Source organism: Lolium perenne, chromosome 7 (genome assembly GCF_019359855.2).
Source record: "Lolium perenne isolate Kyuss_39 chromosome 7, Kyuss_2.0, whole genome shotgun sequence".
In the NCBI taxonomy this organism is placed as follows: domain Eukaryota; kingdom Viridiplantae; phylum Streptophyta; class Magnoliopsida; order Poales; family Poaceae; genus Lolium; species Lolium perenne.
This window is the reverse complement of record NC_067250.2, coordinates 289,651,962-289,795,764: the sequence shown is the minus strand read 5'-3', so window position 1 is coordinate 289,795,764 and position 143,803 is coordinate 289,651,962. Positions and strand designations below refer to the sequence as shown.

The following is a 143,803-nucleotide window of genomic DNA, read 5'->3' as shown; positions in this document are numbered from 1 at the left end:
AAGTGTTCACCAGGTTCTCAGAGTGGCGGTGTAGCGAGTGAGCCACCATGTAGTTGATCTCCTGCCGCAGGGACCTGGTGCGTTCTTCTGACAGGGCAGAGAGGTCTATCCCATCGAGTGCACCGTTAGGCGAGAACCCCTTCCACCTGATGCCATGTGAACGGGTTCTGTGAAAAGAGCCGATGAGATCGGCCTCGAGGATCGCTTTGACCTCGTCATACTTCTTCTTGAGCTCGTCGGTCAGATCCTCGTACGTGACTGGCGTGCCGTCCGCCATCTTAGATGTAGATGGCGATGTGGTTGATGTCGAAGCTTGTCCCACCGGGCGTGCCAGAATGTGTTGCGGTCAAAACCCACCGGCGAGCAGCGACGGGCAACACAGTAGAGCCGGGAACAACTTAGGGCTGCGGCTGGCCCTGGTCCCTCCGAGCGACGGCCCGCAAAGCCTCTGGTACACACGTCCGATGCTGATGCAAGGGCGTGCCACCTGACCTATACCTGGTCAGGAAGGTGATGGAGATGCCTCGCTTAGTTTCCTGCATGGCATACACGTAAACATTAAATACGAGCCTCGATCGGCTCTCAGGTTATCCTGTGAATCGGCTCAAGGAGCCGATCCACCCATGATTCGTACGAGGTGCACGAATATATGGTGGTCCTGCTTGATCAAGATAAAGCTAATGCGATCTACGACGATTTAGGGTTTTCACCGCATAATTGGATCATCCTACTCACGATTGGGCCTCGCGGCCACGCACGGTGATCGTAAGCCGATCCTAGACAAGGCCTAAAAACCAACATGAGGTTGATCCCCGGAACATCCTGTCTAGGACTAGCAAACGACACCCTGCGTGCCGCTGGATCCTCCAACCCTTTGTAAGGCCTAACTATTGCAGATATTAAACTAATCCTTGAAGAACAAGGAGCAACCGTAACGGATCGGATCTACTAAATAAAGATCAAGCGGGGTGCCGCCCCCACACCTAAGATAGGTGTGAGGGCGGCTAGATATGCAAGGGTTGCACTACGATAGCATATGATACGAAGAACAATGCTAACCCTAACATATCTAAGATAACTACGTTGCTCGCCATCAAAAAGGCTTCAGTACGAGCAACGCATGAACAACATAAAGCTTGTGCTGCCTAGATCGCAAGATGCGATCTAGGCAGCACGATGCTTACCGGTAGAAACCCTCGAGACGAAGGAGTTGGCGATGCGCCGAGATTGATTTGTGGTTGAACATTGGTTGTTGTTTATTCCATAAACCCTAGATACATATTTATAGTCCAGGGGACTTTCTAACGTGGGAATAATCCCCATCGTGCACGAGACAAACTTTACCTAAACGACACGTATCCTACTATGTTACAGATACACGGGCCAACTAGCCCAAACTTTGTATGTAAGGCCGATTCACGTAATTCTTCTATGTATATTCTTTAAATCCATCTTGATCGCGGCCCACCTCTGACTCGGTCAAATCCTGGTGATAACACAATGATGCTCTCCGGGGAGCCCTTGTGGACCTTATGCACCTCAGCTATAAGTGTGCTCGTGAGCCTAATGAGGAACGGAACTTCACTCTTGATATCATGGACTTTATCTTCCATGAGATCCATGATGCCATGGTCTCCCGGACCACCATACCCTATGCACCCTACATTCAGCTTCTCATCAACAACTCTGTGGCTGTGAGTGGTGAAGACTTGAGTGGGTATCCTCTTGTGAAGCACAATGTCAAGAAGGCCTACAGGCTTAAGCCAGTCTCTTCAGCTGTTCCTGCACCTGACACTTTCATGGGTGATGCTCGTTCTAGTGGTTTTGCTCGTGCTCGTCATCCTGATGTCCCGGCTATGAGGAAGCAAGTGAGCCGGCTTAGTTGGTTTCAGCGTCACATCCTTTGCATGAACATTGAGATCCATAAGGAGAACTATGCAGCTAGCCGAGAGCGTTCTGAGATTAAGCATACTCAGGCGGTTATTCTACACAAGCTCAGTGGTGATCAAGGTCCCCCGCCTCATCCTCCAGCTCACCAGGGTTATAGTGGATGGCACTCTGCACAGGTTCCATGGAGTGATCTTGATGATTGCCTTCAAAGGTCCAACACCTCTCGCTGCTCTCCGGATGCATCTGACACTGATGAGGAAGAAGAGGAAGCGGCATACCAGTCCGATGATGAAGAAGCCTCCGAGTGATTCCCATGGGACATGTAGCATCGCGCTTGTCCCCTTTTTGGCGTCTCGATGCCAAAGGGGGAGAAGTGTTCTATTAGGATTCTCGGGGATTTTCATGGTTTGGGCACAAGCATATGCGTTTATCATTCTTATATTGCTTGTGTTCCCTCTTATTTGAACTATTTGGTTTGTTTGTGTCCCGTTCAAAACTATGTGCTATGTGGTGTGAGGCATTGTTATGGTTTTCGGATTTCTATTTGTTGAGATCAAGGATATTACATTATGTGTGATGCTATATCTCCGCATTATATATCTACACATGGGTATGATTTCTTGCATCCTATCTCAACTTCATATGTGTCAATGTCTATTGTTAGAGCTCATGATGGATATCTCTTGTGTTGAGGCACCATACTCCTATGTGTTGTGTATTTGTATTCAAATGCAAATTACTTATATGCACACATGTAGGGGGAGTGCCTCTCTGTTTTGCCATCATGCTTGTCTCTATAGTGATTCCCTTGCAAATCCGTATATTGTCATCAAACACCAAAAAGGGGGAGATTGAAAGAACATCTCTCACATTATGTTTTGTGTGTTTGATGTCAATATATGTGATACACTAATGTTTGTTTAAGTGGTACAGGGTTTACATAGATTCATATTTATGTGTGTTGGTTTTGGTCGGTCTGTCAAAAGTTAACAGCAAAAGATGGCCAGGCCGGATAATCCGGGCCGGATATTGTTGAAATATCCGCCCCCCTGATTTTGGCTAAGTCTTCGAGGGAAAAGCAGCGCAGTATGGGGGCCGGACATTTGCCCAGATATTATCCCGGTATTGTACCAGGGCCGGAATATCCGGGCCGGATATTTTGGAAATATCCGGCCCCCTCGAATTTGGCTAAGGACTGAACGAAAAACAAGTCTGGCATAGGGCCGGATATTTGGCCGGATAAAGTCACGGTTTTTTCCCAAAGGCCGGATTATCCGGGGGGGGGGGGGGGGGGGGATTAACCGGCCCTTACTTAGGCCGGAATATCCGGCCCCCCGGAAGCTGCAACGGCTCAATTTTGAGGGGAGGTATAAATACCCCCCTTCTTCTCCCTTGGTTGCTTGCTCAATCATTACACAAGAAATCTGCCAAGCCACCTCCATTAGAGCCACCTCAAGAAACTCAAGATTTGCAAGATCTCCTTCCTCCCCCAACCAAAGCTCTTGATCTTTGGAGATTCGAAGGAGAAGACACCGATCTACATCCTCACCGAAGCGTTCTTCATTTCCCCCTCTCTTGTTTGAGGGATCTCATGCTAGTGTTCCTATTTGGTTCCGTAGTTGATTTGTGTTGATGTATTGTTGTTGATTGGTTGTGTTGTAACAGATTTGGGAGCCTCCAATTTGGTTGTGGATGTGTGCCCCAAGAACCTTGTAAAGGCCCGGTTTCCGCCTCGAGGAAATCCCTTAGTGGAAGTGGGCTAGGCCTTCGTGGCGTTGCTCACCGGAGATCTGAGTGAAGCCTTCGTGGCTGTTGGTTTGGCTTTCGTAGCAACCACACTCCTCCAAACGTAGACGTACCTTCTTGCAAAGGAAGGGAACTACGGGAATCATCTCCGTGTCATCGCGTGCTCCACTCTCGGTTACCTCTATCCTATTCTATCTCTATATTGCTTAGATATATCTTGCTTAGTTGTTAGCCTTGTCATATAGGTAAATTCACTTAGTTGCATATCTAGAGAATTTACTTTTTGTGTCAAGCCTAAATTGAAAAAGAACTAAAAATTGGTTAGCACCTATTCACCCCCCTCTAGGTGCGGCATACGATCCTTTCAATTGGTTCATAACCTGTTGAGCTACCAATTGTGAGTCGCCAAAGATTTTTAGTCGAGTTGCGCCGTAAGCTTTTGCCATCTTCATCCCGTGTATAAGAGCTTCATATTCTGCTTCATTGTTAGATGCGTTTGGGAACGTCATCCGTAGGACATACTTTAATTTGTCGCCTTCAGGTGATATGAGTATCACTCCTGCACCAGCTCCTTCTACTCTCTTGGATCCATCGAAGTTCATGGTCCAAGTTCTCGACAAATCTGGGGGTCCTGTATTTTGTAGCTCCATCCACTCTGCAATGAAATATGGTAGAATTTGCGACTTGATTGCTTTTCTTTTTTCATACGTGATGTCCCGAGGGGAAAGTTCTATTCCCCAAAGGGAGACACGCCCTGTAGCTTCTGGATTGTTCAATATATGTGATAGAGGTGCTTCATTGACCACTATTATCAGGTGTGCCGAAAAATAGTGGCGCAATTTTCTTGCTGTCGTGAATACTCCATATGCTAACTTCTGGTACTGCGGGTACCGCTGTTTGGAAGGCGATAAAGCTTCACTGATAAAATATACCGGCCTTTGCACTCCATGGAGTTTCCCTTCTTCTTCTCTTTCGACGACTAGCACCGTGCTAACCACCTGAGGTGTGGCTGCGATGTATAATAGGAGAGGTTCCTTTTCTTTCGGCGCCACCAAGATTGGTGGTGTCGAAATTGTGCGCTTCAAATCCTCGAAGGCTCTATCGGCCTCTTCGTTCCACTGGAATTTCTCTCCTTGCTTGATTAAAGCATAGAACGGTAACGCCTTTTCTCCCAGTCTGGCGACAAATCTGCTTAAAGCTGCGACTCGCCCAGTTAACTGCTGTATTTCCTTCAACTTTGTTGGCTTCCTCATTGTTACGATAGCTTGGATTTTTTCGGGATTTGCTTCAATCCCTCTTGCTGAAACTAGAAACCCAAGAAGTTCTCCTTCAGGGACACCAAAAGAACACTTCATCGGGTTCAATTTGAGGCAAAACTTGTCGAAGTTGTCGAAAGTTTCCTTCAGATCCTCGATTAGCGTTGTCCCCTTTTTTGATGTTATGACGACATCGTCGATGTATACTTGCACATTTTTCCCAATCTGTGTTGCTAAGCACTTCTGCATCATCCTCTGGTATGTTGCTCCCGCGTTTTTCAGACCAAAAGGCATTGTTTTATAGCAAAACACGCCATAAGGTGTGATGAACGCTGTTTTGACTTCATCTTCTTCTTTCAATCTGATCTGGTTGTAACCAGAATATGCATCCAGGAAGGAAAGACGTTCACATCCTGCCGTGGAGTCGACAATTTGATCGATCCTCGGGAGGGGAAAGTGATCCTTTGGACAATGTTTATTCAGACACGTAAAATCGACGCACATGCGAAGGACTTTAGTGTTTTTCTTCGGCACCAACACTGGATTTGCCACCCATGTGGCCTCTGTATGCAGCTCCTTGATAAAACTAGCTTCTCTTAGTTGATCGATTTCTGACAGCATAGCTTTGCGGTTTGGCTCCGAAAAATGCCGCAAAGGTTGTTTGATTGGTCTCGCTAATGGATCCAAGTTTAGGTGGTGCTCGGCAAGTTCCCTGGGTACTCCTGGCATGTCAGCTGGACACCATGCGAAGATTTTCCAGTGCTCACGGAGGAACTCGACGAGCGCGCTTTCCTATGCGAGGTCTATGTCGTTTGCAATGGACGTCATCTTTTTCGGGTCTGTCGGGTGGATCTGCACCTCCTTAGAATTTTTCTCAGTGTTGAAAGTTGATTCTTTATTTGGCCTTCCTACATCTGGCAACACATCATAGTCAGTCGTGAGCCTTGATGCCATGTACTCTGCTTGCATCCCGAAGGTTTCTGACAGTCGATGAAAATCCTTATCACACTTATCGGCTAGCGCAAAGCTTCCTTTGACTGTGATTGGTCCCTTAGGTCCAGGCATCCTCCATAACAGGTACGTATAATGTGGTACCGCCATAAACCTAGCATATGCTGGGCGCCCCAACAAAGCGTGGTATTGTGATGGGAAATCCACGACTTCAAATTCCAGCTTCTCTATTCTGTAATTTTCTCGGGTCCCAAACTGGACATCGAGATTAATCTTCCCCAGCGGATAACTTGGCTTCTCCGATGTAATACCGTGGAATCGCGTGTCGGTTGGTTTCAGGTTTGCTAGGGATATATTCATCTTCCTTAATGTATCTGCATACATAAGGTCCAAACTGCTGCCGCCATCTATGAACACTCGAGATACCTCGAATCCTGCAATTACTGCTGGTAAGATAAGTGCTGATTGCCCTGGTCGAGGAACTTGCTGTGGATGATCCGCTATTGTGAATCCAATATCTTGCCCTGACCAATTTAGATACTCAACCGTTGGTGGAGGCATCTTCTCTGCCATGAACACCTGTCGCGAGATTACTTTCTGAGCTCTATTGGATGGCCTGCCTTTCTGAATCATCGAGACCGCTCCGTTGGAATTGGGATCAACATAAGGCGGTGGTGCAGGTGCTGCCGCAATTCTGAGCTGATGTCGATTATCGTCCGTAATTGCGGGAGGAGGTGGCAGGTGAATCTCACTCCTGGGTCCATGAGGATTTCTGGGCGTTGCCTGAGCATTGGCATGCCCTGCCCACCTTAACATTGCCTGGAAATTTCGGCAATCCTTTTGCAAGTGTCCTGACTGTCTTTTTCCGTTATTGTCGAGATAAAAATGCATCTGACACGGCCCGTTCATCATCTCCTCGGGAGACACGAAAGGTCTCTGAAACCTTGACCCTGTATTTTGCCTGTTGTTTCGAGAGTCATCTCTGTTGTCGCCTCGCTGCTCGCTGCTCCTCTGATAATCATCTCTATTGTTTCATCCGGCGCTTGCTCAGAAGCCAGCCGAAATTTGCCCAGGAGCATCATAGCCCGAGTACTGCCGAGGAAATCGTCGCCTATTTTGTTAATTTCGGCTGCGGTCCTCCTCTGGTGACCTATGCCGTTTGTTGTGAACAACATCTTCTCCATCTGCCCATCTGTTTGCTATCTCCATTAATGCGGATACTGTCTTTGGATTGGTTCTCCCCAAATCCTCGACAAAATCTCCTCGCCTGATTCCTGCGACAAACGCATCTATCGCTCTCTCGTCAGATATATTCTCTGCCGAGTTTTTAATGATATTCCACCTTTGGATGTATTTTCTCATTGATTCATCTGGCTTTCGTCGACACGCCCTCAATTCCTCTAGCGATGCAGGTTTTTTGCAGGTGGACTGGAAACTCTTGACGAACACGTCCTCGAAGCTATCCCAGCTGTCGATAGATCCTGGAGGAAGCTTTTTTATCCAAGATCGCACGGCTCCACTTAAATGCACCTGGATGCTTTGCATAGCTGTTGCTCTGGTTCCTCCTGTAAGCTTTTCACCGTCTCGAGGTAATCAACTAGCCAATCCTCTGGATCTTGCAGACCATCGAATTTTTTGAAGTTATCAGGCAGTTTAAACCCCGAAGGGACTCGAGTTTTTCGGACTCTCCTCGTGAAGCATGGCAAACCGCACATGTCCTCGTCGTTTAGTTCTGGGGAATGCCGATGTTCCCTTCAACTTTGTTGTGCTCTGTCCACCCTTGCCTGCGCTGCCGTGTCTCTTGCTCCACTTGTTCCTTCGGGAACCGCTGCTGCTGCCGCAGGTCGTGGACTATTTTGTCTTGCTGTTCCTTCGGGAGGTGTTGATGCAAATGCCGTTCCCATGGCTCCGACTCCTGCCATTGCCATGTTGTACAGTGCCTCCCTTGGATCTCCTGGAGGTGGCCTGGATGCAAGGATAAAGGCCTGTGTCGCCATATACCCAGCTTCTGGTGTCTTGGGGATAATATTCCCTCTCGTGTCTATCGACATAAAAGACATGTCGAGGTTTTGAACCAAGTGCTCTCTTTCTCCTTCATGTATAGTATGTTGCAATCTTGATCTTGCTCTGTTCCGAGCTTCCCTGTGGCTATCTCCCGAGGTTCCAGATTGTCGACTCAGCTCTGCCCTTCGCCTGCTTGACGCGGAGGCTGCCTCCTTTCTTCTGTTCAGGGCAGCTGTTTGTTTTTCCAATTCCCTCGCAGCTCGTGCGAGCCTATATTGATAGGCTTGCAACTCTTCTGGCGTGGCTGTTGTGGCCATTGGTTCTGAGCCATCCATAGCTCTTGCGGCTCTATCCCATGCTGCTTGCGGGAGTTGAACCCTGACACGAGGCGTAGGTCCAACATATTTGTTGCCTAGACCTCGTCGTAAATCAGAGGGATCGACGTATGGATTTCCCAAATCGTCGAAAGCCTCAGACGTTTCCTCCTGATCGCGGCTTGGCTCTCCGATGACATAAATCTGATGGTATTTTGTATTCAGATCTGTGCTGGGGTTGGTGACACCATCATAAAGATTGGTGAAGACCTTGCCCACTGTAGTGGATTTGTCGATGAAGTTAAAGCTATCGACACTGCTCGAGTCATCGCTTATATAGGAGTTCGCGGATGACTCGAAGGACATGTCGCTGAAGATCTTGGCGAGCTTTTCGCTTGCCCTGGTGCTGATGAAGCGTGGCGATGAAGTCTCCTCTTCGCCTGACTCGATTGACGATGTTGAGCTCGAAAAATCGGAATCGACAGCCGACAATCCCGACGAGATCGGAATTTCGAGACGATACGTTCCCTCTTTCTCGACGCGAAAGTGGAATCTTCCGAACGTCATCTCCATAGGCTCCTCCAGATACGCATATGCATCCAAATGGGAGGGCGGGTGAGGAACAAAATCGACAGGACCAGTTGCGATCTGTTTACCTCGATCCATCGCGTTGCTTGCTGTTGATGAAGTCGACGATCTTGAACGTGCCATCGAGATCAGATCCTTGACGCCTCTAATTCCCACAGACGGCGCCAGTTGACAAGGGATTAACTTGTCAATGCCTACGGGTTGTAGACTAGGGTTTAGTTGGAAGTAGAGGGCAAGTAGATCTCGAAGGTTTCAGCCGAAAAGTACTCGACGATATGAAAACTATGGTTTGTGAGACAATGATTCGATGCTTTCTTTGTCCCTCGACTCACCCTTATATAGGAGGTGGAGCCGAGGGATAACAAGTTACAGAGTTCGGGAAGGTTTACAACTCATCCCGCAAGATTACAAATATTATCTCCTAATAAAACTCTAGCTTTCCTTAATAACAACTTGGGCTTCCGATTCTTCTTATTCTTCGAGTCGTGGGCCTTCAGTAAATCCCGGGTACTATCTTCGGCAGGCCCATTGGGGATGCCTATGTCAGTAGGGGAGGTTCATCAGGAAGCCAAAAATCTGATCTTTGCAGCCAACCGTATATGCGCAGAAGAAATTTCATAGACCAAAATGAGATACTCGGCGGAGCCAAGAACCACCTCGCCACGTGAGGTAGAAGAGCCTTGTCAATGGGCTTCTTGGTGTTGTGAGCACGAAAGACACCCTTAGTGTTGGGAGGGAGCACTGGATAGTCCAAACAGTGAGCAAATTGAGCCCAAGTGCCAGAAAGTTGTGTGCCATCAGTCATCCAAGTCGTGGTTTTGGCATCATTGGTGCCAATGTACACAGTGGAAAAGAACTGAGCAATGATATCTTCATTATAATGATGGCTGAAATTCATCAACTTGATGAGCCCAAACTCCTCACAAATCTCTCTAGCCTCTGCAAAGTACGCTGCATGTTTATCCATATGAGCAAAGTTGATGGAGTGCATAGGGGCAACCCGGTAAGTCTTCTCTGCATATAAGTCATCATAGATATTGTGTTGAGTGGGGTTCCAGAACTTTGTTGAGCATCTGTTACTTCTAGGCTTCTAATAGGCATTGTACTTCCTCAACCGAGCATATATACTCCTTTTCAGACCACTTCTTGATATTCTTGGTGTACAACTTCTGCACTTTGTCCCGTTGAGCCTGCTTGGCTAGAGTTGCACGCTGACGATGAGTCATCTTGTTCTCCTACGCTTGATCTTCAGCTGATGGTTCCCACTCAGTTTGTGGCATGCGGCGCACCCGCTTCGAACCTGGTTCACCTGCATCTGTGAAAGAATTTGATAGCGGGAGAATGAACAACAATTGTCTATGGTTTATGTATTATCCTTACTCCTCATGGTTTTATTCTTGCTGGTGTTGTAGGCAGAGCTGTATATATAGAGACATGTAACAATTTGCATCACTAAAAGTGGCCTTACTCCCCCGAAATAAGGCCCCTCTGAATCCAGTCCTCTTTGGGCCCACTGTAGTGGCTCGCAGGCTGCTGAGGAGGGCAAACTAGAGAACCAACGCTGTGTGCACGCTAGACGAGCCACCATAAGTTGTCCTCAAACCTGATTGTGTAAACCCAATTGCCCTTAGTTATTTAGGCCTAGTAATTTCCCTTATGTGTCTTGTTTCAACTGAATAAATAGAACATGGGCCTGCAGTCAGCCAATTTGGTCTAAAGACACCTCAATACGTAACAGACATGTGGGACACCTAGTGAATCCAGTAGGTCCCACGTCTCCATGTGCGCCCGACGGGAATGCCACATAAGACACACGGTGACCCGACATATTATGTAGGCCCACCAAGCTCTAACATGGAGGACCAGGCGTCCATAATTGGCACATCTCCATATGGGCCTGACGGGAATGCCACATGGGACACACGTAGGACCGACATATTATGTAGGCCCACCAAGCTCTGACTGCGGGGCCATGCGTCCAGAATTGACACATCTTCATATGGGCCCGACGGGAATGCCACCTAGAACCCACGTAGGTCTGCAATACTATGTAGGCCCACCAAGCTCTGACATGCGGAGCCCACCAAACTCTGACATGCGGGGCCCATCAAGATCTGACATGCGAGGCCCACCAAGATCTGACATGCGGGGACATGCGTCTAGAATTGACGGCAGGAAAACACTTGTGATCGCACGTGCGCAAAAACTATTTGGCATGGCAACTGACATGTGAATCCCATGTTGGTCGTACTGACAGGTCTGGTCCACTTTGCATGTTGGGAGGCTGCCGGAATGGGCGGCCCCATGTAGGAGGGTCATGTCGGAACATGACATGCAGGCCTGAGTGTTGCAGGTCGGGTACATGTGTGCAGACAGTGGTCGTCTCGCCTTACAAATATGGGTCCCAATGTTGTAGACCTTGGACTCTTGTGCGGGCCAGGTCGGAAAAGTAGGTGGAAGACAGAAAAGTACGTGAACAGAAGCGTGCAGAGGGTGGGTTAGGTGTGTCGAGCGGCCCGAAGCCCAGCTCCTGTGATGCCCCCTCCCCGAATTCGCAGTTCGGGCCGCCCACTTCCTGCGATGCTTCTTTCTGGACAATCGTTGAGGTTTAGAGCTCGCCTGTCACTAATTTTCTGGGCCGAGTGGCCCAAAACGCCACGTGTGACGCGAAAACGCTATACCGTCACAAAAAAAGACATTTGCTGACAGATTTCTCAAACGTGAACCCTCTAACATCATTGATGATCCAGCTTCCTGTAGTGGGTGTGGAGAGGGGATGGCGGCTGCAGCAGGTTCGGCGACTGCAAGATGTGATCGGTTAGTTTTGGTGGGTCTTGTGATCCGTCATCTAGTCCCCAACGGCGAGGCGTGGCTGCCAGTGAAAGAAGGCCTTGACTTCAGTCATGGCGTACGATGGTGACACCTATTTGTGGCTACCTTGTCGAAAGCATCGTTCCTTCATGCTGAATTTCTTCTCGCATGGGCTGCTCCGGGGAATCCCCAGACCCCGACCTCCTGAATTGGACGATGGTGGCGCCCGGCGTTGCTCACACTGGTAGGGCATCATTTTTGGAGCAGTCAATGGCTGGGGGTGATGCTGAGGTGGAGCAGTGTGCATCTTCCACGTCGATGATCACGGGTGTCGGCAGCATGGTGCGGCAAGGTCATGGTGACGAACACAGCGTGATGGATTAGTGTAGGGAGGAAGCGGTGTCATGTGCCATGGTGGCGTTGATGGCATGCCTGGCATGGGTTATGCAGCTCTCTGCCGTGAAGACGGACAAACGGTTGATGGTGATGATAGCTTGAAGCGAGTGCATAAGGCGCTCGCCAACGGTCCGTTAGACCTGTCGTGTCTTTTTGTTTTTATCATAGGATGACTCAGGGATGTGTCCTCAGTTATTGGTGGGACGTTGTTTGTGTTCTTTTAGGGCATGCGGCTGCAACGACATGTTACTTCATCATTTGTCAGGTTTCTAGGTGTTAAATGGTGGCTTTAAGTATTGTGATGTATGGTCTTGATAGATCTTTGTTGAATAAAATCTGAACAAAATTGTATGCATTTAAACAAAAAATAATGTTTGCACGATTTCTGAGATTTACCACATACAATCCGATCTTGTGAGAAACGTTTTCGATCGAGTAGAAAACCACAAAGATTCTGCCACGCATTAGATAATATTTCGTTAGTAATTTCCGGCATTTACAACCTACTATGCACTATGTTTCCTTAGAACTGAAGATTTTTTTAGTACTCTTTGTTTGTTAAACATAAACATGCACACGGTGACGTGAGAAAAACAATGAGCCAAGCTCGAGCTCGATATATATTGCATAGGGCAGTCACGCAATGGTCCGATAATCCCAATTAAGGAGTTGTTAACATACAAACCATTTTCCAGGTTAAATTTAATCTTCAGTACCACTGTATATTTCGGAAACAAGGACTACCACATTTTTGTCCGTTCTATTATAAAACACTAATCATACATTGTTTTCGAATTAACATAGTTTCTGATAGGTGGGATCTAGTTTTTCAGGACAAACTCCATCCCTACCGCCGCTGATCTTCCCATGCTCGCCGTCGTGGCCGAGCGCTGCCGCGACCGCACCCCTGCTGGAAGGGCGGTGGCCGCCAACCTCATTGGCCTCGCCGGATCTCGCCGGCCTCTATGGTGCCCTCCAGTGCTTCCATGTTCCAGTGCGAACGGGAAAGGAGATGTGTTAACCTTGGGATATTTTAGTTTTCTTTTGTAATATTTTACTTTTTCAAAAAGGCTAACAAATTGGATAAGTTCACATCAGCAAAACTCACTCTGACAAGTGGGCTCGTCTGTCAATTCGTGCTCAATTCGCCATTAGTGTTTATGAGAAAACCGCGGTAAATGTGGTGGTTTTTTTTACCCCCGAAACATGAAATGATACCAAAGTAAAATTTAGCACGAAAAATGCTGGTTTTATGCTAACAACTCTCAAATTAAGGCTAGAAGATATTCTAGCTAAGCATGTCTTAGTCAGCTGGAGCCTGGAATAATCCAAGGGATTCCCGTATCTGTCAGAATAATCCCTTTCCAATCACGTTAATGCTGCAATCTGTTCATCTGATACTACAGCATAAAAACACCATCTATCATATCCCCATTTTTTCATCTCGCAAGTCGCAACACACCATCCCTTTGACGTCGGTTTGTAGCTGCTACCTTCTTCCTTGTAGCGACCGATCTGTGTCCATGGCTCCCACGAAGGTGGGCATGGAGTACATCGCCAACAACTCAACCAGGAAAATGGCCTGCAAGAAGCGCACCATGGGCGTCATGAAGAAGGCGGGCGAGCTGTCGACCCTGTGCGGCGTGGAGGTGTGCTGCGTGGTGTTGCCCGAGGGCGAGCCGTCGTCGTCGGAGATGCAGGTGTGGCCGTCGCTGCCGGAGGCGACGGCCATGGTCGACCGTTTGAAGGCCATGCCCGAGGTGGACCGGCGCAGGAAGGAGATGGACGGGGCGGACTACGTCCGGGAGCGCATCGGCAAGGCGAAGGAGCAGCTGCGCAAGGCGGAGCGCGACAACCGGCAGCGCGAGACCACGCTCCGCGTCCATGACGCCATGGTCGGTCGGCGCGAGAGCCTCGATGGCCTTACCGTCGAGGAGCTCACCGGCATAGGCTGGACGACGGAAAATCTTATCAAGAAGATCAAGGACTGTATCGAGTATCGCAGTGGGCGGCATCAGGCCGGCGTGACGGCTGATCCTCTGCCTACGGTCGCCGCCGACGTGGAGTGGTGGGAGCGGCAGCTATAGCAGTGTGATCGCCGGCGGCGACGTGATGCAGCTCGGTAATATTGTGGATGGAGGATTTGCATGGGCTGTTCCGGGTACTTATTTTCCTGGTATGTAAGGGGACATGATGTAACTAATAAGAGTCTGAATAGCAAACGTGAGGTTTTGATTGTTGAATGTTGGCGACAGCAATCCAAGCCAAACACACAAACCTTAGCATAGATATATGGCCCTTTCTTGTGTAGTCGTCTCAACTCTTTCGATATCGTTCATGTTGCCAAGAAGCATAACTTCACAAGATGTAAGGATATTACCTGATAGTACAAGTGTACAAGCAAGCATACATGTGCACTTAGCATCAGAATGCTCCGCTGACTTATTTTACCACCGTCTTGTTGTCGAACGAATGGAAAACAAAAATTTCAGATAATAATTCATTGGTGGCCAAAATGGTTCCAAGACCAAAATCTTAAACCATGATACATACTCACGAAAACTTGAGTAACATGAGTGAAAAGATTCTGTATGGCTCGATCAACAAAATTTACACATCAATCAGAGTTTTTGAACTACATGGAGCAATAGAAAATCTGGAACTACAGTATATGGATCAAAACAAATGCTATTGATCTAACGAACAAATATGTATCCTATCACCTGTATCCTGTTAACCCCTGTACCAAGTCCATATCCAGACGAGCACCAACGGTGAAAACTGAAAATGAAAAGCAAGAAGTATATTAATGTTGTAAAGAAAAGGAAAATACATGCGCATATCATCCCGTCGGTCTAAGAGTTCAGAAACGTTGCGAGCCGTCACTTGCAACGAAGAAACCTGTCAGAAAGCTTAGATTCTGAAAGTGTTACACGGGCCAGATATCATATTCATGCCTCCTCCTTAAGCATTCCTTAGAGCAATGACCCGGGCGGCCAGTTCCTCAAAGTCCGGCATTTTTGGGTGGACGTGAACACCCCTAGGACATTGGTATCGCAATGAGGTGGACCGAGCAGGAACCTGGGAAGCTTCACCCGTGCTGACAGATTCCGGCGGTAGCGAGACTGCTCTTCCAGGACGGTGCAAAGAACTGTTTTCCTGACATTGTGTTTGCGCTTCATCAGCAGTTCTGCTGGTTCCTGCTGTTGTTTTGGTTTCATCCATATGTAAGCCTTTCTTGCTATAATGCATGAGGAGCTTGTCCATTATCCTTTCCTCCTCATCCAGATCTCCGCCATGCACAGCAGTGTTCTTGCTATTGACTCTATGATGCCCTTTTGTAGTCCGTGGTAAGAGATTACCAAAATCAATAGCACTTTCATCTTCGCCAGCTTGAGGCCGCAGCATGGACCCATCGTGGTCGTCCATGTGCAGAGCTCTGTTTCTCCTTCCTGAGTGACTTGGTCGACTGCTAGGAGTTCTTTCAACATTCCTGCCATTACCAACACCATGACCGTTCTCATCATAGGCATCACTAGCAACCTTGTGCTTGCTTGCTGGTCTTCTGAGACTGCTGGGTGTTTGGCTTGTGACCTTCTCAGGTGCCTCATCATAAGCATCACCAAGTGCTTGTGGCTTCTTCCTTCTAACAGAAACGGGCCGAAGCACATGGCTTTCAGCAGGACGATCTGTTTGTTCAGTCAGATTGTACTTCTTGAAGACGCTTCCAGTTGGTTTTGTAGAATCATCAGTTACCTGCATGCCAAATCTGGGGTTGACATAAGGAGGCCGCATATTAGCTGCCCTCTGTAGCACGCTCTGTCCATTTTGCACCGTGTGTTCCACATCCTTTAACTGCTGTGGTCTACCATGCATCAAACTGTTGCTCTCTTCTTTTTCATCACAATTCTTGACCTTCGCTACAGTTGTCTTGGCATAAGGAGGGGTCCTGTTTGTAGTCTTGCCACTCGAAGGATTTAGTGACCTAGGTTCTAGCTTCTGTAGGCCAAGAGTTTTGCACCCTAAGTTTGCTTGTCTCCTATTATCTGGGCGGCCAGGCATGGGTGATCGGTGCTGATAACCAAGTCCCTTGTAATTCTCTTTTTCCACACCATGTTCTTTCTCAGCTTCTTTTGGCTTGAAAATTGGTGGAACTATCTTGTTGCTGTCTGCCTCAGGAAATTTCACTGAACCAGACTCATGTTTTGGCAGGCCATCAATATCTAGCTCGATAGCTTCCATCAGCTCTTTTTCAGAAGGGCGAGTGTCTTTCTTCCTCAATTTCTGAACTTGCTTTTCAGTTGCCCCCCTTTTAGTTTCAATAGGGGATACTGATTTCCCCAAGTTTTCCCTACAATGAGATTTATCAGAATTTTTCCCTCCAGTATTATCATTTAATTGACCAAGGCCGTTATCAACAGCCTGAGCAGCCTGAACATCTTTTGGTTTTGGTTCTGCTTCCACTTTCTGCTTGTGGCCTACAGATGTAGCTTCAGATTTTCTTTCGAGTGGATGTTCACCAGTCCCCTGATGTTCACCATCATGCCTCTGCTTGATGGGCAAAGGCATTACCAGCTCAACCTTTTCCACTGAATCCTTTTCAAGAAAACCCTGAAATTAAAAAATCCATGATACCAAGTCAACAACATGTGTATGTTGCTTTATATATTAAAAATGACCGAGTAGTAAATTCATTTACACAGGTTCATGTAAACATACATCTTTAGTCTCTGGTGCCACCCATAACTTGATTTCCAATGCCTTTCTATCAAAACCAACAGAGAACTCTTCAGCAATACTTTGCATCACTTGAAACTTCTCCTCATCTGTGAACAAATCGCATTGAAGTTTCCGAACAAACTGCAGGTACAAGGACTATTAATCAGGCTGCGCAGAACACTATGACCCAGTAAATAAATCTATGGGGCATCTCACGCACCTTGTGGCTAATGAATGGCTCCAGAGAACCATATGTTCCTGTGAATACATGCCTTAGGTCACACAGTTCAGGCAAGTCTGGGAAGCGAGCAGCAGCAAAGATTAGGGTTGACACGGCCTCCCTGGACTCCTGGGGACACTCCCTGTTGATACAGAAGCGCACAAATGTCATGATATTGCACCACCAAGCAAAGGTTATCAAATTACATATCTGCTTGTACCCCCCACGATGCTATATCAATTGTCATATTCAATTATCTGCTTGTACCCCCACGATACTATCAAAGTATCAATTGTCATATTCACTAGCTGAAGATCCAAGCAAAAAAATTGCTCGTGATAACACTGAACTATAACATGGAAAGAACCACAGAGACATGTAAGTTGGACTTAAACGCTACTGCGACGCCGATTATATCCTCGAGCAATCATATAGGGATACCAATAATGATTAAAATGTGCATTACTGTTCTATATTCAGCAAGCAAAGGTACCTCTGTTTCTGTAGGCTGTTGAGCTGTTTCCCAATGAAATCACAGTACTCCTCGATCATGTCATAGCAAAAGGCATGGTTCATCTCGACTATCAGCGCATCCATCTGCGTTGCAGAGAGGGACATAAGCAGAGACAGGAAACAAGACTAGCAATCCAGTCATCACAGCCACAGTTTTTAGCATGAAACCAGAATCGTGTGCGCCAGCACAGCAACGTAATTCAGTAGTGAAATGAGCCCAAACCAGAACCGTTTTGTTCCAGCAGTTTAGCAACGCAGTTCTTCATCAGAGATACGCTGGGCAATTAGACCAAGAAGACGGGGAAGGGAAGCTCACCCGTCCGAAGGCGTGCTTGTCGTGGCCGTTGGAGAGCAGCTCTGCGACGTCCTTCTTCATGAATCCGATCATGGCCAGCTTCTTGCGGCGTATGACGACGAGCCGCGTCCGGATGCATTTGAAGGCGTGCTTGCTGCACCATATCCATTGTTGAGCAACCGGTTAGACCAAACCCAACACCGCAGTATGCTGATTACGTACGCGGAATCGCGGAAACCCCGAGAGCCCAACACCGTCCCAATCCACGACCGTAGGTTCATCGTTGTGTACGCGGTCAAAAGGCAGAGCAACGCAGCGGAAACCCCGAGAACCGAAATCGACGGGATTTTGAAGATGTTTTTCCGAAGAAAATGTAGAGAATCGATCGGAAGTCCACGAACCGAACCGGATGAAAACATCCGCTGAATGCGGCGACACGGAAGGAACCCCCAACAACCTGGGAACACGAAGCGGAAAAAAAATCCACCCGGCGCCGCGTCGCGCCGCGGCGCAGGGAGCAGGGAGCGGAGCCGCGCGCGGCGTCTGACGGTGCGGAGCTGGACTCGAAAAAGGGGAACAACTGCGCGCCGCGGCGCCGCCCAACTCAGCCGCGCTCGATCGAGGTCGAGCGAGCCCCCGACGCAATCCGAAGGGAAACAGCGGTACGGACGAGGAAGGAGCAGAGTCGAGCGCGTACCACCGGTTGTAGAACTTGGAGTTGATCAGGCTGTCGAACATCTTCCCCGGCCTCCTCCTCCGCTTCCCGGGCCTTCTCCTCCTCCCCCGCCGCCGCGCCGCACCGCACCCCCGCGCAGGTCGTCTTCAAGCAGCCGCCGAGGCCCCCGCCGGCAGCATCACGAGGTCCGGTCGGAGAAGCTAGGAGAAGGAGGAGGCGGTTGGAGGAAGTGGTGGAGGTGGTGGGGAAACTGGACGCAAAGCTGTTGCGCTGCTGCAGCCTTGCAGAAGGGTCCAGGTGGCGGCGCGGGGTTTGCGGGCCGTCCGATCGGGAATGGGAGGATCGTAACAGACCCGGGGGGATAAAGCTCGGTGCGGAAAGCAAAAAGTGAGGTTTTGAATTTTGGGGTGTTGGCCCGTTGCGGGAGAGCCGCGGACCGCGGTGGTTTTGTTGTGGGGATTGGTCACGTTGGGTAAAGGCATGTGTTGATGTGTAGTCGTGTGGTTTTAATGGAAGGCATTGTTAAGCTTTATGGGGTCATCATTTCACTAGCTTCGTGGTAATAATAGCAAGGTGGTAGGCCTGATTTGGGGGGCAAACTGGCCCCCTCCCCACCGTCGGATCTATAAAACTCGAGATACGGGCCGTTCATCAATCGTAACGTTCTGCAACCACGACGGTAAAATCCTATCGGTAGCAGCAAAATCCGTGAGGAAAAAAAGCCGATACACGTACGTATGCAGCATGAGAGGCCAATGTCTGCTGCACCTCACGGAAAAATTTGCGTGGAACTGCCGCATCAGCTTGCTTGTGTGTTCGCACCTAGATGCAGCGCACGAGCTCCACAACATGTGAGAAAACACCAGTGCATCATCGAAAACTGCCCGATTACTAACCTTGAACCGTCGTCCATGACGATCGGGATCTCGTGGGTCCGGGCTCGCCCCCTGCGAATCTGACTCGTGGGATCCTCGACAACACTAGATCCCGCGGCCATGGACTCATTCCTCTTGGAGCCCCATCTCCCCAGGGTTGGCTTCAAAGTGGACCTCCATTTCGAGAGTACATGCGTGTGGATTCCAACCGGGTGCGGGGGAGGGAGGAGGGGTGGAGGAGATGGGCGGTAGAGGAAGAACGACGTGGAAGGAAGATGATCGTGGGGGAGGGGCGGCTTCTGAGGAGTATCCATGTGACGAGTCTCGCGGAGAGAGCTGGTGTATGAGAGATATATATAGGTGGGTTCCGGTACCACATATGAGAGAGAAGAGAGTCGATCGAACCCTTTTCATAATTATATGCATATTATGGCAATTTTAGAAATTATTCATTTTAGTATCCTTGCCGTAATGATATTTCGTGTGTTTTCATTATTTTGGAGAAGAATAACTTTGGTGTTATTATAGGCTAAAGTTTAGACCCGCGCCATTAAGGACGGGTGGTGTTAGAGTGCCAATTTTTAATAATTATATATATATATATATATATTAAAAGGGATGATAACCGGCGCACAATATTGGTTGATGCCTACAATTAGATATTATTAATTATAAAAATTAAACCGAATAGTGAGCATTGATGCTTAATAAAATTAGGTTACAAAAAGAAGGAAAAATAGCCTACCCTCGAGAAAAAATCATTGATAAATATAGCACGTGGCCAAAAGATACAACGTTACTCCAAAACAAAGCTTTCGATAAGGGGGTCCATGAATGTGCGTCGATGTTTATTGCCTAACCAACATTCAATATTAAGACCACCACCATCATAAGGCTAAAGCTTTGAGACAATCCCTTCGACAATATCACGACGACAAGCACTTCGTCAATGCTTGATTTAGACAGAGGGCGATTTTATGGGTTTTCTTTTCTACCTGAGAATTTGCTATAAGGCCTATCATTTCCAGCACAGGTGGGTGCCATCTCACTAGCTAGATCCTAGCATTGAGAGAGCTCAAGATTCACCCATGTCACTTGAGAAAGCACTGGAAATAGGTTAAGTGCATTGTTAGTGGCACAACCGAAATCTATTTCCTCTCCTCTTTTTTCATGTGCATTTTGATTTATTATGTGTGTTGCTGGGTAGAGGCGCCCCCATATTGCATGTTCGTGCTGGTGCCTGATACGTCTCCGACGTATCGATAATTTCTTATGTTCCATGCCACATTATTGATGATATCTACATGTTTTATGCATACTTTATGTCATATTTATGCATTTTCCGGCACTAACCTATTAACGAGATGCCGAAGAGCCAGTTGTTGTTTTTTGCTGTTTTTGGTTTCAGAAATCCTAGTAAGGAAATATTCTCGGAATTGGACGAAATCAACGCCCAGGGGCCTATTTTTCCACGAAGCTTCCAGAAGACCGAGGGAGAAACGAAGTGGGGCCACGAGGTGGCCAGACAACAGGGCGGCGCGGCCTGGAACCTGGCCGCGCGGCCCTGGCGTCTGGGCCCCTCGTGACGCCCCTTGACCTACCCTTCCGCCTACTTAAAGCCTTCGTCGCGAAACCCCCAGTACCGAGAGCCACGATACGGAAAACCTTCCAGAGACGCCGCCGCCGCCAATCCCATCTCGGGGGATTCAGGAGATCGCCTCCGGCACCCTGCCGGAGAGGGGAATTATCTCCCGGAGGACTCTACACCGCCATGGTCGCCTCCGGATTGATGAGTGAGTAGTTCACCCCTGGACTATGGGTCCATAGCAGTAGCTAGATGGTTGTCTTCTCCTTATGTGCTTCATTGTCGGATCTTGTGAGCTGCCTAACATGATCAAGATCATCTATCTGTAATGCTATATGTTGTGTTTGTTGGGATCCGATGGATAGAGAATACTATGTTATGTTGATTATCAATCTATTACCTATGTGTTGTTTATGATCTTGCATGCTCTCCGTTATTAGTAGAGGCTCTGGCCAAGTTTTTACTCTTAACTCCAATAGGGAGTATTTATACTCGATAGTGGGTTCATGCCTCCATTAAATCTGGGACAGTGACAGAAAGTTCTAAGGTTGTGGATGTGCTGTTGCCACTAGGGATAAAACATTGATGCTATGTCCGAGGATGTAGTTATTGATTACATTACGCACCATACTTAATGCAATTGTCTGTTGTTTGCAACTTAATACTGGAAGGGGTTCGGATGATAACCTGAAAGTGGACTTTTTAGGCATAGATGCATGCTGGATAGCGGTCTATGTACTTTGTCGTAATGCCCAATTAAATCTCACAATACTCATCATGTCATGTATGTGCATTGTCATGCCCTCTCTATTTGTCAATTTTCCAACTGTAATTTGTTCACCCAACATGCTATTTATCTTATGGGAGAGACACCTCTAGTGAACTGTGGACCCCGGTCCATTCTTTTAATCGAATACAATCTACTGCAATACTTGTTCTACTGTTCTCTGCAAACAATCATCATCCACACTATACATCTAATCCTTTGTTACAGCAAGCCGATGAGATTGACAACCTCACTGTTTCGTTGGGGCAAAGTACTTTGGTTGTGTTGTGCAGGTTCCACGTTGGCGCCGGAATCCCTGGTGTTGCGCCGCACTACATCTCGCCGCCATCAACTTTCAACGTGCTTCTTGGCTCCTACTGGTTCGATAAACCTTGGTTTCTTTCAGAGGGAAAACTTGCTGCTGTGCGCATCACACCTTCCTCTTGGGGTTTCCAACGGACGTGTGTCTACACGCCATCAAGCTCTTTTTCTGGCGTCGTTGCCGGGGAGATCAAGACACGCTGCAAGGGGAGTCTCCACCTCCAATCTCTTTACTTTGTTTTTGTCTTGCTTTACTTTTATTTACTACTTTGTTTGCTGCACTAAAACAAAACACAAAAAAAAATTAGTTACTAGTTTTACTTTATTTACTGTCTTGTTCTCTATATTAAAAACACAAAAAAATTAGTTACTTGCATTTTATTTTTGTTACCATGTCTAGTTCTGCACTTGTTACTTCTTCACCTGAAGAATTAGTCTTCACTTTAAAACAAGGGGATGAGGAGAGTTTTAAAGATGCTTGGTCCAGAATTTTTACTTCTTATCGTAAAACTGAACCACAAATGACTCTAAGTTTACTCCTTAGTAACTTTTATTTTGGGCTTATGATTCGCTATAGATATGCCTTGGATGTTTTAGTGGGAGGAGATTTCCTTCATTGCAATGGGGATCAAGCTTTTAATGCCATAAAGAAGTTAGTTGCATCACATGATTCAGCTAATAACTTTGATTCAGCCCTTATTAGCATTTATAATAGATTAAACACTCTTGAGATAAGTGCATCTCGCTTGAACGAAAATTATAGCTATGTTCGTAACCGTCTTGATCAAGTTTTAGTGAACTCTGAACCTTCATTATGGGATCCTATTGTTAAAATTGCTATCGGTGATCAAAATCTTCATGCCAATTGTGATATTATGTCTGAATTTTGCCTTATGCCTAAGAGTATTCATGAATCTTTGAAACTTTGGGGATTCGTCGAAGGGGGAGAAGGAATAACTCTTATTGATAACTCTGTTATAAACCCTAAGGGAATAGCCGCAGGTGTGCATACAACCATTCTTGGAAGAACAATATCCATTGATTATCTTGTTATTGAATGTGTAGGAACAGGGCAAATCACACTTGGAAAATCCCTGCTGAAACTATTGGGAGCAGTCATAGATATGGGAGAAGGCACCCTGAAATTCACCTCTACACCAGGGGGACGACATATATTCCCTAAAGCAAAGGGTAAGAAAAAGAACAAGAAAGGTAAGGGCAAAGCCCAAGGTAAGGTTGATACACCATCTCTTGATAATACTTGATACACACTTTCTGCGCCTAGCTGAAAGGCGTTAAAGAAAAGCGCTTATGGGAGACAACCCATGTTTTTACTACAGTACTTTTATTTTATATTTGAGTCTTGGAAGTTGTTACTACTGTAGCAACCTCTACTTATCTTAGTTTTATTGCATTGTTGTGCCAAGTAAAGTCTCTAATAGAAGGATGATACTAGATTTGGATTACTGCGCAGAAACAAATTTCTTTGCTGTCACGAATCTAGGTCTAATTCTCTGTAGGTAACTCAGAAAATTATGCTAATTTACGTGCGTGATCCTCAGATATGTACGCAACTTTCATTATTTTTAAGTTTTCTCATCTGAGCAAGTCTGGTGCCTCTTAAAAATACGTCTTTACGAACTGTTCTGTTTTGACAGATTCTGCCTTTTATTTCACATTGCCTGTTTTGCTATGTTAGATGGATTTCTTTGTTCCATTAACTTTCAGTAGCTTTGTGCAATGTCCAGGAGTGTAAAGAATTATTGTGTCACCTCTGAATATGTAAATTTTAATTGTGCACTAACCCTCTAATGAGTTTGTTTTGAGTTTGGTGTGGAGGAAGTTTTCAAGGATCAAGAGAGGAGGATGATACAATATGATCAAGGAGAGTGAAAGCTCTAAGCTTGGGGATGCCCCGGTGGTTCACCCCTGCATATATCAAGAAGACTCAAGCGTCTAAGCTTGGGGATGCCCAAGGCATCCCCTTCTTCATCGACAACATTATCAGGTTCCTCCCCTGAAACTATATTTTTATTCCATCACATCTTATGTACTTTGCTTGGAGAATCTTTTTGTTTTTGTTTTTGTTTTGTTTGAATAAAATGGATCCTAGCATTCATTGTGTGGGAGAGAGACACGCTCCGCTGTTGCATATGGATAAATATATCCTTAGGCTTTACTCATAGTATTCATGGCGGAAGTTTCTTCTTCGTTAAATTGTTATATGGTTGGAATTGGAAAATGATACATGTAGTAATTGCTAAAATGTCTTGGATAATGTGATACTTGGCAATTGTTGTGCTCATGTTTAAGCTCTTGCATCATATACTTTGCACCTATTAATGAAGAAATACATAGAGCATGCTAAAATTTGGTTTGCATAATTGATCTCTCTAAGGTCTAGATAATTTCTAGTATTGAGTTTGAACAACGAGGAAGACGGTGTATAGTCTTATAATGTTTACAATATGTTTTTTATGTGAGTTTTTCTGCACCGCTTCATCCTTGTGTTTGTTTCAAATAAACCTTGCTAGCCTAAGCCTTGTATCGAGAGGGAATACTTCTCATGCATCCAAAATCCTTGAGCCAACCACTATGACATTTGTGTCCACCATACCTACCTACTACATGGTATTTCTCCGCCATTCCAAAGTAAATTGCTTGAGTGCTACCTTTAAAATTTCCATTCTTTATCTTTGCAATATATAGCTTATGGGACAAATAGCTTAATAACTATCGTGGTATTGAATATGTACTTATGTGTCTTATTTCTTATAAGTTGCTTGTTGTGCGATAACCATGTTTCTGGGGACGCCATCAACTATTTCTTTGTTGAATATCATGTGAGTTGCTATGCATGTTCGTCTTGTCTGAAGTAAGAGCGATTTATCATGATCAAATGGTTTGAGTATGCATATTGTTAGAGAAGAACATTGGGCCGCTAACTAAAGCCATGATCCATGGTGGAAGTTTCAGTTTGGACAACAAACCTCAATCTCTTATGAAAATATTATCTGTTGTTGAATGCTTATGCATTAAAGAGGAGTCCATTATCTCTTGTCTATGTTGTCCCGGTATGGATGTCTAAGTTGAGAATAATCAAAAGCGAGAAATCCAATGCGAGCTTTCTCCTTAGACCTTTGTACAGGCGGCATAGAGGTACCCCTTTGTGACACTAGGTTGAAACATGTGCTATGCTACGATAATCCATGTAAATCCAAGCTAATTAGGACAAGGTGCGGGCACTATTGGTATACTATGCATGAGGCTTGCAACTTGTAGGATATAATTTACATAACTCATATGCTTTATTACTACCGTTGACAAAATTGTTTCTTGTTTTCAAAACCAAAGCTCTAGCACAAATATAGCAATCGATGCTTTCCTCTTTGAAGGACCTTTCTTTTACTTTTATGTTGAGTTAGTTCACCTATCTCTCTCCACCTCAAGAAGCAAACACTTGTGTGAACTGTGCATTGATTCCTACATACTTGCATATTGCACTTGTTATATTACTTTGCATTGACAATATCCATGAGATATACATGTTACAAGTTGAAAGCAACCGCTGAAACTTCATCTTCCTTTGTGTTGCTTCAATACCTTTACTTTGAATTATTGCTTTATGAGTTAACTCTTATGCAACACTTATTGATGCTTGTCTTAAAAGTACTATTCATGAAAAGTCTTTGCTATATGATTCATTTGTTTACTCATGTCATTTACATTGTTTTGATCGCTGCATTCATTACATATGCTTACAATAGTATGATCAAGGTTATGATGGCATGTCACTCCAGAAATTATCTTTGTTATCGTTTAGCTGCTCGGGACGAGCAGAAACTAAGCTTGGGGATGCTGATACGTCTCCGACGTATCGATAATTTCTTATGTTCCATGCCACATTATTGATTATATCTACATGTTTTATGCATACTTTATGTCATATTTATGCATTTTCCGGCACTAACCTATTAACGAGATGCCGAAGAGCCGATTCTTTGTTTCTGCTGTTTTTGGTTTCAGAAATCCTAGTAAGGAAATATTCTCGGAATTGGACGAAATCAACGCCCAGGGGCCTATTTTTCCACGAAGCTTCCAGAAGACCGAGGGAGAAACGAAGTGGGGCCACGAGGTGGCCAGACAACAGGGCGGCGCGGCCTGGACCCTGGCCGCGCGGCCCTGGCGTCTGGGCCCCTCGTGACGCCCCTTGACCTACCCTTCCGCCTACTTAAAGCCTTCGTCGCGAAACCCCCAGTACCGAGAGCCACGATACGGAAAACCTTCCAGAGACGCCGCCGCCGCCAATCCCATCTCGGGGGATTCAGGAGATCGCCTCCGGCACCCTGCCGGAGAGGGGAATCATCTCCCGGAGGACTCTACACCGCCATGGTCGCCTCCGGATTGATGAGTGAGTAGTTCACCCCTAGACTATGGGTCCATAGCAGTAGCTAGATGGTTGTCTTCTCCTTATGTGCTTCATTGTCGGATCTTGTGAGCTACCTAACATGATCAAGATCATCTATCTGTAATGCTATATGTTGTGTTTGTTGGGATCCGATGGATAGAGAATACTATGTTATGTTGATTATCAATCTATTACCTATGTGTTGTTTATGATCTTGCATGCTCTCCGTTATTAGTAGAGGCTCTGGCCAAGTTTTTACTCTTAACTCCAAGAGGGAGTATTTATGCTCGATAGTGGGTTCATGCCTCCATTAAATGCAGGACGGTGACAGAAAGTTCTAAGGTTGTGGATGTGCTGTTGCCACTAGGGATAAAACATTGATGCTATGTCCGAGGATGTAGTTATTGATTACATTATGCACCATACTTAATGCAATTGTCTGTTGTTTGCAACTTAATACTGGAAGGGGTTCGGATGATAACCTGAAAGTGGACTTTTTAGGCATAGATGCATGCTGGATAGCGGTCTATGTACTTTGTCGTAATGCCCAATTAAATCTCACAATACTCATCATGTCATGTATGTGCATTGTCATGCCCTCTCTATTTGTCAATTGCCCAACTGTAATTTGTTCACCCAACATGCTATTTATCTTATGGGAGAGACACCTCTAGTGAACTGTGGACCCCGGTCCATTCTTTTAATCGAATACAATCTACTGCAATACTTGTTCTACTGTTCTCTGCAAACAATCATCATCCACACTATACATCTAATCCTTTGTTACAGCAAGCCGGTGAGATTGACAACCTCACTGTTTCGTTGGGGCAAAGTACTTTGGTTGTGTTGTGCAGGTTCCACGTTGGCGCCGGAATCCCTGGTGTTGCGCCGCACTACATCTCGCCGCCATCAACCTTCAACGTGCTTCTTGGCTCCTACTGGTTCGATAAACCTTGGTTTCTTTCAGAGGGAAAACTTGCTGCTGTGCGCATCACACCTTCCTCTTGGGGTTTCCAACGGACGTGTGTCTACACGCCATCAAGCTCTTTTTGTGGCGTCGTTGCCGGGGAGATCAAGACACGCTGCAAGGGGAGTCTCCACCTCCAATCTCTTTACTGTGTTTTTGTCTTGCTTTACTTTTATTTACTACTTTGTTTGCTGCACTAAAACAAAACACAAAAAAAAATTAGTTACTAGTTTTACTTTATTTACTGTCTTGTTCTCTATATTAAAAACACAAAAAAATTAGTTACTTGCATTTTATTTTTGTTACCATGTCTAGTTCTGCACTTGTTACTTCTTCACCTGAAGAATTAGTCTTCACTTTAAAACAAGGGGATGAGGAGAGTTTTAAATATGCTTGGTCCAGAATTTTTACTTCTTATCGTAAAACTGAACCACAAATGACTCTAAGTTTACTCCTTAGTAACTTTTATTTTGGGCTTATGATTCGCTATATATATGCCTTGGATGTTTTAGTGGGAGGAGATTTCCTTCATTGAAATGGGGATCAAGCTTTTAATGCCATAAAGAAGTTAGTTGCATCACATGATTCAGCTAATAACTTTGATTCAGCCCTTATTAGCATTTATAATAGATTAAACACTCTTGAGATAAGTGCATCTCGCTTGAACGAAAATTATAGCTATGTTCGTAACCGTCTTGATCAAGTTTTAGTGAACTCTGAACCTTCATTATGGGATCCTACTGTTAAAATTGCTATCAGTGATCAAACTCTTCATGCCAATTGTGATATTATGTCTGAATTTTGCCTTATGCCTAAGAGTATTCATGAATCTTTGAAACTTTGGGGATTCGTCGAAGAGGGAGAAGGAATAACTCTTATTGATAACTCTGTTATAAACCCTAAGGGAATAGCCGCAGGTGTGCATACAACCATTCTTGGAAGAACAATATCCATTGATTATCTTGTTATTGAATGTGTAGGAACAGGGCAAATCACACTTGGAAAATCCCTGCTGAAACTATTGGGAGCAGTCATAGATATGGGAGAAGGCACCCTGAAATTCACCTCTACACCAGGGGGAAGACATATATTCCCTAAAGCAAAGGGTAAGAAAAAGAACAAGAAAGGTAATGGCAAAGCCCAAGGTAAGGTTGATACACCATCTCTTGATAATACTTGATACACACTTTCTGCGCCTAGCTGAAAGGCGTTAAAGAAAAGCGCTTATGGGAGACAACCCATGTTTTTACTACAGTACTTTTATTTTATATTTGAGTCTTGGAAGTTGTTACTACTGTAGCAACCTCTACTTATCTTAGTTTTATTGCATTGTTGTGCCAAGTAAAGTCTCTAATAGAAGGATGATACTAGATTTGGATTACTGCGCAGAAACAGATTTCTTTGCTGTCATGAATCTGGGTTTAATTCTCTGTAGGTAACTCAGAAAATTATGCTAATTTACGTGCGTGATCCTCAGATATGTACGCAACTTTCATTATTTTTAAGTTTTCTCATCTGAGCAAGTCTGGTGCCTCTTCAAAATACGTCTTTACGAACTGTTCTGTTTTGACAGATTCTGCCTTTTATTTCACATTGCCTGTTTTGCTATGTTAGATGGATTTCTTTGTTCCATTAACTTTCAGTAGCTTTGTGCAATGTCCAGGAGTGTAAAGAATTATTGTGTCACCTCTGAATATGTAAATTTTAATTGTGCACTAACCCTCTAATGAGTTTGTTTTGAGTTTGGTGTGGAGGAAGTTTTCAAGGATCAAGAGAGGAGGATGATACAATATGATCAAGGAGAGTGAAAGCTCTAAGCTTGGGGATGCCCCGGTGGTTCACCCCTGCATATATCAAGAAGACTCAAGCGTCTAAGCTTGGGGATGCCCAAGGCATCCCCTTCTTCATCGACAACATTATCAGGTTCCTCCCCTGAAACTATATTTTTATTCCATCACATCTTATGTACTTTGCTTGGAGAATCATTTTGTTTTTGTTTTTGTTTTGTTTGAATAAAATGGATCCTAGCATTCATTGTGTGGGAGAGAGACACGCTCCGCTGTTGCATATGGACAAATATTTCCTTAGGCTTTACTCATAGTATTCATGGCGAAAGTTTCTTCTTCGTTAAATTGTTATATGGTTGGAAATGGAAAATGATATATGTAGTAATTGCTAAAATGTCTTGGATAATGTGATACTTGGCAATTGTTGTGCTCATGTTTAAGCTCTTGCATCATATACTTTGCACCTATTAATGAAGAAATACATAGAGCATGCTAAAATTTGGTTTGCATAATTGATCTCTCTATGGTCTAGATAATTTCTAGTATTGAGTTTGAACAACGAGGAAGACGGTGTAGAGTCTTATAATGTTTACAATATGTCTTTTATGTGAGTTTTTCTGCACTGCTTCATCCTTGTGTTTGTTTCAAATAAACCTTGCTAGCCTAAGCCTTGTATCGAGAGGGAATACTTCTCATGCATCCAAAATCCTTGAGCCAACCACTATGCCATTTGTGTCCACCATACCTACCTACTACATGGTATTTCTCCGCCATTCCAAAGTAAATTGCTTGAGTGCTACCTTTAAAATTTCCATTCTTTATCTTTGCAATATATAGCTCATGGGACAAATAGCTTAATAACTATCGTGGTATTGAATATGTACTTATGTGTCTTATTTCTTATAAGTTGCTTGTTGTGCGATAACCATGTTTCTGGGGACGCCATCAACTATTTCTTTGTTGAATATCATGTGAGTTGCTATGCATGTTCGTCTTGTCTGAAGTAAGAGCGATTTATCATGATCAAATGGTTTGAGTATGCATATTGTTAGAGAAGAACATTGGGCCGCTAACTAAAGCCATGATCCATGGTGGAAGTTTCAGTTTGGACAACAAACCTCAATCTCTTATGAGAATATTATCTGTTGTTGAATGCTTATGCATTAAAGAGGAGTCCATTATCTGTTGTCTATGTTGTCCCGGTATGGATGTCTAAGTTGAGAATAATCAAAAGCGAGAAATCCAATGCGAGCTTTCTCCTTAGACCTTTGTACAGGCGGCATAGAGGTACCCCTTTGTGACACTAGGTTGAAACATGTGCTATGCTATGATAATCCATGTAAATCCAAGCTAATTAGGACAAGGTGCGGGCACTATTGGTATACTATGCATGAGGCTTGCAACTTGTAGGATATAATTTACATAACTCATATGCTTTATTACTACCGTTGACAAAATTGTTTCTTGTTTTCAAAACCAAAGCTCTAGCACAAATATAGCAATCGATGCTTTCCTCTTTGAAGGACCTTTCTTTTACTTTTATGTTGAGTTAGTTCACCTATCTCTCTCCACCTCAAGAAGCAAACACTTGTGTGAACTGTGCATTGATTCCTACATACTTGCATATTGCACTTGTTATATTACTTTGCATTGACAATATCCATGAGATATACATGTTACAAGTTGAAAGCAACCGCTGAAACTTCATCTTCCTTTGTGTTGCTTCAATACCTTTACTTTGAATTATTGCTTCATGAGTTAACTCTTATGCAAGACTTATTGATGCTTGTCTTAAAAGTACTATTCATGAAAAGTCTTTGCTATATGATTCATTTGTTTACTCATGTCATTTACATTGTTTTGATCGCTGCATTCATTACATATGCTTACAATAGTATGATCAAGGTTATGATGGCATGTCACTCCAGAAATTATCTTTGTTATCGTTTACCTGCTCGGGACGAGCAGAAACTAAGCTTGGGGATGCTGATACGTCTCCGACGTATCGATAATTTCTTATGTTCCATGCCACATTATTGATGATATCTACATGTTTTATGCATACTTTATGTCATATTTATGCATTTTCCGGCACTAACCTATTAACGAGATGCCGAAGAGCCAGTTGCTGTTTTCTGCTGTTTTTGGTTTCAGAAATCCTAGTAAGGAAATATTCTCGGAATTGGACGAAATCAACGCCCAGGGGCCTATTTTTCAACGAAGCTTCCAGAAGACCGAGGGAGAAACGAAGTGGGGCCACGAGGTGGCCAGACAACAGGGCGGCGCGGCCTGGACCCTGGCCGCGCGGCCCTGGCGTCTGGGCCCCTCGTGACGCCCCTTGACCTACCCTTCCGCCTACTTAAAGCCTTCGTTGCGAAACCCCCAGTACCGAGAGCCACGATACGGAAAACCTTCCAGAGACGCCGCCGCCGCCAATCCCATCTCGGGGGATTCAGGAGATCGCCTCCGGCACCCTGCCGGAGAGGGGAATCATCTCCCGGAGGACTCTACACCGCCATGGTCGCCTCCGGATTGATGAGTGAGTAGTTCACCCCTAGACTATGGGTCCATAGCAGTAGCTAGATGGTTGTCTTCTCCTTATGTGCTTCATTGTCGGATCTTGTGAGCTGCCTAACATGATCAAGATCATCTATCTGTAATGCTATATGTTGTGTTTGTTGGGATCCGATGGATAGAGAATACTATGTTATGTTGATTATCAATCTATTACCTATGTGCTGTTTATGATCTTGCATGCTCTCCGTTATTAGTAGAGGCTCTGGCCAAGTTTTTACTCTTAACTCCAAGAGGGAGTATTTATGCTCGATAGTGGGTTCATGCCTCCATTAAATCTGGGACAGTGACAGAAAGTTCTAAGGTTGTAGATGTGCTGTTGCCACTAGGGATAAAACATTGATGCTATGTCCGAGGATGTAGTTATTGATTACATTACGCACCATACTTAATGCAATTGTCTGTTGTTTGCAACTTAATACTTGAAGGGGTTCGGATGATAACCTGAAAGTGGACTTTTTAGGCATAGATGCATGCTGGATAGCGGTCTATGTACTTTGTCGTAATGCCCAATTAAATCTCACAATACTCATCATGTCATGTATGTGAATTGTCATGCCCTCTCTATTTGTCAATTGCCCAACTGTAATTTGTTCACCCAACATGCTATTTATCTTATGGGAGAGACACCTCTAGTGAACTGTGGACCCCGGTCCATTCTTTTAATCGAATACAATCTACTGCAATACTTGTTCTACTGTTCTCTGCAAACAATCATCATCCACACTATACATCTAATCCTTTGTTACAGCAAGCCGGTGAGATTGACAACCTCACTGTTTCGTTGGGGCAAAGTACTTTGGTTGTGTTGTGCAGGTTCCACGTTGGCGCCGGAATCCCTGGTGTTGCGCCGCACTACATCTCGCCGCCATCAACCTTCAACGTGCTTCTTGGCTCCTACTGGTTCGATAAACCTTGGTTTCTTTCTGAGGGAAAACTTGCTGCTGTGCGCATCACACCTTCCTCTTGGGGTTCCCAACGGACGTGTGTCTACACGCCATCAGTGCCCCATACGCCTAGCTTGGCAATGTTGTCGCATGACGTTTGGGGAGCACAACTGGAGATGCTCTAAAGCCATTAACTACCAACGATACAGGATGTTGAGGATCAACTTACAAAACATCAACACACACAAGAAAACATAGAATAAACAGGACACACAGATTGATACTCGAAGTCCTCACCCACCAGGGCGAAGCCACACATGAGAAGGTACGAAAGCTAAGGCTTCGAGTAGAACTTGCCGTAGAAGATAATCCAACCCGTGTTTAGTCCAAAGAGCAAAATGCTAAGATCTTCCCCAAAGAGAAGAGAGCCCTGCTTCATTTCCCTTGTTCGAAGGGTGTCGCACCGTCGGGTGGAGTCGCTCACCCTAGAGCTCGAATGGAAATTCAAGACATTGATTAGAGGATCACAGACAAAGTAGGACCACCAAGATCTACTGGGAACATCACCAGAATTTTTTTTCACTCGACACGGGAGCTTCCAAGGTGTCACGTAAGCATCTGGGTGCATTGAAGGAACACCAGCACACAAAGATATGGCACCTAGTCGCCGGAGAACCATAGAAGGGCACCGCTAATGGAACCGGCAGTTGTCACCCGGCCTAAATTGGACCAGCACATTGTCGTTCCCTTTACCCAAAGTGGCACCTCCAAGAAGGGCACCACGCAGAGGGTGTAGTCACTGCCCAATACGATGAAGAATTGAGTTTGCACTCGGGCAGCAAGCGATGGTAGGAGGGAGGAGAACCTCGGTGGTGGCCAGGCGAGCCCCCGGATCTGACAGACGATGTCTGTACCAAGTGTTGGCCTTTAGATCTGGCGCGGGTGAATCTAGAGAGACATGCACGATAGACCAGCAGCTGCTGCCGTGATGCTGCCTTAGAAGTCAAGGGTGGCAGCCGTCATCCATGCATGATGCAAGTGTCACCCTGCCGGAGAGTCGATGCTGCCAACCAAGCCCGATGATGCCGCATGTCCGCTGCCTACCGTGGGAGACCGTGCCATCTTCCTTCACGGTGCCGAGGGCTTGCCAGACGATCGTCTCCGGCAGCAGCGAGGAAGAAGGGGGCGGGGAGGGAGGCTGGTGGCGATGGGATCTATGGTTTTGCTTTCATGTCGCCTGCAGGGGTGACGCGAGAGGGGGAGAAGGAAGGTTGGGCGGAGAATTTTTTTGGGTAGCAGCATTAAAAACCATAAAGTTATTTTGAGATTTATCAGCAGTTTTTCTTTTTGAAAGGGAAGATTATCAGTAGTTTTTTTACCAACACCTTCTGATAAAGCTTGATAAGAGGCATCTGCGCGTGCCAGCGAGTGATTAGAGCATCTCCAGTCGCGTCCTCCAAAGCGTCCCCCAAACCGCGCGGGATTGAGCGTTTAGGGGACGTGTTTTGTTCGTGCCGCGTTTGGGGGACGTTGCTCCCCTGAAAGGACACGGATGTCGCCTAGAGGGGGGGGGGGGTGAATAGGCGATTTAAACTTTTACGAGATGGGCTTAATAAATGCGGAATAAAACTAGCGTTTACTTTGTCAAGCCCAAAGCCTATATACTATGGTTCACCTATGTGCACCAACAACCTATGCTAAGCAATACAAGCAAGTATGTGATAGCAAGATATATATAACTTCAAGCACGATGGCTATCACAAGGTAAAGTGCATAAGTAAAGAGCTCGGGTATAGAGATAACCGAGGCACGTGGGAGACGACGATGTAGCCCGAAGTTCACACTCTTGCGAGTGCTACTCTCCGTTGGAGCGGTGTGGAGGACAAGCCACTCCAAATGCACGAGGGCCACCGTATTCTCCTCGAGAATTCCCACCAAGAGGGATGTCCTCGAACCACTATGTAACCTTAGGGAGGTTACCGAACCCGCACAAAGCTTGGGGCTATCTCCACAACTTAATTGGAGGCTCCCAACAAATTGCCACAAAGGCCTTGCCCTTGAGGAATCTCCACAACTTAATTGGAGTCCCCAAGAACACCACTAAGATGCCACAAAGGCCTTGCCCTTGGAGATTCTCCACAACTTAATTGGAGTCCCCAAGAACACCACAAAGATGCCACAAAGGCCACTAAGCCGTCTAGGATCCAAAGACCCAAGAGTAACAACCTTCTTGTTTTCACCACCACGAATCACCGTGGAGAACTCAAACCGATGCACCAAATGCAATGGCAAGAACACCACAAAGATGCTCAAGTCCTTCTCTCTCAAATTCCAACAAAGCTACAAAAGCTATTGGGGGAATAAGAGAGGAAGAACAAAGGAATTCACAAAGAACACCAAGATCAAGATCTAGAAAGTTCCACTCACAAAGAGATGGATTTGATTGGTAGAAATGTAGATCTAGATCTCCTCTCTCTTTTCCCTCAAATGGGGGCAAGAATCATGGAGGGATTGAGAGATAGAGCAAGGTTCTCTAGTTCAACAATGGAGGAGAGAGAGAGTGAGAGAAGCGACTTTTTCCAATGGGGAAGAAAGCTATTTATATGAGTAGGTCTCCAAAACTGACCGTTGAGCAAGTTTTCGTGTAACACCGGAAGTTCCGGCTGGAAGCTTTCGCTCCAAAACTGGCCGTTATGCACGTTTTTGTGTAACACCGGAAGTTCCGGCCACAGGGGCCGGAAGTTCCGGCTAGATCCCTTCGCACCTGTGCAGCTGATGGACTGAGTGTGGGCGGAACTAGGGCGGAACTTCCGGTGACCGGAAGTTCCGGCCAAGTTCCGGCCTACTTCCGGAAAAGCGCGAAAACCATACTGGAACCATCCGCGAGTAAAAACGATGTTTCCGGAACTTGCCCGGAAGTTGGGCGGAAGTTCCGCTGACCGGAACTTCCGGCCAGTAGCACCGGAACTTCCGGCCAGCAACCAAAAAACATACCTGTAAAACCTCCAACCTCAAAAATGCAATAAGTTGAGTTAGGAAACTCGGATTTAGGTGAAACCAATTTTGTTGGAAAGAGGACGACAAGAGCTACCCAACAAAAAGTGGAAATATGGAAATCGGTCGAGGGGGTGATTTTCTATGATTTTTAGAGGTGCAATACCTCAACATGAGAAACCGAGAAAATCACCAAAACCGAAAACGCAACAAGTGATCTATGCAAAATCCGTTTTCGATGAACTAGAGCTTGTCATGAGAATAAGCACAAGCTCTAAAACTTCACATGGATAAGATCCAAATAACAACCAAGAAAGATGATGCAAGGATGCAAAGGTTTGAGCTCTCTCCGAACGATACGATCGAGTTACTCACTCGAGAGCCCTCTTGATAGAACGGCAACTAAACTATAAACCGGTCTCCAACTACACCATGAGACCGGTGAGAAAGAAACCCTATCAAGAGCAAACCTTAACCTTGCGCATTCCACTTGAGCTCGATGATGACGATCTTGACCGCAACAAGATGGAACGTCTTTCTTGCTTGTGCTTGCTTGACGAAGTCTTGTAGATTGCTCCCCCATAAACCACCATGGGAGAGCTTCTTCTTCGGCGCAACTTCACATATCCATGATCACCATATTGATGGCAAGAGTCAATCAAAGGATCTCTTCAAGATGGCTCATCTTGAACTAGCACTTCATTTCTTCATGGCAAGCTTCAAGCTTATGATCTCTTCGAGTTGGCTCATCTTGAACTTGCACTTCATTTCTTCATTCTTCATCATGTTGATGTCTTGAAGTAACTTGAGGGCTCACTTCATCTTCATCTTCAAGACATACTTGACACTTGATCTTCTTCATTTGCTTCTTATTGCAATCTTGAAGCCAACATATGGTTCAAGCATTACCTATGCACAACTCCTACAAATATAACTCAATGCAAACATTAGTCCATAGGGATTGTCATTAATTACCAAAACCACACATGGGGGCACCATGCACTTTCATCCCCAGCCGCGTCCCCCAATCGCCGCCCCCAAACATTTTTTAAAGCTTTTTTAACACATAATCATTTATTAAATGTAACATAGGAATAAATATGTTTGAAAAGATAGTTTTCAAATTAAAATACAACAAACAATAAAACAAATAAAGAAATGTAAAATAGGGCTAGATCAAGATGCCGCGGCATTTCCTTTGATCCTCCACAAATGCTCAACGAGATCAGCTTGAAGTTGATCATGAATATTGCTGTCACGGATTTCTGCGTGTATGGCGAGGAAATCAGCAAAATCTGCAGGCAACTCATGGTCAACCTCCGCAAGAGGGCCCTCACACTCATAGGGACCAACATGTGTCCTGGCATGATTCTTGCGGTCATCCTCGATGATCATGTTGTGCATTATCACACAAGCCTGCATCACCTCACACATTTGGTCGTGAGACCAGCTTAGAGTTCGAGATTGTTTTGAAAAAAGTGGCTCATTTTGGCTATATACCATCGGCTAGATAATAGCCTTTGGTATATTGGTGGCCATTCACCTCATAGTTGCATGGTGGAGCATGCCCTTCCACTAGTCTGCTGAACACCGGAGACTGCTGCAACACATTGATGTCATTGTGTGATCCCGCCATGCTAAAAAAAGAATGCCAAATCCACAGGTCATAATCTGCCACAGCTTCAAGCACCACACTGCAATATCCATGACGCCCTTTGTATATACCTTGCCAAGCAAACGAGCAATTTTTCCATGATCAGTGCATGCAATCGATACTTCCAAGCATTCCAGGAAATCCTCTGGCAGCATTTTGTGCCATGATCCTTGCAGGCTCTTCCTCAGTTGGCCCTCTCAAGTAGTATTTGCCAAACTTTCCCACCACAGCTCGGCAAAACTTGTACATGCAGTCAATGACAGTAGACTCACTCATGCGAAGGTAGTCGTCCTGTGTATCGGCAGGTGCTCCGTATACAAGCATCCTCATGGCGGCGGTGCACTTCTGAATCGACGAGAACCTGACAACGCCTACAGCGTCGAGCTTGAGCTTGAAGTAGGGGTCGAACTCTCGAACGCCGTGGAGGATATTCATGAACAGACCCTTGCTCATCCTGTACCGGCGCTGAAAATTGTCTTCATGTGCTGCACCTGTTGGAGATATGCCCAAGAGGCAATAATAAAAGTGGTTATTATATATCTTTATGTTTATGATAAATGTTTATATACCATGCTATAATTGTATTAACCGAAACATTGATACATGTGTGATATGTAAACAACAAAGAGTCCCTAGTATGCCTCTTAACTAGCTTGTTGATTAATGGATGATTAGTTTCATAATCATGAACATTGGATGTTATTAATAACAAGGTTATATCATTGTATGAATGATGTAATGGATACACCCAATTAAGCGTAGCATAAGATCACGTCATTAAGTTATTTGCTATAAGCTTTCGATACATAGTTACCTAGTCCTTATGACCATGAGATCATGTAAATCACTTATAACGGAAAGGTACTTTGATTACATCAAACGCCACTGCGTAAATGGGTGGTTATAAAGGTGGGATTAAGTATCCGGAAAGTATGAGTTGAGGCATATGGATCAACAGTGGGATTTGTCCATCCCGATGACGGATAGATATACTCTGGGCCCTCTCGGTGGAATATCGTCTAATGTCTTGCAAGCATATGAATAAGTTCATAAGAGACCACATAGCACGGTACGAGTAAAGAGTACTTGTTAGGAAACGAGGTTGAACAAGGTATAGAGTGATACCGATGATCAAACCTCGGACAAGTAAAATATCACGTGACAAAGGGAATTGGTATCGTATGTGAATGGTTCATTCGATCACTAAAGTCATCGTTGAATATGTGGGAGCCATTATGGATCTCCAGATCCCGCTATTGGTTATTGGTCGGAGAGAGTACTCAACCATGTCCACATAGTTCGCGAACCGTAGGGTGACACACTTAAGGTTTGATGTTGAAATGGTAGAACTTGAATATGGAATGGAGTTCGAAGTATTGTTCGAAGTCCCGGATGAGATCCTGGACATCACGAGGAGTTCCGGAATGGTCCGGAGAATAAGATTCATATATAGGAAGTCATATTCCAAGTTTGGAAATGATCCGGTGCATTTATGGAAGGTTCTAGAAGGTTCTAGAAAAGTCCGGAAGAAATCACTTTGGAAGGCGGAGTCCCGAAGGGACTCCACCACCCATGGCCGGCCAACCCTAAAGGGGGAGGAGTCCCAAGTGGACTCCCCAAGGTGGCCGGCCACCCCCTCCCAAGGAAAGGTGGGAATCCCACCTCAAGTGGGAGTCCTAGCTTGGGTAGGTTTCATGCCATATGGAAGGTTTTGGTTTGGGGTCTTATTCGAAGACTTGTAGACCAACTCTTGGGTGTTCCACTTATATAATGAGGGCCAAGGGGAGGGGGCCGGCCACACCACAAGCCCTCAAGGAGGCCGCACCCCATAGTGGCAGGCCACCCCCTCTCCCAAACCCTAGCCGCCCCCTCTCTCCTCCACCTCTCCCGCACGCTTAGCGAAGCTCCGCCAGAGTTCTCCATCGCTACCGCCACCACGCCGTCGTGCTGCCGGATTCAAGGAGGAGCTACTACTTCCGCTGCCCGCTGGAACGTGGAGAAGGACGTCGTCTTCATCAACACCGAACGTGTGATCGAGTACGGAGGTGCTGCCCGATCGTGGCACCGTGATCAAGATCTTCTACGCGCTTTTGCAAGCGGCAAGTGAACGTCTACCGCAGCAACAAGAGCCTACTCTTGTAGGCTTTGGAAATCTTCAAGGGCGAGTCTCGATCATCCCCTCGTTACTCCCGTCTTCTAGATTGCATCTTGGCTTGGATTGCGTTCTCGCGGTAGGAAATTTTTTGTTTTCTACGCAACGAATCCCTACAGCACCATCTGCAAAGTAGTCGTTGTGCAGCATGGTATGCCCCTCGATCCTCTGCCGGGGCATGGACTTCTTTCTCCCCGGCCTTGATCCTCCACGACGCAGCCTCTTCCTCTTCTCTGCCTCAGCGTCAACCATGTCCTGGAGGGACGCGATGATCAGCAAATGCTCCCGGAGGTCGTCGTCGAAGGCTTGCTCGTCCTCCAGCAGCAGGGCAAACATCTCATCATCGCTATCCATGTCTAAAGCAAAATCAATGGTTAAAATTGCGCCGAGGCAGACGACGCAACGAACAGCGGCCAATCGTGCCTACCTGGCAAGTCATCGAGCACCTTGTGTGCGCGGAGGTGGGGCGGATTTGACGCCGCGTTCAGGGACGAGACGGCGAAGCGGCGGCGGCGGAACGACCGGCGGGAGCGCCAGCTGCGACGACGGTGCCGACTCTCAGAAGATCAGACACCGAAACGGCTGGCAAATCCAGCGGCGACGGAGGGGTGGGAGGCGTGGGAAGGAAGGCGCGACGAGAAAAAAGGGCGCGAATCAACGGTTTATGCAAATACTCGCCGACATGTGGGAATCCGCCTCGCTTTTCGTTGTGTCCGGCGTGTCCGGAGCGTCCCCTATAGGGCGGGGACGCGGAATGCCGGACACCGTATCGGGACGCGCCGAACAAAAGCCAGATTTGGGAGATGCGGCTGGAAGCTTTTTTTTATCCGACGCGTCCCAAATAGTTTTGGGGGACGTTTTAAAGGACCCGACTGAAGATGCTCTTATTAGGACGAGTGGTTTGACGCTCCGCGAGGTCTGCCATCATCATGTTCTCCATGGCCAATCGACCGTGGCCGGCCGCTTGGTGATTATTGAGGCATGCGCCATGAAGGCTTGGCTCACGAAGAGCTTGCCGCTTTGCCTTCATCGTCCCCGACACGACATGCTCTCTCCGTCCCATCGATCACACTATTTCCATCAAGAGCTGCGTACCGCTGACAAATGGCAAGAATTTTCATTATGCACGTTGGTACGAATCGTTGTGAACAGACAAAGCTGGCCACAAGTAGATCACGCCAGCAAATACGATCTCCAGAAAAATAGTGCTGTACTCCTGTGCTACGTACGTACGTAGATCTACAAGGAGAGTCCGTGGCCCAAGTGTCAGGTGACTACCGTTGAAGAATATAAAATTTGCGTCAGGTTCTTCTTGACTCGGAAGAATGGATCAACGCAAAGCAACCGACGAAAACGGCGATACGTCCTACGATCGACGCTCTTGATCGAGCTCATGCATGTACGTCAGGCAGGCACACACGGTGTCAGCTTCTTTTGGACGGAGACAAGTAGCCAAAGGTCACGAGGAGGAAGGGAATGCTGCACAGTTTCTTCATCCGTGGCCGTACTTGGCTCGTCTAGCTAGAACTTCCCAACGGTCGGGACGAGCAAAAAAGGGCGCTTGGCTGCACTCATCGAGGCGGTCTGGCTTTTCCTCCCGCTCTCTGACGGGATCAATCGCGCAGCATAGCCGCCGCATGCATATGCTGCAATGATGCCATCAGCAAAATGCTCCAAAAGTCGAAATCATGGCGGCCTGCATATGCTGGTTGTGGACGACGCCGGCGCCAACGGGGAATTGCATAGGAACTCACGATGCTCCTCGCCATCCCGATCGTGTTGCCAATTGCCGAAATCGGCAAGCGCCAATCCAACCCTGCACCAGCCAGTCGCGCAAGACATGGACGCGCGGACGCGAGCCGGCCAAAGCATTTCTGCGTGCACCTCGAATTTTGCAATTTTTTTTTTCGAAATGGGGCATAGCTCAGCCTCTGCATCAGATTGATGCACACGGCTTTCATTTATTTAAAGTATTTGTAGTTCAAAAGTTTTACATCACGGATCAGAGAGGGTCGAGACATGTATCAACCATCGAAAGAAACAGAAGCATACAAAGCTATCCATTTTGTATCCTACTAGTGTGTCGCCACCCAGTAGCCTGGAAAAAGAAGTCCTGAGTAACCGCCAGCATACGGTTGCATCCAATATCCATAATCTCCCGCTGATCTTTCGGGAGAAGGAACCCCCATTGTTGTATCCAGAAAGCCGTCCGTCTTATAACCTGCAAAAAATTTGTTCCCTTTTGTCTGTTAAAAATAAGATCATTCCGACTTGTCCATATAGACCAACATACAGCAGATATGCCAATCCTTATCCTGTTCTTATCCCACTTTTTAACTCCATTTAGCCAATTTCCAAACATATTTGTAATATTAGCAGGAGGAGGTATATTAAATGTGCAATATATGATACGCCAAATAATTCTAGCAAAAGGGCATGTTAAGAATAAGTGATGAATAGTTTCTGATTCATTATAGAAACAACATTTCTGACAACCATTCCATTTACGTTTCGCCAAATTGTCCTTTGTGAGCAGCACTTTACTATTTAGGAACCACCTAAAAATTATAATTTTTAATGGAATCTTCAATTTCCACAAGTATTTTCTTAGAAAGGGAGTGTGACCATTCATTAAATCAAGATACAATGATTTGACAGAATAAATGCCGGACTCATTAAGTTTCCAAACAAATTTATCCGGGGAGTTCGTCAACTGTACCGTCATTAGTCGAATTTTGCAATGAGATGAAACAATTTGACATGCCTCTCCTTACCATCTAGGAAGTACAGATACTGGGATACGTATCTGATACGCGATACGGGAATACCGTGATAAGGTAATTTATCAAAACCATAGACACGGGGATACATTTGTATATTTATATTATTTAGAAAAAATGCAAAAAATAAAGTTTTTCTATCAACAATTAATAGTTGGGATGCATTTCCAGAAAGTTGATACCGTTGTATTCGAACTTGAGCCCCCAATCCAAGTTTTGCTAGATGCATGATATCGAGGCGAGGGCGTGAAGTGGAAGGTGTGCTAGGTGGGCATTTTAGGAGGAGCATCGTAGGTTTTCATGTGTCCCGCTAGTATTCCGTTTGTATATATCTGTGTCATTGTCTATTTCTTTATTTCTAATTAGATACCTATATCTGGGTATCTATGAAGTATCCAGGTATCCGTTGAGCATCTGATACCGGTACAGCGAAAAAGCGTCGTGTCTGCGCTTCCTAGCTTACCGTTTAATGTAGGAGTAGTCGAGTAGATGAGAAGGAGGGAGATGTTGCAGCCTTGCAGGCCCTTCAAAGGATACACATCTGAGAACTGGGGTGAAATCTGTCCCGAGGAACAGGAGAGGAAAACAAAATATTGGTGTAAATGCTTTGGGGCTTATTTGGAATAGCAGGGGGACTAGAGACGAGAGAGAAGATTTGTAAGAGACAGTATTATTTGTTGAAATAATAAGCATACTTTGAGTGACACTTGTAATATTTTAGAATTTGGCAAAATTTCACAGCCCACATGTGTTACAGGCTGACTGTCCATGTAAGTTGCAGCTCATGTTGATGGTGGCAGCTTAACTCACGAGAAATTAACCCCAAATCATCGAGCTAGGCTGAACCTGTAATTGAAGGGGTTTAATCAGCTCATAGTGGATATTCAAGTACTAGCCAGCCTAGATTTTTTTCGATTGACGTCCTACAGGTCTTACTAAAAATATGTACAATTTTTTATTTCAGAAACTAATGAATCTACTGTATACACTAGATAACAGTAAAAACAGCGAAGAAAAGAAAACCAAATTGTTAAACGATATATATGCTAAATTAGTAGACTCTACATAATTTTTAGGCTCGTTGGTGATTACACTACAAGGGATGCAACTTTAATTTTAATTTCTTGTTTTTTGAAATGGGGATTTCCCCATACAAAAGCACATTGCATGCACATGTTGTCAACTTGCTATTTAATGTAATTTAACTTGTTGAACGGCACACTTGACCATAAAAAGACCGCCCAAGAATTAATGTTAGCGATTCAAGTTATACTCTACAAGTTACCTAATCATACACTAGAAACTGATGTGTTTGATATTAGTTGAATTATTCGTACTTTGTAGAAATCCCTACCATGATATGAATGCTAAAAGGCACCATATATAACCCACAATAGTGTATGCCATTTGTCAAAAAGGTATTTTATAGAAAATATATTTTATGTTTAACGCACTGCAAATATTTTTTTTCCAATGATGTGCAATGCAATTGTATTATAAAGAACACTATAACTAATATTCAGCAACAACAATAAATGGTTAACTGTGCCAACCAAGTAATTATATATACAAATTAAGATTTTATCACAACAAATTTAAGTCTTAAGAAAGTATAAAAATTTAGTATAAATCTATTATAATATTAAAACAACAAACAAACGACGGTGAAGATTAGTTAATGATAATCAAATTAAAAACAATTGCAAAGATTAGTTCATCATGGTGTAGGATCCTTAGGAAAACAAATCTCATACAAGTCACTTTTCTCATTCACAGTCTAAATATCAGAGATGAACTTGTGAAATATACCCATCATTGAACCAGGGCTTTGGTACATGAGACGTTTTGTGGTACCCCTAAATGAACCATATCCGTTCATTTTGATCAATCCAAAGATTAACATCGGTTTCTACTAGAGGCTGAAAGAAGACAAATATAATTCCTACTGTCCACACAACAAAAATCCGAAGCAGGACAAAGAGATGCTGGGCCCAATAAACCCCATTGTACGTCACATGGGTTATTAATTGTTTTTATGAGATCAAGCCATTATATTTTTTATAACCCTGTATCATTTGCGGCTCTATTTTATGTCCATTGTTGTGCTGGCAGTGTTTGACCACATATGTATGGTACTACAATACTACTATTAATGCTGTCCATTATTCTCTCTAGTAGAGGCTATCATGTGTTGCTCCAGGATAAAATTAAAAGGTCAAGAGGTTTAAGTTCAACATATGATCTGGTCACCAATAAAATTATGAATTAATCACACATGATCGATCAAAAGAAGTCACATGTTCATTTCAAGAACAAATGCTTGGGAATATGGGTGCTTTGATACATTGAAAGCTTTACATATAATTAGAAGCAGCGCAATTTTCTTTTAATCGTGAGTCTTAGCAGTACAAGAAAGACATTTTTGAAGTGCTTGTGTTGCCATGGTTGAGCTGTGCTCACACATGATGGCCTCATCGTGTACATTTCTAATCCAGCTGAATTTGTGTTGTCCGTCGGACATCTCAGCACCAAGACTGTAGGAAATCAACAATGTTAATTAAGAGCTGGATCTGAAAGATAAATAATGTTTGGAAATGATTTCTTCAACAAATGTACACAAGTAACCTTCCCTGACTTTGAATAGCATGATCCAAGGACTAAAACTTTAGTTCTTCTCTTATCCTTTTCTTTACTTATCCTTTTCTCTTGTCAGGTAAGAGAATCATGGCAGGAAATAAGGTGAAACAGGAGACATTGCCATATCAAATCAAAATCCATATGAACTTCAAGTTCAGAAAACAGTCATGTAAATTAACTTAGCAATATGTAACCTCTTCTTTCTAATACACGGAACACACATAAGTCAACAATATCTATGATAACTACAATGTCATGAATCAGTGAGCCACTACTAACACTCTGAAATTCTAAACAAAATGACGAAAAAAGAGCAAAATCCTGTCTATTGTTAAGCTGTTAACCAATGCTATAATTAAGCTGATAATCTGCGTATTGTTAGTTCAGTTGTAAAAATCCTGCCTTTTTAGGACACTCAATTGCAAATATTTGTGAAGACTTTTAGCCTGCACTATGGGAAATCATGTAGCCAAGAAGTAGCTAACAATGCCACTAGTGTTATGTCTAATGTCAACTTGTAAGAACTGAACATGGCATCCCTGTTTTACTACCACTATAATACTAGGACACACATGAAGATGTTAATGTGAGGCAGAGACCCATTAAGGATGCACGAGCAGGTTGGTCGATTCATTTTTTTTAGATAATGGGCGCTTTATTACTCATGAGAAGCAATTACACCCGACCTCTGCATAGCTAAGATGCACACAGCTGTTCAAACGAGTCTTAACAATGTTTTGGAACGAAAAGTAGGCGAATTACAAAACAAACTTGAATGTAAAAACGCCTAGGAAGAAGTAGGAGGGCCAATCCGTAGATTATGCTGCCACCCATGTAGGGAAAAAGTATCGCTCGCCGTATCCTCTAACCGTGTACATACCTCCGTAAACAGGTCTCGGTTCTCCACCTTCTGAAGTGCAGATCACGAACGGAGAGTAGCTGTACATCTATAAATAACCTGAAGAAGAGAACAATATTTGTTATTAAAAACTTTATCATTTTTACTCAGCCATAGCGACCATATCATGGCAAACGCCCCCACCCTAATAAACGTTCTAAATCTGTGATCGATACCATGACGCCAATTACCAAAGATATTGGCCACGCTAGTTGGGGGATACAGATCAGAAGCTATTTGGATGCATGACCATATAGACCTGGCAAAGCGGCATTAGAAGAACATATGCTTAATCGTCTCATTTTGTTGACAAAAAACGCACTGCGTATTCCCATGCTAATTTCGTTTCACAAGATTGTCTTTGGTTAGGATTACTCCACGACGCAAATACCAGCCAAAAATCTTAGTTTTTAGCGGTACCTTCATCTTCCAAATCTTCTTGTTCTTATCAACTGGTATATCTGGTTGGAGGATGGCATTATATAAAGAACTTACAGAGAACTTCTCATTGGGCTGTAAGTTCCAACGAAATTCATCATGCCCTTCCGACAACTGAACGGATGCCAAACGCAGCAGTAAGGCGTTCCATGCAATAAGTCTCGGACCGATTAAATCTCGTCTAAACATCACATTCGGAGGCGAGGTTGCCATTACAGAAGCAATTGTATCACTTTTGCAACGGACAATGCTGAATATTGCAGGATATTATTCTGAGAGGGGCATATTCCCTAGCCATGTATCCTCCCAGAACCGTATCTGCGATCCATCCTTTATAATTGAAGTACCATATTTGAAGAAGAATTTCTTCGTGGCCATTAGGCCAGCACAAAAATGCGAATCTCCCGGTTTCCAAAGGATATGGGATAACGCTTTTTCGCCTATGTACTTCCTTCTAACCAAGGTTTGCCATACGCCATTCTCGGTAAGTAGTTTAAAAAGCCACTTCCCCAATAAGGCTGAGTTCTTGACCTCAAGGTCATGAACTCCTAACCCACCCATGTCTTTAGGTCAGCATACAACAGACCACTTGACCAGTCGATACTTCTTTTTTTCACTATCCCCTCGCCAAAAGAATCTCGATCTATAATAATCGAGTTTGTGTAAGACACCTTTTGACAGGATGAAGAAGGAAATCATATACAACACCATATTGGTGAGTACTGAATTAATGAGAACCAATCTTCCTCCAAGGGATAGCAGTTTACCTTTCCAACTACTAAGTATCTTCTGTAGTCTTTCTTCGACCAGTTTCCATTCTGCTATCGTCAATCTCCGATGATGAATCGGGATACCGAGATAGTTGATAGGAAAGTATCCTTGCCCACAGCCAAATAGTTCCGAATAATTGGCGACTGAGTCCTGAGCATTGCCAAAACAGAACAATTCACTTTTATGGAAGTTTATTTTGAGCCCTGATAAATGCTCGAAGGCAGCCAAAATTAGCTTAAGATTTCGAGCTTTATCAAGATCATGTTTCATAAATAAAATTGTATCATCAGCGTATTGAAGGATTCATAAACCCCCTCCACCAAATGTGGGATCACTCCTTTAATTTGGCCGTACGTTTTAGCTCTTTCGATCAAAATAGCGAGCATATCCGCCATAGTATTGAATAAAAGTGGTCGATTCATATGCTACTTCGGTAATATCTAAAATCAGGTCAATAAGTTGCACACACTTACTCTGCTAAAGTGTTAAACATCTATGCACATGCGGCTGTTCAAACAAAAAGGAGTACCCGGCCGCCGTCAATCTGACTGCTGCCGACTTCCGTGCCACGCCGGTCGCTGCGCAGAGCCGCTACTCCGCTGGCCGCCGGTCGCTGCAGCCAAAATCTGCAAGGGCTCACCGAATCGCCGCCTCGCCGCAATAGCTAGGGCTGCTACGGTGATACCGACCTGCCGATTTGCAACGCCGGTCATCGCGAAGAGCCGCTACTCACTGACCGCCGGCCGATCGCTGCAGCCCGCAATCGGTAGGACTCGCCAACTCGCCACAATAGCTAGGGCCTAGCCGCCTAGTGCAGGGCTGCCGCCGTGTGCCATGATCCGTCGAGAGACAGCCAGACAGGTTGAGGAGGTGCCGGTATATTCCGTTGACAACTTCAGACTTTTTTTTCTACTGAGTAGTTTTTTTAGCGAGGTATTTTTAGTAGACCTGCTGGGCCTAATCTCTATCGGAGAATCTGAGACGTTCGATCGTATTCTACTTGTCCCTTTGCTATGATAATTAGAAGGTATTGTAAAACAAGCTTTGGTAGATAGTTTTCCAAACTTCTCTCTGTGGTGTTGTACATATTGCCCACATGGTCACAAATATCAAAATAAATTGCTACATGGACTTAATTACTGGTTTTTTTATATTGCAAACAATGAGTTCTTTTGATGTTTCTCTCCAACTAATTAGGGATTCATTGCATTTGCCGTTGTTTTTTGCTGTATGGACGTGTTCAACATGTTGCAAACAGTGACTCCGCTTTTTAACATTTCGTTACAGACAAATTTGCATTTGTTGCATACCGCGGAGTAGTTGGAACACTCAGGCTGCCCCGAAGAAAGACACACCGCATAGACCCACACCTAATGGTCCAGAAACTGAACCTACCAGCTTTTCTTCGCCGGATGATGCCGGGAATCTACAAGCTTACAACGGCCGGCCTTCTTCGCCGCAAACACGAAATTGCTTCTCTTCTCTCCCAACTTGCGAACGGAGTTGTGGCCATCAGCCTGAAACCACCGGTCGCGGCGACGCCGACGGCCGACCACCGAAAGATCAGGGATCATCGTTCAATCGATGATGGCTCCCACTACGAGCAGCGTCATCCAGGCCAAGCTGATATTTACATTGGTTTTCCATTGTGAAACTGATGCGTGTCGTGCGTGCAGGTGCTTCTGGGAGACCTGGGCGCCGGGAAGACCGGCATCGTGGCCCGGTTCGCCAAGGGGCTCTACTACGAGTACGAGTGCCAGGAGTCGACCATCGGGGCGGCCTTCTTCTCGCAGGCGCTGCCGGTGACCAGCCGCGATGGCGAGGGGGAGGCCACCGTCAGGTTCGTCAACTTGTTCTATATGTTCTTGGCTATGTGTCAGGATTCGTACATCGAAGTGGGTAGGCGAGCTTCAGAGACAAGGTACTTAAGATACAGAAGCTAAGAACGTGTCACGTTTCTGTACACACTGCTTTCCAAAAACATACTTGGCTTTCAGCTTCTAAAACTGTCGTCTCCTCCCTTAACAAAATTGGATTTCAGTGCTTAACTCTTGTGTGCGTGTCCAAACAGGGAATCCACACTTAGTTATGGCGTTAGTGGGCAACAAGTTTGATTTAGGAGAGAAGAGGACAGTCGATCAGGACAAAGGTACATATATGCATGAATTCCCAACATTTCTGCAGGAGAGGAAAACGAAAATTCACTGCCTCGGTACTACTATATCTCATCTCTGTTTTTATCTGATGGCAGGAAGCGTTGGAGTACGCGGAACGAAACGGCCTCTTCTTCGTTGAGACGTCGGCCAAGACGGCGCACAACATCGGCGAGCTCTTCTACGAGCTAGGCAAGCATGCACTGACTGACAGATAGACTTCTGATCCTCTGATTGATTAAATTTTATGACCAACGATTGACGAACAGCTGCTTATTTAGTTGGAATGGTAGAGCTTAGATGATTGTTTAGATTGACGAACAGCTAAATCACTGGCAGCCTGGTGAAAGTGCGGTCGAACCGTTCCGACGGGAGACTTACTAACATGTTAAGTTATTAAATGTTATGAGCGGCATTGTAGGGGCATTGGATCTGACTTACTGACATGTTGAGCTTAGTTGAGTGCATGAGTGACATGTTAAGCTTAGTAGACGGTATGAGTGGTATGGTAAGAGCATTTGGCTGACTTGTTGACATGATCTTAGTAGACGGTATGAGTGGTATGGTAGGGGCATCTGGGTCTGACCTACTCACATGTTGAGCTTAGATGATTGTATGAGTGATATGGTAGGGGCATTGAGCCTGACCTATTGACATGTTGAGGTTAGATGATTGATGAGTGGCATGGTAAGGGCATTAGGTCGGGAATTCTGACATGTACACTAGTAGACCGATATAGTTTAGTTGTTTTAAGAGTGGCAATGTATGGGGGTATAGGCCTGACCTACTAACATTTGCACCAGTTAGGAAGAAGTTGGATAAAATTTTAATAGCTTCCACTTGCCCTAATAACTTGTTCAAGATACCAACCTTGCCAACTTGTCATGTTGCAGATTTTCTCTGAGGAAGAGTGAGGTACGATGTTAGGGTCGTGAGTCTCAACTCGACATGTTTCTCCCGTGGCACGGAATAGGACTCATTATTTTATTTGTTTTTCACCATTGAATTCTGTTTATGTTGAGCTAGTCTTTTGGCTATGCAACTTGTATCAAACTATTTTATTTTCGGGTTATGCGATGTAATAGATTATGATCTTTGTTTTGTGATATTACATCTCAAACTGTGTGTGCTGACGACTCGATCTAGTAACTAGCACTAAAAAGAACAAAGACTTGACCCCTCCGGATATGGTCCTTTCATTAAGCGTGGGTTTTTTTTTGATAGAACACATCACTTTATTAATCACATAACATTAATACAAAGAGTCTTCCGGATCGAAACCGGAGCAGAAAACGATATAAAACCTGGACTAGTTACATCGCAGGATCTAGCCAGAAGAAGGAGGCTCCGCCGCCGCCGTCAAAAGCGCAGACTTTGACCGGTGTTGACTCCCAGCAGCGGCGAGGGGAGGAGGGTCGGAGGTTGGGGCAGAGGGTTTTTTGCAGAATCTCTATATCATCCTACCGTGTTGTAGAGAGAAAGCGCTCACTTTAAACGGTAGAAGTTCCAACTGTATAATCATACACTAGAAACCACTATCAATGTATATTTGTTTGATCGTGTGGTTTAGCTAAACATATTCACCACTGTATTTGCAAATATTAAAACAGACCCACCCCGCCCCCAGACACAAAAAAAAGCAAGTTTACTTTTTATCTGTATGTTATAGTTGTGTATAAACATTAATTTTACCTAATATTTGGCAAGGTCAGCAGGTGGTTACCTGTGCCAACTAACTTAGTTATACTTGTTAATAATTTACCATGATAATCTTAAGTTATATAGATAAGTATAAAACTTTAGTATAAATTGTATATACTTAAAGCAATGTTCAAAGTATGATTAGAAAGTTCTTCTCTTTTGTTCCATTCTTGTAAAAAAAAGACCATAACTTTAGTTATAAGTTAGATTTTCATTCGGAAAAAACTAAGTTTATGACAACACAAGGATCTATAGCAGCCAAGCCAGTCTGGGTATCTTGGGGCCGCTCAAGATCAAATTCTTCATCTGGGTGCTATACAAACGGTGGGTTTGGACCGTTGATCAGCTTCAGAAAAGGGGCTTGCCTCATAACCCAAGATGTGTCTTCTGAAATGCGGACACTGAGAGCGTTAAACATCTCTTTATGACCTGTGAAATCACCAACATCATCCGGTGGTCAGTCCTGGCTTGGGCTAGAAGATGCAGACACACACGCCCCTGTGAATTTTTTTAGCAATCGGATGAGAATGAGAAAAAGATGTGCATGCACATGGCAGAGTGGCAGGCAATATCCTAGGGATCCACCGCTTGAGTCCCAGAACGACGCCTTAATGGTTCCTTTCGGTTGATGGTATGCCTCCCAAGGACAACAACACAAACAAGGAACATGTCTAATAGGATGTGGAGGGTAAGGCTGTATCGAGGCCGCATAAACAAGGAATACATGTGGATATGACTCAAGTCTCAACCAAAACATCGTACAACTATGGGAGTACTAATAGTCGCTTGCATGGTTCGAAAAAAGAGGACCTACTGCACATATTTTTATTACAAATGATTATAAACAACGATATGACTAATGTCTGCCAATGACAAACGATTAAAAAGAACGAGAAAGCCCTCTGTTGCCATGTCAATAGAACCATACATTACTTATTTTTGGAAAAAACGTTGAATAATAAAGGTGAGCCATCATGTTGTTTGGGAGCCCTTCGTGGGATTTCACACCTCTTTAACATGGCGTACCTTCCAAAGGAGGGAACACACGAATACATCTTGGTCTCTGACATGTCTCGGTTACTTCTATCCAAACTCTTTACTTGTGTTATTTACATTCGTGATCACCATCATGCTTTTTTTTTCGAAATGGGGGAATATCGCCCCAGCTTCTGCATCCAAAGGATGCACACGGCTTTTTTATTAGATTATTCATAAAACCTTACAAGAACAATACAAAAAATCAACCTCGAAGCCACCTCACTAAACCTACAGTGGGATGAAGGGGGTGACAATACACCAACTCACATCATCCAAAAACCAAATGCCTTCCCAAACCGCCCCATAGAAGGTGAGAAGCACATCCAGTCAAGCAGACTCTCCGCGCACGCCAACTCACACGCCACAGAAGTTGCTACCGCCATCTTCCTCGACTCCATCTTCAAGAGAGATCATCGCATTAACCTTGCAAGACCTGCCGTCGATGCCACCATGACGCCAGACGGCTCCACCATCCTACACGCATACATCATCCCACATCCATCGTCGATGCCCTGCAGCACCATGCCACCGAGACTCAACGCCAACAATGTGGTAGATGAATACCACTCCACCAACATCCGCCAACATCCGCCAACATCCAGCAGATGCTCCAAAAAAGATGCCCCAAGATGTAGAACGACGCAGGGCGTGCCGCCATCGTCTGATCTGGGAGACCCGGACCTAGGGTTTCCCCTGGAGCAGCATGAGTGAGAGACCGCCGACTACGACGACGATGCCTTCAAGAAGGTAGCGGCGCGACACATCGCCATCGTCCGCCAACCGAGGTCGGAGCACGGTTTTCACCGGCAGCCGCGCATCCCAAACCCGCCGAGTGTAGTGCCAAGACGGGCAAAGATGACGCCTTCGACAAGGTAACGACGTCGACCGATGCCGCCATCATCCACCAAGACCGAGGTCGAGGCTTAGTTTTCACCGGCCGCCATGACACCCTGGACTAGATCTCGCCGCCACCCTGCCGCCCACACGGCCAGGCCCACGGGCCACCGCTCGCCGCGAAGAAGACGGCACCGTTGCCATCATCCGGAGCCGCCGCTCCAGCGTCCAGGGCCCCCTCCGAGACCACCACCAGTAGCTTCTCCAGCACCGAAGGCCGCCGCCACCGAGCCGCCAGATCCCGAGAGCCACCCGCCGCCACGAACGGAGGAGCGGCTGCCGGAGTCGCCGACCAAGGGGGAGACGCGTCGGGGGTGGAAAACGTCGCCGGGCAGCGGCCTCAGCCCCGGCAAGCCCAGCCCGGCCACCTTCCTTCTATGTGGCTGTGCTAGGCGTCGGGGACCGCAACCGAGGGCCAAATCCCCGCCGCCCCCTTCACCAGCGCCGCAGCCTTCGGCCGGCAGCACCTCGGGGGGCGACGAGGAGGGAGAGAGGGGGAGGAACCATCATGCTTGAAGTATCTTGTATCATCATGTAGGTTTACTCACAATGTTTGCATTATGCTAATTTATATTTCCGCAAAGCTTACTGCGAATGGTTACAAAGAAAATTTGTAGAACTTCTTCATCCTCCTCTAGGTTAGCATCTCTATCCTTTCATCTTGATAAGCTAGTCTAACAAGATTTATGATTGGTGGGGGCCATTGTCAGTTCGACGTGACAAGTAATGACATTTGTAATTTTTTTGGCTATGGTGTATGTGGGTCCCACCTGTAAGCACTCGGCTCATGATATCCACTTTCTAGTTTTGTTAAATAAACTAAGCCAACCGACTCCTCCATTCTGACCCGTCCCTTGTGGGGGCAGCGCCGTTCATGGGGCTGTTGGTGGAGGAGCCCGAGAAGCGAGTCCACGAGCCCATCGTATTCTCTGTGTCCTGGCGCCGCTAAATGCAAAGGGAATTGAGGAAAGGTGGTCTACGTCGTCATCCCTAACCCCATCATCCTCCATTTCGGCCGAGCTCCACCGCACATCGATTCGTCCCGCCCACTGAGTTCACTTAGTCATAGGCTTGACATTGGGCCTCAATTTGTCAAAATGCTTGTTAGCGTGGCTGAATCGGGCAATTAGTATTTTTTTGAAAAAGGTTAATCAAATGCATGTGTTTTGTTTATCACGAACAACAACAATGCTGGTTTTCTATCACATTGGTCTCAATTGTGGTGGCTTTTGTTTTTGTAAATTTCTCCTATTTCTCTATGCAAATAGGAACTCCTCACACATGATGACTGAAAAACCTGCCACTTGTTAGAACATCTCTACCAGAAGCGTCAAACCCCAAACCCTAAATCCACGTATACATGACACCCCAACGCTGATTTGGGGTTCAAACAACACACGCGCAGTTTAGATACGACATATAGAACAAGAAATTAAAATAAAACGCGCGCAAGACGGAATTGCAATTCATTCAGATAGATACATTGGCCCTAGATTCAACTACATTACAGCAAAAGAAACTCGAACTAGCTACATTCGAGTTGAAATCCGCCACCACGGCAACCTAGAACAACAAAATCGGCTCCGGGATATTCACCGGAGCTCTGTGCCGTGGCGGCGGCGCGTAGGAGCGTCGTCGTCACTCCGTGTTGCTGCCGAGGTCGACAAAGACGCGACCCTGCTCCTCGGCGATGTGCTTCCATTCAGCGGCCTTGTCCGCGTCGCGCTCGACGAGGCCGACCACGGTGGCGAGGTCGCGCTCCTCGACGAAGTCGCCGGGGGCGAACCCGTCGTGCCCAAGCTGCAGGAGGCGGCGCTCCAACTTGGCGTCGTCGAGGAAGTCGCCGGGGGCGAACTGCGGGAGGTGCGGTGGCTCCGGCTCGTCGTCGAGCTCCATCTTCACCACCAACGCCGTCGACGGGCGGGCCGCGGAAGAGGACGAGGCGCGGCGGCGGTAGAGGTCCGACTCTCGCTTCGCGAAAGCGGGTGGCGCCGCGACGCCGTAGTTGTGGTACCGGTAGCTACCGCGGATGCGCGCGGCGTCGAACTTCACCTTCTCCGCCTCGTTGTTCTCCTTCTCGCTAGCGGGAGGAGGGGTGGAACTTTCGCCGCGCTCGGTGGAGCCCCGCCGCGGCCAATCTGGCAGCCCCCACGCCCGTTGGAGCGCTGCCCTGCCACCATCGTCGTCGACGGGAGCTCGGGATGGTTGATCTTCGCGCGGGCTCGCTCGATTGCTCGCCGGTGGGGGTTCAATTTTACGTCGGCGAGAGGCAGAGAGGCGGAGGAGCGGATGGGGAGGCCTCCATCCGCCTAGCCGACCACCATATATGGGGGCATTTCGCGATTTTAAGCTGTGATCTGGATCTGTTTTCTAGGCCAGACCATCGATACGGGTCTGGTCTGGTCCAAAAAATAGCCGAAGCCCCCATATTGATCGGAAGTGGCATTTGCAGGATATGGGATCTGCTAGAGATGCTCTTAAGGAACCACTAGTTGGAGCACTCGGCCAAGGCAAAGACCAAACGGTCAAGAACCTGAACCTACCAGCTTTTGTCCGGCGGATGCCGGAGAAGCTAAAAGCTTGCAACTACCGGTCTTCTTCGCCGCCGTACACACGACGAACGGCATGTGAGGAAACGTTACTACTGTCATTTCTCTCCGAAACGTGCCAAAGCAACTTTGATCATCAGTCTGAACTGCCGGCGACGACGCCGACCACCGCGAGATACAACGATCATCCATGATGGCTCCAACTCCGAGCTGCGTCATCCAGGCCAAACTGGTGGGTACGTCGCACACTCGTACAGTTTCGCTCGCTGATCAGTACGTGTGTTTTTCTTGGTGAAACTGATAAGAAGTTGCGTGCTGTGGTGCTTTTAGGTGCTTCTGGGAGACCTGGGCGCCGGGAAGACCAGCATCGTCGTCCGGTTCGTCAAGGGGCTCTACTACGAGTGCCAGGAGTCGACCATCGGGGCGGCCTTCTTCTCGCAGCTGCTGCCGGTGAGCGGCCGTGGCGGTGAGGGAGACGCCACCGTCAGGTTCGACATCTGGGACACCGCCGGCCAGGAGCGGTACCACAGCCTCGCCCCCATGTACTACCGCGGCGCCGCGGCCGCCGTCGTCGTCTACGACATATCCAGCACGGTGAGACAGACATCTTCTCTTCGTTCAGTTATGGATGTTCTCTGAATCATCAAAAGAAGAAAGAAACATTATCTGAATATGTTATGAAGCACATCTAGTTTCACCGGATGATTTGACTGTTTTCAATAATGGAAAATGAAACTGATCGTTCACTTGTTCGATATGTTCTTTGCGTTTGTGTCAGGATTCGTACATCCGTGCAAAGAAGTGGGTAGACGAGCTTCAGAGGCAAGGTACGTTGCTGTACACCCTGCTTCAGTTTGGTTCCAATAACACACTTCTGCTTTCTGTCTCTGAAACTGTCATCCCCTCGCGTAACCGAACTGGATTTCAGTGCTTAGATCTTGTGCGTGTCCAAACAGGGAATCCACACTTGGTTATGGCGTTAGTGGGCAACAAGGTTGATTTAGAAGAGAAGAGGAAGGTCAGAACGCAGGTACATGCATGAATTCCCAACATTTCTACATGATTTTTTTCCCCAGATCCTCAATGCTGCATCTGTCAAACCCATCGTTTATCTTTTTTCCTGACTGCAGGAAGCGTTGGAGTACGCGGAACGGAACGGCCTCTTCTTCGTGGAGACGTCGGCCAAGACGGCGCAGAACGTCGGCGAGCTGTTCTACGAGCTAGGTGACCGATAGACTTCTGAATTCTGATTCGGTGCTGAAATAATCTGTGTAAACAACGTCGACTGACTGCATGTGATGTCTGTCTGTGTGTTGATTGGCAGCCGAGAGACTGGTGAAAGTGCGGCCGAACCGTCCCGCCGGGATGGTCCTGCACGAACGGCGCGGCGGGGGACGGTGGTTCTGTTGCTCCGGGTGATCCATGGGCGCAAATGGGCGATGCGTTGGGTGTTTGTGGACGAAGGAATTTGTGTTGTGGCAACGTGTATATGACATTTGGTTTGTGGTGGTGTACGTGTGCGTATGATATGATATGATATGATTCACAGGGATCTGGACAATGAGTGCTACACCGTATCTGAAATTACAATTGTTGATGCACAGCTGAGCTATATATTTTCAGTATTAATAACAAGAAACAATGATATATACAACTGCTGAACTGCATATCCAAACGTGACTAGTTTCAACATGCAAATTTTCCCCTTCGATCTATTGAAAACAGTGATTTTGATACAATTGATCACGTCTTGAAAACAAACACGACGCAGTTCATCCACTGATGTACAGTGCAACCATCGCCATCAGATAGACAAACACAAAGATACCCAGGAGAGCTGCTTCAAGTGGAACCCGTCGACGGCGCTCCGCGGGGAAAGCGAGCCCCGGCGGCGCCGGCCCTCCGAGGGACCGCCCCTCGGCCTCGGTGGCGAACCTCCTGCGTCGCCGCTGCGCCTTGTGGCTGGCGCGTCTCTCCCTGACCGCTTGCGCGCGCACCTTGCGGTCGACGAACTCCTCCTCGCTGTCGTCCCTTCTTGGCGCGTAGGCGTAGTTGAGCTCGACGCCGGGCGGGAGGCCGCACACCTCCCCGTCATCCCTGCTGTCGTATTCGTAGTGGGAGTCGGAATCTCTCGCATCCTCGTCGTCCTCCGTGCCATTGCCGTCATCCTCCTCTTCCTGCTCCTCTTCGTGGTTCTCATCGTCGATCATGTCATCCTCTTCGTCGTCCTCCTCTATCTCCCCCTTCGTGTCCGAAGACGGCACAACGTAACCTTGGAACTGAACGACGACCGCGTCGGCTTCGGCGTCGGCGTCTGCGTCGGCGTCGGTTCCAGGCCGCATCAGGTAGAAGCAGAACTGCTCGTCGAGCACCACCGGGGTCTGCAGCGCCACGCGGGGCCTCTCCGACGACAGCGCCGCGAGCAAGATGTTCCGCGTGCCGATCTCTACGAAGGCGGCCACGACGCCCTGGCCGTCGGTGCTCTCCGGGTCGACGAGGAAGACGTCGGTGACGCAGAGGGGTTCGTTCGCCTCGTTGGCGCCCGGAGTTAGCGTGATCTCCTGGCCGGACTTGAGCTGCAAGGACCAGCCGTGCTCTTGGCGAAACAGCTTCTCATCATCCATGTCCATGGCCATGGCCATCGATCCTCGATCGACCGGCAGGCGCGCGGGGTATTGATCGATCGCCTCTCCTGTAGTCTGTAGCCCTTTTTCGTGATCGTGAACGAGACCTAGCTTGCACAAGATCTTGCGTGCTTATATTGACCGGCCCGGCCGGGAACTCTTGCCGATTCCGAGAGGTGATGGATGTTTTACATCGCCCCACCAAACGGATTCTAATCCTCCACGGAGACGGGTTGGATTGCGATTTGGACTCGGAGCAGACACCGACCAAGCTCGTGCCGGTCGAGCCATAATCATGGTGAGTCGATGGCATTTGGCAAGGTGTGGTATACGACCACGTGACAACAAATTATTCCTTTAGTAAATAACACTTCCTCTATGGAAAAGGCTTTGATTCCTTCGGGGGCTGCGACGCTGCGAGCCTCCGGGTGTGTGGCCCTCCGATCTTCTTCACAAATTGCACGGAACACCAAATATTGGGACATGTTTTGCACAAACTACAACTATGATTTATTTTTACATAGAACAGCATATATTATTGTAATTGTTGCACAAAACACTAAGTAGAATGATTACCTCGTTTGGTACATCACTAGCCCATAAGCCCACTGATAGTACATACGTGGACTTCGGTAACTCTTCCTACTGTTCAACCCCGCCGCCACCATCTCCGTCTCTGACCATCGTCGTCGCCTCCCTCCTCTGGAACAGTGGAATAGATCCCCGCGCTAGGTCCATGAGCAAAATGGTCGAGAGGGAGGTAGGTTCTCCGACGCATGAGATGACGGTGGTGGCGACGCCTGGATCGCCGCCTCGAGGCCAATCCACCGGGCGCACTCCAAGGCCTTGGAGATGGCCATGGTGTGCATGACGACATCTTCCTTCGTCAGCTCGGGATCCTCTTCCATGGGCTCGTAGTCCGCGTCGTCGTCCTTCGGCCGGTCCACGACTAGGCATGCATGTAGGTGTCTCCCCCGCGGCATTGCGAACGGTCGGATCGTCTGTGGCGCGGCATGGGGAAGGTGTACCCCGACCAATCCTCTTTCGTTGGCACATACTCCTCCTCCTTCACGAGCGGTGGTGGTAGTGGTTGGTACGCCTCGTAGGCCTCGTAGTTGACATCGTCGTCGTTGAGGCCCTCGAGGTGCGCCTCGGTCATCTACCGTCGAGCGTCGTGCATGGCCTCGAACTACCGGCTCCACATCAGGGAGTCGACGGTGTACACCGGATACCGCCGCAGATTGGGCGGGAGGTGGGCTCGGCGTCGGAGGATCTCCGGGCGGCACGCGGAGTCGTGCAAGGGGATGGCTGAGACTCGCACCCGCACCTAGTTATTAAGATCACGCGCATGTGCATGGGGAGATAGAGTTGGTGGGATGTTACCGACGTGTGGCTAGGGCCCACCTCTGGGAATCTTATCTTCTTCTCCATCGTGGCTAGATGTTACTGACGCGGGAAGATAGAGTTTTACTTGACGCCGGTGCTGCTCCGGCCGGCGCTTCCGCCCAGAGACGGAGAAGAGGATCCAATACGCGCTTCCCTCCAATACTCCGCGCGCTGCCGCTAGGTGCAGCCATGGTGCCGATGCCGAATCGTTGGTGGGCTACCACCACCGAGACCATGCCTCTCGCTGCCGCCGCCTCCCAGCTGCTCGCCGCCGCCTTCCAAGCCGCACGTCTCCGTGCAACACCGGTGCTCCACAAGTACCTCCTACCGTCGCAATCTCTTGCTCGTACGACCTCCGACGAAGACGCCGCCACCTGGAGCTCCGTTGTTGCCTTTCAAGCCGCGCACCACCAAGTGGCACCGGTGCTCCACACACACCTCCAACCCTCGTCCTCACCTGCTCGCACGGCCTCCGACGAGGACGCCGCCACCTGGAGCTCCGACCCCGTCACTCCGGCAACCGTCGACCTCCTCATAAGGCATGGAGCTTGCCCCGTGGTACTACGCTAGCAGTCTAGCGGTTTTCAGGCAGCAGCCAGTCCTCTATCACCAGGGCTGCAAAGGGTGGCCAGCGGTGGTATAAACGTTGCTCGCTAGAGCTATAAATGAAGGAAGTCGGTGCTGCAAAAGGCTGCTCACCGGAGCTGCAAAGGCTAGCTGTAAATGGGCATCGATGATGCTACAAAACCTCTGCAGCGCTACTACAAATAAGCATTGGCGGTGCTGCAAAGGCTGCTCGCTGGAGCTGCAAATCATCAACAACGGTGCCGCAAACACTCGGCAACGGTGCTGCAAATGTTCCACAAGTTTGCTACTTTATATAAATTTTATGAAGTGGGCGCACCTCCGCGTGGCACGTCACATCGCCGGGTCTGAGGAGGAGACCAAAGTGTAGGATAACGTTGCATAGAAAACAAAAAATTTCCTACCGCGAACACGCAATCCAAGCCAAGATGCAATTTAGAAGACGGTAGCAACGAGGGGGTATCGAGTCTCACCCTTGAAGAGATTCCAAAGCCTACAAGATGAGGCTCTTGTTGCTGCGGTAGACGTTCACTTGCCGCTTGCAAAAGCGCGTAGAAGATCTTGATCACGATCGCTTCCGGCGCCACGAACGGGCAGCACCTCCGTACTCGGTCACACGTTCGGTTGTTGATGAAGACGACGTCCACCTCCCCGTTCCAGCGGGCAGCGGAAGTAGTAGCTCCTCTTGAATCCGACAGCATGACGGCGTGGTGTCGGTGGTGGTGGAGAAATCCGGCGGAGCTTCGCTTAAGCGTGCGGGATGTGGTGGAGGAGAGAGACCGCTAGGGTTTGGGGAGAGAGAGGGGGGTTGGGCGCCGGCCCTCTAAGGGGTGCGGCCAAGGCTGAGGCTTCTAGTGGTCAGCCCCCTCTCCTATGCCCCTCATTATATAGGTGGAAGCCCCAAGAGTTCTAGTCCAAGTCTTCGAATAAGACCCCAACACTAAAACCTCCCATATGTGGGAAACCTACTCAAGGAGGGAGTCCTACCCAAGGTGGGACTCCCACCTTTCCTTGAGGTGGGTTGGCCGGCCACCCTAGGGGAGTCCAACTTGGACTCCTCCCCTTTAGGGTTGGCTGGTCATGCAAGGTGGAGTCCCTCCGGGACTCTACTTTCCATGGTGATTTCTTCCGGACTTTTCTAGAACCTTCTAGAACCTGCCATAAATGCACCGGATCATTTCCAAACTTGGAATATGACTTCCTATATATGAATCTTATTCTCCGGACCATTCCGGAACTCCTCGTGATGTCCGGGATCTCATCCGGGACTCCGAACAAATATTCGAACTCCATTCCATATTCAAGTTCTACCATTTCAACATCCAACTTTAACTGTGTCACCCTACGGTTCGTGAACTATACGGACATGGTTGAGTACTCACTCTGACCAATAACCACTAGCGGGATCTGGAGATCCATAATGGCTCCCACATATTCAACGATGACTTCAGTGATCGAATGAACCATTCACATACGATACCAATTCCCTTTGTCACGCGATATTTTACTTGTCCGAGGTTTGATCATCGGTATCACTCTATACCTTGTTCAACCTCGTCTCCGACAAGTACTCTTTACTAAATGCGTACCGTGGTATGTGGTCTCTTATGAACTTATTCATATGCTTGCAAGACATTAGACGACATTCCACCGAGAGGGCCCAGAGTATATCTATCCGTCATCGGGATGGACAAATCCCACTGTTGATCCATATGCCTCAACTCATACTTTCCGGATACTTAATCCCACCTTTATAACCACCCATTTACGCAGTGGCGTTTGGTGTAATCAAAGTACCTTTCCGGTATAAGTGATTAATATGATCTCATGGTCATAAGGACTAGGTAACTATGTATCGAAAGCTTATAGCAAATAACTTAATGACGAGATCTTATGCTATGCTTAATTGGGTGTGTCCATTACATCATTCATACAATGATATAACCTTGTTATTAATAACATCCAATGTTCATGATTATGAAACTAATCATCCATTAATCAACAAGCTAGTTTAAGAGGCATACTAGGGACTTCTTGTTGTCTACATATCACACATGTACTAATGTTTCGGTTAATACAATTATAGCATGATATATAAACATTTATCATAAACATAAAGATATAAATAATAACCACTTTATTATTGCCTCTAGGGCATATCTCCTTCAGTCTCCCACTTGCACTAGAGTCAATAATCTAGTTTTCATTTGTAAAGATATAACACCTTGGCCTTCTGGTGCTTTATCATGTATTGCTCACGGGAGAGGTTTTTAGTCATCAGATCTGACACGCTCAGAAACGTATGTATTTTGTAATTTATTTGCGTCTCAACGCATCACTCATTTCCAAATGAGTTGGCATTAAATATGTTTGATCTTCTGGTGGAACCTTAATTCCGCTGTCTGAAATATGTCACTTATATTGTCACACACAATATAGCTTCAAAATTCTGACTCTGTCGGAACTACACCAAGTTCTCAAAGAACCTCTTGACTTAACATCCTTTGTCATTGTCAAAACAATGACATACTCTGCCTTCTTTTGTAGAATCCGTCACAATATTTAGAACTCTTCTAAATCTAGCATAGACAACTTCTAGCTCATTGTGCTACCTTTTAAACAACACTTAGTCTAATTTGAGATTGAAATTATATTTTATATGTGACAAAACCAGTATCGGTGTAACACCTTACAGCGATTTGTTTGTCATTTCTTCATACAAATATATATATATATATCCTTAGTTCTTCTAAAGTACTCAAGGATATTCTTACTGTCGTCCAATGATCATCATATGAATCATTCTGGTATATGCTCATAACACTTTATAGCACATGATATCTGATTATGTACATATTATTCGTGATCTATAATCACTCATGTGTATTTACTCATTGAGTGTCAGATACACTCAAGTCTTGTTAAACCTTCACATGACAAGAACATTTTCTTAATATTTCTATATTGAACTACTTCAATATCCATCATATGTACTTTGACTTAAACTTATTTATGTGTTTCAATCTATCTTCATAGATCTTGACACTAAATTTGTTTCAGTCCATATCCTTTCATTGAAGTTAATTCTCAATGAAACCTTTTAATCAAGTATATAATTACATCATTTATAACCAACTATATGTCACCTACATAAAGTATTATAAATGTGTCTTAACGCTCCCACTTAATTTCTTGCAAATGCAAGCCTCTTCATCGTCTCTGATGAAATCAAAAACTCTTTGATTATTTCATCTGGTGAAGATTCCAACTCCGCGATACTCACTTCATCAAATTGAAGTTTGTATATCTATCTAGTATTCCACGGATCAGCAAAACTCTTGGTTGTATCTTGTATACACCTTTTAATACATACTTCTGATAAGCTATGTATTTTGCCATCCTACTAACATATCTCATAAAAGAAATATGTAGTGATTACTAGAATAATCCACATAGACTATAAGCATTGCTACGGAAGATCTAATCTTATCGTAGTCAACTCTTTGAACTTTGTCGTAAACAACTTTTTGACAAGTTGAGCTTCTTCAAGGATATTTCATCCAAGTCCATATCTTTTCATAGATCCATTTACTTTCAAAAAGTATTCATCTATCTTGGATTTCATGGTGTATAGCCATTTTAACGGAGTCAGGGCCCATCATAACTTCTTTGTTTGTAGTTGGTTTATCATTGTTCAAAATCAATCCTTTGTCCACAAATCATTTATTTGATCACAAAGTAAACCATACCTACAAGGTTCAATATGTACTTCGATCTCCATGGCTAAAACACTTTGTAGTCATGGGAGCCATGATCGTTGTGGCCGCTTCCGAAACCAATTCCGATGCTGCGCTACTCTGATCATTATGCTCAGGTTCATAAACCTTATCAAATTATATTGTCCTCCCACTCAAATACTTCACTAGAAACAATTTCTCGGAAATAAGAAACATTGACAAACACTTTTGTCTTTATCTCGTGGGAAGAATTCCCAATCAAATCTCTGGGATAACCAACAAAGACATTCATCCGATTTTGGTTGTAAACTTATTTACTTATGCTATGCATACCAAAATTTAAGAAAAGACTATCAGGTTTCTTACCTATGCCATAACTCGTATGGTGTCATTTCAACGGATCATGATGATGCTCTATTTAGTGTAAAAGCGGTAGTCACTAAAGCATAATCCACAAAAATATAATGGCGTCATAATATTTTTATCTCATCATTAATCCAACAAGGTTTGGATACATATCTTGGATACTATATCATCATTATGATACTCCAAGAAATGTGAGTTGTAGAACAATTTCATAACTCTCTTAGATGTTCGCTAAAACTCGTAATTCAAATATTTCCACCATGATCCAATCATAGATATTTGACTTTTCTATTACGATGATTTCCACTTCATGCTGAAATTTATTTGAATCCATTCAAATGTTTCAAACTTCTTCCTTATTGAATATATCCACATATATATACTCAATTCATTGTTGAAAGTTTTCATGAAGTAGAAGAATCTCCCGCACACAACTATGCCCAGTGAACCACATACATCATCATGTATTTTTCCACTAAGTTAGTTGCCCGTTCAACTTTTGGCCTATGAACGGTATTTTAATCATTCTCTTTAGAAAAGATTTGCAAGCGCCAAATGATTCAAAAATCAAATGACTCCAAAAATCCATTTGCATAGAGTTCCTTCATGCGTTCCTTTCTAACATGACATAAATGGCGGTTCCACAAATAAGTGGAATTCAAATCATTTGCCTTATAGTATTTTTAGCGTCAGTGTTATGTATGTGTGTTTCACCATTAAGATTTATAATAACTTATCCATTGTACATGGAGTAATGTCATAATTTAAACAACTCATTGTTTTCATTTGACCAGAGCAAAATAACAATTATTAAGTTCTTTATTATAAATTCTAAGGGCTAGATAGAATGCTAATGACGAACATAATAACACTTTATTTTGTTCCAGACGTGCATTCCTATCATATTCCTTGTCAGTCACTTAGGCCATTATATTCTTGTATTGCGTTGTTTTGTATGACACTTCATACCAACCAATATGGTACAAATACCCAAGAATTTCATTGTGTGACCAAACGAGGAATACATCCATAACATGTATATCATTGATATACACCTGAGCTAGACTTTCTAGTCTTTTCTTTTCTTTCTGCCAGAATATCTTTTGCAGTTTCTCTTTTAGCTTTCCTCATTATTCAGAAAAACACTTCAACATCAATAACTTATAGGTTTGTTGGTCAAATACCAATAACCTTGAGGTTCTTACTTTGAAGTTGATCATCATATGACAAGTGTTCTAGATTTCACTTATTAGTAACTATGATGAACAATTTCACTCATAATTTTATCCATCAATTCATGACAACTTTTTGAGACCATGTCTGTACATGCTAGGCTCATAAAGTTTAACCTTAGTATTCGCATGTACAAATCTGGCTTGCACCCGTTGTATGCACACGTAGAATCTATCACACCCGATCATCACGTGATGCTTCGAAACGACGAGTCTTAGCAACGGTGCATACTAAGGATGATAACTTCATGGATATGCGAATATTATTAGTGCCCCAATAGTTGGAGGATTGTGACGCCTGGCGTATTCAACCTTCATACATTCCCATAAAACTTATTAGTTTATGTAGTCTCACCAAATTTATATTCTATCATCTTGCAATAAGGTTTTAGATATCACATATATCTCATACCTTGATTATTTCTGAAAACTAAATTTTCAGCTCCTTACTTTTCAAACAGATTTGAACTTCAAGTTTCACGGAGACAAGATAACTTTGGGTACTAATTGAAACCATAGCTCTTTGAATCAACAATGTGAGGTTTACTAAAAGTTTGCAATAGGACTTAATCAATTCTTGATTCTTTAACAATACGGTACTAATCCGTAAAGTTTCTTATCAGATTTAACAGTATTTCTATCTCAATAACAAAACTAGCGCATAGTAGTAAACGGATGCCAATACTACAAAATTAATACAAAATACTACTCAGACTATGTTTATGATAATTAGTTCATGTTTTAATCTAATTACTAATGAACTCCCACTTAATACAACATCCCTCATAGTTGTTAAGTGGTACACGATCCAAATCCACTACACCAAAACCGATCATCACGTGAGATGATGTAGCTTCAATGGTGAACATCAATATGTTGATCATATCATCCATATGACTCGTGTTCAACCTTTCGGTTTCCGTTGTCCCGAGGCCATGTCTGTACATGCTAGGCTCGTCAAGCAAACCCAAGTATTCCGCGTGTGCAACATGGCTTACACCCGTTGTATATGAACGTTGAGTCTATCACATCCGATCATCACGAGATGCTTCGAAACGACGAACCTTGGCAACGGTGCATACGAGGGGAGAACACTTTATTATCTTGATATTAATGTGAGGGATCATCTTATAATGCTACCGTCGCGATCTAAGCAAAATAAGATGCATAAAAGATTAACATCACATGCAATTCATATGTGATATGATATGGCCCGTTTGTCTTTGCGCCTTTGATCTTCATCTCCAAAGCACGGACATGATCTTCATCATCAACGGGCATGATCTCCATCATCGTCGGCGTAGCGTCAAGGTTTATGGCGCCGTCTTCATGGTTGTTCACCTCATGTAGCAACTATTACAACTATTTTGAAATACTACTCAACATGAAATTTAAAGACAACCATAAGGCTCCTGCCGGTTGCCACAATACAATAATGATCATCTCATACATATTCATCATCACATTATGGCCATATCACATCACCAAACCCTGCAAAAACAAGTTAGACGTCTCTAATTTGGTTTGCATATTTTACGTGGTTTAGGGTTTTCGAGAGAGATCTAATCTACCTACGAACATGAACCACAACGGTGATACTAGTGTTGTCAATAGAAGAGTAAGTTGAATCTTCACTATAGTAGGAGAGACAGACACCCGCAAAGCCACTTATGCAATACAAGTTGCATGTCGAGCGTGGAGCAAATCTCATGAACGCGGTCATGTAAAGTTAGCCCGAGCCGCTTCATCCCACTATGCCACAAAGATGCAAAGTACTCAAACTAAAGACAACATAAGCATCAACGCCCACAAACCATTGTGTTCTACTCGTGCAACCATCTATGCATAGACACGGCTCTGATACCACTGTAGGATAACGTTGCATAGAAAACAAAAAATTTCCTACCGCGAACACGCAATCCAAGCCAAGATGCAATCTAGAAGACGGTAGCAACGAGGGGGTATCGAGTCTCACCCTTGAAGAGATTCCAAAGCCTACAAGATGAGGCTCTTGTTGCTGCGGTAGACGTTCACTTGCCGCTTGCAAAAGCGCGTAGAAGATCTTGATCACGATCGCTTCCGGCGCCACGAACGGGCAGCACCTCCGTACTCGGTCACACGTTCGGTTGTTGATGAAGACGACGTCCACCTCCCCGTTCCAGCGGGCAGCGGAAGTAGTAGCTCCTCTTGAATCCGACAGCACGACGGCGTGGTGTCGGTGGTGGTGGAGAAATCCGGCGGAGCTTCGCTTAAGCGTGCGGGATGTGGTGGAGGAGAGAGACCGCTAGGGTTTGGGGAGAGAGAGGGGGGTTGGGCGCCGGCCCTCTAAGGGGTGCAGCCAAGGCTGAGGCTTCTAGTGGTCAGCCCCCTCTCCTATGCCCCTCATTATATAGGTGGAAGCCCCAAGAGTTCTAGTCCAAGTCTTCGAATAAGACCCCAACACTAAAACCTCCCATATGTGGGAAACCTACTCAAGGAGGGAGTCCTACCCAAGGTGGGACTCCCACCTTTCCTTGAGGTGGGTTGGCCGGCCACACTAGGGGAGTCCAACTTGGACTCCTCCCCTTTAGGGTTGGCTGGTCATGCAAGGTGGAGTCCCTCCGGGACTCTACTTTCCATGGTGATTTCTTCCGGACTTTTCTAGAACCTTCTAGAACCTGCCATAAATGCACCGGATCATTTCCAAACTTGGAATATGACTTCCTATATATGAATCTTATTCTCCGGACCATTCCGGAACTCCTCGTGATGTCCGGGATCTCATCCGGGACTCCGAACAAATATTCGAACTCCATTCCATATTCAAATTCTACCATTTCAACATCCAACTTTAAGTGTGTCACCCTACGGTTCGTGAACTATGCGGACATGGTTGAGTACTCACTCCGACCAATAACTACTAGCGGGATCTGGAGATCCATAATGGCTCCCACATATTCAACGATGACTTCAGTGATCGAATGAACAATTCACATACGATACCAATTCCCTTTGTCACGCGATATTTTACTTGTCCGAGGTTTGATCATCGGTATCACTCTATACCTTGTTCAACCTCGTCTCCTGACAAGTACTCTTTACTCGTACCGTGGTATGTGGTCTCTTATGAACTTATTCATATGCTTGCAAGACATTAGACGACATTCCACCGAGAGGGCCCAGAGTATATCTATCCGTCATCGGGATGGACAAATCCCACTGTTGATCCATATGCCTCAACTCATACTTTCCGGATACTTAATCCCACCTTTATAACCACCCATTTACGCAGTGGCGTTTGGTGTAATCAAAGTACCTTTCCGGTATAAGTGATTAATATGATCTCATGGTCATAAGGACTAGGTAACTATGTATCGAAAGCTTATAGCAAATAACTTAATGACGAGATCTTATGCTACGCTTAATTGGGTGTGTCCATTACATCATTCATACAATGATATAACCTTGTTATTAATAACATCCAATGTTCATGATTATGAAACTAATCATCCATTAATCAACAAGCTAGTTTAAGAGGCATACTAGGGACTTCTTGTTGTCTACATATCACACATGTACTAATGTTTCGGTTAATACAATTATAGCATGATATATAAACATTTATCATAAACATAAAGATATAAATAATAACCACTTTATTATTGCCTCTAGGGCATATCTCCTTCACAAAGGCCGGGCCACCGTCTTCCCCGGAAGCCGCCACGCTTACTCTGACTCCTCATGCATGTTGATCCTCCCTTGGGGACATGGCCTACTGCTACTCGCCTCTGGCTTCTTCGACGTCCTACCACCAACCTCTATCTTTTTTCATGACCCCTTCCCTTCAACCTTAGACACTTGGAGACCATGCCGGCTACGAGATGGAGCTCTTGCCGGAGTGTTGGGCGGATCCTGATCATTCCCCACACACTAGGAGGTAGCACCTGCCGGTATCGATTTCTGGCGGCATGGTGTTGCAAAGGCTGGTCCGTCCTGTCGTGTGTGGTTGGCGGTGAAGCTGCAAAAAGGGGGTTGATGTGGGGAGAGCGGTGGGCGGCGGCAGAGTTGCAAAGAAAGAGTGGCGATGCTATGAATGGTGCTCGGTTGAGCTGCAAAAGAAGGGCTATGCTGCTGCAAATAGGTAGCGTTGGTGCTTCCAAATTGCCAACGGCGTGCTTCAAACATTAAACGAATGGTGCTGCCAACAGTTAGTGGTGATGCTACAAAAGGTCAGCAACGGTGCTACAAACGGTCACTAATGATGCTACCAAAAGTTCGTATCGGTCTTTGTCTGCGGGAGTTGAAATGCTGGCAGCAGTCCACCGGGAGGGGTCGTTCTCGATACTACAATAGTATAATTTTTTGCTACAGATGTTACGTCGTTCTACTACTTTAGTATAATTCTTGTGCTACAATCTCCGGTGAGGTCTCCAACAAGTCTCCAGCGAGGTCTGTATTCGACGAGTCTTTTTAATTTTATTTTCTAGATGAACCGTTTTTGCTTCAATCAAGCAAAAGTGGGGCTTTTTTTTCTGCGATGCAGCAAATTAAGGATTTTGCCTAAAAGTGGTCACGTGTCATCATGTGAAGCAGGAAGCTGGAAGGTTTGGTTTCTCTTGCTAGGGCTGTCCTTCCTATATTTCAAAATAAGTGTCGGTGGTCTGAATATATCTAAACAGGTTTTATGTACATTTCCGCTCATTTTGGTAAAAAACGAACACTTTTTTGACTATCAATACTATATATATTTACCTAATAAATAATACATGGTAGAAGTATACAAGATGTCTCCAATGATTACAAATAAAGTCTAGAAGAAACCAACAATTTTTAATGTTTTCAACCTTTTTCTTTTTTTATGACACAATCACATTACTTTTCTCGAAGGTAGCTAAAGATAGATATCAAACCATAGAACCGTAAATACAAAAGAAGATTCTCCTATAATTTTATTTTGAGTCACAATAAAAATGCTACATGCACACACTCATGTGTTATATTAGTCAATCAATATCGGTAAGAGTACCAACACGAGCATGCCATGGAAAACCAATCGAACGAGAGCACAAATCACCATTATCGAGGATGTAGCCGCGGGAAAAAATATTGCGAGGTAAATTCTGTTCGCGACAACCATGAGAATAAAATTTAAAATCGATGTGACGAAGCAAAATCTCAAGGCTCATACCTGGACAATTGTAATCTTCCAGCACACCGTGAACGTCGGAATGGAGATCTCGCTTATTTTGGAGGATGTCATCTCTATTGAGGCGGAGCCAAAAAAACGGCTACCAAAACCATAACCTAATCTACTGAAAACACTACTTTTATTAAAAACATCACGAATAGATCGGGTTCCCCACCACTCCCAATGTGGCGAGAGATGTCGCATGATGGGGCGGGGAACCGATTTATGAAAAGCATGGAGGTGGAGGCGGCGCTAGGCTTCCTAACACTTCATATGAAACAGGTGGAGTATCTTTCTTACCTAGGAGTCTTGGTAGTGAGGCAAAATGGTAATAAATTTGTATCATATTGCTTCACGAACTAACAACACATTAGTGCATAATATTTTGGAGAAAACATAGGCGCTCTAGATGCTCGAGACAAAATTTCGAAGGGTTTCCTAATGCTACCTAACTCTGGAATAACAGATGTAGTAAGTAATATCTTCAATTAGTACCTAATTTTATTCACCATATCTTTTATTGAACAAATGGATAACCCAACTTACAAATTTCCCTTTTATTGAACACAACCGATCTGTTACAGTACTATCTCCAAATCAAGTAAAATCAACAACACAGTTTAGCCATAGACGAGCATCATCATCATGAACTAACAATACATGAGTGACATCACCAATACGAGGAACGTCAGCAGACAGAGAAACGCAAAAACTCCCGAGCGCCGGCCCACCTCGCCGTCGCTTCTCTTCTCCTCCTCGTAGCAGCTAGCGAAGTCTTTGTTGCCTGAACTCACCGCATCGCCATCGTCCTCCGTGCCCGTAGCCTCGCTCTCCTTCTCGTGTTTCTCGTCGTCGTCGTCATCGTCATCCCCCGAACTGACGGCCTCTTCATCCTTCTCCGTGTCAGTGTCCTCGCTCCCCTCTCGTGTTCCTCCTCGTCATCATCGCTATACTCCGAACTCCCGGCCTCTTCGTCCTCCTCCGTGTCCAGAGGCTCCAGAGGAGACACAATACCCCCGAAGTAGACGGCGACCCCATCGTTGGTGTCGTCGCTCTCGGTGTCAGCATCATCAGCGCCGGAGTCGGAGTCGGAGTAGCCTCCGTGCGGCGTCACGTAGAAACAGAACTCCTCGTCGAGCAACACCGGGGTATGCAGCACCACCTCGGGCTTCTCAGCCGACAGCGTCGCCAGTAGAAGGTCCCGCGTGCCGATCTCGATGCGGGCGTCCACGGCGCACTGGCCGTCGTCAGCCTGGCCGACGAGGGAGACCTCGTCGACCCAGACGGGCTCATCGGCTCTGGGGGTCAGCCTGTGCCCGCAGTAGCCGCTCTTGGCCACCAGGCCCCAGCGGTACGCGGCTCGCTGCTGCTCGTCCATGGCCATGCGACCTGGTCCAAATCGCGAGCACGAAGATGTTCTTGTTGAGCTCTTCGTGAACGAGGCCGGACGGAGCGCTTGCTTTTGCGCCGTGGAACGCGGTGCTTGCCCTGCTTATATTGATCGGGGACTTGCCGACTCCGACTCCTGCTCTGAGAGGAATCGGAGAGTTTTAGAGTGTCGCTGACACATCGTGACAACCGAAATGAGTGGTGAAAGTGCGGCCGAACCGTGCCGCTGGGATGGTGTTGCACGATCGGCACGGAGCTGTCATCAGATAGACAAACACGAAGAAAAACCATCAGATAGAGCTGCTTCAAGTGGAACCCGTCGCCTCGGCCTGCGTCGCCGCTGCGTAAATTCAATTCAATGCACGAATAAAAATGCGTGGGTCGATCCGACTCCCCGGCGCATGTACCCATGTCTCATCTCATCTCATCTCACCGCACCGCACCGCGCACGGTAAAAGCGTGAACCAAAAATACAGAAATCGAAATCAGAGGAAATCCCCTTCCACTTCCAAATCAGACCCAGAAAAACAAGACAACGCCGCGCCGCCGCTCGCTGTCGCTGATGCTCCTCCTCACTCGCCGGCCACCCTAGACCGCGCCCCTCACCGGCGTCGACGCCCGCCCCTATTTCCTTCCTTCCTTCCTTCCACGCCGCAGCCCCTCTCTCTCTCTCACCATTCAATACCAGCGCCGCCGCCTACCCAACGCCGGCCCTCTTCTCTCGCCCCAACCACCTCCACCGCCGCCCTCCAGTCCACCCCGTACACGCCGCCATGGACCTGCGCGGCGCCCCCAACCATTTCCCCAGCTCCACCTGCTAGGGGTCGGAGGCAACCAACTCCCGCGGGGCGCCGCCGGTCCTCCTGATTTTCCGCCGGGCCTCCGTCTACCGAGACAGCGCCTTGGAGCGGCTACCACGACGCGGCCGCCGTCCAACTCCTCAACGTCCTGGTAAGTATGCTTCGGCAAGGGGCCGTCTTTCCTTCCGCTAACCCCCCCTGCCATGGACGCCATGCCTCCCTAGTCTGGGGTCTGGGGAGCAGCAGCAAACTCATCTGCTTCTCCGTTGTCTTTTCAGCTCACCACGGCGGGCTGCGCCCTCTCGCGCGACGCCACCAACGCCTCTCCTGGAGGCGACCACGGCCACGACCTGTCCCCCCCTGCTCATGTCACCCGAGAGGGCCAACTAGCTTCCTCCACCTGCAGATGGTACCTACATCCTCTGCTTCGTGCATTATTACCTCCACTCTGCTCGTGTTTTGCTCTGCTCTGTCACAATGTGAGCTAATTTAGACAACAATTAGTCTTGCTGGAGTGAAACACGCTACTTCTGCTAATGTCCTCCACATCACATGTATTGCAATCTGCTATATTACACACACACACACACACCCTTCTGCTCCCCATTTCCACAATCAGCCGTGCTCTCAATTAAATAACATCACTGGCTTGCACTCTGGAACTTTGACGTAAATCTTCAACTATTTATTTTTCTGTACATTTCTCTGGCACTGGCTTAATATATACATGGTGCTATTTGTTGTTTTGCTGCTGTTCAGAGTTATCCACACCCTGTTCCTTGTATCCAGCCAATTCTGTACTAACTTGGTGCCACGTCCTTAACCAGGAAGGAGAGATCAGGGCCAGCAAAGCTGTGGAAAGATGATGGACATGTCGAGCGGCCACGACCACGGCCACGACCTGTCCCCTGCTCAGGACACCCAAGCAAGAGGCCGCCGCCGACAAGAACCAGCTTCCTCCACCTGCAGATGGTACATACATCATCTGCTTCGTCTGAATTCCTCTTACTCCTACGCGTCGTCTGAATTCCTTGCTACTGCCGCAATCCAAAACACGATCCAATCCGAACTGAAACAACGACTCCCGTTGCCGAAAGGCTAACCCCAGGCCGCCTCGGGTCTTCCGTGGCCTTGCGCTTGCTGGATGCTGTCGAGCGGCCTTTCTTTGCTCTGGGTCGATGTTGCCATTTATTATCTTGCAATGAGCCAGTAATGCTTGTATGTGAAAAGTTGACAACCTTTTAGATCCTCAGTTTTCAATTACTCTTCTTAAACAATTTTTGGGTACATTTAGCTCTAGGCATGGGGTTGTTAATATATACATGGTCCTTTTATTGTTTTGCTATTGTTCAGAGTTGTATCACACCCTGTTCCTTGTATCCAGTAATAAAGTTTAGTGCCATGCCTCTCACCAGGGAGGAGAGACCAGGCCACCAAAGCCTCAACCGTATGATGATGCTGTTCTCCCCGTGGCTCCGAGGAGCTCACGCTTCTTCCCTGCCACACCAAGGTCTATAAATCTTGAATGTTCTGGTTTTGATTTTCACTTGTAATAGCTTCTGATAATGTTGAAATAACATGTCTAGCTACTATTACCAAATAAAATACCCATGAAGAAGATGGTCACACTCTTTTTTGGAGGATGATGTGGCAACAGCGTTTTCCCGGTTTAATACTTTGTGCTCCTCTTACGCCCTTTGCCATTGTGTTTGACTTCCCGGTTCCTTTTTTGTAGGGATTGAATATGTTTTGCTGGAAGAAAGTGAGGGGACAATGTAGTTTTCTGTGGTCATCGATGATCACTACCAATACTCCATGACCTACATATAGTACACGTGACACAGTTTGCCTCTAATGCTTCTGTCTGGCATAACACAGACTTTCTGGCTGTGGTGGTGGTGGTGCTGCTGCTGCCGCCGCAAGGAGGCCGTCCTGCACGAGGTCAAGCTGCTTGGCCCCAATGGCCAATTGCGGCGAGCTCGACGCCTCCGTTTAGAACATGTCGACATCGGCCCCCAAAGGTCAATTTTTTTCCTCGCCCGTGCTTGAATTGATTCCTCCGATGCTATCCAATTTCTTCCCATTTTCGTATTTGCTGAAATGGGCACCAGCATGCCAGGGCAACTTTTATTTGTGGCTGTTGAGTTGGAAAAATAAGTTTTTGTGTTCTTTTCATGTCCAGAACCAAGCTTCTGTATGAAAACTGTTTTTTTACTTGTTCTACTGATATGAACTACTAACTACTTGATCTAGTCTTTGTTATCAATTATCGCGAGCTGTTACCATGCTGTGTGATTTAGTATACCTAGTTATTAGGCGATGTCCGGTTGGATAGAATGAAGCTCTTCCTGCGTATTTTAGCTACTACCTAGCAACATGGATCTGACTAGTAACGCATACTTAAATATTCTTTGAGTTTGTACCCCTGGCAACTCACTTGACTTTATGAGTTGTAAAACATTGGTAGTACTATGTACATCTGCAATTTGCTTTATTGCTCAGTTTTTAGCCATTTTTCATATCTAATAGTGGTGCTTGTATAGGTTGTGCCAGTACAAGAACTTCAAGGAAGATCACAAGAAGACTCTTGTGGCGACATATTTAGTTGGCTGGGGAATTGATATTTAGCGTGTCAATACTGTCATAAACTATGACATACATGATTACGCTGATGTACATACTTGCACAGGGTAATTATAACTTTTCCCTACTATTCATGGTTGGTGCTATTATATCTGGGTAACATATTCACCTCCACATGTTGGAAAGGCTGGATGTTTTGGTACCAAGGGGCTTGCAATATCATTTGATTCTTCTGCCTTTGGCTCTGATGTCCTCAATAATGTTTGTATAACTGCTATATTTACTTCTTTTTTACTTCTCTGGTATGATCGGCAGAGCGTAGAATAACTGGGATTTTGACATATGTGTTATTTGCGATGAGAGCTACAAGTGAACCTTTTCTGTATTTGTTTCCAGATTTAGAAATCATATTAGTCAAGTAGCTAGGTTACTTACATTCTTCCAAGCATGAACATTCTGAGTTTGATTATCGTGTTAACATTTTGTTTTTCCGTGTAGATATCTGACACCAAGAGGGTGAATAGTCTTGTGAGTGACAGCCAGATATGGACGCACAATATGCCTGTGGCTTTGGCTGAGTTTTGCGTGTGAGCCACATGTAGGTGCACAATATGCCCACGGCTTTGACTGCTTACCTCTGCCCTCGCCGCCGTCATCGTGTCATGCTGCTCGGCTGTGGACGAACATGACTACTCGTGTGATGACACCGAGTTCACCGTGCCACAACCACAGGGGTGGTGATGTCTCATCCTCGGCTGCAATTGCCCTCTCGGTGAGCCCAATTCATCCCTTCCATCCCCTCTTAAGTGTCCCCTCCACACACCCCCCGCCCCATATTGGTTTGTTGTGATAGGATGATTATCTGGCTATTTAGTTGGTAGATCTTAACTACTAAAAAGGTTTTGGTGGTTCGAGGTCCAGAGCTATGCAAGGTTTCGAATTTCGCCCGAAAAACATAATTTCGTACGAAATTCGCCCATTTCGTTCAGGCCCGGTAGATTTGCTTGCCGGACAAATAATTTCGGCCTTATTTGAAATCTTGGGCCGACCCAGTCTCCGGCCCAAGCCAGTGTTGCTATTCCGTGACTTAAAGGGTCAAAACAGACCCCCCAAACCCTAAATTACACGAAAATTCCCCAAACTCTCCTCTGCCCCGCCGCCTCCTCCTGGAGCCGTGGTCCGTGCAGCCCATCCTCTCTCCGGCTACGGCCTCATGGTGCTGGACATGCCTGCGTGGCAGCTCGGTGCAAATCGAGAAGTGCCCGAAAGCCCCTGGAGCGGTCATTGGCCAAAGGGCGTTCGTGCGCGCCCGTCCCTGCGGCCATGGCCATGCGCGCTCGTCCCTGCAAACGCGTGTGAGATTCCACCTAGTAGAACTATTCCAGTGAGTATTTGTGAGTCAACGAGCTAACTCGAATTGCTGATTGGTGTCCTATTGTTGTAACTCGAGCGATTCGTGAGTGTATAAGCAAGCAACAGATCTTAGTTCTTCAGTTTTACTCAGATTAGTTCTATTGCTACAGGATTTCAATTTGTTTGTACAATTTCGTTTATTTTTCGTTCATTTTTCGCGCAGTTTTCATTCAGAAATTCAAAATTTGGATTGTGCTTTTCGTCCGAGAGTTTCCAAAAAGACGAAATTCGCCCATTTTGTCCAGGGGCGGTAAAATTTGCAAAACGAAATCCAAAACCTTGGGGCTATGTAATTCATGAATTTTCTGTTAAAGTCATTTTCTTGTTGTTACTGGACTGGTGTTGTGTAATCATGATCAATTTTTGTGTAGGGACAATAATCCGTTTATTTCCCGTGGTTTGATTCTGATGATAGGTTCATGGTATTGTTCTTGCTTCACTGAATCAATTACTGTCCGTGTATAATAATCATCTATTTTGCGACATGTGACCGTGGTGTAACGAAAATACATTTTTTTTGCATAGTTTATTGATCTTTTTCATGCTCTGAATCTTTTTTTACTAGTACTAGCTGACCCCTCATGTCTTTGGCTGGAAAAAGACTAATAGTTGTTGATCCTTTGATACTTTGGTCCTCCTCACACTATGCTGAATCTCTTTACCATTATTAAATTTCTGGAGTAAAATTTGCAAGTCCACATGTGATATTATGCAGTTCATTGACCATCATTATTCCTTCTATTTCTCGTGATTCATCATTCAGAGATTGGTACTGACCACTTTGTGTTCCTCTTATGTCCTTTGCCATTGTGTTTGACTTCTGGGTTCCTTTCTTGTAGGGACTGAATTTGTTTTGAGGGAAGAAAGTCAGGGGAAAATGTAATTTGATGTGGTCATCAATGGTCATTACCAACTCTCAATCAACAGAACATGTTACACGCGGCATGGCTTGCCTCTAGCTCCTTCGGTCCGGTGTGGCCAACCCATTCCTGCTCTGGTGGTCCTGCTGCAGAGAGGTCTAGCTGCTTGGCCCAAAGCCCAACCATAGCTATCTCGCCGCCACCATTCAGAACACGTTGACATTGTCACCAGAAGGTCAATTTTTTTTTATTTGCTTGAGCTCGGATCGATTGCATCCACGCTATTCAATTTCCTCCTATTTTATTTTTTGTACTTGCTGAAATGGGCACCGGCACACAAGGGCAACTGGTATTTGTGTCTGTGTTGAGTCAGAAAAATGAATGATGGCTTGTGTTGCAAACTTTTGGTGGCAAAATAGAGCCAGAAACACATTTGTGTATTTCAAAACCTGCAAAATGGTTCATATCAGTTCTGTGACATTAGTTTTTTTTCCCTTACCCACATTGTTAGAAGATAAAAACTGCCACATTTACTTGTCGCTCAATTGCCATGTTTAGCACCAGGCATTCAAATGCCAAGTCCTCCATTTTAGGAAAAAGGCATAAGTCCGAGCCCACTTTATATTCAAATGAAGCCACTAATATCATCCATTGGGGTTCAACTTAAAACATACTACCGAGCCAACATGAAGCCCCTCTGTTGTTATGAGTCACTTTCTTCTGTCTCACTAGATGCACTGTTATGTTGCACTGGCATCTTACATCACTAGATGCACTTGCCATCAAGCATCGTCATTTTTGTGGGAGTTATAGGTTCCAGTTTTGGAAATCATATTGGTCAAGTAGCTAGATTACTTACATTCTTCCAAGCATGAACTTTTCGAATTTGATTATTGTGTTCACATTTCTTTTTTTGCGTGTAGATATCTGACACCAAGAGGGTGAAAAGTCTTGTGAGTGACAGCCAGATATAGATGTACACAATGCCCTCGGCCTCGACTGCTTACCTCCGCCCTTGCTCCCGTACTCCCATCCCGCTGCTCAGCCGTGGACGGACATGACTACTGGTGTGATGGTGGTGGTTCACCGTGCCACAACCAGGGGGCGGTGATGTCTCGACCATGGATCCAATTTCCCTCTGGTGAGCTTTGATGTATTACATCTCCTCTACCTACTCTGTTGTAGTATCTGCTCTGTTCATTGAGCCGATGACCCCCCATATTGGTTTGTGGTGATAGGATAGGATGACTATTTGGCTAATTTATTGCTATTTTTTTACTACAAAGAAGGTTTGGTGATTCGAGTTCTAGGGATATGTAATTCATGAACTTTCTGTTAAAGTCATTTTTTCTTGTTACTTGGCTGGTTGTGTAATCTTGATCAAATTTTGTGGGACCATAGCATGTTTGTTTTCTGTGGTTTGATTCTGATGATAACTGCATGCTACTATTCTTGCTTCATTGAATCTATTCATTTCCGTGTATAATAATCATCTGTTTGGTGTATTAAAAATACATATTTTTGTTGCTGCGTAGTGTATTAATCTTGTTCATGATACCCGGGCAAGAGCTTTTACCCTCTTTCATGATTTGTAATATACTTTGTGTTCCTCTTATGTCCTTTGCCATTGTCTTTGAGTTCCTGGTTCCTTTCTTGTATGGACGGAATAAGTTTTGAGGGAAGAAAGTTAGGGGACAATGTAGTTTGTTGTGGTCATTACTCATTAGAAATCATTACCAACACTCCATCAACTGAGTATGTTACAGACGGCACGGCTAGCTGCTTTGGTTTTGGGTGACCCGCCCGTTCTGGTTTTGGTTGTGCTGCTACAGGGAGGCTGTCCTTCACGAGGCCCAAGCCCAACCGTGGCGGTGTTACTGCCACCATTTCTAACACGTTGACATCGACACCAAAAGGTCAAAAAATATATTCTTGCGCTAGCATCTATTTTGCTGCCATGCTATCCAATTTCTTCCTGTTTTTGTACTTGCTGAAATGGACAACAACATGCAAGGCCAACTTGTATTTGTGGTTGTGTTGGGTCAAAAAAATGATCAATGGCTTGTGTTGCGAAATGTTGGTGGCAAAAATAGAGCAGAAAACATGTTTTTGTATTTCATTCCTTCAAATGGTTCATATCAGTTCTGTAACATTAGTTTACTTCCTCACACGTGCTATTTATAAGAAAAAACTATCCCATTTAATTATCGCTCAATTGCTATGTTTAGCACCGGGCATGAAAAGGTCAAATCCTCCTCCGATTTAGGAAAATCGCACAAGTCCGAGTGCACTTTATACAAATGAAGCCACTAATATCATCCATTGGGGTTCAACTTTAAACATATAGCATGCCAACATGAAGCCCCTCCGTTATGGGTTTCTTTCTTTGTGTCACTAGATGCACTGTTATGTTACGTTGGCATCTCAGACCACCAGACGCATGTGACATCAAGCGTCATTATTTTTGTTGGAGTTTAATGAGAGCTACAAGTGGAACTTTTCCAGATTTTGAAATCATAGTCAAGTAGCTAGATTACTTATATTCTTCCAAGTATGAACTTTCTGAGTTTGATTATCGTGTTAACACTTCTGTTTGCATGTAGATATCTTACAACAAGAGGGTGAATAGTCTTGTGAGTGACAGCCAGATATAGATGCACAATATGCCCGCGGCTTTGACTGCTTACCTCCGGCCTTGCCGCCATCCTCTGTCATGCTGCTCAGTCCTGGATGGACATGACTTCTAGTGTGATGACGACGAGTTCACCGTGTCACAACCACTAGGGTGGTGAAGTCTTGGCCTTGTATACAATTGCCCTCTGGTGAGCCTCGATTTCTCCCTTCCTTCTCCTCTAAGTGCTTTGTGGTAGCATCTGTTCTGTTCGATGACCCCCCATATGGGTGATATAATGACTATCTATATATGTGGTTTGTAGGTTTTAAGTTTTAACTACTAAGGAGGTCTGGTGACTTGAGCTCCAGGGCTATGTAATTCAAGAATTTTCGATTGGAGTCATCTTGTTGTTACTGGACTGGTGTTGTGTAATCTTGATCAATTTTTTTAGGGGGAATCATCCGTTTATTTCCTGTGATTTGATTCTGATGATAGCTGCATGCTATTATTCTTGCTCCACTGAATCTATTCATGTTCGTGTATAGTAATCATCTGTTTGTCGACATGTGACCATGGCGTAATAAAAAATACACATATTTTTTTCTCGTGTAGTTTATTGATCTTCTTCTTGTTCTGAATCTTTTTTACTGAGATGGATGGTTACTAGTAGTAGCTGACCCCTCATGTCTTCCCTTCGGAAGGCAAAAGACTAAAAGTTGATGATCCTTTGATTCCCTGGTCCGATTCAAACTATTCTGAATCTCTTCACCATTCTTAAATTGCTGGAGTAAAATTTACAAGTCCACATGTGATATTATGCAATTCATTGACCAGCACTTTTCCTTCTAATTCTCGGATTTCATCATTCAGAGATTGGTGCTGACACCACTTTGCTGTTTGCAAAAAACAAACTGGTGCTGCAGGTTCAACTTGGAGAATGTGTGGACCGACCAATGTGGCATGGACGGTCGATAAGGCCAGGGTCGTTGCCATCGTCAATGACCTGCTTACTAAGACAGAATGACCCAAGGATCAATCTCAGCATTGATCGCCAAGCAGTGGAAGGTTGAATCCCACCCTGGCCCATTTCCCTGCTTGTTTGATTTGACTATTAGTGTTGTCTTCTCATTGAGTTTGTATTGGCTGGGGTTGCAGAATTGGAGCAACGGGAAGCAAAGGGAGAAGGTGAACAACACGGTGTTGTTCTACCAAGCCACCCACGACAAGCTCATTGCCGAGTTTCCCAAGTACAAGCTGATCACGCCCTTTGTCCTCTCCAAGCGCTTCTGGGTAACTTCACTCACCCAGATCTTCTTTCTCCTATTACTTGCTGATGAGCTCTGAATCTGTGTGTAGTGCTTGTTGATTGGTGTGTAATTTTTTGTATATGATGTGCGGTTCAAGGCGATATGCAGAAATGAATGTATGTTCTTGTTTAAGCTTTCCCTTCTGTAATGTAGATGTTGCCTCATTGCCCATTGGATCTGAAGACCTCGAAGTAAACTATTTTGTGTTTCCATTCTCACCATGTTTAGTATAAATGTATAATCTCTGTAGCACCGGACCTTGTTTTCATGTCAGATTTGCCATCTTTTCATCTATCCAAAATTTGTTAGATAGCTACATAATGTAGCTCTTTTATATATGAGCCAATCCAATGATGCACTGTATAGTTCCAAGAATCAAAATTATCTGTATTGTCATGTAAGCTCGGTTTGCCTCTTGCTTGTTTGGTGGCTGCGTACTGAGCTTTGTTGCGTTCTTTGTGTGGTTAGCACTTGTTAATGCAACTATCTTTAAATGTACGTCTTTTATCACTTAATTAATAAAACAGAGCTACATTTGTCAATGCAAGTGGACTTTTAGGATGCTTTTTTTCCTAGTTGTGTCTTGCTTAAATAGGCATAGGCAGTGCTGAACCCTATATATTTTCAGGTTCAAAGCAATATCGGTGTGCAGGCCACAGATTCCAGTGGGGTGGATGCTATGCTCGGCTTTCCAACCGGCTTCTACTGCCTCCTTTCCTCTTGCCGCTGTGCGGCCGCGGTGGTGGTGATGACATTCTCAGCCTCGGCAACACCCCACTCCTGTGAGCTCTTCAGGTTACCTCCGTCCGCCTCTTCTCTGTGGTACCACATCCTGGAGCCATGGACATTCTGTGGGGGTACTTCTTATCTATCTAGCTTAACTCAATTTTTGCTTCTGGTTTTGCTTAAATTCCCACCAGATGCATTGTCTAGTTGTTATTAGTCTGCTTGTTTAGTCCTGATTATTTGATTATGAGTAGGGGACACTTTTATGGACTGCTTGCTTATTTTCCTTACTTGGTTTAGGCTTAAGAATACGATGATAAGAACAGAATATTGTTATTCTTACGCTAATAACCTCTTTTGCGTCACAGCGATCAAAACATTGAGTCTAAAATGTTTTGGTAGTTGATGCTAGGGTTCATGATTTTCTCAGGAAATATGGATGCATTCATGTTAATTCGAGGGAATAAACCTGATTTTGCATTTTGCATGTCAATTCAGGTGCTATGTAGTATGTACTCCTGCCATCCGAGGGCTGTCTAGTGTCAACTATCGCAAGAAGAAGTGTATCCACAATAATTAGGTGAACAGTCTGGTACTTCTACATGGAGTACTTGCAACGGCAAGTGTCAGATACACTTCCACGCTCTTCTACAACAATGCCTTTCTGCTTGTCCTCCGCTGCTCCAGCCCTGGCACCGGTGCGTGCTCGAGAACCTCATATCTTCTGTGGTCTACTCCTCTTCTAGGATACGTTGAAATGTGGTATGCATTTAGCTGAAACACAGATATTTTGATTGCATCTTCTTTGATCTGTGTGGGATGTAAAATGCATTTTATGAGTGCTGGCATATGATGCTTTCTTTCAGTTAGGGGATTACAATGAACTGATCCTGTTGGTAGTAAAAATAAATAGAAATGGATGTTTTTTTTCCTGATTTGGTGCCCAATGTCCTGTAGACAACCTATCTGTATGTTTGCAGTTGTTCAGGTTAAACATGATATGGTTTCTTAAGCTATGTTACCTCACATACTTATGTCTAAGGTTTGTAGTTACAAGATGATGCTTTCAAACATAGTTGCTAGAGAAGCAATACCACGAGGAGTATAGAATTTATCTCTCATGTTCTGGAAAAGGCGCTACTGTAGAAAATAGGGACATGTGGATGATCGTATTAAACAAGTAATAGACTAGTTGATGACACAATAGATGCAATAATATTGCTTCTACTATATCACTTGAATCACGGAATGCAACATCTTGCCTTGTTGATTAAATGAATGTAATTGATGGAGCTTTCATAAATTGGTATACTTTAATATATTATTTTTTACATGTCAGGTGGTCCTTGGGTATATCAAGAAGTGGATTCCGGTCCTTGGGTGTGTCGAGAATTCCTGTGGCAATGGCAATGGCGTCCACCCCTGTGATGTTGTCCTTCTCGCAGGTAAAGTCCCTCGTCTTCCTCTTCTTAGCTCCGACTTTATGGTTTATTGAAGTTCCCAATTTAGAATGGAGCAACCGCATGCACAGCGGTGCATTCAAGAAATCGAGTGTATTTATGCTGATGTATTGAAAGATGTAGTGCATGTGGTTTTAAGTGTTAGATTGCGAGCTTGATCTGGTTGAGATTGGATGATTGCATAAGGGTTGCAGGAGTATGCATTCATAGATGCAGCAGCGGGAATTACAAGTTACAACACAAGTAAAAATTTCTTGTTGTGTCATTCTCTTTGAAGGATGCTCCTGATTTTCATTAGCTTGTACATCTTGCAAGAAAGAACTTTTTTGATGAAGAAGCATGATGCATGGACTTTTACTTACATTTACACACAATGCGCCTGATAGTATACTTGCCTGTTGAAATTTTTCGTATACCATTATTATCCAATAATAATAGTGTTCTGCATGGTTATCTGCTTCTTCCTTTATGTCCTCTTGATGTGTGATATCATGGCCACAGTGCCTTGCTTATTCATAATTGGACAATGTGCTAGTGGATCTTCCATCTCTGTGGAATCATACTCTCGATAAGAAGTTTCATATAACTTTTTCTCTTCTATTATTGATTAGTCCATTGATAAAATTTGGTATCTATTACTGAAGTGATTTGCTTCCCAGATTTGTTTACCAACTTATGCATGGAGAACAACTGTTTTGTTGTTCACTGCCGTAGTAGCAATGTTTCTGGAGCTTGTGGACTGGTTGTGTTTTGAGAATCTATAGCTTGGACAATCGAATGATTATGCGAATTTTTTTTGTTTGCATTGTTTCATGTGACTTCAAATAGTTCACTGACTTGATATGCACTTGCGCGCTGCTACTACTTTCATGGGGTTTGACAGTGACTATAGATGTACTTTATTAGTACCTGGCCAAGTTTCTCTCTCTTTGTTGGACAAAAGCCGGATTTGCCTTTTCATGTTGGTTGGTGAAGACCCTGGTTGTCGGGTTTCTAAAAAGGAAATTTACCTGATTTGGTTTCTAAAAGGGAAATTTACCTGCATTTAGTTTCCGATAGAGAACAAACCATGATGTTTACATGCAAAGTAATTCCACATAGGTGCCACTTTTTTTGAGAATACTTGCTTGCATGTAGATGTTAGGGGATATTAGTTCCTGGGACCTGACCTGGAGTGCTAGAAACAATCATTAGCATGTTATGAGACCCCCGGCAAGATATTAGCCTGGCCCAGGCATGGAGAATCGGGCGCCTGGGTGGGGAACGGTTCAGCCTGGGACGGACATGATGTACATTCAAATAATCAAATGTAGATCTCTTATCTCATGTAACCATGGAGATAAGATGGCACTGGAATGATAACAAGTTACGGTGGCCTCTTCTTTGACTCCGTGGTTTTGGGAGTCTCTCGGTTCTTCCATTTTCTCATGTTTTGCATCGGACATAGATGCAATAATATTGCTTCTACTATATCAGTTGAGTCATGGAATGCATCATCATGCCTTGTTGAAAAATTGAATGAAATTGTCGGAGCTTTCATAAATTGGTATACTTTAATATATTTGATTTTACATGTCGGGTGCAAAGTTGATGTTTATATGTACGGTCCTTGGGTATATCAAGAAGTGGATTCCTGTCCTTGGGTGTGTCGAGATTTCTGTAGCGGCGGCAATGGTAATGGTTTCCACCCTCGTGATGTTGTCCTTCTCGCGGTATAGTCCCTCCTCTTCCTCTTCTTAGATCCGACTTTAGAGTTTTTTCAAGTTCCGGGTTAGAATGGAGCAACCGAATGCACGGTGATGCATTCAAGAAATCAAGTGTATTTTATCTTTGAGGTATTGAAAGATTTAGTGCGTGTGGTTTTAAGTGTTAGATTGCGAGCTTGATCTGGTAGAGATTGGATGATTGCATAAGAGTTGCAGGAGTTTGCATTGATATTTTTATTTATAAAGTTTGAAGTGTTACTAGCCTTTGAAAGATGTTTGGTCACTTGACAAGCGCTAGTTGTTGCCCAACACACAAGTCAATTCATGCATGGTTCTGTTCAACCGATTCGTCTTTCTCTGCTTCAACCGAATCCAGGAGGCGAACCATATATGTGTCATGCGGCGGTGGCGGCACCTACCCTCATGCACGGCTGACTTTTCATCGGCAACAAGCGGGACACCCCACTCGTGGCATTTGACTTGGGCTTCTCCATGCATGTTGTGACCAGGTCGTCCATCCAGGTCTCTCCATAATCCATATCTCTTGGTTTGCTCTGTGATGGTTGAACTCTTGTAATTGTGGTTAATTGAAGGTGTTTGTGTATGTTCACCTTGCGTGGGTGATATTGGCCATGTTGTACCCGTACATTGCCTCGATATCGATAGCCTAATGGGTTTGTCTTTTTTATGCTCAATTGATTGTGTGGTCGCACTGTGTATATATCAATCATGGGTTGTGCCACCGATTTTAGAAGTGTCCTCCTATCAAATGTCTCGGGATTTGGTTGTTCTCGGTCGAAATATGTTATTTTAGACTTAGGTGCAATAACAATGGATAGCCCTGGAGCATGGAATTCGTGTGTACTTGTTACCCTTACTCATGTGTTTAGTTGGTTATAAGCATATTTGTTGTCTCGGATCGAATTTCTTTTGTTATGATCTTGCCGAACTGTGTTATGGTCGGCATAGATAATTAGATAGAACAATCTAGAATCAAAAGAATTCCCCTCTTTTTGTTTGGCTTTTAGGCCTTGTTGTCTCGGCTAGTTGTATGCATGCATGCTTAATGTTGGTAACTAACACGTGTCTCCTCTTGTTCTTGGTTTATCGTTTCGACAATAGGTAAACAAGGAGGATGAGTTCAAGACGGGCCTTTGTCTCTGCTCATCCGAGCGTCAACAACAACGCTCAAGTTTGTGAACTCGTGAACTCTCTTGCTTGTACCGAGACTCTCGGGTTGGAATTTTCTTTCTACCGTGTCCCGCCTTTGTTTGAATTTAACACCCGCCGGTCTTTCCGTCATGTGTACATTTGGTAGAAACCATATTGATCTAGTTGATGTGCAAGTGAGTCTTAGTTTCATGAATTTGTCTCTCGGTAACAATGATGTGCTATTTGTCTGTTAAATGCGCCACTTGTCTCTGTTAACAATGATGAGAGGCACCCCTATCCCGGCCCTAGCCGGGATGTTGACTAGGTTACGCCAAAGGAGAGGTATAAATCCTTCATTCCTAGCCCTTGGAGTCCGCCACCGGTCTATGCCCCGATGGCGTGGTCGAAGCCCATTGTTGTACTCACCGTGACGACGGGATGACGGCTCACCGTGCAACCCCAAAGACTCGACATCGATCGTCAAAATTACCGGACTGGTCCTCAAAACGGGGTAGAGAACATGATGAGGATAGGGACAGTCCAATACCATAGGATGGAGTAGTTAATGTAGCCAAATATGTTGTTCTATGACCATCGTGGTTCTTGTTTGTGCTCATTAACAATGAAATAACAATGATATTAGCTAGAGTCATACTAATATAGGCTTTGCTCTTGTGTATGTAATCGGCTGCCGGCAATTGATAATTCTCGGTGACACAAACAGCTTTTGGTTCCATCTTTAATTTGGTGGAATGCTTTCATGTACAAATTAACCTCTACTATTTCTTATGTAGAACATTATTGGTTGTCTTTGTTTTTCTTACCTTGATGAACTAGTCTTCATTTCACAATCGCTTGCTATTTTATATATGCTAGTACTTCTATACTACTTACATGTTATTTCATCACATAAATGAGCACTAAATTTTCTAAATTGCAGTAGTAAATGAGTGTGCACTCTATTTCGGTTATGAGTCCTGAAGAAGATGATGCGGTATCCATGTGGAATTCTATATGTTAGGGCGGTATCTTTGCGGGGATCTACTTTAGTTTTGCATGTACTAATTTTCATCTTGAATTTACTGGTGTGATGTCAAATAGCTTGTCCGCAGCTGCATTCCCTTGTGCGCTATAGCTCTGTTACCTACCGTCAATAAACCGATCCACTTTGTGTATATGTAGGATATGTCAAGAAAAAGAAGACAGAGCTATTGCCAATTGTGGGTGCTCATTGCAGGAAGAGCGGGATCTTTGGATGCCTCAACTTGGCGAACATCCTAGGTGAGGCAATGTCTTTCCAGGGGCTCGACTTCGGCGTTCGGCGGCATTCGAGGTGCCTCAACTTGCGAGAATCCTAGGTGAGACATGCAGGTGCACGATATGATTGATGCTCCTTTTCTTTTCACTATCTCTTACACTGCGTTCAAGTTATAGGGTGATGGAAGTTGACCGAGGAAGGCTGCTCATACTTGTTAGTTGATGCGTCATTGACCCTCCAAACTATTGTCAACATTTTAGGAAAGTAGTGTTGGGTGCATCCTGCGTTGCTCTATATGATTTTGCCGTGCATGTAGTCCTCAAGATTCCTTTTTAAAAAGTTGATACATCCGTCACTTGACCATATTAGATCCAGGACCTTCTGTGAGAAAACAATGTTTGGTTTATCGTGGGTAGTAAAGCCATTATATTCTCGAAGTTTTTGTTGCTCGGGCCGCCATGGTAAATCTTGAAACCGTTTAGGACCGATATATGTTGTGGTATTTTTAAGTCCATGCAAGTCCCTCTTGTTGTGTCGGTTGAAATCATGCTCGCATATCTAGTATGCTAACATGTGGCAGATTTTTTCTTTTGGTTGAGCCTTGCGGTGTTCTTGTCTCTCTTGTGGATTAAGTTGAAACTATGTAAATTTATTTTTGCTAAATATGATGTTACGACCAATCATTTGTTCTTATTGTCAAGGACATCGAAAAGGATGGAGGACGATAGAGAAGACAGCGAGTAGTTGAAAATTTGCATGGCCACTTGTGAGCCTGTCTTGTACACATGAGAAAAGCCAAGAAGAAGTTTGCATGTTAATGGTTGTGTTCCACTCGTGCCATCTTTTGGTGATCCTTGCTAGCTGTGCATAAACAGCCTTGTGCGTTCGGCTACAATTATTTGAGTTGAGGCTTGTTTCCTCTTGTTCCGAATGGTAAGCAACTAGTGGAAGGAACATGTAATATTAGTGCCCGATAGTCGGCTTGTGAACGTGCTTGTGGCGACTGGAATTTGGGACTTCGATTATGCTCCAGTCGGTGATCTTGCGATGGATGAGATGGTTCCAGACGCAAGGATGCATGCAACGGCTTCGATTATCTCAAGGCTTACTCATGCATGAAGAAGCTTGCACTTGGCTCCTAGTAGCTTAGCTGCTCCAGGTTTACACGTGTGTCTATGTTGTAAATCGAACGAGTCAATGAGTAAAATTTGAATAAAAAGGGCACATCTTAAAGTTCGAAATATATGTTATGATGAATCTTAGTTTCAGAAATTCCCGAGTTGCCTATTCACGTTTGGCCTGATGAACGTTACAGGAAAATTCCCCAGTTGCCATGTATTCTTTTTTTTTTTGAACTGTGCCTTGTATTCTTTGCAGAGTTAAGAAGTGGCACTTATCCTGATCGATTAGAGCTTGCAGCTCAAAGGAAACCTACCAGATGCATGCAATTGACCATATAATTAAAGAGGAAGCGATTGAGGCAAAGCAAGTCTATATGACCAACCCCATTAGGGAGAAATTGTGCCTTCAACAATTACATGAAAATTATCCATCGTTGAAGAAAACAAACTAACCGAAGTAGAGAACCAATGCGAGGTTGGGTGGTTAGGAGGGTGGTTATACCTCACCCACCGCAGTTCAAACCCCGTGTTTGACATCTGTGTGTCTCATAAAGGCGGAATATTCATTCAAAGGGGAGGCGACGTTCCCGTCGGCCGAGGCGCCCGTGGTGACTTCGTCAATTTCAAGATCTAATCCGCCGGCTCGGTCTTCGGAGGTGCTCGTAGGGGTAGGGTGTGCGTGTGTGTGTTCATAGGGGTGAGTGTATGCGCGTGTATGTGAGCGTCTGCGTTTGTACTGTGTTTCTCAAAAAAAAAAAACTAACCGAAGTACACGTAGAGCAGGAACTCCACCGCATCGTTAAGAAACAAGATAAAAACAGTTGTAGGAAAAGGGATGAATCAAAGCGATTCATGGATGGAAACAACTAGCAATTAATTAGGAGGAAGCCCAAAATCGGTTGAGGGCTTGAGGCGAAGCTTATTATAGTGACCTATAGTATCCCGCAAGCAAGAGACAATCACAACCTCGTTTTCGCTATAATCAGCTCGACCATGCCATCTAATCTAATCACCTCCTGCATCAAGATTCAAAGCTCCGGTTCCTCACTTTTCCCTCCAACCTCATGGTCTCTCTATAAGAACAAGCCATTGGAGACACATCGCGTGTGACTATGACTTAGACAAATTGGAGGTTAGGGGAAGACATCGGCATTGTTTGGGCAAAGTGAGAGTCGACGTAAATATTGCTTTACGTAGTACTCAGATGTGGCAATGAAATAAAAGTTGTGTTGTTTATACTTGAGCGATCCACTACACAATTATCTCGCTTATACTTGAGCGATCCACTCATCGTTGGAAGTTGTTAGCATTTGAAACAAACATGGAAGATATTTCTGGATCATTTTGGTGCTACTAGTTTCCTTGAGATATGGAGAGTTTTTGAAGCGGTCTTGATAGGGAGCAAAAGCAGTAGTACTCCTCGATTCCAGGCCATGCATTTATTAATAGCCAAAGAAATTAGGCCATGGCCGTGCTCTCCTCGATTGTGTAGTTGGATGGGCACTCCATCTTATACGGAGGGCACCGGTGATGCTAACCATGCAGAATATATAAGGAGAGTCCACCGGACTAGTGATGATTGATTACCATGCAGAATAAGAAGAGCCCTCTGACGCATGCACAGCTCCCTGGCTGCCATACCACCACCTAATTAAAATGCATTGATCTCCTTGCATCAATTTATATGAGCGTTTAGTATCACGAGATGAGCCCCACCATCCACTGTCATGAATCCATGGTACCGTAGCTATGCGTCTTAGCCATTCGCCTATGCCCATCGTTAACAACAGGAAGCGACTAGTAGAACCAAAATTGATTTATCCTCTTCCCGCCATACCACTCCCTCCATTCCATCAAAATTCAAGCCTCAAACCATAACCTTCCTTCTATAAATACGAGGAGGGGAGAGCTGCCGCGTGCGGCTAGTCGCGACCGACCGACTTAGACTTTGATCTTTGTCGAGGAGAGGAGAGGAGAGGAGAGGCCAGCCACGCTTGTCAAGGAGAACGAGCTAGGCGAGGGTTGGCAAGGACTTTAGGCGACCGTGTGGCTGTGTTGAACGCCAATGAGCTCCGCCCTCACGGCCGTCCAAGTGCAAGGAAACGGAGAAGGAGATGGAGAGGAAGATGTTGCCTGCCTGACGCTAGGAGGGAAGGAGCGCTAGTCGTGCGAGCCGGGCAGCAACAGGTACTCTTGATTCCCTTGTTCTTGTAATGGACAAATTACCCAAACTGCGAGCCGGGCAGCAGCAAGTAGGCGATGCCTTCGTAGTTCTTATACTCTTGATCCCCTTGTTCTTGTCATGGCCTAAAACACGATTCGTTTCTAAATTTCCCCATAGCTGATAGCTTAGGTTCTCTTTCTTCCCCAAAATCCCCATTCCTAGCCTTATATTTCTCATTCCCCTTCACTCACTGGTTCAAGCCAACTCAAATGGCTTCCGCACATCTAGTATTGGGATTTTCTTAGAAGTTCTAAAGCTTCAGCATCAGATCGGCTATGCAACACACGGGAACTTCTCTTCTCCTATCTTGTTTTACAAATCCTTAGTTGGAATGGAGCCTTTTCGGTTGCTTGATTATTCTAGATAAATAATACCAATGTTAATTAAATTTTGAATGAATGTTTGCCGATTGGAGATATCTGTGTATTTTAGCCACACATTATTTGAGATTTGTATATGCTTTGCAAGTTTGGATAAACTGACAATTAGGTGTTTGTAAAATCCAGTTCGACTCATGAGCGTGTTCTGCCTTGATAGACCATCAACTGCTGCCATGATGCTACCTTAGAAGTCAAGGGCGACACCGTCATCCATGCAAGTGTCACCTGGGAGAGTCGATGCCGCCAACCAAACCCGATGATGTCGTGCATGTCCGCTGCCTACCGTAGGAGACCGTGCCATCTTCCTTCACGGTGTATACCTAGACAACTGAAATCTTCCAAGACACGATGAACGCCGCTTATTTTGGAAGATGTCATCACTCCCGCAACGAGCGCTAGAAAAAGAGCTTGATACGCGTACAAGCACGCGTCCGTTGGGAACCCCAAGAGGAAGGTGTGATGCGTACGGCGGCAAGTTTTCCCTCAAGATGAAACCAAGGTTTATCGAACCAAGAGGGAGCCAAGAAGCACGTTGAAGGTTGATGGCGGCGAGATGTAGTGCGGCGCAACACCGTGGATTCCGCGCCAACGTGGAACCTGCACAACACAAACCAAGTACTTTGCCCCAACGAAACAATGAGGTTGTCAATCTCACCGGCTTGTCAGAACAAAGAATTAGATGTATAGTGTGGATGATGATTGTTTGCGTAAAAACAAGAGAACAAGATTGCAAGAGATTGTATTTCAAGAAAGAGAATTGGACCGGGGTCCACAGCTCACTAGAGGTGTCTCTCCCATAAGATAAACAAGATGTTGGGTGAACAAATTACGCTTGGGCAATTGACAAATAAAGAGGGCATGACCATGCACATACATATTATGATGAGTATAGTGAGATTTAATTGGGCATTACGACAAAGTACATAGACCGCTATCCAAAGCATGCATCTATGCCTAAAAAGTCCACCTTCAAAGTTATCATCCGAACCCTCCGGTATTAAGTTGCTAACAATGAGACAATTGCATTAAGTATTGCGCGTAATGTAATCGGTAACTACATCCTTGAACATAGCACCAATGTTTTATCCCTAGTGGCAACAAGACATCCATAATCTTAGAGGTTTCTCACTCCCCTGCATTCACGGAGACATGAACCCACTATCGAGCATAAATACCCCCTCTTGGACGAGCACCACCGGGTCTGCAGCGCCACGCGGGGCCTCTCCGACGACAGCGCCGCGAGCAAGATGTTCCGCGTGCCGATCTCGACGAAGGCTGCCACGACGCCCTGGCGGCGGCGCTCTGCGGGTCGACGAGGAAGACGTCGGTGACGCAGAGGGGCTCGTTCGCCTCGTTGGAGCCCGGGGTTAGCGTGATCTCCTGCCCGGACTTGAGCCGCAAGGACCAGCCGTGCTCCCGGCGAAACAGCTTCTCATCATCCATGTCCATGGCCATGGCCATCGATCCTCGATCGACCGGCGTGCGCGCGGGGGTATTGATCGATCGCCTCTCCGTAGTCCGTAGCCCTTTTCGGGATCGTGAACGAGACCTAGCTTGCACAAGATCTTGCGTGCTTATATTGACCGGCCCGGCCGGGAACTCTTGCCGATTCCGAGAGGTGATGGATGTTTTACATCGCCCCACCAAACGGATTCTAATCCTCCACGGACACGGGTTGGATTGCGATTTGGACTCGGAGCAGACACCGACCAAGCTCGTGCCGGTCGAGCCGTAATCATGGTGAGTCGATGGCATTTGGCAAGGTGTGGTATACGACCACGTGACAACAAATTATTCCTTTAGTAAATAACACTTCCTCTATGGAAAAGGCTTTGATTCCTTCGGGGCTGCGACGCTGCGAGCCTCGGGTGTGTGGCCCTCCGATCTTCTTCACAAATTGCACGGAACACCAAATATTGGGACATGTTTTCACAAACTACAACTATGATTTATTTTTACATAGAACAAAGCATATATTATTGTAATTGTTGCACAAAATATGTTATTTTAGACTTAGGTGCAATAACAATGGATAGCCCTGGAGCATGGAATTCGTGTGTACTTGTTACCCTTACTCATGTGTTTAGCTGGTTATAAGCATATTTGTTGTCTCAGATCGAATTTCTTTTGTTATGATCTTGCTGGAACTGTGTTATGGTCGGCATAGATAATTAGATAGAACAATCTAGAATCAGCAAAGAATTCCCCTCTTTTTGTTTGGCTTTTTAGGCCTTGTTGTCTCAGCTAGTTGTATGCATGCATGCTTAACGGTGGTAACTAACACGTGTCTCCTCTTGTTCTTGGTTTATCGTTTCGACAATAGGTAAACAAGGAGGATGAGTTCGCACGGGCCTTTGTCTGTGCTCATGCTGAGCGTCAACAACAACGCTCAAGTTTGTGAACTCGTGTGAACTCTCTTGCTTGTACCGAGACTCTCGTGTTGGAATTTTCTTTCTACCGTGTCCTCGCCTTTGTTTGAATTTAACACCCGCTGGTCTTTCCGTCATGTGTACATTTGGTAGAAACCATATTGATCTAGTTGATGTGCAAGTGAGTCTTAGTTTCATGAATTTGTCTCTGGTAACAATGATGTGCTATTTGTCCCGTTAAATGCGCCAGCTTGTCTCTCGTTAACAATGATGAGAGGCACCCCTATCCCAGCCTAGCCGCAGGATGTTGACTAGGTTCTCGCCAAAGGAGAGGTATAAATCCTTCATTCCTAGCCCTTGGAGTCCGCCACCGGTCTATGCCCCGATGGCGTGGTCGAAGCCCATTGTTGTACTCACCGTGACAGCGGGATGACGGCTCACCGTGCAACCCCAAAGACTCGACATCGATCACAAAATTACCTGGACTGGTCCTCAAAACGGGGTAGAGAACATGATGAGGATAGGGACAGTCCAATACCATAGGATGGAGTAGTTAATGTAGCCAAATATGTTGTTCTATGACCATCGTGTGGTTCTTGTTTGTGCTCATTAACAATGAAATAACAATGATATTAGCTAGAGTCATACTAATATAGGCTTTGCTCTTGTGTATGTAATCGCTGTCGGCAATTGATAATTCCGGTGACACAAACAGTTTTGGTTCCATCTTTAATTTGGTGGAATGCTTTCATGTACAAATTAACCTCTACTATTTCTTATGTAGAACATTATTGGTTGTCTTTGTTTTTCTTACCTTGATGAACTAGTCTTCATTTCACAACTGCTTGCTATTTTATATATGCTAGTACTTCTATACTACTTACATGTTATTTCATCACATAAATGAGCACTAAATTTTCTAAATTGCAGTAGTAAATGAGTGTGCACTCTATTTCGGTTATGAGTCCTGAAGAAGATGATGCAAAGATCCATGTGGAATTCTATATGTTAGGGCAGTATCTTTGCAGGGATCTACTTTAGTTTTGCATGTACTAATTTTCATCTTGAATTTATCGGTGTGATGTCAAATAGCTTGTCCGGCAGCCGCATTCCCTTGTGCGCTATAGCTCGTTACCTACCGTCAATAAACTGATCCACTGTGTATATGTAGGATATGCTGAAGAAAAAGAAGACAGAGCTATTGCCAATTGTGGGTGCTCGCTGCAGAAGAGCGGGATCTTTGGATGCCTCAACTTGGCGAACATCCTAGGTGAGGCAATGTCTTTCCAGGGGCTCGACTTCGGCGTTCGGCGGCATTCGAGGTGCCTCAACTTGCGAGAATCCTAGGTGAGACATGCAGGTGCCTGATATGATTGATGCTCCTTTTCTTTTCACTATCTCTTACATCGCGTTCAAGTTATAGGGTGATGGAAGTTGACCGAGGAAGGCTGCTCATACTTGTTAGTTGATGCGTCATTGACCCTCCAAACTATTGTCAACATTTTAGGAAAGTAGTGTTGGGTGCATCCTGCGTTGCTCTATATGATTTTGCCGTGCATGTAGTCCTCAAGATTCCTTTTTAAAAAGTTGATACATCTGTCACTTGACCATATTAGATCCAGGACCTTCGTGAGAAAACAATGTTTGGTTTATCGTGGGTAGTAAAGCCATTATATTCGGAAGTTTTTGTTGCTCTGGCTGCCATGGTAAATCTTGAAACTGTTTAGGACTGATATATGTTGTGGTATTTTTAAGTCCATGCAAGTCCCTACTGTTGTGTCGGTTGAAATCATGCTCGCATATCTAGTATGCTAACATGTGGCAGATTTTTTTCTTTTGGTTGAGCCTTGCGGTGTTGCTGTCTCTCTTGTGGATTAAGTTGAAACTATGTAAATTTATTTTTGCTAAATATGATGTTCTGACCAATCATTTGTTCTTATTGTCAAGGACATCGAAAAGGATGGAGGACGATAGAGAAGACAAAGAGTAGTTGAAAATTTGCATGGCCACTTGTGAGCCTGTCTTGTACACATGAGAAAAGCCAAGAAGAAGTCGCATGTTAATGGTTGTGTTCCACCCGTGCCATCTTTGGTGATCCTTGCTAGCTGTGCATAAACAGCCTTGTGCGTTCAGCTACAATTATTTGAGTTGAGGCTTGTTTCCTCTTGTTCTGAATGGTAAGCAGCTAGTGGAAGGAACATGTAATATTAGTGCCCTGATAGTCGGCTTGTGAACGTGCTTGTGGCGACTGGAATTTGGGACTTCGATTATGCTCCAGTGCTGGTGATCTTGCGATGGATGAGATGGTCTCAGATTGCAAGGATGCATGCAACGGCTTCGGTTATCTCGTAAGGCTTACTCATGCATGAAGAAGCTTGCACTTGGCTCCTAGTAGCTTAGCTGCTCCAGGTTTACACGTGTGTCTATGTTGTAAATCGAACGAGTCAATGAGTAAAATTTGAATAAAAAGGGCACATCTTAAAGTTCGAAATATATGTTATGATGAATCTTAGTTTCAGAAATTCCCGAGTTGCCTATTCACGTTTGGCCCGATGAACGTTACAGAAAATTCCCATTGCCATGTATTCTTTTTTTTTGAACTCGTGCCTTGTATTCTTTGCAGAGTTAAGAAGTGGCACTTATCCTGATCGATTAGAGCTTGCAGCTCAAAGGAAACCTACCAGATGCATGCAATTGACCATATAATTAAAGAGGAAGCGATTGAGGCAAAGCAAGTCTATATGACCAACCCCATTAGGGAGAAATTGTGCCTTCAACAATTACATGAAAATTATCCATCAGTGAAGAAAACAAACTAACCGAAGTAGAGAACCAATCTGAGGTTGGGTGGTTAGGAGGGTGGTTATACCTCAGCCCACCAGAGTTCAAACCCCAGGTTTGACATCCGTGTGTCTCATAAAGGCGGAATATTCATTCGGTGGGAGGCGACGTTCCCGTCCGACGCCGAGGCGCCTGTGGTGACTTCACAATTTCAAGATCTAATCCGCCGGCTCGGTCTTCGGAGGTGCTCGTAGGGGTAGGGTGTGCGTGTGTGTGTTCATAGGGGTGAGTGTATGCGCGTGTATGTGAGCGTCTGCGTTTGTACCGTGTTTCTCAAAAAAAAAAAAAACTAACCGAAGTACACGTAGAGCAGAACTCCACTGCATCGTTAAGAAACAAGATAAAAACAGTTGTAGGAAAAGGGATGAATCAAAGCGATTCATGGATGGAAACAACTAGCAATTAATTAGGAGGGGAAGCCCAAAATCAGTTGAGGGCTTGAGGCAGCAGTTATTATAGTGACCTATAGTATCCCGCAAGCAAGAGACAATCACAACCTCGTTTTCTGCTATAATCAGCTCGACCATGCCATCTAATCTAATCACCTCCTGCATCAAGATTCAAAGCCCGGTTCCTCACTTTTCCCTCCAACCTCATGGTCTCTCTATAAGAACAAGCCATTGGAGACACATCGCGTGTGACTATGACTTAGACAAATTGGAGGTTAGGGGAAGACATCGGCGCTGTTTGGGCAAAGTGAGAGTCGACGTAAATATTGCTTTCTCGTAGTACTCAGATGTGGCAATGAAATAAAAGTTGTGTTGTTTATACTTGAGCGATCCACTACACAATTATCTCGCTTATACTTGAGCGATCCACTCATCGTTGGAAGTTGTTAGCATTTGAAACAAACATGGAAGATATTTCTGGATCATTTTGGTGCTACTAGTTTCCTTGAGATATGGAGAGTTTTTGAAGCGGTCATGAGAGGGAGCAAAAGCAGTAGTACTCCTCAGATTCCGTGCCATGCATTTATTAATAGCCAAAGAAATTAGGCCATGGCCGTGCCTCCTCGATTGTGTAGCTGGATGGGCACTCCATCTTATACGGAGGGCACCAGTGATGCTAACCATGCAGAATATATAAGGAGAGTCCACCGGACTAGTGATGATTGATTACCATGCAGAATAAGAAGAGCCCTCTGACGCATGCACAGCTCCCTGGCTGCCATACCACCACCTAATTAAAATGCATTGATCTCCTTGCATCAATTTATATGAGCGTTTAGTATCACGAGATGAGCCCCACCATCCACTGTCATGAATCCATGGTACTGTAGCTTGCGTCTTAGCCATTCGCCTATGCCCATCGTTAACAACAGAAGCGACTAGTAGAACCAAAATTGATTTATCCTCTTCCCGCCATACCACTCCCTCCATTCCATCAAAATTCAAGCCTCAAACCATAACCTTCCTTCTATAAATACGAGGAGGGGAGAGCTCGCCGCGTGCGGCTAGCCGCGACCGACCGACTTAGACTTTGATCTTTGTCGAGGAGAGGAGAGGAGAGGAGAGGCCAGCCACGCTTGTCAAGGAGAACGAGCTAGGCGAGGGTTGGCAAGGACTTTAGGCGACCGTGTGGCTGTGTTGAACGCCAATGAGCTCCGCCCTCACGGCCGTCCAAGTGCAAGGAAACGGAGAAGGAGATGGAGAGGAAGATGTTGCTCGCTCGACGCTAGGAGGGAAGGAGCGCTAGTCGTGCGAGCCGGGCAGCAATGTGTACTCTTGATTCCCTTGTTCTTGTAATGGACAAATTACCCAAATCATGAGCCGGGCAGCAGCAAGCAGGCGATGCCTTCGTAGTTCTTATACTCTTGATCCCCTTGTTCTTGTCATGGCCTAAAACACGATTCGTTTCTAAATTTCCCCATAGCTGATAGCTTAGGTTCTCTTTCTTCCCCAAAATCCCCATTCCTAGCCTTATATTTCTCATTCCCCTTCACTCACCGGTTCAAGCCAACTCAAATGGCTTCCGCACATCTAGTATTGGGATTTTCTTAGAAGTTCTAAAGCTTCAAGATCAGATCGGCTATGCAACACACGGGAACTTCTCTTCTCCTATCTTGTTTTACAAATCCTTAGTTGGAATGGAGCCTTTTCGGTTGCTTGATTATTCTAGATAAATAATACCAATGTTAATTAAATTTTGAATGAATGTTTGCCGATTGGAGATATCTGTGTATTTTAGCCACACATTATTTGAGATTTGTATATGCTTTGCAAGTTTGGATAAACCGACAATTAGGTGTTTGTAAAATCCAGTTCGACTCATGAGCGTGTTCTCGCCTTGATAGACCATCAACCGCTGCCATGATGCTACCTTAGAAGTCAAGGGCGACACCGTCATCCATGCAAGTGTCACCTCGCCGGAGAGTCGATGCCGCCAACCAAACCCGATGATGTCGTGCATGTCCGCTGCCTACCGTAGGAGACCGTGCCATCTTCCTTCACGGTGTATACCTAGACAACTGAAATCTTCCAAAGACACGATGAACGCTCGCTTATTTTGGAAGATGTCATCACTCCCAAGCAACGGCGCTAGAAAAAGAGCTTGATACGCGTACAAAGCACGCGTCCGTTGGGAACCCCAAGAGGAAGGTGTGATGCGTACAAATGGCAAGTTTTCCCTCGGTATGAAACCAAGGTTTATCGAACCAAAGAGGGAGCCAAGAAGCACGTTGAAGGTTGATGGCGGCGAGATGTAGTGCGGCGCAACACCAGGGATTCCTGCGCCAACGTGGAACCTGCACAACACAAACCAAGTACTTTGCCCCAACGAAACAAATGAGGTTGTCAATCTCACCGGCTTGTTGTAACAAAGAATTAGATGTATAGTGTGGATGATGATTGTTTGCAGTAAAACAAGAGAACAAAGATTGCAAGAGATTGTATTTCAAGAAAGAGAATTGGACCGGGTCCACAGCTCACTAGAGGTGTCTCTCCCATAAGATAAACAAAGATGTTGGGTGAACAAATTACGGTTGGGCAATTGACAAATAAAGAGGGCATGACCATGCACATACATATTATGATGAGTATAGTGAGATTTAATTGGGCATTACGACAAAGTACATAGACCGCTATCCAAAGCATGCATCTATGCCTAAAAAGTCCACCTTCAAAGTTATCATCCGAACCCTCCGTATTAAGTTGCTAACAACAGACAATTGCATTAAGTATTGCGCGTAATGTAATCGGCAACTACATCCTTGAACATAGCACCAATGTTTTATCCCTAGTGGCAACAAAGACATCCATAATCTTAGAGGTTTCTGTCACTCCCTGCATTCACGGAGACATGAACCCACTATCGAGCATAAATACCCCCTCTTGGACGAGCACCACCGGGGTCTGCAGCGCCACGCGGGGCCTCTCCGACGACAGCGCCGCGAGCAAGATGTTCCGCGTGCCGATCTCGACGAAGGCTGCCACGACGCCCTGGCCGGCGGCGCTCTCTGGGTCGACGAGGAAGACGTCGGTGACGCAGAGGGGCTCGTTCGCCTCGTTGGAGCCCGGGGTTAGCGTGATCTCCTGCCCGGACTTGAGCTGCAAGGACCAGCCGTGCTCCTGGCGAAACAGCTTCTCATCATCCATGTCCATGGCCATGGCCATCGATCCTCGATCGACCGGCAGGCGCGCGGGGTATTGATCGATCGCCTCTCCTGTAGTCTGTAGCCCTTTTTCGTGATCGTGAACCTTGGGTATCTACTTAAGGGAAACTTGCCGCTGTTCTACAAACCTCTCGCTCTTGGAGGCCCAACACCGTCTACAGGAAAGGAGGGGGAACGTAGACATCGGTGCGCACGACCGAATACCTCCGATCCAGCAAACTCCGTGCAAAGCACTGTTACATTCGCCGGCGGAGCCTTCCGGAACTCAACCCTCTGGCCAGATCACGAGTCCAGGCCTCCGGTAGTTCCTCCTCTTCACGCAAGAGAGGCCCTAGGACCGCCGTCTTTATTCAGGCCGGACCCCCACGTCGGCGACCATCCCGGGCTGGCCAACCCAACCCTCCACCGGCGACACCATCGCCGGCTTCCATGCACCTCCATCTCGCCGCCGGATGGTGATGATAGATCAAAAATCCACCACCACCAACCGCAGGCCGACCCTCTCCGGCAAAGAAGAGGCCACCTCCTCCGTCAAACCCAAGGCTGCTGCCCGGGCGCCTCGTGTCGCGGAAGATGCTCGAGATCGCCTCCACGCACCAACGAGAGGCGGGGATGGATGGCATGGCGCGGACCGAGGGTTTGGCCGCCGCCCACCACCAACCCCTGCCGGAGTGCTGCGGGAAGCCAACGAGAAGAGGGAGACCGCAGCGCCGCCCATCCCGCCCACGCCGACCGGTCCGTCAGGGGACAGCCGACGGGAGGAGGGCCGCCACCGCCGTCGCCCATCCCACGCGCGTCCTCCGCCAAGCATCGAGGAGGTGGGGATCCGGCCGCCGATCTCCACGCGGCGACGAGGAAGGGCCCCCGCCGCCGCCACGCCCCGAGGGACTTTGCCCCGGCAGCGCTACCGGCGGCGGCGGCGGCGGAGGGTTGGGGGCGGAGGGTTAGGGTTGGGGGCCGCTGGGTTGGGGGCGGCTCACAAGCTGTATATGACATTTGGTTTGGTTTGTGGTGGTGTACGTGTGCGTATGATATGATATGATTCACAGGGATCTGACCAGTGAGTGCTACACCTTATCTGAAATTCCAATTGTTGATGCACAGCTAAGCTATATATTTTCAGTATTAATAACAAGAAACAAATGATATACAACTGCTGAACTGAATATCCAAACACGTAACTAGTTTCAACATGCAAATTCCCCTACGATAAAGTATTGACCACAATGATTTTGTTATAATTGATCACGTCTTGAAATAATCTGTGTAAACAACGTCGACTGTGATGTGTGTGTGTTGATTGGCAGCCGAGAGACTGGTGAAAGTGCGGCCGAACCGTCCCGCCGGGATGGTCTTGCACGATCAGCACGGCGGTGGCGGCGGGGGACGGTGGTTCTGTTGCTCCGGGTGATCCATCGGCGCAGATGGCCGATGCGTCGGGTGTTGGCGGACGAAGGAACTTGTGTTGTGTCAATCTGTATATGACATTTGGTTTGTGGTGGCGCACGTGTACGTACGAGATGATAGGATATGATTCACAGGGATCTGACCAGTGAGTGCTACACCTTATCTGAAATTTCAATTGTTGATGCACAGCAGAGCTATATATTTTCAGTAATAACAAGAAACAATGATCTACAACTGCTGAACTGCATATCCAAACGTGACTAGTTTCTACATGCAAATTTTCCCCTTCGATCTATTGAAAACAGTGATTTTGATACGTTGATCACGTCTTGAAAACAAACACGACGCAGTTCATCCACTGATGTACAGTGCGACCATCGCCATCAGATAGACAAACACAAAGATACCCAGGAGAGCTGCTTCAAGTGGAACCCGTCGACGGCGCTCCGCGCCGAAAGCGAACCCCGGCGGCGCCGGCCCTCCGAGGGACCGCCCCTCAGCCTCGGTGGCGAACCTCCTGCGTCGCCGCTGCGCCTTGTGGCTGGCGCGCCTCTCCCTGACCGCTTGCGCGCGCACCTTGCGGTCGACGAACTCCTCCTCGCTGTCGTCCCTTCTTGGCGCGTAGGCGTAGTTGAGCTCGACGCCGAGCGGGAGGCCGCACACCTCCCCGTCATCCCTGCTGTCGTATTCGTAGTGGGAGTCGGAATCTCTTGCATCCTCGTCGTCCTCCGTGCCATTGCCGTCACCCTCCTCCTCCTCCTGCTCCTCTTCGTGGTTCTCATCGTCGATCATGTCATCCTCTTCTTCGTCCTCCTCTATCTCCCCCTTGGTGTCCGCAGACGGCACAGCGTAACCTTGGAACTGAACGACGACCGCGTCGGCTTCGGCGTCGGCGTCTGCGTCTGCGTCGGTTCCAGGCCGCATCAGGTAGAAGCAGAACTGCTCGTCCAGCACCACCGGGGTCTGCAGCGTCACGCGGGGCCTCTCCGACGAAAGCGCCGCGAGCAAGATGTTCCGCGTGCCGATCTCGACGAAGGCGGCCACGACGCCCTGGTCGGCGGCGCTCTCCGGGTGGACGAGGAAGACGTCGGTGACGCAGAGGGGCTCGTTCGCCTCGTTGGCGCCCGGGGTTAGCGTGATCTCCTTGCCGGATTTGAGCTGCAAGGACCAGCCGTGCTCTTGGCGAAACAGCTTCTCATCATCCATGTCCATGGCCATGGCCATCTTCGATCGACCGGCAGGCGCGCGGGGTGCTGATCGATCGCCTCCCGTAGTCCGTAGCCCTTTTCTCGATCGTGAACGAGACCTAGCTTTGCTTTGCGCATCAGCTGCACAAGATCTTGCGTGCTTATATTGACCGGCCCGGCCGGGAACTCTTGCCGATTCCGAGAGGTGATGGATGTTTTACATGGCCCCACCACACGGATTCTAATCCTCCACGGACACGGGTTGGATTGCGATTTAGGTTCCTATTTTTATTTGAGGCCCAGGCTGGTCGTGGTACTCATGCAATTTATCTTGAGGATTATGCTTTAATCTTAACCAAGACTAAAAATCTTAGTACTCATGCCAAATGGCTATGTGCATTCCTGGTTGGTGCAGAGGCTGGGAAGTGAAATTCTCCCCATTTATTAATTTTTCTTTTCCGGAAAAACCTTGTATGTTAGGCCGCACCCCCTCCCTCCCGAAACCCTAACCGGCTCCCGCCTCCCGCCGCCGCCGGTGGCACCGCTGGGCAAAGACCGCGGTGTGTGGCGGTGGCCTTACCTCGTGGGGCGCAGCGGACGGCGGCCGGGATCTTCCCTCGACACTGCGGCAGCGGCCTCCCCGACTCCCGTGTGGATGGCTGGGCGGCGGCGGTCGGACGCGGATGGCTGGGTGACGACGGCTAGACTTGATCTGTGCTGCGGCTCCCCGCCTCCCGGCGGCGGCACACCGGTGGTGGTTGGTGGTGGGCGGCGTTCGCGCCATCCCTCCACCTCTCGCCGGTGTGTGGTGATGATCTCGGGATTCTACCGCGGCACGAGGTCGCCCGGGGCAGCAACCTTGGGTTCGACGGTGGAGGCGGCCCTCTTTTCACCGGAGATGGCCGGTCATGCGGATGGTGGTGCCGGGTCTTTTGATCTGTCACCGTGAACCGGCGGTGAGGTAGAGAGGCATGGAAGCCGGCGATGGCTGATATCGCAGGTGGAGGGGCTGGCGTTCGGTTGCGGCGTTGCCTGTGGCGTGTGCGGTGTCTCCGGACATAGCAATTTGCGCTTGGTGTCTCCGGTGGCAGCCGTGGCCAGCTTGGGATGGTCGCCGGCAAGGGGGCCCGACCTCGAATAAAGGCGGCGGTCCTCGGGTCTCTCTTGGGCGAAGATGAAGATCGTCCCGAGGTTTGCTCTTCTCGATTCGGCAGGAGTGTTGAGTTCGGAAGGCGCCGCCGGCAAATATAATGCTGCTTTTTTTGCCCGGAGTTTGTCGGATCGGTGGTATTCGGTCGTGCGCACCCATGCTTTTATTCCTACCGATTGGATTTGGAGGGAGCGGCAAGCTCTGGTCCGTGTTAGCATCAAGTGACATTTTGGTCCAGGATGCAACAGATGAAGAGAATAACATGAATGCCGGAATGGAGGACTAGCTAAGGGAGGTTCAAGTCTCCGCGTTGTTGAGAGACTTGCTTGGTGTCCCAGGATTCGCAATGTTGATATGGAAGTGGGGCGGCAAAGACATGTGAAGTTCGGCGTCCTACCTTTCGTGTGAAAACCCAAGGTCTGGCCTTAATCGGTTGTGCCTCGACAATGATCTTGTTGGAGGCATTGTTTTGAGAGCGGAGACTATTTTCGTGGTGAAAACCTACGATCTTTGGTCGGGCGACGACGGCGCCGGTGCACCGTTTCCTTCTTGGAGGCGTTGTTTTTGGAGATGTTGTATTTTCAGGTGTTGTCTCGCTGGTGGTTGTATTGTTGTTTCTAAGCCTAGGATGCTATAGCGGGACTTTTGTTTCTTAGTTTTTTTTGGTTGTGTGCATCCGTACTGCCATTAGGATGTGCGTTGTTGCGTAGACTGGATGTAATTGGTAACTTTTGATATTAATATATTTCCTTTATCGAAAAAAATCTTTCTTACCTAGGAGTCTTGGTAGTGAGGCAAAATGGCAATAAATTTTTATCATATTGCTTCACGAACTAGCAAAACAAAGCATAATATTTTGGAAAAAACCTAGGCGCTCTAGATGCTCGAGATAAAATTTCGAAGGGTTTCCTAATTCTACTTAACTCGGAATAACAGATGTAGTAAGTAATATCTTCAATTAGTACCTAATTTTATTCATCAAATCTTTTATTGAACAAATGGATGACCCAACTTACAAATTTCCCTTTTATTGAACACAACCAACTGTTACACTACTATCTCCAAATCAAGTAAAATCAACAACACGCTTTAGCCATAGACGAGCATCATCATCATGAACTAACAATACATGAGTGACATCACCAATACGAGGAACGTCGCAGACAGAGAAACGCAAAAATTCCCGAGCGCCGGCCCACCTCGCCGTCGCTTCTCTTGTCCTCCTCGTAGCAGCTAGCGATGTCTTTGTTGCTCGAACTCACCGCATCGCCATCGTCCCTCCGTGTTAGTGTCCTGGCTCCCCTTCTCGTGTTCCTCCTCGTCATCATCGCTATACTCCGAACTCCCGGCCTCTTCGTCCTCCTCCGTGTCCAGAGGCTCCAGAGGAGACACAATACCCCCGAAGTAGACGGCGACCCCATCGTTGGTGTCGTCGCTCGGTGTCGCATCATCGCCGCCGGAGTCGGAGTCGGAGTAGCCTCCGTGCGGCGTCACGTAGAAACAGAACTCCTCGTCGAGCAACACCGGTATGCAGCACCACCTCGGGCTTCTCAAACAGCGTCGCGAGTAGAAGGTCCCGCGTGCCGATCTCGACGCTGGCGTCCACGGCGCCTCGCCGGCGTCGGCTGGCCGACGAGGGAGACCTCGTCGACCTGCACGGCTCATCGGGCCTCGGGTCGCCACGTGCCCGCAGCAGCCGCGCGCTCTTGGCCACCAGGCCCCCGGACGCGGCTGCTCGCTGCTGCTCGTCCATGGCCATGCCCTGGTCCAAATCGCCGAGCACGAAGACGTTCCTGTGATGTGCTCTTCGTGATCGAACGAGGCCGGACGGAGCGCTTGCTTTGTGCGCCGTGGAACGCGGTGCTTGCCCTGCTTATATTGATCTCGGGAGGGAGGGCTTGCCGAGTCCGACTCCTGCTCTGAGAGGAATATATCGTCGGTCACAACGTGCGTGTGGTGCTTTCAGGTGCGCCGGGAAGACCAGCATCGTGGTCCGGTTCGTCAAGGGGCGCGACCATCGGGGCGGCCTTCTTCTCGCACAGCGGTGAATTGAATTGGTGCTCTGAGAGTAAATTCAATGCGTGGCAGCACAGCACGAATAAAAATGCGTGGGTCGATCCGACTCCCCGGGCTGGCGGCGCGGCGCATAAAAGCGTGAACCAAAAAAAATCCATCCTCCCGAGAAATCGAAATCAGAGGAAATCCCCCAAACCAAACGCCGGCCCCTTCCACTTTCCCCCATTTCATCCCCTCGAGGTCGAGAAAAACAAGACAACGCCGCGCCGCCGCTCGCTGATGCTGCTCCTCGCTCGCCGGCCACCCTATACCGCGCCCCTCGCCGGCGTCGACGCCAGCCCTATTCCCCCTTCCTTCCACGCCGCACCCACCCTTTCTCCTTCTCTAACCATTCAGTACCAGCGCCGCCGCCTACCCAACGCCGCCCCTCTTCTCTCGCACCACCTCCACCCTCCACCACCGCCGCCCTCCGCCCTCCAATCCACCCCGTACACGCCGCCATGGACCTCCGCGCCGCCCCAACCATTTCCCCAGCCTCACCTGCTAGGGTTCGGAGGCAACCAACTCCCGCGGGGCGGCGCCGGCCGCCGGTCCTCCGTCTACCGAGCCAGCGCCAAGGAGCGGCTGGTAGCACCCTCTCCGGCCGTCCTGATTCCAGCCGGACCTGCGTCTACCGAGGCGGCGCCAAGGGGGGAGCAAGGCACGCCGCTGCAGCCGTCCAACTCGGCAACGACCTGGTAATTAAGTATGGTTTGGCAAGGGCCCGCCTTTCCTTCCGCTAATCCCCACTGCCATGGACGCCATGCGTGGTTCCCTCCCTAGTCTGGGGAGCAGCAACAACAATCTCATCTGCATCTCTGTCTTTTGCAGCTCACAGCTAACTGGTCATGGTGGTCTCACAGAGCACCGCTTCCCGAGTGGACCTGCTGGAGCCGTCTTGCCACGACCTGTCCCCCTGCTCATGTCACCCAAGCAAGAGGCCGCCGCCGACAAGAACCAGCTTCCTCCACCTGCAGATGGTACATACATCGGCTGCTTCGTGCATTATTACCTATAATAACCCAAATGCCAGGGATTATTAGCTCAAGGGAAGAGTAATATAGTTCCATCACAAAGATTGCTAGGCTTCGAATCGTCACTTCCTCTTACGTACTCCTACGCGTCCACTGAATTCCTTGCTACTGCCGCAATCCAAAAAACAATCCTATTCAATCTCAACTGAAACAACGACTCCCGTTGCCGAAAGGCTAACCCCAGGCAGGCTCGGGTCCGTCCGTGGCGTTGAGGTTGCTTGATGCTGTAGAGCGGCCTGTAGACCCCTTCGGATGGCTTCCGTTGAGAATCTGTATAGGCTTGAATGTTTTTCTTAGTAAGTATGGCTTCACTTGATATCCGATGTTTGGCTCTGCTCTTGGCTGTGCTCTCTGACCAAGAGCTAATTATAATTGTTGACAACGAATAGTCTCGGTGGAGTGGAATGATTGTTCCATGGTAGATGTTCTAACGTCCTATAGGTCACATGTATTGCAATCTGCTATATTACACACACACACACACCCTTCTGCTCCCCATTTCCACAATCAGCCGTGCTCTAAATTAAATAACATCACAGGCTTGCACTCTGGAACTTTGACGTAAATCTTCAACTATTTATTTTTGTGTACATTTCTCTGGCACTGGCTTAATATATACATGGTGCTATTTGTTGTTTTGCTGCTGTTCAGAGTTATCCACACCCTGTTCCTTGTATCCACCCAATTCTGTACTAACTTGGTGCCACGTCCTTAACCAGGAAGGAGAGATCAGGGCCAGCAAAGCTGTGGAAAGATGATGGACATGGGGCCGTATTCCGCCGACCACGGCCACGACCTGTCCCCCTGCTCATGTCACCCAAGCAAGAGACCGCCGCCGACAAGAACCAGCTTCCTCCACCTGCAGATGGTACATACATCATCTGCTTCGTCCGAATTCCTCTTACTCCTACGCGTCGTCTGAATTCCTTGCTACTGCCGTAATCCAAAACACGATCCAATCCGAACTGAAACAACGACTCCCGTTGCCGAAAGGCTAACCCCAGGCCGCCTCGGGTCTTCCGTGGCCTTGCGCTTGCTGGATGCTGTCGAGCGGCCTTTCTTTGCTCTGGGTCGATGTTGCCATTTATTATCTTGCAATGAGCCAGTAATGCTTGTATGTGAAAAGTTGAGAACCTTTTAGATCCTCAGTTTTCAAATACTCTTCTTAAACAATTTTGGGGTACATTTAGCTCTGGCATGGGGTTGTTAATATATAGATGGTCCTTTTATTGTTTTGCTATTGTTCACAGTTGTATCACACCCTGTTCCTTGTATCCAGTAATAAATTTTTGTGCCATGCCTCTCACCAGGGAGGAGAGACCAGGCCACCAAAGCCTCAACGGTATGATGATGGTGTTCTCCCGTGGCTCCGAGGAGCTCACGGTTCTTCCCTGCCACACCAAGGTCTATAAATCTTGAATGTTCTGGTTTTGATTTTCACTTGTAATAGCTTCTGATAATGTTGAAATAACATGTCTAGTTACTATTACCAAATAAAATACCCATGAAGAAGATGGCCACACTATTTTTTGGAGGATGATGTGGCAAGAGCGTTTTCCCGGTTTAATACTTTGTGCTCCTCTTATGCCCTTTGCCATTGTGTTTGACTTCCCGGTTCCTTTTTTGTAGGGATTGAATATGTTTTGCTGGAAGAAAGTGAGGGGACAATGTAGTTTTCTGTGGTCATCGATGATCACTACCAATACTCCATGACCTACATATAGTCCACGTGACACAGTTTGCCTCTAATGCTTCTGTCTGGTGTAACACATACTTTCGGGCTGTGGTGGTGGTGCTGCTGCTGCTGCCGCCGCAAGGAGGCCGTCCTGCACGAGGTCAAGCTGCTTGGCCCCAATGGCCAATTGCGGCGAGCTTGACGCCTCCGTTTAGAACATGTCGACATCGGCCCCCAAAGGTCAATTTTTTCCTCGCCCGTGCTTGAATTGATTCCTCCGATGCTATCCAATTTCTTCCCATTTTCGTATTTGCTGAAATGGGCACCAGCATGCCAGGGCAACTTTTATTTGTGGCTGTTGAGTCGGAAAAATAAATTTTTGTGTTCTTTTTTCATGTCCAGAACCAAGCTTCTGTATGAAAACTGTTCTTTTACTTGTTCTACTGATATGAACTACTAACTACTTGATCTAGTCTTTGTTATCAATTATCGCGAGCTGTTACCATGCTGTGTGATTTAGTATGCCTAGTTATTAGGCGATGTCCGGTTGGATAGAATGAAGCTCTTCCTGCGTATTTTAGCTACTACCTAGCAACATGGATCTGACTAGTAACACATACTTAAATATACTAGTCTTTGAGTTTGTACCCCTGGCAACTCACTTGACTTTATGAGTTGTAAAACATTGGTAGTACTATGTACATCTGCAATTTGCTTTATTGCTCAGTTTTTAGCCATTTTTCATATCTAATAGTGGTGCTTGTATAGGTTGTGCCAGTACAAGAACTTCAAGGAAGGACACAAGAGGACTCTTGTGGCTACATATTTAGTTGGCTGGGGAATTGATATTTAGCGTGTCAATACTGTCATAAACTATGACATACATGATTATGCTGATGTACATACTTGCACAGGGTAATTATAACTTTGCCCTACTATTCGTGGTTGGTGGTATTATATCTGGGTAACATATTCACCTCCACATGTTGGAAGGGCTGGATGTTTTGGTACCAAGGGGCTTGCAACAGTATTTGATTCTTTTGCCTCTGGCTCTGATGTTCTCAATAATGTTTGTATAACTGCTATATTTACTTCTTTTTTACTTCTCTGGTATGATCGGCAGGGCGTAGAATAACTAGGATTTTCACATATGTATTATTTGCAATGAGAGCTACAAGTGGACCTTTTCTGTATTTGTTTCCAGATTTAGAAATCATATTAGTCAAGTAGCTAGATTACTTACATTCTTGTGAGTGGCAGATATCTGACCAAGAGGGTGAATAGTCTTGTGAGTGGCAGCCAGATATAGACGCACAATATGCCCGTGGCTTCGGCTGAGTCTTGTGAGTGAGCCACATGTAGGTGCACAATATGCAAGCGGCTACGACTGCTTACCTCTGCCCTCGCCGCCGTCCTTGTGTCATGCTGCTCGGTCGTGGAGGAACATGACTGCTCGTGTGATGGCAGCGATTTCACTGTGCCACAACCACGAGGGTGGTGATGTCTCGTCCTTGGCTACAATTGCCCTCTGGTGAGCCCAATTCATCCCTTCCATCTCCTAAGTGCTTTGTGCTAGCATCTGCACTGTCCATCGAGCTGATGACCCCCCTCCCCCCATATTGGTATGTTGTGATAGGATGCTTATCTGGCTATTTAGTTGATAGGTCTTAAATACTAAAACGGTTTGGTGATTCGAGGTCTAGGGCTATGTAATTCATGAATTTTCTGTTAAAGTCATTTTCTTGTTGTTACTGGACTGGTGTTGTGTAATCTTGATCAAATTTTGTGTAGGGAGAATAGCCCGTTTATTTCCCGTGGTTTGATTCTGATGATAGATGCATGATATTGTTCTTGCTTCACTGAATCAATTCCCGTCTGTGTAATAATCATCTATTTTGCGACGCGTGGCTGTGGTGTAATGAAAATACGTATCTTTTTTTTTTGCGTAGTTTATTGATCTTGTTCATGCCCTGAATCTTTTTTTACTGGGATGATGGTTACTAGTAGTAGCTGACCCCTCATGTCTTTGGCTGGAAAAAGACTAATAGTTGCTGATCCTTGATTCTTTGGTCCTCCTCACACTATGCTGAATCTCTTCACCATTATTAAATTTCTGGAGTAAAATTTACAAGTCCACATGTGATATTATGCAATTCATTGACCATCATTATTCCTTCTATTTCTCGTGTTTCATCATTCAGAGATTGGTGCTGACCACTTTGTGTTCCTCTTATGTCCTTTGCCATTGTGTTTGACTTCTGGGTTCCTTTCTTGTAGGGACTGAATATGTTTTGAGGGAAGAAATTCAGGGGACAATGTAATTTGATGTGGTCATCAATAGTCATTACCAACTCTCCATCAACAGAATGTGTTACACGTGGCATGGCTTGCCTCTAGCAGTCTAGCTCCTTCGGTCTGGTGTGACCAACCCATTCCTGCTCTGGCGGTCCTGCTGCAGAGGCCGTTCTGCACGAGGTCAAGCTGCTTGGCCCAAAGCCCAACAATGGCTATCTCGCCCATTCAGAACACGTTGGCATTGGCACCAGAAGGTCAATTTTTTAATTTGCTTGAACTCGGATCGTTGGCTTCCACGTTATTCAATTTCCTCCTATTTTTGTACTTGCTGAAATGGGCACAGGGCAACTGGTATTTGTGTCTGTTGAGTCAGAAAAATGATCGATGGCTTGTGTTGCAAAATGTTGGTGGCAAAATAGAGCCAGAAACACATTTGTGTATTTCAAAAACTGCAAAATTGTTCATATCAGTTCTGTAACATTAGTTTTTTTCCCTTACCCATATTGTTAGAAGATAAAAACTACCACATTTACTTGTCGCTCAATTGCCATGTTTAGCACCAGGCATTCAAATGCCAAGTCCTCGATTTTAGGAAAAAAAATAAGTCCGAGCCCACTTTATATTCAAATGAAGCCACTAATATCATCCATTGGGGTTCAACTTAAAACATACGACCGAGCCAGCATGAAGCGCCTATGTTGTTATGAGTCACTTTCTTCTGTCTCACTAGATGCACTGTTATGTTGCATTGGCATCTTACATCACTAGATGCACTTGCCATCAAGCGTTGTCATTTCTGTGGGAGTTTAATGAGAGCTACAAGTGGAACTTTCTTGTATTAGGTTCCAGTTTTGGAAATCATATTGGTCAAGTAGCTAGATTACTTGCATTCTTCCAAGCATGAACTTTTTGAATTTGATTACTGTGTTCACATTTCTTTTTGCGTGTTGATATCTGACACCAAGAGGGTGAAAAGTCTTGTGAGTGACAGCCAGATATAGATGTACACTATGACCTCGGCCTGAACTGCTTACCTCCGCCCTTGCTGCTGTACTCCCATCCCGCTGCTCGGCAGTGGACGGACATGACTACTGGTGTGATGGTGGTGGTTCACCGTGTCTCCCCAACCAGGGGTGGTGATGTCTCGACCTTGGATCCAATTGCCCTTTGGTGAGCTCTGATGTATTCCATCTCCTCTACCCACTCTGGTGTAGTATTTGCTCTGTTCATTTAGCCGATGACCCCCCATATTGGTTTGTGTTGATAGGATAGGATGACTATTTGGCTATTTTATTGCTAGGTTTTTACTACAAAGAAGGTTTGGTGATACGAGTTCTAGGGATATGTAATTCATGAACTTTCTATTAAAGTCATTTTCTTGTTACTTGGCTGGTGTTGTGTAATCTTGATCAAATTTTGTGGGACAATATCACGTTTATTTTCTGTGGTTTGATTCTGATGATAACTGCATGCTATTATTCTTGCTTCATTGAATCTATTCATTTCCGTGTATAATACTCATTTGTTTGGTGTATTAAAAATACATATTTTTGTTGCCGCGTAGTGTATTGATCTTTTTCATGATACCCGGGCAAGAGCTTTTCCCCTCTTTCTGCTGCCATGCTATCCAATTTCTTCCTGTTTTTGTACTTGCTGAAATGGACAACAACATGCAAGGCCAACTTGTATTTGTGGTTGTGTTGGGTCAAAAAAAATCGATGGCTTGTGTCGCAAAATGTTGGTGGCAAAAGTAGAGCAGAAAACATGTTTTTGTAATTCATTCCTTCAAATGGTTCATATCAGTTCTGTAACATTAGTTTACTTCCTTACACGTGCTTGTTATAAGAAAAAACTGCCCCATTTAATTATTGCTCAATTGCCATGTTTAGCACCGGGCATGAAAAGGTCAAGATGGACTCTGATTGGGGTTCAACTTTAAACATATAGCACACCAACATGACGCCCTCCGTTATGGGTTACTTTCTTTGTGTCACTAGATGCACTGTTATGTTACTTGGCATCTTAGGATCACTAGATGCATGTGACATCAAGCATCGTTATTTTTGTTGGAGTTTAATGAGAGCTACAGGTGGAACTTTACTGTATTAGGTTCCAGATTTTGAAATCATGGTCAAGTAGCTAGATTACTTACATTCTTCTAAGCATGAACTTTCTGAGTTTGATTATCGTGTTAACACTTCTTTTTTGCATGTAGATATCTGTCAGCAAGAGGGTGAATAGTCTTGTGAGTGACAGCCAGATATATATGCACAATATACCCGCGGCTTTGACTCCTTACCTCCGGCCTTGCTGCCATGCTCTGTCATGCTGCTCAGTCCTGGACGGACATGACTTCTGGTGTGATGGCGACGAGTTCACCGTGTCACAACCACTGGGGCGGTGAAGTCTTGGCCTTGTATACAATTGCCCTCTGGTGAGCATCGATTTCTCCCTTCCTTCTCCTCTAAGTGGTTTGTGGTAGCATCTGTTCTGTCCGATGACCCCCATATGGGTTTGTGGTGATACAATGACTATATAGATATGTGGTTGCTAGGTTTTAACTACTAAGAAGGTCTGGTGACTTGAGGTCCAGGGGCTATGTAATTCATGAATTTTCTGTTGGAGTCATCTTCTTGTTGTTACTGGACTGGTGTTGTGTAATCTTGATCAAATTTTATTTAGGGGGAATAATACGTTTATTTCCTGTGATTTGATTCTGAAGATAGCTGCATGCTATTATTCTTGCTCCACTGAATCTATTCCTGTCCGTCTATAGCAATCATCTGTTTGGCGACGTGTGACCATGGCGTAATAAAAATTACATAGATTTTTATTTCTCGTGTAGTTTATTGATCCTGTTCTCGTTCTGAATCTTTTTTTTACTGAGATGGATGGTTACTAGTAGTAGCTGACCCCTCAAGTCTTTCCTTTGGAAGGCAAAAGACTAATAGTTGATGATCCTCGATTCCCTGGTCCTATTCAAACTATGCTGAATCTCTTTACCATTCTTAAATTGCTGGAGTAAAATTTACAAGTCCACATGTTGACCAGCACTTTTGCTGGTCCTCTTAATTCTCGGATTTCATCATTCAGAGATTGGTGCTGACCACTTTGCTGTTTGCATAAAACAAACTGGCGTTGCAGCTTCAACTTGGAAAACGTGTTGACCGACCTATGTGGCATGGACGGTCGATAAGGCTAGGGTCGTTGCCATCGTCAAGGACCTGCTTACTAAGACAGAATGACCCAAGGATCCATCTCAGCATTGATCGCTAAGCAGAGGAAGGTTTAATCCCACCCCGGCCCCTTTCCCTGCTTGTTTGATTTGACTTAGTGTTGTCTTCTCATGGAGTTTGTATTGGCTGGGGTTGCAGAATTGGAGCAACGTGAAGCAAAAGGAGAAGGTGAACAACACCACGACAAGCTCATTGCCGAGTTTCCCAAGCGCTTCTGGGTAACTTCACTGACCCAGATCTTCTTTCTCCTATTACTTGCTGATGAGCTCTGAATCTGTGTGTGGTGCTTGTTGATTGGTGTGTAATCTTTTGTTTATGATGTGCGGTTTGAGGCGATATGCAGAAATGAATGTATGTTCTTGTTTAAGCTTTCCCTTCTGTAATGTAGATGTTGCCTCCTTCCCCAGTGGATCTGAAGACCTCGAAGTATTTGATGTGGTCGTAGTTTAAACTATTTTGTGTTTCTCTTCTGACCATGTTTAGTATAATTTCTGTAGCACCAGACCTTGTTTTCATGTCAGCTTTGCCATCTTTTCATCTATCCAGAACTTGTTAGATAGCTACATCATGTAGCTCTTTTATATATGACCCAATCCAATGATGTACTGTATATAGTTCCAGGAATAAAAAATATCTGTATATTCATGTAAGCTCGGTTTCCCTCTTGCTTGTTTGGTGGCTGCATACTCAGCTTTGTTGCATTCTTTGTGTGGTTAGCACTTGTTAATGCAACTATCTTTAAATGTATGTCTTTTCTCACTTAATTAATAAAACAGAACTACATTTGTCAATGCAAGTGGACTTTTAGAAAGCTTTTTTTCCCAGTTGTGTCTTGCTTAATTATGCATAGGCAGTGCTTAACCCTATGTATTTTCAGGTTCAAAGCAATATCGGTGTGCAGGCTACAGATTCCAGTGGGGTGGATGCTATGCTCGGCTTTCCAACCGGCTTCCACTACCTCCTTTCCTCTTGCCGCCGTGCGGCCGCGGTGGTGGTGATGACATTCAGCCTCGGCGACACCCCACTCCGGTGAGCTCTTCAGGTTACCTCCTTCCGCCTCTTCTTTGTGGTACCATGGCCTGGAGGCATGGATATTCTGTGCCCCGCCTTTGTGCGGGGTACCTCCTATCTATCTAGCTTAACTCAATTTTCGTTTCTGGTTTTGCTTAAATTTCTACCAGATGCATTGTCTAGTTGTTATTACTTATTAGTCTGCTTGCTTAATCGTGATTGTTTGATTAGGAGTAGGGGACATTTTTAAGGACTGCTTGCTTATTTTCCTTGGTTTAGGCTTAAGCATAAGATGATAAGAACAGAATATTCTTATGCTAATAACCTCTTTTGCGTCACAGAGGATCAAAACGTTGAGTCTAAAATGTTTTGGTAGTTGATGCTAGGATTCATGATTTTCTCAGGAAATATGGATGCATTCATGTTAATTCGAGGGAATAAACCTGATTTTGCATTTATACTGTTATGTAAACTTGGTAATTGGTAATACATAATGGATGTTTTGTTAAGTAATGCATGTTAGCTTGCTGGGATATTTTTCCTTTGCATCTACCAAATTTGTTCAGTATTGTCATGTTGGATACTAATTGCAACTCGACGGGTGTACAGTTATATACATTAAATATTAGTAGAAAAAAGGTTGCTTTTCTCATCTATCGGGTTGATTTCGTCTGCACAGACTCGCTGCCATGGATCGTTATGTGGTTCGCTAGCTAGTTAGTTGTGCCTAAATAGACTTGCATCAGCTACTTGATCATTTTGCACATATTTTCAGGTCAATGATGAGCTTACCACTGGTGGCGGTTGTCTCGGACAGAGCCTCTCCGCGCAACCCGGAGTTGTTGCTGATGGTGAAGGCTCTTGGCGGTGGTGGTGCTGCTTCTGATGGGCACACCTGATCCTCCCACGCTTGGCTTGCCCCCATCAACACGTCACCACCACCCCCTTGACTCCGGTTCTTCTCCACCGAGAGAAAGACCGCCATAGTACCAGAAGGTCGCCACCAAACTTGTTCTTCTCATTATTTTCTTTGTCGTTGGGCTACTTGAGTATTTAGTGTACAGGGGGGCAACAAGTTTGTCAGAGTTAAACATCATACATAGGTTTTCTTCATATCGAACTGGAAATGTGATTTTCTTGGTTGTTCAGGTACTTGCGTGTATCGTGACTATTTTTTCTCTTGGCAGGAGCTAACTATAACTGCATGCAATTCGGTATACACTTGTAAAAATGAAGATTGGAAGCCATGCATTTACACTGAACACAAACACCACTTTCAGAATTACCGTCAGTTACCCATATGTATGCACTCCTCAAGTCCTCAGTTCACTTTCAAATATCGTGCACAAGAATATATTCCAAAAATGTATGCGCAAGAACTGCCGATCCATTTCTGGTGTCAAAATTCTTGTTAGGCCTTTCCTAACATTTATATTTCTCTGAGTTAATAGCACATCCTCACCAATAGTCAAGATTTTTTTCCTGCTAAGTTTTCTATAATCGGTTGTGTTAAATTGTTATAGAGTTGATTAATCATTAATGACTAGCTGATGGGGAAGCAATTTGTTTGGTTTAAAGTGATTATCAGACCTATTTTTCTATATCTCTATTTTATAAGATTAGCTTAACTTAATAATTGAAGCCGCGGACATGTTGTGCATTCAAATAATCAAATCAAGTTCTGTTATCTCATGTAACCATGGAGATAAGATGTCAAATGGAATGATAACGAGTTACTTCGTGGTCCATGCTCGCAAAATTGCATGTCGTTTGCTAACATTTGTGACATACCGATCTTGGTTGATATAATCAGCCATTTTAGACATCAACAACCCACGTACTTGTTGGAATGCATAAACTTTTACATCTAGATGTGGAGACCTTTTATATCTTATATAGTTGGAGTACGGATCTAGTGAGGATAAATGACTTCATATTTCCACATCATTATTTACTGAGTGCCCTTAGAGTATAAGGCACACGGTTTTGTTTGAATTGTTGTTAACTTTGGAGCTACCTTTGCAGGCTTCCACTAGTTTCACTACTTCCGCTCTCCCTACCGTGCGAAGGAGGCAAGTTTACCGCTACGCAACCGTGGCAATGGTGGCCTCATCTTTGACTGCGTGGTTTTGGTGAGTCTCTGGTTCTTCCATTCTGTCATGTACGTGCTCATTACAGAAAATGCCTATGGCTTGTTGGCTTGTTTGAAATACTGTTGGCTTTTTTTTGATCAAATAATATTAGGTTTGTGATTGCTGTTTTGCATAAGACGTAGATGCAACAATATTTTTGCATCTGTGTCACTTCAATCGTGGAGTGCAACTTTTGCTTTGTTGATTAAATGAACCATAAACTAGTATCCTTTCATCTATGTGGAAACGGATAGCCAATTTGCAGAGCTAAGTGCTCTGGTATAGTGGTGATTATTTGCATTGAAGGTTGGCGATAACAATACACAGTTCTCCGTGCCACACAGATTTACTCTGCTGTGATGGCCTTGAACAATCTGCTACATCACAAATCTCTAGAAGTGGTGGTTGCCTGTTTTTGCTGTTGTTATGTTCACTGACAACATTACCAAGATACACATTTCCATATATACATTTACCTACTGTCGCTAGCCGATCTTGGCCTGTTTCCTCCTATTTGCATGTAGTTATTTTTGTGAGTGTAGTTTTGGAACATCGTTGCTTGGCTGGAATGATGAACCAATTAGATGTACGAAGTCACCTTGTGAGCTGAAACCTTCTGAGGCATATATTCTGTCTGACCAAGCCAATCTTCCTTCATTTGCAGAGGATATGTTCAGTGACCATATCTCTAAGCACACACTTCACATACATTTCTCTACTGTCAGTAGCTGATCCGTTCTTTGTTTCTTCAAGTTGCATGTAGTTAGTTATGGTGTTGTATATTTTTGAATCATAATGGATTGGCTGGAATGATTAACCAATTAGATGTATGAGGTCACCTTATGAGCTAAAACATTTTGAGGCATTTATTCTATCTGACCCGGCCAATCTTCTAATTAGTACTATTTAACCCCAAATTGCATTACCTATTTCGTTCTAATTTTCTCTTCAATTCAGGTGCTATGCACGTCTGCCATCCGAGGGTTGTCAACTGTCGCGAGAAGAAGTGTGGCCACAATAATTAGGTGAGCAGTCTGGTACTTCTACATGGACTACTTGCAACGGCCAGCGTCAGGTACACTTCCGTGCTCTTCTACAACAATGCATTTTTGCTTGTCCTCCGCTGCTCCAGCCCTGGCATCGGTGTGTGCTCGAGAACCTCCTATCTTCTCTGTTCTACTCCTCTTCTAGGAGACATTGAAATGTGGTCTGTATTTAGCTGAAACATAGATATTTTGAGTGCATCTGCTTCGATCCTAGTTGTGCGGGATGTCAAATGCATTTTATGAATGCTGGCATAGGATGCTTATTCAGTTTGGGGATTACAATGAACTGATGCTGTTGGTAGTAGCTACAATAAAAAATTAGAAATGTATGTTTTTGTTTATTCCTGAAACCATTTAATCAATTTGGTACCCAATGTCCTGTAGACAACCTATCTATATGTTTGCTAATGTTCAGGTTAAACAAGATATTGTTTCTTCATCTATGTTTCGCCACATACTTATGTCCAAGGTTTTAAGTAAGGTTGTTCTAACCATTTCATCAAGTTTCGAGATGATGCTTTCAGACATAGTTGCTAGAGAAGCAATACCACAAGGAGTATAGAATTTATCTCTTATAAGTAGAAAGGGTGCTACTGTAGAAAATAGGGACATGTGGTTGATCTTATTAAACAAGTAGTAGACTAGCTGATGACACAATACAGAAAATGTCTATGGGTAGTTGGTTTGTCTGAAACACTATTGACTGGTTGATTTTGATAGATCAAATACTGTTAGTTTTGTGATTTCTGTTTTGCATCAGACTAAGATGCAATAATATTGCCTCTACTATATCACTTGAGTCATGGAATGCAACATCTTGCCCTGTTGATTAAATGAATGAAATTGCTGGAGCTTTCATAGATTGGTATACTTTAATCTATTTGATTTTACATGTCAGGTGCAAAGTTGATGTTTATATGCCCGGTCCTTGGGTATATCAAGAAGTGGATTCCGGTCCTTGGTGTGTCGAGAATTCCTGCGGCAGCGGCAATGGCAATGGTGTCCACCCTCTGATGTTGTCCTTCTCAAGGTAAAATCCCTCCTCTTCCTCTTCTTAGCTCCGACTTTAGGGTTTTTTCAAGTTCCTGATTTAGAATGGAACAACCATATGCACAGTGATGCATTCAAGAAATCGAGTGTATTTATGCTGAGGTATTGAAATATGTAGTGCATCTGGTTTTAAGTTTTGGATTGTGAGGTTGATCTGCTTGAGATTGGATGATTGCATAAGGGTTGCAGAAGTATGCATTAATATATGCAGCAGCGAGAATTACAAGTTACAGCACAAGTAAAAATTGCTTGCTGTGTTATTCTCTTTGAAGGATGCTCCTGATTTTCATTAGCCTGTACATCTTGCAAGAAAGAGCTTTTTTTGATGAAGAAGCATGATGCGTGAACTTTTACTTACATTTTTGCCTTTGCATACACATAGTGCGCCGATAGTATACCTGGCTGTTGAAGTTTGTCGTATACCATTGTTAGCCAATAATGTTCTGCATGGTTATCTGTTTATGGCGCTTCTGGACAGGTTGTGTTCTGATAATCTATAGCCTGGACAACCAAATGATTATGTGTAATTTTTTTGTTTGCATTGTTTCATGTGACTTCAAATAGTTCACTAACTTGATATGCGCTTCCGTGTTGCTACTACTTTCATGGGGTTTGTCAGTGACTATAGACGTACTTTATTAGTACCTGGCCAAGTTTCGTTCTCTCTTTGTTGGACAAAAGCCAGATTTGCCTTTTCATGTTGGTTGGTGAAGACCCTGGTTGTCGGGTTTTGACTCGATGAAATTTACCAAGATTTGGTTTCTAAAAGGGAAATTTACCCAGATTTAGTTTCCCGATAGAGAACAAACCATGATGTTTACATGCAAAGTAATTCCACATAGGTGCCACATTTTTTGAGAATACTTGTTTGCATGTAGATGCACTGTGCTGCCATGCCGTGTGGGTCAGTACATAATCATAGTAGTTTCTTAATTTTATGTTGTCTTGGAAGTGAACTTCTTTTCATTTGGTTACTGATAGATAGTATCTGGACATCTGCTATCCGTGTATGAAAACACCAGTTAGCTAGCAATGGACCTCCTTTATGTATCGCGCTACTCCTGGAGATTAGTTTCCTTGATGGTTCAGATTGTTGTGTTAATTTTGTACTACATGATTGAGGAGTGATGACGTGACTAGTTTGGTATGCTGGAAATTAGCCACATTGTATTTGTTACGCTGCCATTTGTTTTAGATTATTCATGTACTGGCTGTACATGTTGGAGAAAACAGTTTCAGCTTTTTCGCTTAAGCTACTTGATCACATTACTGTAGCCCTTTGCCCTACTACCTGTACCTATAACTTCCTCTTTGTTATTTGCAGGGTTGGTCTAGTGCTTGGGAGGTTGACGTGTTGAGGATGACGGGGCACGGCTCTGGTCCACCGCCACATGGTCTTTCTCTGCAAAGAAAAGGATTCTGTGCGTGCAGATTGTGTTGTACAGGGAAATCACCACAAGATGGTTTAAAACAGCCATCCAGGCATTACCTTCTGAATTAGGATTCCTTTTTCTTATGTATTCCTTGTGCATTCATTCCTTTGACGTTTGCATGTAGCTGCTGTGGCTGATAGAGAACGGATGCCAAGCGGCTCGGCATATGGTATTTGGTCAGTGGCACCACTCTAATCCAGGAACCTGCCAGCAGACGGCATTTGGGTAGTAGGAGGATCAGGCGGTGGCGCATGAGCAAGGACGAGCCTGGAGATGAGCTGGCCAGTCTGCAACTTATAGAGAGTTGGCTGGTCTATAACTTATCGAGAACTTGCTTGTGTTGTTGTGAGAGAGGAACTTGGTGCGGACATGCAAGCTGCATGGTAGTCAAGTAGAAAACCTGAGCATGGACATGCATACATAGGGCTGTATTGTCTAGGTGATTTATTCATTCATTTTTTTTTTGAAAACATGAAAGTAGCAAATGAAAACAACACCAGGTTACATGAATTGCTGCTTCCTATCTGTTGGTTGGTTTTTTGAAGTGGAGATATATATTTGCCTTTGTCTTGAAAAATGAGCATGCATGTTGGATCGGTGCAGCATATGGCCTGCTGTTGATTTGAACAATTCAAGTGTTCTGCTGTGCGATGTTGGTGCAGAATATTTTGACGCCCAAATGTAAACTGTGACAATCAATAAATATTTTCTTGCCTGATGCTTGAATAGAGGTGGCATTTTGCTCCCATGAATCATCAAGAGCTATGTTTTGTGAATAAAGATCAAAAGAACTTATCATGAGAACTCAATAGACCTGTATAATAAAATCATGGTACATTTATATGTTATTAGTGAAAACCATTACTCCCTTTGGTCCATAATACTTATTGCGGAAATGAGTGAATAGGCACACTAGAATGTGTACTACATATATGCGATTCAGTGGTAAGTAGTATAGATCGGAGGAAGTATTAAAAATAATGGATAGTTGTGGTACATGTACAACCTTGTAAATATGTGTTGTGTGTCGTGAGCGTGGCGTAGGCGTAAGCTAGAAGACATTGTAGCTTTCTCTCGGAGGGAGTATAAACAAACACATCCATCAGGTCCATGACTCGGAAGGAAAATGAATACTTGGTTAGAGAATGAATACAGATGACCCATCGGGAATGAGACAAGTTAATTAACACCAACGCCTCGTTTTACGGTCTGGGCTCATTTTGCCAAGCCATGTCAGCGATCCATGTGCATGTTGCATGCGTGATAATCCAAACATTAGCACCCCATCTCTTCACATCTAGCTCTATAAGTAGAAAGCTATGGCCACGCAGCCGCGTCGGCTATCGCGTGACTTGTGACTTTGGACTTTGGCGAGGCGAGGCGAGGCGAGGAGCGGTAGCTCCGTCCCTGTCGTCTATGGTCGAAGAGAAGGTCGGCCGGTCAGCGTGCTGAGCTCTTCAGCCCAATTCAATCGAAGCGCTAGCTCTTGTTTTTCTTCTCCATCTGTTTTGCCGTCGTTTGGTTTTGGTTGAGGGGCGGGCCGGCCGGAGACGACCTTGTGTCTATGCATGGACGGCGGCGACGCGATTTAGGGTGCATCATCGCGAGTCAGCTGGATGGATATGCCCCGTGCCGCGTTTCTCTCGCCACGCCTCCGGCTCCCGCTGACCTTGTTACTTTCTTCCTCAAGAAATTTCACTGCACCAGATTCATGTTTCGGCAGGCCATCAATATCTAGCTCGATAGCTTCCATCAGCTCTTTTTCAGAAGGGCGGGCGTCTTTCTTCTTCAATTTCTGAACTTGCTTTTGAGACTCCCCCCTTTTAGTTTCAATAGGAGACACTGATTTCTCCAAGTTTTCCCTGCAATGAGATTTATCAGAATTCTTCCCTCCAGTATTATCATTCAATCGACCAAGGCTGTTATCAACAGCCCGAGCAGCCCGAACATCTTTTGGTTTCGGTTCTGCTTCCACTTTCGCTTGTGGTCCACAGTGTAGCTTCAGATTTTCTTTCGAGTGGATGTTCAGTTTTATTTGACGCCGGTGCTGCTCCGGCCGCCGCTTCCACCCAGAGGCGGAGAAGAGGATCCAATACGCGCTTCCCTCCAATACTCCGCGCGCCGCTGCTAGGTGTAGCCATGGTGCCGATGCCGAATCGTTGGTGGGCTGCTAGGTGTATTCGACGAGTATTTTTTATTTTATTTTCTAGATGAACCGTTTTTTATTTAATCAAGCAAAAGTGGGGCTTTTTTTCTGCAATGCAGCAAATTAAGGATTTTGCCTAAAAGCGGACATCGTGTCATCATGTGAAGCAGAGTCCGGAAGGTTTGCTAGGGCTGTCCTTCCTATATTTCAAAATAAGTGTCGGTGGTCTGAATATATCTAAACAGGTTTTATGTACATGTCCGCTCTTTTTGGTAAAAAACGCAACACTTTTTTGACTATCAATTCTATATATATTTACTTAATAAATAATACATGGTAGAAATATACAAGATGTCTCCGGTGATTATAAAATAAAGTCTAGAAGAAACCAACAATTTTTTAATGTTTTCAACCTTTTTCTTTTTTCATGACATAATCTGGTACTTTCCTGAAGGTAGCTAAAGATAGATATCAAACCATAGAACCGTAAGTACACAAGAAGATTTTCCTATAATTTTATTTTGAGTCACAATAAAAAGGCTACATGCACACACTCATGTGTTATATTAGTCAATCAATATCGGTAAGAGTACCAACACGAGCATGCCATGGAAAACCAATCGAGCGAGAGAACAAATCACCATTGTCGAGGATGTAGCCGCGGGGAAAAATATTGCGAGGTAAATTCTGTTCGCGACAACCATGAGGAAAAAAAATTAAAATCGATGTAACGAAGCAAGATCTCAAGGCGCATACCTGGACACTTGTAATCTTCCAAAGACACCATGAACGTTGGAATGGAGATCTCGCTTATTTTGGATGTCATCTCTATTGAGGCGTAGCCAAAAAGAAAATGGCTACCAAAACCATAACCTAATCTATTGAAAACACTACTTTTATTAAAAACATCACCCTCATCGTCGTGCACCCGCAACACTCGCATGCAGTCTATCTCGACTCGGGTAGGGACCGCAAGAAAGACTACTCCCACATCAGGGCCCTTCTCAATGATGCTCTCACCGGCTTCGCCAACAAGGCGAGCCCTCAAAGTAGAGAGGAAATCCCGAGGAGGCTTGGTCTTAACCCACACAACCAACTTCCCCTCGCCTCGTGCAATCGACGCCCGACAATGGGATGGACGCGTGGTACGCCATCCTTCGTATGCAGGAGTACATAAAGTACGGAGATGACATGTTGCTGCCAGAGAATCTCAGAAACAGGTTTGCAAACATGGCGGATGTCCCTGATAGAGAGATTAGAAAGAACTGGGGTCGCATCCAAACAATAGCTATAGGCACATAGGCCTTTTCTTTTTAATTTACTTTCTTTTCAATTTTGATTATAATGGATGGTGAGAAGAGGGGTGAGGTTTAGGGTTTAGTGGGGTTTAACAATGGTTCACCATCATTTAGAAATGTAAAAAGGGTATTAGTCAAGATTTGCATATTAGGGCCGCATGCCCACATATGTCTTTTTATTTTCTTTTAGTTTCTTCATATTTGATCTTATTTGGTTTTGAGAAAGTTAGGGTTTAGGGTTTTAGGTTATTTCAAAATACTTTAACAATCAATTAATGGCAATAATACAACATATAAGCATGATCACTATGCCTCAAACTTAACTTAATAAAAGTTTTTGTTGGTTTCCAAAATTTGGAAAAATGGAAATTTAATTTCTTCTTTGTTTGAAAATTTGGGATGTTACAGAGGCGCGGCGGTGGTAGCAGTCCAACTCCCACTTCGCGAAAGCGGGTGGCACCGCGACGCCGTAGTTGCGGCAGTGGTAGCTACCGTGGATGCGCGCGGCGTCGAACTTTACCTTCTCCGCCCGTTGTTCTCCTTCTCGCTAGCGGGAGGAGGGGTGGAACTTTCGCCGCGCCTCGGTGGAGCTCCCGCCGCGGCCAATCTGGCAGCCCCCATGCCCGTTGGAGCGCTGCCCCGCCACCATCGTCGTCGACAGGAGCTCGGGATGGTTGATCTTCGCGCGGGCTCGCTCGATTGCTCGCCGGTGGGGGTTCAATTTTACGTCGGCGAGAGGCGGAGAGGCAGAGGAGCGGATGGGGAGGCCTCCATCTGCCTAGCTAGCCGACCACCATATATGGGGGCATTTCGCGATTTTAAGCTGCGGTTTGGATCTGTTTTCCAGGCCAGACTACCGATGCAGGGTCTGGTCTGGTCCAAAAAATGGTAGAAGCCCCCATATTAACCCGAAGTGGAATTTGTAGGATGATGTGAAGATCTGCTAGAGATGCTCTTAAGGAACCACTAGTTCGAGGACTCGGCCAAGGCAAAGACCTAACGGTCAAGAACCTGAACCTACCAGGTTTTGTCCGGCGGATGCCGGAGAAGCTAAAAGCTTGCAACTACCGGTCTTCTTCGCCGTACACACGACGAAGGGCATGTGAGAAAACGTTACTGTCATTTCTCTCCGAACGTGCCAAGCAACTTTGATCATCAGTCTGAATTGCCGGCGACGAAGCCGACCACCAGCGAGATACAACGATCATCCATGATGGCTCCAACTCCGAGCAGCGTCATCCAGGCCAAACTGGTGGGTACGTCGCACACTCGTACAGTTTCGCTAGCTGATCACGTCGCTTGCTTTTCATGGTGAAACTAATTGCGTGCGTGTCGTGCTTTCAGGTGCTTCTGGGAGACCTGGGCGCCGGGAAGACCAGCATCGTGGTCCGGTTCGCCAAGGGGCTCTACTACGAGTGCCAGGAGTCGACCATCGGGGCGGCCTTCTTCTCGCAGCTGCTGCCGGTGAGCGGCCGTGGCGGCGAGGGAGACGCCACCGTCAGGTTCGACATCTGGGACACTGCCGGCCAGGAGCGGTACCATAGCCTCGCCCCCATGTACTACCGCGGCGCTGCGGCCGCCGTTGTCGTCTACGACATATCCAGCATGGTGAGAGGGACATCTTCTCCTCGTTCAGTTATGGATGTTCTCTGAATCATCAAAAAAAGAAAGAAACATTATCTGAATATGTTATGAAGCACATCTAGTTTCACCGGATGATTTGATTGTTTTCAATAATGGAAATTGAAACTGATCGTTCACTTGTTCGATATGTTTTTTGCGTTTGTGTCAGGATTCGTACATCCGTGCAAAGAAGTGGGTAGACGAGCTTCAGAGGCAAGGTACGTTGCTGTACACCCTGCTTCAGTTTGGTTCCAACAACACACTTCTGCTTTCTTTCTGTCTCTGAAACTGTCATCACCTAGCGTAACCGAACTGGATCTCAGTGCTTAGATCTTGCGCATGTCCAAACAGGGGATCCACACTTGGTTATGGCGCTAGTGGGCAACAAGGTTGATTTAGAAGAGAAGAGGAAGGTCAGGACACAGGTACATGCATGCATGAGAATTTCCAAACATTTCTGCAGGAGAGGGAAACGAAAATTCAGAGGCTCAATGCTACATCTCATCTCTGTTTTTTTTCTTCTCTGATCGCAGGAAGCGTTGGAGTACGCCGAACGAAACGGCCTCTTCTTCCTGGAGACGTCAGCGAAGACGGCGCAGAACGTCGGCGAGCTCTTCTACGAGCTAGGTGGCTGATAGACTTCTGAATTCTGATTCGGTGCTGAAATAATCTGTGTAAACAACGTCGACTGACTGCATGTGATGTCTGTGTGTGTGTCTTGATCGGCAGCCGAGAGACTGGTGAAAGTGCGGCCGAACCGTCCCGCCGGGATGGTCCTGCACGAACGGCGCGGCGGGGAACGGTGGTTCTGTTGCTCCGGGTGATCCATCGGCGCTGATGGGCGATGCGTCGGCTGTTGGCTGGAGAAGGAACTTGTGTTGCATCAAGCTGTATATGACATTTGGTTTGTGGTGGCGTACGTGTACGTATGACATGATATGATCTGACCAGTGAGTGCTACACCTTATCTGAAATTTCAATTGTTGATGCACAGCTGAGCTATATATTATCAGTATTAATAACAAGAAACCATGATATACAACTGCTGAACTGCATATCCAAACGTGACTAGTTTCAACATGCAAATTTTCCCCATCGATCTATTGAAAACAGTGATTTTGATACAATTGATCACGTCTTGAAAACAAACACGACGCAGTTCATCCACTGATGTACAGTGCGACCATCGCCATCAGATAGACAAACACAAAGATACCCAGGAGTGCTGCTTCAAGTGGAACCCGTCGACGGCGCTCCGCGGGGAAAGCGAGCCCCGGCGGCGCCGGCCCTCCGAGGGACCGCCCCTCGGCCTCGGTGGCGAACCTCCTGCGTCGCCGCTGCGCCTTGTGGCTGGCGCGTCTCTCCCTAACCGCTTGCGCGTGCACCTTGCGGTCGACGAACTCCTCCTCGCTGTCGTCCCTTCTTGGCGCGTAGGCGTAGTTGAGCTCGACGCCGAGCGGGAGGCCGCACACCTCCCCGTCATCCCCGCTGTCGTATTCGTAATGGGAGTCGTCGGAACCCTCACATCCTCGTCGTCCTCCGTGCCATTGCCGTCCTCCTCCTCCTCCTCCTCCTGCTCCTCTTCGTGGTTCTCATCGTCGATCATGTCATCCTCTTCTTCGTCCTCCTCTATCTCCCCCTTCGCGTCCGCAGACGGCACAGCGTAACCTTGGAACTGAACGACGACCGCGTCGGCTTCGGCGTCTGCGTCGGTTCCAGGCCGCATCAGGTAGAAGCAGAATCGCTCGTCGAGCACCACCGGGGTCCGCAGCGTCACGCGGGGCCTCTCCGACGACGGCGCCGCGAGCAAGATGTTCCGCGTGCCGATCTCGACGAAGGCGGCCACGACGCCCTGGTCGGCGGCGCTCTCCGGGTGGACGAGGAAGACGTCGGTGACGCAGAGGGGCTCGTTCGCCTCGTTGGCGCCCGGGGTTAGCGTGATCTCCTGGCCGGACTTGAGCTGCAAGGACCAGCCGTGCTCTTGGCGGAACAGCTTCTCATCATCCATGTCCATGGCCATGGCCATCGATCCTCGATCGACCGGCAGGCGCGCGGGGTGTTGATCGATCGCCTCTCCTGTAGTCTGTAGCCCTTTTTCGTGATCGTGAACGAGACCTAGCTTGCACAAGATCTTGCGTGCTTATATATTGACCGGCCCGGCCGGGAACTCTTGCCGATTCCGAGAGGTGATGGATGTTTTACATCGCCCCACCAAACGGATTCTAATCCTCCACGGACACGGGTTGGATTGCGATTTGGACTCGGAGCAGACACCGACCAAGCTCGTGCCGGTCGAGCCGTAACCATGGTGAGTCGATGGCATTTGGCAAGGTTTGGTATATACGACCACGTGACAACAAATTATTCATTTTGTAAATAATACTTCCTCCATGGAAAAGGCTTTGATTTCGAAAAAAAAGAGGCTTTGATTCCTTCGGAGGCTTCGACCTTGGCCCTCCGATCTTCTTCGCTCTGGAGGAAATTGTAAGTAACACCATATATTGGGACATGTTTTGCACGGAACTACAACCATGACTGTTTTTACTAATTAAGATCATTCTCGTTTGATACATAACTAGTCCCATAAGATACGTGGACTCCGGTGTGGACCCCGAACAGGACTTGCTGCATAACTCTTCCTACTGTTTGACCCCGCCGCCACCATCTTGGTCTCTGACCATCGTCGTCGCCTCCCTCCTCTGGAACAGTGAATAGATCCCCACCCTAGGTCCATGAGCAAAATGGTCGAGAGGGAGGTAGGTTCTCCGGCGCATGCGACAACGGTGGTGGCGACGCCTGTTGCGATGCATGTATGGCCGCCTCGAGGCCAATCCACCGGGTGCGCTCTTCGGCCTTTGAGATGGCCGTGGTGTGCACGATGACATTTTCCTTCATCAGCTCGGGATCCTCTTCCATGGGCTCGTAGTCCGCGCTGCCGTCCTCCAGCTGGTCCTCGACTAGGCATGCATGTAGGTGTCTCCCCCGCGGTATTGCGAACGGTCGGATCGTCTGTGGCGCGGCATGGGGAAGGTATACCCCGACCAATCCTCTTTCGTTGGCACATACTCCTCCTCCTTCACGAGCGGTGGTGGTAGTGGTTGGTACGCCTCGTAGGCCTCGTAGTTGACATCGTCGTCGTTGAGGCCCTCGAGGTGCGCCTCGGTCATCTACCGTCGAGAGTCGTGCATGGCCTCGAACTACCGGCTCCACATCAGGGAGTCGACGGTGTACACCGGATACCGCCGCAGATTGGGCGGGACGTGGGCTCGGCGTCGGAGGATCTCCGGGCGGCACGCGGAATCGTGCAAGGGGATGGTTGAGACTCGCACCCGCACCTAGTTATTAAGATCACGCACATGTGCATGGGGAGATAGAGTTGGTGGGATGTTACCGACGTGTGGCTAGGCCCCACCTCTGGGAATTTTATCTTCTTCTCCATCGTGGCTAAATGTTACTGACGCGGGGAGATAGAGTTTTACTTGACGCCGGTGCTGCTCCGGCCGGCGCTTCCGCCCAGAGACGGAGAAGAGGATCCAATACGCGCTTCCCTCCAATACTCCGCGTGCTGCCGCTAGGTGCAGCCATGGTGCCGATGCCGAATCGTTGGTGGGCTGCCACCACCGCGACCATGCCTCTCGCTGCCGCCGCCTCCCAGCTGCTCGCCGCCGCCTTCCAAGCCGCACGTCTCCGTGCAACACCGGTGCTCCACAAGTACCTCCTACCGTCGCAATCTCTTGCTCGTACGACCTCCGACGAAGACGCCGCCACTTGGAGCTCCGTTGTTGCCTTTCCAGCCGCGCGCCACCGAGTGGCACCGGTGCTCCACATGCACCTCCAACCCTCGTCCTCACCTGCTCGCACGGCCACCGACGTGGACGCCAACACCTGGAGCTCCGACCCCGTCACTCCGGCAACCGTCGACCTCCTCATAAGGTATGGAGCTTGCCCCGCGGTACTACGCTAGCAGTCTAGCGGTTTTCAGGCAGCAGCCAGTCCTCTATCGCCAGGGCTGCAAAGGGTGGCCAGCGGTGGTATAAACGCTGCTCGCTAGAGCTATAAATGAAGGAAGTCGGTGCTGCAAAAGGCTGCTCACCGGAGCTGCAAAGGCTAGTTGTAAATGGGCATCGATGATGCTACAAAACCTCTGCAGCGCTACTACAAATAAGCATTGGCGGTGCTGCAAAGGCTGCTCGCTGGAGCTGCAAATCATCAACAACGGTGCTGCAAACACTCGGCAGCGGTGCTGCAAATGTTCCACGAGTTTGCTACTTTATATAAATTTTATGAAGTGGGCGCACCTCCGCGTGGGCACGTTGCATCGCCGGGTCTGAGTAGGAGACCAAAGGCCGGGCCACCGTCTTCCCGGAAGCCGCCACACTTACTCTGACTCCTCATGCATGCTGATCCTCCCTGGGGGACATGGCCTACTGTTACTCGTCTCGGGCTTCTTCGACGTCCTACCACCAACCTCTATCTTTTTTTTCATGACCCCTTCCCTTCAACCTTAGACACTTGGAGACCAAGCCGGCTACGATATGGAGCTCTTGCCCGGAGTGTTGGGCAGGATCCTGATCATTCCCCACACACTAGGAGGTAGCACCTGCCGGTATCAATTTCTGGCGGCATGGTGTTGCAAAGGCTGGTCCGTCCTGTCGTGTGTGGTTGGCGGCGAAGCTGCAAAAAGGGGGTTGATGTGGGGAGAGCGGTGGGCGGCGGCAAGAGTTGCAAAGAAAGAGTGGCGATGCTATGAATGGTGCTCTCAAGCTGAGTCGCAAAAGAAGGGCTATGTTGCCGCAAATAGTTAGCGCCGGTGCTTCAAATTTCCAACGGCGTGCTTCAAACATTAAACCTAACGGTAAGTGCCAACAGTTAGTGGTGATGCTACAAAAGGTCAGCAACGGTGCCACAAACGGTCACTAATGGTGCTACCAAAAGTTCGTATCGGTGCTCTCTGCAGGAGTTGAAATGCTGGCAGCAGTCCACCGGGAGGGGTAGTTCTCGATACAATAGTATAATTTTTTTGCTATAGATGTTACGTCGTTCTACTACTTTAGTATAATTCTTGTGCTACAATCTCTCCGGCGAGGTCTCCGGTGAGGTCTCCAACAAGTCTCCAGCGAGGTCTGTGTTCGACGAGTCTTTTTTATTTTATTTTACGGATGAACCGTTTTTGCTTCAATCAAGCAAAAGTTGGGCTTTTTTTTCTCGCGATGCAAAGCAAATTAAGGATTTTGCCTAAAAATGTACACGTGTCATCATGTGAAGCAGGAGGCTGGAAGGTCTGGTTTCTCTTGCTAGGGCTGTCCTTCCTATATTTCAAAATAAGTGTCGGTGGTCTGAATATATCTAAACAGGTTTTATGTACATGTCCGCTCATTTTGGTAAAAACGCAACACTTTTTTGACTATCAATACTATATATATTTACTTAACAAATAATACATGGTAGAAATATACAAGATGTCTCCAGTGATTACAAATAAAGTCTAGAAGAAACCAACAATTTTTTAATGTTTTCAACCTTTTTCTTTTTCATGACAGAATCTGTTACTTTCCTGAAGGTAGCTAAAAATAGATATCAAATCATAGAACCGTAAATACAAAAGAAGATTCTCCTATAATTTTATTTTGAGTCACAATAAAAAGGCTACATGCACACACTCATGTGTTATATTAGTCAATCAATATCGGTAAGAGTACCAACACGAGCATGCCATGGAAAACCAATCGAACGAGAGCACAAATCACCATTATCGAGGATGTAGCCGCGGGAAAAAAATATTGCGAGGTAAATTCCGTTCGCGACAACCATGAGAATAAAATTTAAAATCGATGTGACGAAGCACAATCTCAAGGCTCATACCTGGACAATTGTAATCTTCCGGCACACCATGAACGTCGGAATGGAGATCTCGCTTATTTTGGAGGATGTCATCTCTATTGAGGTGGAGCCAAAAAGAAAACGGCTACCAAAACCATAACCTAATCTATTGAAAACACTACTTTTATTAAAAACATCACGAATAGATCGGGTTCCCCACCACTCCCAATGTGGCGAGAGATGTCGCATGAGGGGGCGGGGAACCGATCTATGAAAAACATGGAGGTGGAGGCGGCGCTAGGTTTCCTAACACTTCATTTGAAACAGGTGGAGTATCTTTCTTACCTAGGAGTCTTGGTAGCGAGGAAAAATAGCAATAAATTTGTATCATATTGCTTCAGGAACTAACAACACATTAGTGCATACTATTTTGGAAAAAACCTAGGGGCTCTAGATGCTTGAGACAAAATTTTGAAGTGCTTCCTAATGCTACCTAAGCCTGGAAAAACAGATGTAGTAAGTAATATCTTCAATTCGTACCTAATTTTATTCACCAAATCTTTTATTGAACAAATGGATAGGGCAACTTACAAATTTCCCTTTTATTGAACACAACCGATCTGTTACAGTACTATCTCCAAATCAAGTAAAATCAACAATTTAACCATAGACGAGCATCATCATCATGAACTAACAATACATGAGTGACATCACCAATACGAGGAACGTCAGTAGACAGAGAAACGCAAAAATTCCCGAGCGCCGGCCCACCTCGCCGTCGCTTCTCTTGTCCTCCTCGTAGCAGCTAGCGATGTCTTTGTTGCCTGAACTCACCGCATCGCCATCGTCCTCCGTGTTAGTGTCCTGGCTCCCCTTCTCGTGTTCCTCCTCGTCATCATCGCTATACTCCGAACTCCCGGCCTCTTCGTCCTCCTCCGTGTCCAGAGGCTCCAGAGGAGACACAATACCCCCGAAGTAGACGGCGACCCCATCGTTGGTGTCGTCGCTCTCGGTGTCAGCATCATCAGCGCCGGAGTCGGAGTCGGAGTAGCCTCCGTGCGGCGTCACGTAGAAACAGAACTCCTCGTCGAGCAACACCGGGGTATGCAAGACCACCTCGGGCTTCTCACCGACGGCGTCGCCGCAGAAGGTCCCGCGTGCCGATCTCGATGCGGGCGTCCACGGCAAGATCCGTCGCCGTTGCCCGGCCGACGAGGGAGACCTCGTCGACCTGCACGGGCTCATCGGCTCTGGGGGTCAGCCTGTGCCCGCAGTAGCCGCTCTTGGCCACCAGGCCCCAGCGGTACGCGGCTCGCTGCTGCTCGTCCATGGCCATGCGACCTGGTCCAAATCGCGAGCACGAAGATGTTCTTGTTGAGCTCTTCGTGAACGAGGCCGGACGGAGCGCTTGCTTTTGCGCCGTGAACGCGGTGCTTGCCCCGCTTATATTGATCGGGGACTTGCCGACTCCGACTCCTCGCTCTGAGAGGAATCGGAGAGTTTTAGAGTGTCGCTGACACATCGTGACAACCGAAATGAGTGGTGAAAGTGCGGCCGAACCGTGCCGCTGGGATGGTGTTGCACGATCGGCACGGAGCTGTCATCAGATAGACAAACACGAAGAAAAACCATCAGATAGAGCTGCTTCAAGTGGAACCCGTCGCCTCGGCCTGCGTCGCCGCTGCGTAAATTCAATTCAATGCACGAATAAAAATGCGTGGGTCGATCCGACTCCCCGGCGCATGTACCCATGTCTCATCTCATCTCATCTCACCGCACCGCACCGCGCACGGTAAAAGCGTGAACCAAAAATACAGAAATCGAAATCAGAGGAAATCCCCTTCCACTTCCAAATCAGACCCAGAAAAACAAGACAACGCCGCGCCGCCGCTCGCTGTCGCTGATGCTCCTCCTCACTCGCCGGCCACCCTAGACCGCGCCCCTCACCGGCGTCGACGCCCGCCCCTATTTCCTTCCTTCCTTCCTTCCACGCCGCAGCCCCTCTCTCTCTCACCATTCAATACCAGCGCCGCCGCCTACCCAACGCCGGCCCTCTTCTCTCGCCCCAACCACCTCCACCGCCGCCCTCCAGTCCACCCCGTACACGCCGCCATGGACCTGCGCGGCGCCCCCAACCATTTCCCCAGCTCCACCTGCTAGGGGTCGGAGGCAACCAACTCCCGCGGGCGCCGCCGGTCCTCCTGATTTTCCGCCGGGCCTCCGTCTACCGAGACAGCGCCTTGGAGCGGCTACCACGACGCGGCCGCCGTCCAACTCCTCAACGTCCTGGTAAGTATGCTTCGGCAAGGGGCCGTCTTTCCTTCCGCTAACCCCCCCTGCCATGGACGCCATGCCTCCCTAGTCTGGGGTCTGGGGAGCAGCAGCAAACTCATCTGCTTCTCCGTTGTCTTTTCAGCTCACCACGGCGGGCTGCGCCCTCTCGCGCGACGCCACCAACGCCTCTCCTGGAGGCGACCACGGCCACGACCTGTCCCCCCCTGCTCATGTCACCCGAGAGGGCCAACTAGCTTCCTCCACCTGCAGATGGTACCTACATCCTCTGCTTCGTGCATTATTACCTCCACTCTGCTCGTGTTTTGCTCTGCTCTGTCACAATGTGAGCTAATTTAGACAACAATTAGTCTTGCTGGAGTGAAACACGCTACTTCTGCTAATGTCCTCCACATCACATGTATTGCAATCTGCTATATTACACACACACACACACCCTTCTGCTCCCCATTTCCACAATCAGCCGTGCTCTCAATTAAATAACATCACTGGCTTGCACTCTGGAACTTTGACGTAAATCTTCAACTATTTATTTTTCTGTACATTTCTCTGGCACTGGCTTAATATATACATGGTGCTATTTGTTGTTTTGCTGCTGTTCAGAGTTATCCACACCCTGTTCCTTGTATCCAGCCAATTCTGTACTAACTTGGTGCCACGTCCTTAACCAGGAAGGAGAGATCAGGGCCAGCAAAGCTGTGGAAAGATGATGGACATGTCGAGCGGCCACGACCACGGCCACGACCTGTCCCCTGCTCATGTCACCCAAGCAAGAGGCCGCCGCCGACAAGAACCAGCTTCCTCCACCTGCAGATGGTACATACATCATCTGCTTCGTCTGAATTCCTCTTACTCCTACGCGTCGTCTGAATTCCTTGCTACTGCCGCAATCCAAAACACGATCCAATCCGAACTGAAACAACGACTCCCGTTGCCGAAAGGCTAACCCCAGGCCGCCTCGGGTCTTCCGTGGCCTTGCGCTTGCTGGATGCTGTCGAGCGGCCTTTCTTTGCTCTGGGTCGATGTTGCCATTTATTATCTTGCAATGAGCCAGTAATGCTTGTATGTGAAAAGTTGACAACCTTTTAGATCCTCAGTTTTCAATTACTCTTCTTAAACAATTTTTGGGTACATTTAGCTCTAGGCATGGGGTTGTTAATATATACATGGTCCTTTTATTGTTTTGCTATTGTTCAGAGTTGTATCACACCCTGTTCCTTGTATCCAGTAATAAAGTTTAGTGCCATGCCTCTCACCAGGGAGGAGAGACCAGGCCACCAAAGCCTCAACCGTATGATGATGCTGTTCTCCCCGTGGCTCCGAGGAGCTCACGCTTCTTCCCTGCCACACCAAGGTCTATAAATCTTGAATGTTCTGGTTTTGATTTTCACTTGTAATAGCTTCTGATAATGTTGAAATAACATGTCTAGCTACTATTACCAAATAAAATACCCATGAAGAAGATGGTCACACTCTTTTTGGAGGATGATGTGGCAACAGCGTTTTCCCGGTTTAATACTTTGTGCTCCTCTTACGCCCTTTGCCATTGTGTTTGACTTCCGGTTCCTTTTTTGTAGGGATTGAATATGTTTTGCTGGAAGAAAGTGAGGGGACAATGTAGTTTTCTGTGGTCATCGATGATCACTACCAATACTCCATGACCTACATATAGTACACGTGACACAGTTTGCCTCTAATGCTTCTGTCTGGCATAACACAGACTTTCTGGCTGTGGTGGTGGTGGTGCTGCTGCTGCCGCCGCAAGGAGGCCGTCCTGCACGAGGTCAAGCTGCTTGGCCCCAATGGCCAATTGCGGCGAGCTCGACGCCTCCGTTTAGAACATGTCGACATCGGCCCCCAAAGGTCAATTTTTTTCCTCGCCCGTGCTTGAATTGATTCCTCCGATGCTATCCAATTTCTTCCCATTTTCGTATTTGCTGAAATGGGCACCAGCATGCCAGGGCAACTTTTATTTGTGGCTGTTGAGTTGGAAAAATAAGTTTTTGTGTTCTTTTCATGTCCAGAACCAAGCTTCTGTATGAAAACTGTTTTTTTACTTGTTCTACTGATATGAACTACTAACTACTTGATCTAGTCTTTGTTATCAATTATCGCGAGCTGTTACCATGCTGTGTGATTTAGTATACCTAGTTATTAGGCGATGTCCGGTTGGATAGAATGAAGCTCTTCCTGCGTATTTTAGCTACTACCTAGCAACATGGATCTGACTAGTAACGCATACTTAAATATTCTTTGAGTTTGTACCCCTGGCAACTCACTTGACTTTATGAGTTGTAAAACATTGGTAGTACTATGTACATCTGCAATTTGCTTTATTGCTCAGTTTTTAGCCATTTTTCATATCTAATAGTGGTGCTTGTATAGGTTGTGCCAGTACAAGAACTTCAAGGAAGATCACAAGAAGACTCTTGTGGCGACATATTTAGTTGGCTGGGGAATTGATATTTAGCGTGTCAATACTGTCATAAACTATGACATACATGATTACGCTGATGTACATACTTGCACAGGGTAATTATAACTTTTCCCTACTATTCATGGTTGGTGCTATTATATCTGGGTAACATATTCACCTCCACATGTTGGAAAGGCTGGATGTTTTGGTACCAAGGGGCTTGCAATATCATTTGATTCTTCTGCCTTTGGCTCTGATGTCCTCAATAATGTTTGTATAACTGCTATATTTACTTCTTTTTTACTTCTCTGGTATGATCGGCAGAGCGTAGAATAACTGGGATTTTGACATATGTGTTATTTGCGATGAGAGCTACAAGTGAACCTTTTCTGTATTTGTTTCCAGATTTAGAAATCATATTAGTCAAGTAGCTAGGTTACTTACATTCTTCCAAGCATGAACATTCCGAGTTTGATTATCGTGTTAACATTTTGTTTTTCCGTGTAGATATCTCGACACCAAGAGGGTGAATAGTCTTGTGAGTGACAGCCAGATATGGACGCACAATATGCCCGTGGCTTTGGCTGAGTTTTGCGTGTGAGCCACATGTAGGTGCACAATATGCCCACGGCTTTGACTGCTTACCTCTGCCCTCGCCGCCGTCATCGTGTCATGCTGCTCGGCTGTGGACGAACATGACTACTCGTGTGATGACACCGAGTTCACCGTGCCACAACCACAGGGGTGGTGATGTCTCATCCTCGGCTGCAATTGCCCTCTGGTGAGCCCAATTCATCCCTTCCATCCCCTCCTAAGTGTCCCCTCCACACACCCCCGCCCCATATTGGTTTGTTGTGATAGGATGATTATCCTGCTATTTAGTTGGTAGATCTTAACTACTAAAAAGGTTTTGGTGGTTCGAGGTCCAGAGCTATGCAAGGTTTCGAATTTCGCCCGAAAAAACATAATTTCGTACGAAATTCGCCCATTTCGTTCAGGCCCGGTAGATTTGCTTGCCGGACAAATAATTTCGGCCTTATTTGAAATCTTGGGCCGACCCGCCTCCGGCCCAAGCCAGTGTTGCTATTCCGTGACTTAAAGGGTCAAAACAGACCCCCAAACCCTAAATTACACGAAAATTCCCCAAACTCTCCTCTGCCCCGCCGCCTCCTCCCGGAGCCGTGGTCCGTGCAGCCCATCCTCTCTCCGGCTACGGCCTCATGGTGCTGGACATGCCTGCGTGGCAGCTCGGTGCAAATCGAGAAGTGCCCGAAAGCCCCGGAGCGGTCATTGGCCAAAGGGCGTTCGTGCGCGCCCGTCCCTGCGGCCATGGCCATGCGCGCTCGTCCCTCGCAAACGCGTGTGAGATTCCACCTAGTAGAACTATTCCAGTGAGTATTTGTGAGTCAACGAGCTAACTCGAATTGCTGATTGGTGTCCTATTGTTGTAACTCGAGCGATTCGTGAGTGTATAAGCAAGCAACAGATCTTAGTTCTTCAGTTTTACTCAGATTAGTTCTATTGCTACAGGATTTCAATTTGTTTGTACAATTTCGTTTATTTTTCGTTCATTTTTCGCGCAGTTTTCATTCAGAAATTCAAAATTTGGATTGTGCTTTTCGTCCGAGAGTTTCCAAAAAGACGAAATTCGCCCATTTTGTCCAGGGGCGGTAAAATTTGCAAAACGAAATCCAAAACCTTGGGGCTATGTAATTCATGAATTTTCTGTTAAAGTCATTTTCTTGTTGTTACCGGACTGGTGTTGTGTAATCATGATCAATTTTTGTGTAGGGACAATAATCCGTTTATTTCCGTGGTTTGATTCTGATGATAGGTTCATGGTATTGTTCTTGCTTCACCGAATCAATTACTGTCCGTGTATAATAATCATCTATTTTGCGACATGTGACCGTGGTGTAACGAAAATACATTTTTTTTGCATAGTTTATTGATCTTTTTCATGCTCTGAATCTTTTTTACTAGTACTAGCTGACCCCTCATGTCTTTGGCTGGAAAAAGACTAATAGTTGTTGATCCTTTGATACTTTGGTCCTCCTCACACTATGCTGAATCTCTTTACCATTATTAAATTTCTGGAGTAAAATTTGCAAGTCCACATGTGATATTATGCAGTTCATTGACCATCATTATTCCTTCTATTTCTCGTGATTCATCATTCGTAGATTGGTACCGACCACTTTGTGTTCCTCTTATGTCCTTTGCCATTGTGTTTGACTTCTGGGTTCCTTTCTTGTAGGGACTGAATTTGTTTTGAGGGAAGAAAGTCGTGGGAAAATGTAATTTGATGTGGTCATCAATGGTCATTACCAACTCTCAATCAACAGAACATGTTACACGCGGCATGGCTTGCCTCTAGCTCCTTCGGTCCGGTGTGGCCAACCCATTCCTGCTCTGGTGGTCCTGCTGCAGAGAGGTCTAGCTGCTTGGCCCAAAGCCCAACCATAGCTATCTCGCCGCCACCATTCAGAACACGTTGACATTGTCACCAGAAGGTCAATTTTTTTTTATTTGCTTGAGCTCGGATCGATTGCATCCACGCTATTCAATTTCCTCCTATTTTATTTTTTGTACTTGCTGAAATGGGCACCGGCACACAAGGGCAACTGGTATTTGTGTCTCGTGTTGAGTCGTAAAAATGAATGATGGCTTGTGTTGCAAACTTTTGGTGGCAAAATAGAGCCGTAAACACATTTGTGTATTTCAAAACCCTGCAAAATGGTTCATATCAGTTGGTGACATTAGTTTTTTTCCCTTACCCACATTGTTAGAAGATAAAAACTGCCACATTTACTTGTCGCTCAATTGCCATGTTTAGCACCAGGCATTCAAATGCCAAGTCCTCCATTTTAGGAAAAAGGCATAAGTCCGAGCCCACTTTATATTCAAATGAAGCCACTAATATCATCCATTGGGGTTCAACTTAAAACATACTACCGAGCCAACATGAAGCCCCTCTCGTTGTTATGAGTCACTTTCTTCTCGTCTCACTAGATGCACCGTTATGTTGCACCGGCATCTTACATCACTAGATGCACTTGCCATCAAGCATCGTCATTTTTGTGGGAGTTATAGGTTCCAGCTTTGGAAATCATATTGGTCAAGTAGCTAGATTACTTACATTCTTCCAAGCATGAACTTTTCGAATTTGATTATTGTGTTCACATTTCTTTTTTGCGTGTAGATATCTCGACACCAAGAGGGTGAAAAGTCTTGTGAGTGACAGCCAGATATAGATGTACACAATGCCCTCGGCCTCGATCGCTTACCTCCGCCCTTGCTCCCGTACTCCCATCCCGCTGCTCAGCCGTGGACGGACATGACTACCGGTGTGATGGTGGTGGTTCACCGTGCCACAACCAGGGGGCGGTGATGTCTCGACCATGGATCCAATTTCCCTCTCGGTGAGCTTTGATGTATTACATCTCCTCTACCTACTCGTTGTAGTATCTCGCTCTGTTCATTGAGCCGATGACCCCCATATTGGTTTGTGGTGATAGGATAGGATGACTATTTGGCTAATTTATTGCTATTTTTTTACTACAAAGAAGGTTTGGTGATTCGAGTTCTAGGGATATGTAATTCATGAACTTTCGTTAAAGTCATTTTTTCTTGTTACTTGGCTGGTTGTGTAATCTTGATCAAATTTTGTGGGACCATAGCATGTTTGTTTTCTCGTGGTTTGATTCTCGATGATAACCGCATGCTACTATTCTTGCTTCATTGAATCTATTCATTTCCGTGTATAATAATCATCTGTTTGGTGTATTAAAAATACATATTTTTGTTGCTGCGTAGTGTATTAATCTTGTTCATGATACCCGGCAAGAGCTTTTACCCTCTTTCATGATTTGTAATATACTTTGTGTTCCTCTTATGTCCTTTGCCATTGTCTTTGAGTTCCTGGTTCCTTTCTTTGTATGGACGGAATAAGTTTTGAGGGAAGAAAGTTAGGGGACAATGTAGTTTGTTGTGGTCATTACTCATTAGAAATCATTACCAACACTCCATCAACCGAGTATGTTGCTGACACTGCACGGCTAGCTGCTTTGGTTTTGGGTGACCCGCCCGTTCTGGTTTTGGTTGTGCTGCCACAGTGAGGCTGTCCTTCACGAGGCCCAAGCCCAACCGTGGCGGTGTTACCGCCACCATTTCTAACACGTTGACATCGACACCAAAAGGTCAAAAAATATATTCTTGCGCTAGCATCTATTTTGCCGCCATGCTATCCAATTTCTTCCTCGTTTTTGTACTTGCTGAAATGGACAACAACATGCAAGGCCAACTTGTATTTGTGGTTGTGTTGGGTCAAAAAATGATCAATGGCTTGTGTTGCGAAATGTTGGTGGCAAAAATAGAGCAGAAAACATGTTTTTGTATTTCATTCCTTCAAATGGTTCATATCAGTTCGTAACATTAGTTTACTTCCTCACACGTGCTATTTATAAGAAAAAACTATCCCATTTAATTATCGCTCAATTGCTATGTTTAGCACCGGCATGAAAAGGTCAAATCCTCCTCCGATTTAGGAAAATCGCACAAGTCCGAGTGCACTTTATACAAATGAAGCCACTAATATCATCCATTGGGGTTCAACTTTAAACATATAGCATGCCAACATGAAGCCCCTCCGTTATGGGTTTCTTTCTTTGTGTCACTAGATGCACCGTTATGTTACGTTGGCATCTCAGACCACTGCACGCATGTGACATCAAGCGTCATTATTTTTGTTGGAGTTTAATGAGAGCTACAAGTGGAACTTTTCCAGATTTTGAAATCATAGTCAAGTAGCTAGATTACTTATATTCTTCCAAGTATGAACTTTCGAGTTTGATTATCGTGTTAACACTTCTTTTTTGCATGTAGATATCTTACAACAAGAGGGTGAATAGTCTTGTGAGTGACAGCCAGATATAGATGCACAATATGCCCGCGGCTTTGATCGCTTACCTCCGGCCTTGCCGCCATCCTCTCGTCATGCTGCTCAGTCCCGGATGGACATGACTTCTAGTGTGATGACGACGAGTTCACCGTGTCACAACCACTAGGGTGGTGAAGTCTTGGCCTTGTATACAATTGCCCTCCGGTGAGCCTCGATTTCTCCCTTCCTTCTCCTCTAAGTGCTTTGTGGTAGCATCTCGTTCTGTTCGATGACCCCCCATATGGGTGATATAATGACTATCTATATATGTGGTTTGTAGGTTTTAAGTTTTAACTACTAAGGAGGTCTGGTGACTTGAGCTCCAGTGGCTATGTAATTCAAGAATTTTCGATTGGAGTCATCTTGTTGTTACCGGACTGGTGTTGTGTAATCTTGATCAATTTTTTTAGGGGGAATCATCCGTTTATTTCCTGTGATTTGATTCTGATGATAGCTGCATGCTATTATTCTTGCTCCACCGAATCTATTCATGTTCGTGTATAGTAATCATCTGTTTGTCGACATGTGACCATGGCGTAATAAAAAATACACATATTTTTTTCTCGTGTAGTTTATTGATCTTCTTCTTGTTCTGAATCTTTTTTTACCGAGATGGATGGTTACTAGTAGTAGCTGACCCCTCATGTCTTCCCTTCGAAGGCAAAAGACTAAAAGTTGATGATCCTTTGATTCCCTGGTCCGATTCAAACTATTCTCGAATCTCTTCACCATTCTTAAATTGCTGGAGTAAAATTTACAAGTCCACATGTGATATTATGCAATTCATTGACCAGCACTTTTCCTTCTCATTCTCGGATTGCATCATTCCGAGATTGGTGCCGACACCACTTTGCTGTTTGCAAAAACAAACTGGTGCTGCAGGTTCAACTTGGAGAATGTGTGGACCGACCAATGTGGCATGGACGGTCGATAAGGCCAGGGTCGTTGCCATCGTCAATGACCTGCTTACTAAGACAGAATGACCCAAGGATCAATCTCAGCATTGATCGCCAAGCAGTGGAAGGTTGAATCCCACCCTGGCCCATTTCCCGCTTGTTTGATTTGACTATTAGTGTTGTCTTCTCATTGAGTTTGTATTGGCTGGGGTTGCAGACTGGAGCAACGGGAAGCAAAGGGAGAAGGTGAACAACACGGTGTTGTTCTACCAAGCCACCCACGACAAGCTCATTGCCGAGTTTCCCAAGTACAAGCTGATCACGCCCTTTGTCCTCTCCAAGCGCTTCGGTAACTTCACTCACCCGCATCTTCTTTCTCCTATTACTTGCCGATGAGCTCGAATCTGTGTGTAGTGCTTGTTGATTGGTGTGTAATTTTTTGTATATGATGTGCGGTTCAAGGCGATATGCGTAAATGAATGTATGTTCTTGTTTAAGCTTTCCCTTCTGTAATGTAGATGTTGCCTCATTGCCCATTGATCTCAAGACCTCGAAGTAAACTATTTTGTGTTTCCATTCTCACCATGTTTAGTATAAATGTATAATCTCTGTAGCACCGGACCTTGTTTTCATGTCAGATTTGCCATCTTTTCATCTATCCAAAATTTGTTAGATAGCTACATAATGTAGCTCTTTTATATATGAGCCAATCCAATGATGCACTGTATAGTTCCAAGAATCAAAATTATCTGTATTGTCATGTAAGCTCGGTTTGCCTCTTGCTTGTTTGGTGGCTGCGTACTGAGCTTTGTTGCGTTCTTTGTGTGGTTAGCACTTGTTAATGCAACTATCTTTAAATGTACGTCTTTTATCACTTAATTAATAAAACAGAGCTACATTTGTCAATGCAAGTGGACTTTTAGGATGCTTTTTTTCCTAGTTGTGTCTTGCTTAAATAGGCATAGGCAGTGCTGAACCCTATATATTTTCAGGTTCAAAGCAATATCGGTGTGCAGGCCACAGATTCCAGTGGGGTGGATGCTATGCTCGGCTTTCCAACCGGCTTCTACTGCCTCCTTTCCTCTTGCCGCTGTGCGGCCGCGGTGGTGGTGATGACATTCTCAGCCTCGGCAACACCCCACTCCTGTGAGCTCTTCAGTTTACCTCCGTCCGCCTCTTCTCTGTGGTACCACATCCTGGAGCCATGGACATTCTGTGGGGGTACTTCTTATCTATCTAGCTTAACTCAATTTTTGCTTCTGGTTTTGCTTAAATTCCCACCAGATGCATTGTCTAGTTGTTATTAGTCTGCTTGTTTAGTCCTGATTATTTGATTATGAGTAGGGGACACTTTTATGGACTGCTTGCTTATTTTCCTTACTTGGTTTAGGCTTAAGAATACGATGATAAGAACAGAATATTGTTATTCTTACGCTAATAACCTCTTTTATGTCACAGCGATCAAAACATTGAGTCTAAAATGTTTTGGTAGTTGATGCTAGGGTTCATGATTTTCTCAGGAAATATGGATGCATTCATGTTAA

At 45.9% G+C, this 143,803-nt stretch overlaps 5 protein-coding genes, 3 long non-coding RNA genes, 3 other non-coding genes and 1 pseudogene across 15 annotated transcripts; 11 read left to right on the top strand and 1 right to left on the bottom strand.

Moving 5' to 3' along the window:
- The first annotated feature begins 13,479 nt into the window (after window positions 1–13,479).
- On the top strand, window positions 13,480–14,043 carry LOC127326651 (agamous-like MADS-box protein AGL80). The gene has a single exon (XM_051353453.2). It carries the CDS (start codon window positions 13,480–13,482, stop codon window positions 14,041–14,043), a length of 564 nt encoding a protein of 187 aa, XP_051209413.2.
- Window positions 14,044–14,489: 446 nt separating this feature from the next.
- LOC127326657 (uncharacterized) lies at window positions 14,490–18,688 on the bottom strand. The gene is made up of 6 exons (XM_051353456.2): window positions 18,401–18,688; window positions 17,725–17,857; window positions 17,389–17,492; window positions 16,896–17,037; window positions 16,676–16,816; window positions 14,490–16,567 (listed from the first exon to the last, which is right to left on the bottom strand). Exons 1-6 carry the CDS (start codon window positions 18,439–18,441, stop codon window positions 14,921–14,923), a joined length of 2,208 nt encoding a protein of 735 aa, XP_051209416.1. The 5' UTR covers window positions 18,442–18,688; the 3' UTR covers window positions 14,490–14,920.
- Window positions 18,689–48,457: 29,769 nt separating this feature from the next.
- On the top strand, window positions 48,458–49,244 carry LOC127326650 (ras-related protein RHN1-like; annotated as a pseudogene).
- A 6,157-nt stretch (window positions 49,245–55,401) lies between these two features.
- On the top strand, window positions 55,402–56,696 carry LOC127326649 (ras-related protein RHN1-like). The gene is made up of 6 exons (XM_051353452.2): window positions 55,402–55,440; window positions 55,539–55,802; window positions 55,987–56,035; window positions 56,165–56,238; window positions 56,339–56,432; window positions 56,533–56,696. The coding sequence occupies exons 1-6, from the start codon at window positions 55,402–55,404 to the stop codon at window positions 56,625–56,627; spliced, it is 615 nt and encodes a 204-aa protein (XP_051209412.1). The 3' UTR covers window positions 56,628–56,696.
- Window positions 56,697–73,890: 17,194 nt separating this feature from the next.
- On the top strand, window positions 73,891–119,355 carry LOC139832996 (uncharacterized). 5 transcript variants are annotated; one of them, XM_071823015.1, is made up of 12 exons: window positions 73,891–74,004; window positions 74,230–74,515; window positions 75,038–75,184; window positions 77,330–77,585; window positions 78,274–78,491; window positions 80,888–81,029; window positions 81,120–81,254; window positions 81,900–82,066; window positions 82,496–82,583; window positions 82,616–82,759; window positions 118,762–118,827; window positions 119,245–119,355. In XM_071823015.1, the coding sequence occupies exons 6-9, from the start codon at window positions 80,985–80,987 to the stop codon at window positions 82,575–82,577; spliced, it is 429 nt and encodes a 142-aa protein (XP_071679116.1). In that variant the 5' UTR covers window positions 73,891–74,004; window positions 74,230–74,515; window positions 75,038–75,184; window positions 77,330–77,585; window positions 78,274–78,491; window positions 80,888–80,984; the 3' UTR covers window positions 82,578–82,583; window positions 82,616–82,759; window positions 118,762–118,827; window positions 119,245–119,355. The 5 variants fall into 5 exon arrangements, with proteins under 5 accessions (XP_071679116.1, XP_071679117.1, XP_071679115.1 ...); XM_071823016.1 differs by lacking the exon at window positions 118,762–118,827 and having other exon boundaries at window positions 82,616–82,695; XM_071823014.1 differs by lacking the exon at window positions 118,762–118,827.
- On the top strand, window positions 108,295–109,787 carry LOC139833288 (uncharacterized). The gene is made up of 3 exons (XR_011748722.1): window positions 108,295–108,355; window positions 108,581–108,866; window positions 109,395–109,787. It is a non-coding gene; the product is annotated as an uncharacterized lncRNA (long non-coding RNA).
- Window positions 117,565–117,684, top strand: LOC139834256 (small nucleolar RNA snoR86). Its single transcript, XR_011749986.1, has one exon. It is a non-coding gene; the product is annotated as a small nucleolar RNA snoR86 (small nucleolar RNA).
- On the top strand, window positions 117,858–117,949 carry LOC139834252 (small nucleolar RNA Z266). Its single transcript, XR_011749974.1, has one exon. It is a non-coding gene; the product is annotated as a small nucleolar RNA Z266 (small nucleolar RNA).
- On the top strand, window positions 118,099–118,190 carry LOC139834250 (small nucleolar RNA Z266). Its single transcript, XR_011749971.1, has one exon. It is a non-coding gene; the product is annotated as a small nucleolar RNA Z266 (small nucleolar RNA).
- A 47-nt stretch (window positions 119,356–119,402) lies between the features above and the next one.
- On the top strand, window positions 119,403–121,339 carry LOC139833404 (uncharacterized). Its single transcript, XR_011749097.1, has 2 exons — window positions 119,403–120,817; window positions 120,954–121,339. It is a non-coding gene; the product is annotated as an uncharacterized lncRNA (long non-coding RNA).
- Window positions 121,340–125,366: 4,027 nt separating this feature from the next.
- LOC127326669 (ras-related protein RHN1-like) lies at window positions 125,367–126,720 on the top strand. The gene is made up of 6 exons (XM_051353465.2): window positions 125,367–125,525; window positions 125,618–125,881; window positions 126,066–126,114; window positions 126,248–126,321; window positions 126,430–126,523; window positions 126,626–126,720. The coding sequence occupies exons 1-6, from the start codon at window positions 125,484–125,486 to the stop codon at window positions 126,718–126,720; spliced, it is 618 nt and encodes a 205-aa protein (XP_051209425.1). The 5' UTR covers window positions 125,367–125,483.
- Window positions 126,721–135,266: 8,546 nt separating this feature from the next.
- Window positions 135,267–136,569, top strand: LOC139833176 (uncharacterized). Its single transcript, XR_011748428.1, has 3 exons — window positions 135,267–135,362; window positions 135,586–135,871; window positions 136,394–136,569. It is a non-coding gene; the product is annotated as an uncharacterized lncRNA (long non-coding RNA).
- Window positions 136,570–143,803: the final 7,234 nt, after the last annotated feature.

What these genes read in the sequence shown, in the direction of transcription:
- LOC127326651 (XM_051353453.2), top strand. Translation starts at nt 13,480, where the DNA reads ATGGCTCCCACGAAGGTGGGCATGGAGTACATCGCCAACAACTCAACC.
- LOC139832996 (XM_071823016.1), top strand. Translation starts at nt 80,985, where the DNA reads ATGACCCAAGGATCAATCTCAGCATTGATCGCCAAGCAGTGGAAG. An exon ending in TCCTCTCCAAGCGCTTCTGG is followed by an intron (nt 81,255 to 81,899) that starts GTAACTTCACTC and finishes ATATATTTTCAG; the next exon opens with GTTCAAAGCAATATCGGTGT. An exon ending in CACTCCTGTGAGCTCTTCAG is followed by an intron (nt 82,067 to 82,495) that starts GTTACCTCCGTC and finishes ATGTCAATTCAG; the next exon opens with GTGCTATGTAGTATGTACTC.
- LOC127326649 (XM_051353452.2), top strand. Translation starts at nt 55,402, where the DNA reads ATGGCTCCAACTCCGAGCTGCGTCATCCAGGCCAAACTG. An exon ending in AGACGAGCTTCAGAGGCAAG is followed by an intron (nt 56,036 to 56,164) that starts GTACGTTGCTGT and finishes GTGTCCAAACAG; the next exon opens with GGAATCCACACTTGGTTATG. An exon ending in CGAGCTGTTCTACGAGCTAG is followed by an intron (nt 56,433 to 56,532) that starts GTGACCGATAGA and finishes GTTGATTGGCAG; the next exon opens with CCGAGAGACTGGTGAAAGTG.
- LOC127326669 (XM_051353465.2), top strand. Translation starts at nt 125,484, where the DNA reads ATGATGGCTCCAACTCCGAGCAGCGTCATCCAGGCCAAACTG. An exon ending in AGAGGAAGGTCAGGACACAG is followed by an intron (nt 126,322 to 126,429) that starts GTACATGCATGC and finishes CTCTGATCGCAG; the next exon opens with GAAGCGTTGGAGTACGCCGA. An exon ending in CGAGCTCTTCTACGAGCTAG is followed by an intron (nt 126,524 to 126,625) that starts GTGGCTGATAGA and finishes CTTGATCGGCAG; the next exon opens with CCGAGAGACTGGTGAAAGTG.
- LOC127326657 (XM_051353456.2), bottom strand. Translation starts at nt 18,441, where the DNA reads ATGTTCGACAGCCTGATCAACTCCAAGTTCTACAACCGGTG. An exon ending in ACAAGCACGCCTTCGGACGG is followed by an intron (nt 17,493 to 17,724) that starts GTGAGCTTCCCT and finishes TCTGCAACGCAG; the next exon opens with ATGGATGCGCTGATAGTCGA. An exon ending in TGGCACCAGAGACTAAAGAT is followed by an intron (nt 16,568 to 16,675) that starts GTATGTTTACAT and finishes TTTTAATTTCAG; the next exon opens with GGTTTTCTTGAAAAGGATTC.